Source organism: Anabrus simplex, chromosome 4, assembly GCF_040414725.1.
Source record: "Anabrus simplex isolate iqAnaSimp1 chromosome 4, ASM4041472v1, whole genome shotgun sequence".
NCBI classification, from domain to species: domain Eukaryota; kingdom Metazoa; phylum Arthropoda; class Insecta; order Orthoptera; family Tettigoniidae; genus Anabrus; species Anabrus simplex.
The window spans coordinates 300,795,376-300,939,554 of NC_090268.1; the positions used below are offsets into that span (position 1 = coordinate 300,795,376).

The window sequence follows — 144,179 nt, forward strand, 5'->3', positions numbered from 1 at the left end:
GGAACGTCTAGAGGTTCTCATCTTGGAGACTATCAGCGTAGGTCAGTTACGAAAGATAAGTAAGTAAACTCGTATTCTCACCTTCCTCGAGGTGTTGTAGCTCTTTTCTGGCACACTCCCAAGGTGGTGAGCTGAATGTATCTTAAAAAAAAAAAACACATACCAGCTCTCCTGCCTGGTTTAAACCTCTGGCAGTACCGGGAATAGAACCCGGGCCTCCGAGGTCGACAGCTGGTAATGATAACCGTAACTCTACAGGAGTTGAAGGCTAGGAAAGATGAGTGAGGAGTGTGGCTGAAGTCAATACCCCACTCAGCTAGAGACCCAGTGATCGCCAACTGATGCTTACAAGAAAGAAAGAAAGAAAGAAAGAAAGAAAGAAAGAAAGAAAGAAAGAAAGAAAGAAAAAAAGAAAGAAAGAAAGAAATAATTCATCCTATGTGATTTCGATAAAGTTGAGTTTAGCTGAGTTTGAGATGATCACAACTAGATTCGATTGCCATGTACTGTATTTCTTAAAAGTTTTCTGGAGAAGATATCACACCAGTCCCTTCCTCTAACATTCTTTATAGATTGGTTCATTCTAAGATTGGAACCCACTTGTCCCTCGAGTCTACGAATACTTGCCACGTAAAATATAACCTAGTCGTTTCGTAATCCGTAGTTCTTAAGCCGCGTTTACACTAGCGAAACTCCCTCGTGAAAGTTGCTCGAGCGAAACGTACTCGCTTCGAGTGAAATTTCGCACTTCCCAAAACAGAGCGCAATTCTGAGCGAAAAATAGCGCGAGTGGGGCGAGCCGCCTTCGACAAGCCTGAAAGCTTCAGTTCGGGTTTTGCAGCCCACATGGAAACTTGTTTTGTCCCTCCAGCCACTGCAGCCGCGTTTTCCATCATATCAATGTCATTTTTGATCAAGAAAGGGAAGAAGAAAATCAGTTTTTGTAAGAACTTGAAGTGTTGCGTTTTTCGTGCCGGTCAGTGTAATTCTTCACAATGACCCAAGAATGCTTCAAAATAGGTACCGGTTGGTTAAAAAAAAAGTAATGAAATGACACACTTTTGCATTATAATCCAATAGTAATTGCTTACCTGATCCAGTAGCGCTTTCATATTCCCTTTCAGTATAGAAATAGGAAAGTTTAGTTGAGAACTAATTTCCTTCCACGTATCTTCTCTTTTATTGCGATTGAATAGTTTTTATTTTTCGGATTCCACATACTCTATTTTTTTTAGAGCTCGATGAGCTGCAAGCACTGTTCTTGATTTATCCCTCGCGCAACTATGGGGAGCACGTTTACACTGAGCGAAATTTGATGAGCGAAACCGTTTGATGAGCAGACAGAAACCGACTGAGCTCCGGCTCGCAGCGAGGCCCCTCACTCCGAAATTACTCAGAAGTAAGGGAGCGTCTACACTAGGCTCAATTCCCTCGCGAAATTATTTCGCAAGGAAATCGCGCTTAGTGTAAACACAGCTTTAAGACCAGTGTGTTAACTATTCCGCTAGGAAGATGGACACACTCAGCTCTCCGGCGTTGAGCTGACTGTCTTTGGAGACATCTGCTGGACAGCGACTGAATTACAATGAAACTACTTAATAATAATAATAATTTCGTGTGGCTATTTCTAGCCGAGTGCAGCCCTTGTAAGGCAGACCCTCCAATGAGGGTGGGCGGCATCTGCCATTTGTAGGTAACTGCGTGTTATTGTGGTGGAGGATAGTGTTATGTGTGGTGTGTGAGTTGCAGGGATGTTGGGGACAGCACGAACACCCAGCCCCCGGGCCATTGGGATTAACCAATTAAGGTTAAAATCCCCGACCCGGCCGGGAATCGAACCCGGGACCCTCTGAACCGAAGGCCAGTACGCTGACGATTCAACCAACGAGTCGGACGACTACTTGATGAAACATAGGAATATATTTCATCCATGTTGCCTTACCTCTTATCCATGTTCCGTCAAACTGCTGTAACATTTACTTACTGGGAAATGATGGAGACTTTTAGAAGACAGCTTCTCTTGTTATCTCGCGAAGCTAGGTGAAGGCCGTTCCAGCGCTCAGTTCACAATTAAAATATCTGATTGGTTGGGAATCGAACCCGAGACCTCCGGATAAGATACACAACAGGGGAGACTAGTACAGAAAGAAAAAAGGTATTACACCTAGAATGTAGAGGCGGTCATACCGGCAACTTCTCTTCCTGGATCTGGTTAAGAGTTTTCAAATGACATCTGGTAATTAGCAGCAGCAGCAGCACATACGTTAGTATTCTAAATGGAAATTCTATAAACGCCATACTGAAGCGCGGTGAGGTTGACAGCCAGTGAACTTTTATTTCAATTACACCTTAATTACCGCTCCAGCCAATACCATGTGTGTGTGTTAGGTAGGGAGGGGCAATGAGAAGTAATGTGACAGCACAGAGATGAAAAATGTTTTGAATTAGTGTCATCAGCGCTCAGCAATTTATGAATGGTGATTTGTACATTAATCAACGACAACGGGTCAGAGAGGAGACAAGAACTAGTACAGAATGCGACATACAGGGATGATAATAATAATAATAATAATAATAATAATAATAATAATAATAATAATAATAATAATAATAATAATAATAATAATCTATGGTCTCAACTACCGTGTGCAGGTATTCTGATCTAATGCTATCTAGGCTACTTGCATATCAATTTTGACTTTTCATTTTAATCTAACAGATGCTAGAGAAACCGGAAGTCTAATGGCAACCTACTCCTGAGTTCTAACTAATTGGTTTGACGCCATCTAGGCTGCTTGCGTGCCAATTTCGAAGTTCCATTTCTCTCTACCAGACGGCAGAGAAACAGATATCTGTAGGGCGAGTTTTAATTAATTTGGTAGGGTAAAGACCAAATGTGTCACCAGAGATCTTCTACTTGCCGACATCGTACGACATGGAGTGCCGAATGAACGTTTTCTCGTCCTTCAAAAATTCGACCACCTCTGCCGGGTTTGAAACACGATCTTGGGAATCGGAGGCCAACACTCTTACCACTGATCCAGATTGAGAGTTGTTCGGGCATTATTGTTCATTTCAAAGTTGTATGTTGGTATCTTGAAGAATAGCAAATATCTTCAATAAATTCTCATGTGTAAGCAAAATCAGGGGGAATTACAAATTGCTGCTACTTTCTAAGTGTTGCAACAAACAACAGGGATTGGTGCCAACTACGATGGCGCACCAATCGCGGGATAACCGCTGGGCGCGCGCGCCCTGCCGACTAGAAACCTGGCAGCTTCGCCTGCCATCTGTTGGCCGCTAGTTCGAATACTAATGACATGAATCTCCAAGGAGAGAGGTGGGGGCTTCAGATTGGGCCGATGTACAATATCTGCACAGTACGGCAAGTGTAAATACAGTATTTGCCTTAGCTTCCTCGTGAAGGAGATTAGCTATTCGTTAAATCGAGCAGCAACACGCACGTTTGATTATAGCGACCAGTGCTGCAGCCATAATAAAGAAAAATAAAACATTGCCAAGTTTGATGTGGCTATTATTAATAGTTTATTTACAGTACAGTATTTATTTCTAGTTTCACGTTCGGTGTCCGAATATCAGTAACAGTCACAATATTTACACAAAATACACGATATCACTCGCATGCAGAAGACGTCACGTGCGCCTTCTCGAAGTCTCATATCTTGCGAGACGGGGTGGAGTGGGTCTCGGCCCTCAGGTGGCCACGACTGGACCGTGGTGAAACAGCCCTGCACTCTGACCGGTCAACCGAGCAGAGGAGGGGTAGCCGTGCATTCGGGGGACGGGACAAGGTTGGACCTCACGGCTGGCCCCAACCGTCGGCTGTCCTGAGAATGGTTTTCCATTCTCCTGCACTAAGGCGAATGCCGGGACAGTTCCTAGTATAGGCCACGGCCGCCAACCCCCTCACCTCCACCGAGCATTTCCTCCACCGTAACAAATCTCCCGGCTGAGAGACGGCGTCACCGTCTAAGAGGCCCGCCTCCCCCTTCAGGGGAGGAATGAAAACATTTTAGTAGTAGTAGCAGCTGCGAGACGTGTGTGAAAATCACATGGCCCAGCTGAGCCCGGCATTACTTTCACTTGTATCAAGCTGCTTCTGTTATTTTTTTCTGTTTGGCCTCCGTCGATAAATTCCTGTTCTCTTCCGAACGCATCAGCACTGGGTTTGCAAGGTTCACACAGTCTTCCAATCAGCCGGACTGAATGGCTCAGACGATAGAACGCTGGTCTTCTGAGCCCAAGTTGGTGGGTTCGATTCCGGCTCTGTTCGGCGGTATCTGAAGGTGCTCTCAACTACACCAGCCTCGTGTCAGTAGATTTACCAGGACGTTGCAAAGAATTCCTGCAGGATAAACTTTCACCACCTCGGCGTCTCCGAAAAACACAAGAGTAGTTAGTGATACGCCGGGCTGAGTGACTCAGACGATTGAGGCGCTGGCCTTCTGACCCCAACTTGGCAGGTTCCATCCTGGCTCAGTCCGGTCGTATTTGAAAGTGCTTAAACACATCAGCCTTGTGTCGGTAAATTTACTGGCACGTAAAAAGAACACCTGCGGGACTAAATTCGGGCACCTCGGCGTCCTCAAAAACCGTAAACGTAGTTAGTGGGACGTAAAGCCAATAACATTATTATTATTATTATTATTATTATTATTATTATTATTATTATTATTATTATTGATACGAACAACCAGTAACATTATTATTATTAGTCTTCCAGTTCCGTGCTTTTCATGACTGTTTCCTTTCTATCGCTGGCATTCAATAGGACTTATCACTGTTAACGAGGGACACTGACCTCGTTATTTTGAACCTTACGAATAACAGTCGGTATCAAGTCCAATACAGCCTCAAAACAAGTGACAGTATTAATTTGTTTTACGTACAAATATGGCTAAAAAAGCCTTCGAGAGTAAATAACAAATATCGACCAAGTGAGGCATATGAGAAGAGCTTTGGCGTGTACTTACGTTATGGATGTACAAAGTGGATGCTGGAAAAACCTGCAGGCAGTTTGGAAGCAGCAGATATATGAATGTGGAGAAGAGCGACCCGAACAAGGTGGACATGCATGAGAAGTAACGACCAGATCCTCAAGGAAGTTGATGAAGAAAAGAAATATAATCCACAATATCGACACTAGGGCTGATGGCATAGAGTATCCCGACACAGTAGTTGCCCTTACATCGGGTACGGATCCGCAAACCTGGTAGCCCGCTACACGTCGTAACAGTGCTTATATGTATTCCCAGTGATGCATTTGATTCTCCTATCCCTTTGGGATCACTTCTCTACTCCACCATCTGTCCCTCCCTCAACGTAGCTCTTTGTTTCCCAAGAACATTAATTTACGTTTTATATCGGGTCTATTATTATTATTATTATTATTATTATTATTATTATTATTATTATTATTATTATTATTATTATTTAAAATAAATGCATATTTTTGTTGTAACATTAATTTTGTTTGTTTACAGCCTGTTTAGAAATTGGGACGTGACCCATCCTATAATTTTCTGTGCCACGTCTCATGCCATTTCATTATTTTATTTCCTCTTGAACTCAGCTCTGGCCGCGCGGTTAAGGGCGCGTAGCTGAGAGCTTGCATTCGGGAGATGTTGGGTTCGAATCCCACTGTCGGCATCCCCTGAATATGGTTTTCTGTGGTGTCCCACTTTCACACCACGAAATGCTGGGGCTGTACCTTAATTAAGGACACAGACAGTACCTTCCCAATTCCACCCTTGTGTCGACGAAAAACCTTCGATGTGTTAGTGAGACGTTAAATTACTAACAATAAATAAATAAATAAATAAATAAATAAATAAATAAATAAATAAATAAATAAATAAATAAATAAATAAATAAATAAATAAATAAATAAATAAATAAATTACAACTATCCCAACTCATTTAGTAGGGAGGAGGCAAGGCACGGATAGGATTCCCCTAAAATATCCCTCTTTTCGAAATTCGTAGATGTACTGTAGACACTTGTATTTTTGATAAGTAAACTTTTTCATCAATATTCATATATAATTTATATCACGGCCATTACATAAAATGTAATTTATTTTAGAACAACAAGTGTATTGTTTTACTTTTAGTATCAGTACGAATATTTCAAAATAATTGGTCTTTATTCATCCTTCTCGTTATAAGATTATAGATTGCAAAATTGTAACGAACGATTACCCGGGTAATAAGAGAATCAGTTTTTATCCGAAGGCACCGGATAATGTTCAAATAACAGGATAGCAGTGCCCGAAGCGAAACACGGAAAATACGAAACTGTGGGACACATCTGCAGACATAGTGATTTCCTTTACAACATGTTTGAAGGAAAAGTTAGTGGATGGGATTTCTATGAGTCTTATCTACCGGGAAGACCTGCAGTTCTCATACAGAACTAAAAAGAACTGCTCGTTACAGAACTTGGAGGCTGCAGCGAAGAGGCCTAGCTCTCAGAGCATGAATTAACGCACGACTTATAGTGTAGCCAAGTGTATCTGATATCAATAGGTACGGAGAATGACGTCTCAGAAAATGCAACTGACACCTCTATGCCACAAATTACTGATGCCTCCTACTGACTGATTCAATTATGATCAGGCAGATACAGAATGAAGACCGCAGGACGCAATTAGCCGATATAATCGCTACAGCCCGCCACCTGTTGGTGCAGCACGCGATCGATAGCGTCTCGCCAGTTTCTATAGCAACCGCCGCGCCGAGGCGACCTGACCTGACCTGCCTCACTCGGCCAGTAGGTCAGACCGGGCCGTCAACCCCCGGGAGGAGTATTTAAGTAACTCACAAGCAGTGACTCTGGCTGAATGAAACTTTCATCCCGAACCTCGAGGAAAACTGACTGAATTAAGAGCTCAACTGAATAAGTAAGATACCATTTCTATGACCGAAAACTCTCGAAATATGTATGCGCTTACGCCCTTTTAAAAATATAACAAAAACCTGGAAATAAAACGCAAACGAAATTAAATATTGTCAAAAAATGGGTTAGAATAAACTATTTTTTCATAATTCTAAAAAAGGCCAATATTAACTCGTATTGACACAGCATACAAACTCACCCTATAAAAATTAGAAAATAGATTAATTTTTCCCGCGGAAACAATTAAATATATTTAAGTAAATTTACCACTGTGGAGATAACGAAGGATTCTGAGGGGACAAAAAGTCTAACGGCTGTGTTCTGCACAACTAATGCTTTCGGAGTTATGTTAACTAAGTTAACTGCTTAGAATTACTACCTCACAACAATGGGGTTAGAACCGCTTTACAAGGAATATCTGGTAGGGGTGAAAGGGGAGGTAGGCGAGACCGACCAGCATCAAACTAGCCATATTCCTAACATTCTCTTGTTTTTCCTATTTTGACAATTTACTCCTTGCGAAACCAGTTACCTTCAAGTTTCATTTAACCATAAAATATTTCCAAGGAAAGAGAATCCAAAATAAAGAAATACAAACAAAATCACTAGTCATTATCGGCACAACACATGTGAATACTACTTGATGTACGGCTAAAACAATTTAATACGACCAACAATAAGTTTGATCAACTATGACTAAATGACAAAATATAGTAAGATATTTCTAAATTACAAATAAAAACATATTATCTTCTTCACAAAATCTAGAAATGTGTTCTCGTTTATGGCTGTTCAGTATGAAAGCTGCTAATGACATTTGGAGTCCGACTAGTGCACCTGAATGCTGTGAAGGGTATTTCTCATAGAGTCAATCGGACCAAAATAGCATTTTCTAGCTCAGTGAAGCAATTGCAAACTATTGCAGTCCTAATCATGCCTAATTCGTTTCATTATGCCGCTACCATAGGTTTTTGAGGTTTCAGTACAACGGCATAGCCTTCGGTGGAGAGTGCCTTAATTAAGGCACAGATTTGCCTGGTGTGGCTGGGTACAGAGATGTGATTCTGCAGACTGCGCGCCAGCTTTTTCAAGAAAGGGATAGACAATCTCATGACCCAGTGGGATAAATGTCTTAATAATTCTGGTGATTACGTTTGAGATAAGAAATGACCCACTATACTTTTTGGCAGGTGACCTGCTTTTATTTAATTGTTCCTTGTATATTGTTTACTCAACGTAAATGCATAAAAATGAGTAAATAACGTAGAACAAAGAAAGATGTATAAAAATCAAGAAACGATTAACATGGTGAGAATGGAAAAATAATGACGCAATTTAAAAAAAAAACATGGCCTAAAAGGAAAATTAACAAAGAATGACTAAAATGACAATTTATTTCTAATATCTGGAGGCTGTGATCACATAAGTTAGCAATGTCCGTGATGCATCATTTAAAATGTGAAATGTTATCAAAATTCAGGCCCTTATAATAGCCATCAACAAGATTTGCGGCATTGCATGGATACGGAATGTCTCGCCTCTGCCTCATTTTTCAAGTTCACACCAACTCACGAGGACTAGTGAGTGGCTATGCAACATCAAATGTAGCATCGAAGTCAGAAGAGGATAAGAAGTGACTAGGAAAGAGAGAATGGACTCGCTGCGCATCAATATATGGATAGGTACAGTGTGAAAGCACAGTAGTTACTCATGTAAATTTCAGTCAAATAAAAGTAAGTCAGCCTTTCCTGCTGTCAAAACACTGGGTATATTGGTCTTGACCCGAGTTCGTTTGGTCCAGTCATCTGTCAGGTCTGTGGTAGGAAGGAAGGTCAGGTTTTTCAGGATGAATATGAGAACAGACTTCAATAGATGTGGCGAGGATTACTATTTTATGGGGCAAAACAACAAGATTATCAGCCCGAGCAGCAGCAGGACTGCGCAAGACAGACTGCTAAAGGAGATTAACAATTCATCCTCATACGTCCTCAGTTTGTGTTATGTACTCCTTTCTGTTTGCCACAGAAGAGCGATGATGCAGAGGCTGCGAAGGAAGACTCTAAAACTGCTGGAAACTTGAGATAAAGCCATCGTGACGTCCCACCGAACACAATATTGCTGGTTTTATGTGCCACTAATTACATTTACTGTTTTCAGAGACACCAAGATGCCAGAATTTTGTCCGGTAGGAGTTATTTGATATGCCGGTAAACGTACCAACAAGGGACTGCGTATTAGAGTACCTTAAAATACCACCGGACTAAACCAGGATCTAATCCCCCAACTTGGGGCCCCTTTTCCGTCTAAGCTCCTCAGCCCGGTCCGAATACAATCGTATAGAGGAGTTTGTTGACCTGCCAATATCGGATGCGAATCAATCAGTTGTCAGGAAATCTGGCATCAGGTACGCTTCTGTGCACACCAGAACAATATCACAGATACAGACAGAATACACGTCTGTATAGGATTTTTTTTTTGCTAGGGGCTTTACGTCGCACCGACACAGATAGGTCTTATGGCGACGATGGGATAGGAAAGGCCTAGGAGTTGGAAGGAAGCGGCCGTGGCCTTAATTAAGGTACAGCCCCAGCATTTGCCTGGTGTGAAAATGGGAAACCACGGAAAACCATTCTGAATAGGATTAACAGGCTGCTGAGCACGATACCTTTGGTCCATGAAATGCAACAAAAACAAAATATCTAATGTGAAGGAGAATGAGGAGGAGAGGTACAGAGAAATAGGATGAATGATACTATAAGGAGAGGAAAAGGAAAGGGGAGTAACAGAAGCACAGGAGAAGCAAAAGAGGACAAATATTATAAGAAGCAGGATAAAACAGAAGGGTAGGAGGAGAAAAGGAGAAGGAAGAGCTTAAGGTTTTTAAAAAGCTGAAGAGCAAGACGGGAAGATGAAGACGAATGGAATGGCGAGAAGGTTAAGAAAAAGTGGAAGGAAAAGAAAAAAAGGACGAGGGAAAGAAACATAAATAAAGAAAATAATAAAATGAAGGAAAGAGAGAACCAGATCGAGAAAACACGAAAGTGGAAGGCAAAAGAAGCTGAGGTCAAGGAAGTGGACAATGTGCAGGTAGGAAGAGGGCGAATAGCAGAAGGAAAGGAGCAAAATACAAGAGTAGGACGAGAAATAGTATTTTTAAAACAGATGATGGAAGCAGAAGAGCAAGACGGAAGGAATGACAAGGAGGTTAAGAAGTGGAAGGATAAGATAAAATATATGAGGGGAACAAAGAAAGAAGAAAGGGGGAAGGAAAAAAGAGAAGAAGAATCGAGAAAATGGAAGAAGAAGAAGAAGAAGAAGATAGGCCAGGGACAAGAGAGCGGGCAATGTGGAGGTTTGCTATCATTTACTAGTATTAAGAGATCGCAGTTGTACGATTTAATGACAAAGTGAATAACTGTGATTACGATTTACAATTATGAATGTACCGATCATTTCTAGCAAACTAAAGAGCGCATTTGAGCCTCGATAGCATCCGGTAAGGCATAAAGAAAGGAGGTAGAGAAGGGATAATTTACAGATGCATCTAGCCACAGAAGGACAAGAATTACGACAGGCTCGGAGATAACTTGCTATGCTTGTTACCCTCAATTTTTGAGCCATGCCTGCTGAAGTCACATTTTGCGATGACACAGAGCAGCCACGAGTTTCATTACTAATGTGCACCTCCCACAGTCTACAGTGGCAAGGGGGATTGTTGTACTGCTGCTATGTAACAACTTCGAGAGATGACGAGCTTCAAACCAGAATAAAAATGAATACTCCATCTCCCTACAAGATTCAGGCAAGCAATAAGCATACCCGAGAAAGATCGCTCCGAGAAGCCTGCTGCTGGATTACCTCAACGGTTCACTGATTTCTTACATTCCCGAGTTATTCCAAGCGGAACGAAACAGAATAATATACCGCGAATAGGGGAGAAGGAAACAGGAACTGTGTGCGCTGCTAACATAAACAGTGGGTGCCTTAGAAATGTTCGGTGAGTACTATTGCAACAGGAAGGTAACTCCAATTTTCGCAAATATCCACTTATTTCCTCTATATGTAGGCCCATTATAAATACCTTGGATGTTGCTTGAATGAAGAGCGGGAGTACAGTCAAGAGATGAAGATAAGAATCGAGCAGACACGAAGCACCTTCTATTTGTTTTACGTCGCACCGACACAGAAAGGTCTTATGGCAACAGTGGGATAGGAAAGGCCTAGGAAGTGGGAGGAAGCGGCCGTGGCCTTAATTAAGGTACAGCCCCGGCTGGTGTGAAAATGGGAAACCACGGAAAACCATCTTCAGGGCTGCCGACAGTGGGGCTCGAACCCACTATCTCCCGATTACTGGCTACTGGCCGCACTTACACACCTTCATCAAAATGAAGAAACTCCTAAGTAACCGTTTTGGATCTGAGACTTCGCATGGTAATAACCAGCGTGTTTCTCATACTGGGAAACCAGATTTGAGGAATTAACTGACCCAGACCCTGTACAAAAGACTGGAAATCTTCGAAATGCAGATCTAACTGCGAATGTTACGAATCTCGCGCAGACGGAAAGATTGAGACATTCCGAGGTGTTGATGTACCAGAAAAGAAAACTGAAGTTCTATATTCCATCATATTCCGGACACTGATCCAAAACCATAAGTACACGATCTTACAACTAGTGGTGCACGGCAAGACAAAAGGCCGAAGCAGACCTTGTCGAAAAACAACTTCCTGGATGATGAAAACTTCCACTGATCTAAAAGCAATTATAGGAGAAAGATTTTGAAGAATTCCCATCTTTAAAACCACATGACTTGTCCGACTGTAGTTCTCATAGTAACAATGAAGTCGTTAAACAATGGTTTAGAAATGCCGAAGAAATGTCGCCTGAATTACATATTTTATGTCTCCCTTTTCTGTTAATTTTGAGCAGGCTCCAGTCATATTTCCAAAACAACTGATAGGACTACAATGTAACACAATTCTGGAATGCAGATATTACAAAATACCAGGCGGCCTCCTTGCAAATTATAAAAAAAAATGGAATAAAAATCCACTCATTGATACGCAAATTAGAAACTATGTTTTCCTGTACATACCTCTGCGAACATACAAAATCATGAACCTGAATGAGAGTAAAACTAGGTCACGTTTGTCCGACGTTGCGTTTTACTTGACAACACACACTTTACGTAGTTGGTGAAATCAAAGAAATGTCTAATGTTGTCCCAGATGCAGAAAAAAGGAAAGTTTTATTTTGATGTATTACATTTTAAAGGCTGATTTTATAATTCTCGAATTCTTTCTGTGTCTCATAAAATGTGCCATCTATTCGTCTCACTCCCCTTCATCTCTTTCCCACTCTTCTTCGGGTCTCCCTCTCAACACTAAGAGCCCGGGAGAGCGCTGGGCCAAGCACGGGGGCTGCCCACTCGAAATGGCCTGTGCAAAGGGATTATCTGCACAATATACACCATCATCACCTGTACGGTTTTACTGAAAAATAAAATAAAGCACTTCCTCCGCGATGTTTCTGCCTTTACATTTCTCATAGAAAATTATCCAAAATTGTATGTACGATCTTCAAACCAATTTCCTTTGAGAATTTTTAATTTTAGTTTCTATTTCTTCTTCTTCTCCTTCTTCTTCTTCTTCTTATTATTATCCGAAGCAGGTCAGTACAAACGTTTCTTGTCGTAATATACTTGCAGACGTATTATAGACTGCATGTGGAGAGTTATACTGTGTTTGGTTTTACGTCCTACTGACAACTATTTTGTGACGCCCCAGTGCCAGAATTTTGTCCCGCAGGAGGGCTTTACTTTTTTTTTGCTAGTTGCTTTACGTCGCACCGACACAGATAGGTCTTATGGCGACGACGGGATAGGAAAGGCCTAGGAGTTGGAAGGAAAGCGGCCGTGGCCTTGATTAAGGTACAGCCCCAGCATTTGCCTGGTGTGGAAATGGGAAACCACGGAAAACTATCTTCAGGGCTGCCGACGGTGGGATTCGAACCCACTATCTCCCGGATGCAAGCTCACAGCCGCGAGCCCCTGACCGAGTGCTTTACTTGACAGTAAATCTAACGGCAAAAGGCTGGCGAATTTGAGCTCCTTGAAAACACCGGAATGAGTCGGGTTCGAACCTGTCAACTTGGGCTCAGAAAGCCAGCACTCTACTGTCAGAGCCATTCAGCCCGAATGAGTAAAAGGAGGATAATCGGAATAATTGTGAGACCAGTAGTGATATGTGTGACTGGTTATATTAAGGCTAAGGATGGGAACAAGAGCTTGACTGGTTATATTAGGGCTAAGGATGGGAACAAGAGCTTCGGGGCTTTAAATAAGGTACCAGAAATTATTGTGGAACATACCAGTCCGGTGCTATAGGGGCAGCGTCTCTACCCCTTACCCAGCAGAGGTTTTGGGTTCGAGTCTCGACTCGTCCAAGGATTTTAATCCTGGGCTGGAAGGCGGGAAAATTCAGCTTCCTGGAGGCAGACGTATATGAGCACATTCAAATAGCACTGAACTGAGTCTGTATCGAACCTGTCAACTTGAATTCAGAAAGCTAGCATTCTGATAGTCTGTCATTTAACCTGGCCTATGGGTTTAGTTATCTTTAGTTTAATGGGAAAAATACGATCACTGTTGGGATCTGAACCTTAGATCTCGAACGCTTTAGATTGGCAGTCATCGTCTTGGTTACAAAGATAGGTGATATAATATGGTAACAGCTACTAAATTACAGGTAAGAATGTGTCATTTTTATTAGACAAGACAGGAGTCCCTTCTATTGTGGGCAAGAGATTTCCTACGACGGAATGACCGCTCAAGACTTTTAAATTAGAGAGACTTCCTGGCAGGACAGGAACCTGAATCCCCAGCACATGACTCATTGATATATAGCCATTAGTCTTCCTGGCCGAGAAATGACGCACCACACCTGGACAATGTAAACATCCTGAGTCATCTCTAACTTCTCAGACGCGAGGAATGTGGTCGGACAAGCAACTCGGTACAGAAAAGAAACGTGCATTCAAGACAGCTGGCATGGCGTCTGACATTACAAGCATCAAGATTACGAGGTATCAAAGCAGAGCTATATTTACCAAATGCTATCGAACGCGCCATTTTTATGTTCTTAATATCCAGTACTAATAAATAAGGTTGTAATGTCCTAAACTTGATTTGAGACCATCTTTTGGAAGAGCGAAATATCTGCATTTATGACGGTTCTCCTCTTGCGGAGGATGACGTAAGATATTCACCATAAATATATATATTTTACAAGCTGCTTTACGTCGCACCGACACAGATGCGTCTTACGATGGAACAAGGAAAGGCTAGGAGTGGGATGGAAGCGACCATGGTCTTAAGTAAGGTACAGCCCCAGCATTTGTCTGGTGTGAAAATAGAAAACCACGAAAAACCATCTTCAGCGCTGCCGACAGTGAGATACGAACCCACTATCTCCCGAATACTGGATACTGGCCGCACTTAAGTGACTGCAGCTATCGAACTCGGTCACCATAAATAAACGCCAGATATTCACCGTGCATGAAATCTGTACAGGACACAGCGAATTCGACTTTTCAATAATGGACATTATCTATACAGTTAAAGATCATGGTAAATGCCTATCACTCGGGATTCTCTTAAAATTACAGCAATTGAAAGAAATAATGAAAATCCACAGCCTGTTTCCAGTCATTCGACCGGATTAGGAATGGGATGAATGAAGCCCTCAAGTAGAGGTGGGGATATGAATGGTGCCAGCTGCCGAAGGCTGTCGTACTCCTCTGAGGCAATGATTAATGACTGACAAATGAAATGATATTGGAGTGTGTCGCTGGAATGGAAGATGATAGCGAAAACTGCAGAACCCGAAGAAAAACCTGTGCCGCCTCCGCTTTGTCCAGCACAAATCTCACATGGAATGACAGAAATTTGAACCACGGAACCCCGCGGTGAGAGGCCGGCGCGCTGCCGCCTGAGCCACGGAGGCTTTGATGATGATGATGATAATAATAATAAATTATAATTATATTATTTATTAAATTATTATTATATTATTATATATATTATATATGCAATATATATTAATATATTATTATTATTATTATTATTATTATTATTATTATTATTATTATTATTATTATTATTATTATTATTATTATTATTATTATTATTATTATTATTATTATTATTATTTGAATTCATTCAGGAATGGAAAAATCTTCACTTATCCACTACGCAGAAATATAATAATTCCTGATTCAGAATCTTCTGAGATAACTTCGTGAGACTTAAAATAATATGCACGAAAGAAATCTGAAATTTAATTGGTAAAATAGAACAGTTCAATATAAGTGAGTATAGGAAAGTGATTGTATTGCATACACTTGTAATTACAAGTTGCAGAGGCAAACAAATCTCGAAATCTCGACCTTGGTAACGTTTACTTCATTTACTCGATGTTTTATACCTCATCATGGGACACGCTTTCTTCATTGATGATGAGAGCTTGTTAAACCGGTCTGATATGCTACATTATCATCCCAAGGACAGCCTCATTCTCCACATACCACAAAGAAAGTATCTATCTCATTCCCAGCAAAATACTACTGTACAATAAAAATGAATGAGCACTTCGAACTGGCCAAGACAAGTCCTGGGTGTGTACTGCAACCCGCCGAACATATCTATTCGAGGAGTTGCCTGTCATGTCTATGTCACGGGGCTATCTTAATCAACACAAATTAGAATAAATTGATTATTAGTAAAGCCACATTAGTTCACCATCTTCATGAAAATGATTTACCAGTGCTACAACAAGCGCTGAGCGTAGAGTTATAATTTGTAGTCAAAACAACACGCTTCCGATCTTTACTAGACATTCTCTAAAAATATTAAGATAGGTATTGAGTTCTTTTCAAAACCACGTTAGTCCTGAAATCATGTGGTACTAAAGCTCAATGTCATGGTGCGCTCATACTCAATTGTATTAGAGACATTTATTTATTATATATTCTGGAAAGGGCAGAAAAAGCATACACCTCACTGGTTCCCTTTCATGAATAAAAGATGCAGAACATAAGGAAAATCTTTCAGTATAATCCACATCAATAAGTTGATTTTAGTAACAGCTTATTGCAGAATCCGACTCACTCTTATGGTACGGAGATGGAGATTATTAAGAACAAGTACAATCTGAAAATGAAAGTAATGTGTAAATATTATTCTGTGCTTTGCAAGAGTTTCTTTCCTCATTAATAGGAAAATATGCAAATTATGACATTAACTTACGGTTAACTAAAGATATGCGTGTATTCCTACACTACCATTAAAAATGCGTCACATTCGTTTGAAAATGAATAACTTGAGGATTTTACATAGATGATATAAAATCCATTAACTATAGAGAGTTTTCTTTTTTTCTCAAAACTTATTTTCTGTAACTCAAATGGTTTTACAAATGACCAATAAATTCCGATCGCTGTTACAGTAGAAAAATTACGCCGTAATTACACAGTTATCAGTTTTAGGGAGTAATAAGAACAACCACATCTCAAAATGGAAGAGAGTCAAGGTTAATAAAATGAGGGGCAAGGAAAGAAGGCTAGAAATGAAATAAACTCGAATATTAACTCTCCTGTTTAGTTTGATAGCGTCCAGAGTTCACCATGCGACGTCAGTTTCCTTTCTGGAACCAAGTAACTGCAGCTTTAAACAATATTTGGAATGAAATCTTAGAATCATACAGTAATTCGCTCAATTACAGCTAGTCATGCTTAACGATTACGAGATCCCACCATTCGTCACACTTAATTATACTAGAATATACTCTCTTTCGTCTACAGGCTCTTTGTTCCAAGTCATTAATAATAATTAATAAGGTTGCAGGTTTTATATCCCACTAACTTCTTTTACGACTTTCGGAGACGCAGAGATGGCGGAAATTTTGTTCCGCAGGAGTGCATTCACGTGCAGGTGAATCTACTGATAAGAAGTTGGCAATGTTATTTTTAGCCTTCATTTTCCTCGTTCTTTTCCCACGTTTTTTGGACGCTTTATGTTGCTTTGGCCAAATTTTCCGGCCTGATGCCCTACCAGACGCCAAACCTAAGTGGAGAGATGGATCTGTTTTTGTGTTTTTGTGGTGGTTAATAGTGGGGTGTATTTATGTTGATGAAGAGAAGTGTATTAAGACGAACTCGGATACCAGCCCAGCCGGGAATCGAAACCAGGGCCCTCTGAATAGAAAGTCAGCACGCAGAGCAAGGTGCCCGAACTAAGAGGGGAGCATTCTTGAGGACCTTTAAATACCGCCAGAAAGAACGTGGATCTAACCGTCCATCACAGGTTCGGAAAACCAGTGATCTACCACCTAAGCCTCTCAGCCCGAATCTATATCATTAATAATAATAATAATAATAATAATAATAATAATAATAATAATAATAATAATAATAATAATAATAATAATAATAATAATAATAATAATAATAATAACCACCATCACCCAGGAATTTAGTCCGCAGGAGTTCTTTTACGTGCCAGTAAATCTACCAACACGAGGCTGACGTATTTGAGCACTTTCAAATACCAACAGACTGAGCCAGGATCGAACCTGCAAAGCTGGGGTCAGAAGGCCAGCACCTCAACCGTCTGAGCCACTCAGCCCGGCATGGAATCATATCATATCATATCATATCATATCATATCATATCATATCATATCATATCATATCATATCATATCTCATATCATATCATATCATATCATATCATATCATATCATATCATATCATATCATATCATATCATATCATATCATATCATATCATATCACATCATGTGTGATTCAGCAGCCCCTTCCAATATCGTCTGCTGTAGCCCAACTAACGTGCACATGATTATAGGGGTGTTATTCCTCTGCAGGCGAACTGTATGGTACTAATGTTCAGTAAGCACATTTTGCACACGATTCTGACCCCTAGCGAAATGTTATATAATCCGTTCAAAAACATGACGCCTTGAAATCTTGTTGCAACGTCCTTTTACCATGTAACTATGTTAATGTGTCGTGCCTCGTGACCAGGTGTAACGGAGAGGGGAATCAATGCATAAAACTAGGTAACAGTGCAGTAATTAATGTCTCAAACACCGAACCGGATGGCGTATGTACTCTGTTCTCGTCGTACTACCAGCATGTTCCCAGCAGTGTAGCGTAGCGGATGTGGTCAGGCGTTCGCCTAGCAATCGCCGGAATGTGCCAGCGGCATTTCGGTTCCTGAATCGTTCAAATATTTTTGCATCGATATTATGGTTGAATACATAAACACAGGCGCATGCTTGCCACATTCAAACAGTAGAATGACACTGTTATTCATCTTGTGCCCTGCACATACTCCGCTGGTTAGGACATTAATGTACTGTAATCTCTGCTATCATTCCGCATGTTTTCCACAGAGGAATACGATGAAATGTTCCTCATTTATAGGGAAGCAAGACAAAACGCGTACGAGGCACTACGTCTGTACCAGGACAGATATCCTGACAGGCGACACCCGGCTGCTACGACATTCTCCGCCCTGTTGAAAGACGCCTAAGGACAATAGGCGTGATTTCCAACCAACCACTAGCCCACGATAGGCCCGTTACATCGGATGAAACAGAAGTGGCCGTTCTGGATGCAGCTCGTAATAATCCATACATCAGTACAAGGGCGACTGCACAACTGGCGAATACGTCATGAACATAAATTTAACCCATACCATCTTGAGCTACACCAAGAGCTCCACGGGCGTGATTTCGAAGCTCTAATGGAGTTCTGATGATTATGATGCCTGTTGTTTAAAGGGGCCTAACATCGAAGGTCATCGGCCTCTAATGGTACGAGATGGATGACATGAGATGATAAATAAAAAATTAAAAGTTAAAAGATTAAAATGCCATCCACTGACTAGAGTTTAAAAGAAATGGTGATGAAAAAAAATGATTGTGAGATTAAAACAATCAGTGGATCTAATTCGCAATGCCTTATTTTTCATAAAAGGATAGAAAATAGAGGTGATAATGGAATAAGACATTGCCTGGTCAGTCAGATATATAATTCATGTTACGAGTTAAAATAACACATTAAAATACGCAACACGAACTAAAATAGAATCAATGGGACAAAAGCGCAGTCGACAAAAATACATTAAGACAAGAACAATATTACACACGAGAAAAAAGACCACTGTTCCTCATAAAACGGATGACTAGGTCTGCGGACTGTTCGTCATCGCGCAGGATGAGGGAAATGGAGTTCTGTCGGTGGCTATTATGCAGGCTGGACAATGATGCAAGATTCGTATCGCGTATCTTGTTCTCGGACAATCGCGCTTCCACAATAATGGGAACGTCAATCGCCACAACATGCACTATTGGAGTCCGGACAATTCTCACTGGGTGCGACAGGCGGCGCATCAAGTACGATGGGGAGTGAATGTTTGGTGTGGAAACTTGGGGGATCACCTGGTTGGACCTTATTACTTTGAGGGCCATTGGACGGGTCCACGCTACCTGCACTTTCTGCGTCAGGAACATCCACTGCTGCTGGAGGATGTGCCCTTGCACGATCGTTTGGCGATGTGGTTGCAACAGGATGGAGTTCCACCATGTTCGACTTTGCCCGTTCGTAACCATATGAACGGGAAACTGCCAGGGAAATGGATAGGACGAGGAGGCCCTGTTTCTTGGCCCACCAGATCACCGGATTTAACGCCGTTAGACTACTTCTTGCGGGAACATTTGAAGAACGTCGTTTACACTCGAGCGCCGGAAAACCCCGACCAGCTCCGGTAACTCATCACGGACGCCTGCCGAGCAATTACACCTGGAATGCTTCAGGCGCAAGACGGTCTATTGGACACAGGGCCCGAATGTGTATAAACCAAAACGGTCATGACATCGAGCATTTGCTGCGATAAAACACTTTCAGGGCAATTGTGTTCCTATTATTTCCGGTCTGTATGTTTTTTACTATTTTGCTTTACGTCGCACCGACACAGATAGGTCTTATGGCGACGATGGGATAGGAAAGACCTAGGAATGGGAAGGAAACGGCCGTGGCCTTGATTAAGGTACACACCGAGATCGATAGCTGCAGTCGCTTAAGTGCGGCCAGTATCCAGTAATCGGGAGATAGTGGGTTCGAGTCCCACTGTCGGCAGCCTTGATGATGGTTTTCCGTGGTTTCCCATTTTCACACCAGGCAAATGCCGAGGCTGTACCATAATTAAGGCCACGGCCGCTTCCTTCCAAGTCCTAGGCCTTTCCTATCCCATCGTCGCCATAAGACCTAATTGTGTCAGTGCGACGTAAAGCAAATAGCAAAAAAAAATATTAAGGTACAGCCCCAGCATTTGCCTGATGTGAAAAATGAGAAACCACAGAAAACCATTTTCAGGGCTGCTGACAGTGGGGTTCGAACCTACTATCTCCCGATTACTGGATACTGGCCGCACTAAAGCGACTGCAGCTATCGAGCTTGGTCGGTCTGTATGTGTCTGGTCTGCTATCTAATCGGCCCTTCTTAGGGCTACAAACAGATTAATTCACATACAATTTGCATGAAAGCGAGTATTGAATTTACATTGCGTGCTGTACGCATTAAACAAATATTTCAAAAATGTGTAATCTTCGCCCCGGACTCGAACCTCCCACCTGACACGCAAGCCCGATCCGCCACTACATTACGTTCCGTTCGGAACACTGGACAGCTTATAGCAAGTATTAGGTTTACTGCGGTCACAATATCAATTTAGTGTCTCGCCGGCGTGTCAGGTTCATATGATCTAGAAGGCACACGCATGTCTTCCAGTGTTTAATACGAGTTTAATATTACGGCGCCCTATCATGGTGAGGCGTAAAATACTAAGATATCCGGTTGTGTTGTCTGAGCATACCGGCAGGGCAGATTTTTTTAGGAGGGAATTAATGTTGCGGGTCGCATAAAACTACACTGGAAGGGGCGGCTAAATCACACGGTAGAACTTAGACGGGACCGCCGTTATATCCAACACGTGGTTAAAGGCGATGTCGCAATTAACGATTCCGACTGTATCTACAAATACAACAAAATACGACATCAGTTCCAAGATGCAACAGTAAATATCAAACTATATACTGTAGTGTGTGCAAAACACGACCAACGTTTCGAGCTGCATCCTACTGGCCAATGTAGAAAGATTTGTAAACTAGATTACGAAATGTTAGTTCTGTAACGCTGTACCATGGAGCTTCCAGTGTTATCACAGAGAAGTGTGGAAGGGAAATGAGACAAGTTTTCGCTTCATCTGTGGGAAGCGAGGGGACGGGAGCAAGTAGAGTAGACAGCTGTCTTGCTCCGACGCCATTGTTCACTCCCCACGGTCCCTTATCGAGAAACACGACGCCTGCCACTCACTCGCTCGCTGCACGGCGCTTTCCTATCGCCGAACAGGAGTCGTTATCTATACATTCCAAAAGCATGGCGAGCGTGCACTGCATGTTACATCAGGTAATGCACACAGAAAACTAGGTTCTAAATTCCTATGAAATCAACCCGTAACTCCCTTCAGCTCTGTTCATCCCTAATAATAATAATAATAATAATAATAATAATAATAATAATAATAATAATAATAATAATAATAATAATAATAATAATAATAATAATAATAATAATAATAATGATAATGCTTTATTACAACGAAGCCTCGGCTCAAGTTCTGATTAAGACAGATTTTCAATTTATTTACAGTTGGCCTTACGTCGCACCGACACACATAGGTCTTATGATGAAGATGGGATAGAAAAGGACTGAGTGGGAAGGAAGCGGCCGTGGCTTTAATTACGGTTCAACCCCAGCATTTGCCTGGTGTGAACTTGGGGAACCACGGAAAACCATTTTCGGGGCTGTCGACAGTGGGTTTCGAACCCACTACCTCCCGAATGCAAGCTCACAGCTACGCGCCCCTCTCACTCGGTATAGATTTTCAGAATGCAAGGTTACTCCCCAGGGACTATCAATTGGGAGCGTGAGTTAGCGACCACGGGTCTCCAAGCTGGGCCAAGCCCACTTACTTGTGCCAGACTCCTTACTTTTATCTTTCCTATATGGCTTTCTTTGGTGATCTCTTCTTGTGCTCCGACCCAGATAATAATATGTTTGTGAGGCTTATTGAGTCTTTTCCATTTCCATGTTCTTCGAGGTCCTTCTCGTTCTTTTGCCGATACCCTCATTCTTGTTAAGGTCGGAACTCTTCCATATTTCTCTCTGATTGGTGTTAAGTGGAGAGGACTGCCATCTGTACTTCCCCTTAACCACCACCACCACCACCACCACCACCACCACCACCACCACCACCACCACAATGGAAGGTCGTGTTTGTGGGTTACAGACCACATGTGAATCTGTAGGTTGTATGGGTAATGAACACAAGACTGGCCAGAGAGAAAACGTTACCTTATATGAGGCCCGCCCCTCCCCCTCAGGGAGAGAAATGAAAACTTTTAGATTATTATTATTATTATATTATCGTTACAGCCACGTAGAGTTGAAAACTTAATGTTATATGACTAGCGACATGGCCCGGTGTCGTGTGGGAGCAATTCTGAGCTTATGGTTTTAGGTCTTACACGATTTCAGTGGAGATTATATTAGTTGTTTTCCTCCTGACATGAATGCAACGTTGTACTAACGTCCTTCTCGCAGCCTGCCTATTAGCTCTGAAACATTCCTGCGTCTTCACAAAAAAGACGATAATCCCTAAATCATTTACGTAAATTATATACTTCAATGTGCATTTTTAAAGACTATTAATATAAATAAGCGATGTATTTTGACAAGGAATATGTGATTAATCATAAAATGTGATTTCTAGTTTTAAGGTAATTTTTTACTGCAAACTATATCTGGGAGGGATGATTTTTCGCAATGCTTGTAATGGCTTGTACTTCTGTGTTTTCGTTTTCACGATTTATTAACTACTTTTTAAAGAGTACTGAAAACGCGATAAAATGTGAAATTAATGCCAAAAATGCAATATATCCAAAAACCTACGATTTTTCAAATAATACTTCATTCATGTTTCTTATTCATCTTGTGGAATCTTAAACCGAAGAGTTTGTGCACCCTTTGACTGCCTGCAAATGCTGTAGGCTGTTAAGCTCAGATAACGAGAGTTTGTCCGTGCAGCTCTGTAGCTTATTTGGGGTCATATCTAGAGTCCAGACACTGATTCAAGAACATGACTTAAGTTGATTTTCTATATTTCTTTGTTATTCTGAATTCGCATGAATATTTTTTTCTGTTATGCATTTTTACTTTTTACCTTTATGTTACTACTTATCAGAACTTGTGTTATCCTTCAAACAGCTACAAACAGCTAAATTACAAATATATAGGTGTTGCAAAACGCTAAATGTATACATAAAAGCGCTAAATTGAATAATAATAATAATAATAATAATAATAATAATAATAATAATAATAATAATAACATCCGACTCCTTGGCTGAATGGTCAGCATTGAGTCCTTCAGTTTAGAGGGTCCTGGTTTCGATTCCCGGCTGGGTCGGACATTTTAATCGCGTTTGATTAATTCTTTTGACTCTGGGACTGGGTATTTGTGTTTGTCCCAACACTTTCATCTTCATATTCAGACAACACACCGCACTACCAACCACCACAGAAACACGCAAAGTGATTACATTATTCCAGATAAGGTTGGCGCCAGGAAGGGCATCCGGCCGTAAAACAGGGCTAAGTACACCCGTGCTACACAATTCGCACCCGCGACCCCACAGGTGTGGGAAAAGTGGTGGTAGAAGAAGAAGAATACTATTATTATTATTATTAATAATATTATTGAATTTACGTCATACTAACTACTTTTAAGGCTTTTTCGGAGACGCCGAGGTGCCGGAATTTAGGCCCGCAGGAGTTCTTTTAGGTGCCAGTAAATCTACCGACACGAGGCTCACGTATTTGAGCACCTTCAAATACCACCGGACTGAGCCAGAATCGAATGTGGCAAGTTGGGGTCAGAAGGCGAGCGCCTTTGCCGTCTGAGCCACTCAGCCGGCATTTGATCACTACTTTTCACAAATTCCTATATAACATCGTGGACATTTCGTAGATAATTTTATGCTCAACAATTTTTCAAACATACATAGGATAGGATCTATCGTTAACGGTTTGGGCAGCGTAATTCAAGAAAATGCTCGCGTAGTAGTTTTTCTTCGACACTCTTTACTAAAATTGCCATTTCTTGGCTCCCCTTTCTTTCTTATCTAGATTATTCATAACCTAACACGTTCCTCGGAAAACACTAACCTCTACTTAGGTCTTCATATTATAATATTGTATTAATGTATAAATGTAACATCGGCATGAGTTGCAGCTGCACGCGCCACTCGTACAATGACTCCAGCAAGTATCAGACAGGAAAACTGTGATCGATCACTTGGCCATGTTACAGCCTTGTCCTGCCCCAACACGACCCACCACGTTCAGTACAATGCTCCCGGTCGAGTTCACAGATCTGTCGTAAAACGGTTTATACCTCTTTGTGTTTATTAATAGAGCACCTTGGATATTGAGCTGTTCGTCAACAGCGACAAACTTTACAGCCTCAAAGCGAACTCTCAAGTTAAAACGAGAGAACCAATTCTGGGATGATTTTAAAATTAAAAATGTGAGGAAAATAAGCCGACATAAAATGTTTAGCAACAACGAAGAAAATGTTACAAGTTAAAGGGACAAACAAGATGTGTGGCGATTGTTCGAATAGAGAGAACTATTTGTGTTCGATGTGGTGTGAATAGCATGTAGACGAATGTTGAACGTTTTATGGCTTAAAATACTGGGTAATATAGCGCTTATAAATGTCTGCGTATAAATTTACGTTCAGGGCCATTAAACTTTTTATTATTTCCGAGACAGGAGTTCTGGTGTTATTGAAACTGCTAATGTCACAAAGTGAAATATATATTCTTACTACACACTTTACACACTCAAAAGAAGAACCGTGATATGACACACATCTAGAGCCGACGAAGAGTTTTTACTATAAAATTGTATACAGGAACCACCGAATTCTACGTCAGGCGTGTTCAATAATTGACCGTAAAAATTGTCAACATGAGTCGCTCTCCGATGAGTTCACTTTGTAGGCCAGTTATAGCGTAGCCTCCAAATCAGAAGTTCATGGGTTCAATCCCGATAGAGGTAATCCGGTTTTTTGAAAAACTGGATACATCAATGTACGGTCAGAATAGTGATCTTTGGAACAGAATGTCCCCGGTTAGATTCTTCGCCGAGCTAGAAATTTTAATCATGTTTAGCTGATTCCTCTAACTCGGAGACTAGTTGTTTGAGTATGTTTTAATACGCATCTCTCCTCTCACACACAATACACTACATAAATAGAATAGTAATGGAAATAAGAAAAGAACATCGCCGCACATCGGGTGGGCTCAGGCAGGAGAAAAAGGGGAGCCAAGTCCAAATGTCCGACATATAACGTCCTCTCGACTCTACCAAACCAAACCAAACCAAACCAAACCCAAAACCTTGGCCTACGAAGCGGATCGGTGCCGACTGCGCGCGAAAGAGTCAATTTTGCCCCATCTGTGAGTGACTGAATTGTAAATAGGTTAACTGCACGCATCGAGGGTAAATGTGTGGCTATAGGTAGGGTAACCCTGTTAACGACTGTCAAGTGTGACGAATGTATTTAATGGCTGTATGCAGCTACTTTCATAGATTATGAATCTGCGTTTCCTCCAGGAAGTCGGGCTTTTGACACTATGACATAGGAAAGAACAACCAATGCTTGTGTGGAATTCGAGAGGGGTTTCAGACTTAAATTTAACAATGCACATACCGAACTCGATGGCTACAGTCGCTTAATTGCGGTCAGTATTCAGTATTCGGGAGATGGTGGGATCGAATCCCACTGTCGGCAGCCCTGAAGATGGTTTTCCGTGGTTTCCCATTTTCACACCACGGCCTCTTCCTTCCCACTCCTAGCCCTTTCCTGTCCATCGTCGCCGTAAGACCTATCTGTGTCGGTGCGACGTAAAGCAAATTGAAAAAAAAACCAATGCACATAAAGTGCAGTCCTAGAGTCTCCAAAATTGGGAAGGAAAATGGAGGAACAATCCCCACGCACAGTTCACTATGAAGAAAACCGACCGCTGTACGCAGCCGGGTGCTTTAAAACAGGTCGTGATACTCCGTACCAAGCGACCATTGGACAGATGAAAATCCTTTGTGGGAAAATGATGAAACTGTGCGTCTAGGGGCATCTTTTCCTTTAATTTCAATTAAAATAAACGAACATGATCGAAATTTGATCAAGAATGAAGAGTGCAGAGAGACCCCTTCATTACAGGCCAGCAAAAAAACAATACCTTCGAACTAATAAACGAGTCGAGTATACTATTCAGGTATCGACTGAGGGAATGAATAATGAGGACCAAGTAATTAGACCAGAGCTCCAGTGGCAGCAGTTAATTTGGAGGTTAGCTGAACGTTTCAATTAGAAGTTTCAATATCGGTGGATATTCCTCATATAGACTATTTAAATAGTAAGTCAGGTCAATAAAGATGCCAAGAGAAATTTAATAAAGTCTGTATTGGAAATCGGTAGCCATGACTTAACGGAAAAATATGATTCGCGGCAGATTTAATCTCTCTCGATCAAATGCTCTAAAGTTATATTCTTTGAAGTTTCCTTCGCCGTGTTTACAGAGAACCACGTGAAACTTCCACAGTTTGTCGGACGATTTTCAAAGAGTTCAGTACTAAGAAGGCTTATAATATGTTATGGCCTCTGTGAGTTTCAGTTATTAGAAAGAGATCACCGAGCAAGTTAGCCATGCGGTTAGGGGCGGGCAGCTGAGAGATTGCATTTGGGAGATAGTGGGTTCGAACCCCACTGTCGGTAGCCCTAAAGATGGTTTTCCGTGGTTTCCCATTTTCACACTAGGCAAATGCTGGGGCTGTACCTTAATTAAGGCCACGGTCGCCTCCTTCCCACTCCTAGCCCTTTCCTATCCCATCGTCGCCATAAGACCTATCTGTGTCAGTGCGACGTAAAGTAAATAACCATTCAAGGCTAAAATCTCCAACCCTGACCGGAATCAAACCCAAGGCCCTCTGAACCGAAGTCAACTACGCTGAGCATTCAGCCAAGGAACCGGATTAGTGTAGTGTAGATCCGTAGCAGCAGAAAAAACAAAGCACACCTCAACTAACAAAAATAATCTGTCTGTGTAATGTTATTCAAAATCCACAGCCTGTTTCCAGTCATTTGACCGGGTCAGGAATGGAATGAATGAAGCCCCCATCTAGCGGCGAAGATAGGAAATGTGCCGGCTGCTGAAGCCTGTCGCACTCCTCTGGGGCAATGATAAATGATTGACAGATGAGATGAAATGTTAAAGGAGAGTGTTGCTGGAATGAAATATGACAGGGAAAACCGGAGAACCCGGAGAAAATCTCGCATGGAGTGACCGGGTGTGTAATGTTATTGCTGGTAAGAAAGTATTAGTGACATACGTTTTGTTTTCTTGCAGCATAGGCTTCCAACCTTTCTTTTATGATTCCTGTTTAACCTCATTCTTTGAGTGATCGTACCTTTATTTTTACTTCTCATTTCAATAGTCTTCTTCATTATCTTCCTAATCAATAAGGAAATCAATGACGTGGCTTTTCAGTTCATAATAAAAAATCCACAGTTGTAGCCTTTCAGGCAAACATCTCAATGTTGCAAACATCCTAGGGATATGAGCTACGAATGTTAGGTAACTAAAATACAATACAGTATGAGAATATATTCTTTATTTATTCCTAAAAATTACAATCCTTTCTTGATCATCGTTATCGGTCGATTAGATTAGCCGTTTGCCTTTTTTACCACTACGAGCGCTAATGTGAGTCAATGCATTGTTTCATTTAAGCACCAACACGAGCGCTAATGTGAGTCAATGCATTGTTTCATTTAAGCACCACTACGAGCGCTAATGTGAGTCAATGCATTGTTTCATTTAAGCACCACTACGAGCGCTAATGTGAGTCAATGCATTGTTTCATTTAAGCACCACTACGAGCGCTAATGTGAGTCAATGCATTGTTTCATTTAAGCACCACTACGAGCGCTAATGTGAGTCAATGCATTGTTTCATTTAAGCACCACTACGAGCGCTAATGTGAGTCAATGCATTGTTTCATTTAAGCACCACTACGAGCGCTAATGTGAGTCAATGCATTGTTTCATTTAAGCACCACTACGAGCGCTAATGTGAATCATTGCGTTTTTTCACTTAAGCACCAACACGAGCGCTAATGTGAGTCAATGCAGAGTTTCATTTAAGCACCACTACGAGCGCTAATGTGAGTCAATGCAGAGTTTCATTTAAGCCCTTATAACTACATTCGGTGTGGACATTAAATTTTTTTTAAACGCCTGAGGGTATTGAACCAAGGAACACATTACAGGAATAATTACGTAAATAAATTAATTTTGCTAGGATTTGAATAAGAAAGGAAACGAGTAAAGAGACAAGCTGCTTTTCGGAACTGCATTTAGGCCAGAAATGATTTTCGAAATATGTTTTTTTAATGTGATAGAACTATCCAAGACTCACAATTTGAAACCTTTTTGAACCCTTCAGACCTTCAACGTTCGGCACAATTGTGGAAATTGCTTAATTTTACGTTTTTCGTAGTAAGGGGACCGCTACTTTGCTAAGAAATGTTTTCAACACTGAAATAATCACAACAGCCACCACCATCGCCGGCTACTGTCTACACGTTCGCGATGCTCGCCGTTGAAAATGAAATTCGTGAAGATCTTCATTATTATGGCTCGTACGGTAAAAGCGTATGAGAATAGAAGATAGAAATATAGATGTTCTATCATTTTTGTTATGTACACTTTTCAGATTGAGCTGTTTTTTTCCGGAGATATTTTCAAGTTTGTGAAAAACGTAATAATTGCGAATAAAGATGAAAGTGCACAAAACATAAAAGACCACAATTTATAACACAATTTTCATAATGCAGAGTTATTCGATAATGCTGATATTAACGGAGATATTTGCCATTTTTTTGTCCTCTTAATACTGGAACGCCACAGTGCACTAATCGAATAACATATAGCCTAAAGGTCTTTCTGAACTTAAATTTTCAAGAAATTCGATCTATCCGTTTCCCCATGATGTTCACACCAACATTCACAGACAGACAGACAGACAGACAGACAGACAGACAGACAGACAGACAGACAGACAGACAGACAGACAGACAGACAGACAGACAGACAGACAGACAGACAGACAGACAGACAGACAGACAGACAGACAGACAGACAGACAGACAATCTATGTGGATATTAGAAGTTGTAAGTACATGATACTGACTGCGTGCCTTTCAATCTTCTCCCTCTCGAACAAGTTGTATCACTCACCCCTAAATAGCTCTACGAGATGGGAACATGTACAAGAGATTAGGAACGAACGCTCAAAGCGCTCCAATTTCCACGACTGTTCTCACAGGCAGCATTCAAAAAATTCGTGCCTATACAATTTCAACAAAGGTCTTTGTATAACGAACACAATATATATTACAATAATTACAATAACGCAAAATTTAAATTATTTTTCCTAGATGAGAAAATTCAATGCATCATTTTTCTTGCTTCTCGGCAAGGTTGATGAAAGGGAAGTATTATTCCAAGTCAGAATTAAACAATATTTTTTTAGTATGTGGCAAATAAACATGTTTTGAATCTTAGTAAGTAGCCTATGTGTCTACACAACTAGCTTAGTGTGTATGCTTTTCACCTTTAAAAAATTAGCTTACGTAATGCAAGTCCCAAACTTCGGTAAAATTTCTTTTCTCCACTCATCAACAGACGTTACAAAGTCCACAATGCAGCCAAACTACTGGACACCCAAAGATTTTCTATGAACATCTTATTGCATATGTGAAACATCCAATGGATTGTACAAATCTCTCCAAGGGCGCGTAAATCCATTATTAAGATATACTGCATATATGAGAGAAGCTGTGTGCACAATCCAATTTTATAACCTTCCATTCTTTATAAAAGCAACTGGTTTACTTCATGCAGAAAACATAATTCAGTTTCTGAGCTCCAGGAAGATAACTTACCGTTCAAATCGACGACAACAACTTCTTCAGCAGCTAACGAGCGGTTCAAGTTAGACTTGCGTTTCGAACTCTTGTCTTTCTCTCGGCGCGGGGACGTGGCGGCTGAGGCGTCCGAGGACATAGGACTCCTCTGAAACAAAAGTAACACCATGATTGTTATTGAAACTACCAACAAATAGCAACATTTAATAGTTTAACACTGGACACTTGTGCAGCAAATGGTACAAAGAGATAATGCTTCCAATGTACCTGTAAGAAACTCCAGTCGGTCTTTGCAGTGTAATTTTTTGTTGCCCCAGGAACTCTTTGGGCACTCTTTCTCTGACATAAGTCTATGCAGGATCGCTCGTGTCAAGAGGGACGCCCACTTACAGACAGCTGTAAGTTCCCAACAATGAAGTTTCAAGCCACAGCCCGTAATGACTTCACGCTACCGTCTTGACAGTACGCCAAAATGCTACCGCTTGAAACTGGCGATTCCCGCGCTATAGCACTAGTAGAGATTGATACTCGTACAAGCTGCCAAACGGTACGTAGCAGAGGGTTTTCGAACTACACTAGCGCCACACGGTACTTAGCGGCAGATTACGAGATTACTTGAAGAAAATGGAAAATTCTATAAAAACTTATTTTAACGAGGACCACCCGATTGCACGCTTTAAAATGAGAAGTCTTTCGTTGAAATCTGTTCACCCGGTCTATCACAACTGCGATCATTGGAAAATGGCTTATCAAATTATATACAATCTTTATATAATTTGCAGGTCCTTTTCGGAGGTTTAAGAGAAAAGGTGAAACATGAATGAAAATGTATGACTACATTAAGAAAGAATTTCTTGTTTTCTTCCTTATGTGATACATCCTGAAATAACATTGGTTAAGAATCTTACTAACATATCAACATTATTAACTTTAGCATATTATTTTATCGTCATCACAAATTAACTTTCATAACCGAAATAAAACTTCTGCTCGATACAAATCATTGCACCGTCCTCCTGCTCACCAACTGGTCTGCAGTGCAGCCAACCAATATCAAAGATATTTTATAATCTACTTGTATCAAATGCGAAGCACTATTCCTAGAGGCCAGCCCATCATATTTTAATGTACGCCCCTTCAATCGCTACACATCTTTAGAGGTACCGGAGTATCGCAGTTTTGTCCCACATGTATTTAACGACACGAAGCGGTCACTTTTGAATATCCTGAAATATCACCGACTTCAGTTGAGATCAAACTCGCAGTCCTGGAAACAGAAAAACAATTACTAACTAGCTACGCTACTGAGGTCCACCATGTTGCTGGTAGGTACAGTCCATTTTAAAGTTGGACACGTTCTTCAGGTTGTAAACAGGTCACACGCACATTAGATCGCGGCCTGATTGGTTAAAGCACACGAAGGAGTTGTTGGAAGTTCAAGCAACAGAGCACATACAAGGGAGGACTTCGAGATATTACACTCTGATTCCATTGAATTGTTCATACCGGTCGCTCACCTAGTGTAGATTCTCAGCGTGAAAGCCGTATGTGTTCAAATCAATATTTAACGCTGTTTATGTAACCCTTAACTAGTGAGGTGAGGTTTACTGAATCCCAACAAATATCTAAGTAGCCGCTGCTCGACGAGTAATGTGGGTGCGGTTAGGAGAGCCTAAGTAGTTTTCAAACAGTCTGTTGGTAGCCGCCTAAGTGAGTTGATCATCTTTTGTGTATCGGGGATTCACCAAACCTCAGCTCGTAAGGTATGTAGCACTTTTACGCCTCAGTAACTGTATGCAGTCCGCCTCCGTGGTGTAGTGGTTAGTGTGATTAGCTGCCACCCCCGGAGGCCCGGGTTCGATTCCCGGCTCTGCCACGAAATTTGAAAAGAGGTACGAGGGCTGGAACGGGGTCCACTCAGCCTCGGAAGGTCAACTGAGTAGAGGTGGGTTCGATTCCCACCTCAGCCATCCTGGAAGTGGTTTTCCGTGGTTTCCCACTTCTCCTCCAGGCAAATGCCGGGATGGTACCTAACTTAAGGCCACGGCCGCTTCCTTCCCTCTTCCTTGTCTATCCCTTCCAATCTTCCCATCCCCCACCAAGGCCCCTGTTGAGTCTAGCAGGTGAGGCCGCCTGGGCGAGGTACTGATCATTCTCCCCAGTTGTATCCCCCCGATCCGATGTCTGAAGCTCCAGGACACTGCCCTTGAGGCGGTAGAGGTGGGATCCCTCGCTAAGTCCGAGGGACAAGCCAACCCTGGACAATAAACAGATTAAGAAAGAAAGAACTGTATGCAATTTTTGCAAATTTCTATTGGAATGGTATTTCCGTTTGCAGGTTTTTGTTTGCATTTTAGTACTGGCGTCCTCAAAACAGCCTTGAATATGAATACTCCTGCGTTTAGTGAATTGTCTACACTGAAAAGAACGATTTATAGCACTGATGACGACAAACCACACAAGCGATCATGAAAGCGAAACAGAAGCACCTAAGCTTACCGGTCGAAAGAACTAGTCACCCTACGGCGCATGCACAGATGGAACTTAAGCTTGTACAGATGGCGCAGCGAACGAGTCCAGTGTTGAACCGCACGCGCACTGCCTCAACGTGAGCACAATCTAGTAGCGATTAGCGAGATACTGATGTTTCAAGCGGACGGTGTACATCAACATGGGTGGATGTAAGGTAAGGTAAGGGTGTATTCTGTCCGAAGGCAGGTCCGAACCTCCGCAGAGGTGTGCCTGAACCGGAGTTTACGAACGGTAGGGTGGCCAGTTCCTTTCCGCTCCTCCATTCCCTTACCATGCCCCCCCCCCCAAAAAAAACAGCGCGTGGCAACTCATCCAAATCTTGACCACGCCCAATGTTGCTTAACTTTGGAGATGCGACAGATTGGCAAAAGTGAGCAATAGTGTTTGACCGTGTCCATGGCCATACGGTGCACGAAGTTGCTGGATTTGTTGGTGTTTGACAGTGAACAGTTCAACGTGTCTACAAGCAGTGGTGTACTGCACATGGCTCCAAAACACGACGTCAGTACTGTGGTCGGAAAAAGATCCTGACTGAGGGGGATCGAATAAGTGTTTCTCGGCTTGTGAATCAAAATCGTTTCCAAGCCTGAGAGGAATTGCTGCAGTCAGTGAATGAAGGTCCATCCCAACCTGTTAGCGAGAGAACATTGCGACGGGAACCACCTGCAATGAACATTTGGAGTCGGTCAGCTCGCAAGAGGCCATTGCTCACACAGGCACATAACGCTGCGCGTATTCAATGGGCTAGAAATCATCGAATGTGGACAGTAGCTGACAATGGAACGTAATGTGGTCTGACAAGTCAGATTTTCGCCTGGATTCCAATGACGCACGTCGTCGAGTGCACCGAAGACCAAATGAAACATGTCATTCTAAATGTGCGCAAGGTCAGTTTCAAGCCGGAGGTGGGTCTATGATGTTCGGGAATGTTTTTCATATCATGGAATGGGCCCGCTCACTGAGGTGACCACTAACATGAACCAGCATGTTTATTTAAACATTCAGGATGATCAGGTGTTGCCTTCCAGTCTACATCGGCATGGTGACTATGCCACTGATACCCCGATTTTTCAAGATGACAACAACGAAGTTCATCCGGCTGGACGCATGTGTGACTGGTTTTATGAACACTGCCCCATCCTATTACATCTCGACTGACCTGAAAAATCACCTGACTTGAACCCCATTGAAAATGTGTGGGACATGTTGGAACGCCGACATCAGCATCCCCGCAAATTGGTGGATTTACGCGACCAAATCCTCAGCGAGTGGCTTAACCTGGATGCGACGTATCTGCACAACCTTGTGGATTCACTTCCTAACGGAATCCAGGCGGTTACACAGTCCAGAGGCGGAGTTACACGGTACTGGGTGATGCTTTTAATAATTTCTCTAGGAGTGACTATTTTTTTCCTTCGGTGAGTTTATCTCTGATTCAGAGGATGGAACAGGGCGCCTTGATGTAAAACAACAATGTGTGGTACATGTAAAGAACGTTTGCTCTGATTACGTCCTCTAAAATTATCTTCAGATAAAAAAAGGAGTAAAATTTCCCTCTCACTGTGATAGGTATTACCGAGCTCGATAGCTGCAGTCGCTTAAGTGCGGCCAGTATCCAGTATTCGGGAGATAGTAGGTTCGAATCCCACTGTCGGCAGCCCTGAAAATGGTTTTCCGTGGTTTCCCATTTTTACACCAGGCAAATGCTGGGGCTGTACCTTAATTAAGGCCACGGCCGCTTCCTTCCAACTCCTAGCCCTTCCCTGTCCCATCGTCGCCATAAGACCTATATGTGTCGGTGCGACGTAAAGCAACTAGCAAAAAAAAAAAAAAAAAATGTGATAGGTATTAGAGATTAATTAGTTGATATAAAGACACCATGATTGAACAACATGTGAGAAGACAGGGCTAATGAGGTTCCGCCTGTCAATACAATTGATTTACACAGTTAGCATATGGTGATTACTAATTCATTTCATCATTCGTCATCTTATATATTGCTTTTAGACAGATTTGTTGTAGATTTTAATATGTATATATATATTTTTTTTTGCTATAGGCTTTACGTCGCACCGACACAGATAGGTCTTATGGCGACGATGGGATTGGAAAGGCCTAGGAGTTGGAAGGAAGCGGCCGTGGCCTTAATTAAGGTACAGCCCCAGCATTTGCCTGGTGTGAAAATGGGAAACCACGGAAAACCATCTTCAGGGCTGCCGATAGTGGGATTCGAACCTACTATCTCCCGGATGCAAGCTCACAGCCGCATGTATTTTTATAACTTTGGATATTTCATGGTGAGGTTTTATGTATAGTAATTTTAATCATCTCCAGGAAGATTTTGACTAGATTTTGTATTATCGCTGAAGAAGAGACATCATCATTTTCTCGAAACATGTACGATGACAAATGATGAAATGAATTAAATTACTAATCACCACATACTAATTGTGTAAATCAATTGTGTTGACAAGTGGACCATTATTAGCCGTGTTTTCTCATAGGTTGTTAAATCATTAGTAGTCAATACGGATCTAACAGAAACTGAAAATATTTAAATTCATTAATAATAATGAAAACAGTTGTGAATGTATCCTAAATTATTTGAAATATATTACTTTTATGAACAGAACATGACTTTGCTCGCAGTTTTCCTATGACTACATCTATATATATAAAATAATAGTTTTGTCTGTACATTGCTCAGAATTTAAAAAGGATGGTATTTCTGTATCAGTCATGACCACAGTAACAAGGAAATGAACATTTTAATTTTCCGTAATGTCTGTCTGTCTGTCTGTCTGTCTGTCTGTCTGTCTGTCTGTCTGTTTGTTTGTACACGCATCACGAGAAAACGGCTGAAGATAATTTAATGAAAATCGGTAAAGTCGGAGAGAACTACAGTCTATGCTATAAATAATTTTATAAGGGGCCCTAATATCACAGTAGAAATAAAACTAAATGTGAAGACCTACAATATAGAAAGCTCATAAAATTTATCAACAATAACATTGCATTAAGCATTGTTTGTTGTGATGTGTTTTGTGTCTTCTGTCGCCATTCATCTGCGATAGATTACTGCTGCGTACCGGGGTATTTTCTTAAAATTTGCTTTACGTCGCAGCGACAGAGATAGGTCTTATAGCGACGATGGTATGGGGAAGGGCTAGGAGTGTGAAGAAAGCAGCCTTGGCCTTAATTAAGGTATAGCCCCAGCATTTGCCTGGTGTAAAAATGGGAAACCACGGAATACCATCTTCAGGGCTGCCGACAGTCGGGTTCGAATCCACTATCCCCCGCATGCAAGCTCACAGGTGAACACCCCTAACCACGCGGCCAACTCGCCCGGTCGTACCGATTGTAACAGCCTGCCTGAATATTGGCGGGAAGTGGCTGGGGAGTTAGATAACTTTCTTCTTTAGCATGCCATTCCTCTGGTTCATACATTTTCTGATACTGCTGGTAGGTAACACACTGGTTCATCATAGCATTCCAGCTATTCAATCCTTACTTTGAGGCACTGATTGGAATGACCAGTGTGCATATTTAAAGGAATAATGGCAGAGGAGTGTTCACGGATGTCTGCGGCCTGGTCATTCCAGCTCTGGAATGTTGGACTGTTAGATCGGCACCGTGGTAATGTTCGTTAAAAAGTGAGAAAATGTGCGGTTTTTCATTTGATCGAGTGTTTTATATGATAACATTGCTTTTAATCGCTACATTCCTACGTTAACCTATATTGACTTCAGTTAGAAAAACTACGAAGCGAGTCTTTCTGAGAATCCCGTAGCGGAGCACGGGTACATCAGGTAGTATGAAATTAAGGTTTTTTTAATGCTATTTGTTCGGGAGAGATCTTTTACCCCTACCTGCACCATGTGATATGAAACTGCATGTAATTGATATTGCGGAAGTATAGAGTGTTGAATACGAGGAAAGGAGTGTTAAGGACGACACAAACACCCAGTCCCCAGGCCAAGGACATTAAGCATTTACAATTAAAAACTCCTGACCCGGTCGGGAAACGAACCCGGGGCCGCCGGGTGACAGGCGGACGCGTTGCCCCCAACATCGCGAGGCCGGACAAGTTAAAATTACTGTAATTATTCATATGTTTCTTTTTGTGTTTGTTTTTACTATTTTACTATACATTTCTGTTTCCACCATTTTAATACTTTCCATTTTTCCATTAAGAGCAATTTCGATTTGGGTGTAAAGGAGCCTATTATTGCGCAAAATGGAGTTTGTGCAATAGAATCGTGTGGAGATAATATTGATAGTTGCGCAATATATTGTGCAAAGCGGTCATAGACGTACAATATGCGTTGCAATATACAGTCAGTCCATGCCGGTATTGTATTTGGTGATTATATTGAGTGACACTGATCTTTGCTGCGTTTTGATCGCCGTGGGCGTAAGTGCCAAAAAGAAGCAGAAACGGGAAAGAAGCACAAGGGCCAAACAGTGGTTTCTAGAGAGAAAAACGTACACTCATGAAAATTTACTCAATGAACTGAGAAAATGGGAACCAAATGATTTTCGAAACTTTCTGCGCATGAATGGTGAATTGTATGAGGAACTCCTCGCTTTGCTGTTAACGTCCCACAGAGCCGGAAGGCCATGGTACACTTCGATAAACTCCAAAATAAACTTTTTCTCCTCCTTTTTGCCTGCCATCACGATACCATCTCCAACGCTTGTTGATACCAACTGGCGGGAGGACGGGATATTGTACAATATTGCCAACACACAGCACAGTATTTTGCGGCGCAATATATTTCAAACTTTCTTGATTTCGTACAATATATTGCACAACTCTTCAATATTAAATACACACTATCAATTTTATTGCACAAACCCCGATATTGCGCAATAATATTGCACGTCTATGGGCCCCTTAAGAAACCCCACCTCACCAGATACGTCACAGACAATTCACCTCACCGTTCAAGGGTTAATGATGAAAGCTGTGCAAGCACGCGCGGAGACGCGTCGTGCAGTAGCGAGCAGTCAGGGTATCGTTCAGAGGGATGAGTCACACTCGTGTCGGCTCGAGTCGAGCGCAAGAAGAGCATTCGACGGTGAGCAACATATTATGGCAGGTAATGTTTCACGTCCAGCCTCCGTGGCTTAGACGGCAGCGCGCCGGCCTTTCACCGCTGAGTTCTGTGGTTCAAATCCCGGTCACTTCAGGTGAGATTTGTGCTGGACAAAGCGGAGGCAGGTACTCCGGTTTTCCCTGTCATCTTTCATTCCAGCAACACTCTCCACTATCATTTCATCTCATCTGTCAGTCATTAATCATTGCCCCAGAGGAGTGCGACAGGCCTCGGCAGCCGGTACAATTCCTACCCTCGCCGCAAGTTCAAGACTTCATTCATCCCATCCCTGACCCGGTCAATGACTGGAAAGCAGGTTTTAAGTTTTCATTTTCAATATTTCACGTCCATGAGTGAATACGGTATACAGTATACTGGTGTAAAACCAGAAGTTGTATATTCGCTGTGAATATAATATATTTCTACAATTACGAAAGTTCTGTTCGATAACAATCTACAAAGAAAGAAGATAGCTGGTAGAATCAGGATAGCCAAGTGACATCGCTACTGGCTTCTCATCAGGCGACCGCAGTTCGAATCCTGGCCAATTCATGTCGGATTTTTAAAATGAAAAATCATGTGTTTACGGTGTGGAGTCTATGTAAACCAGGAGATTCCCTGGGTATTGTCACGATATCAACAGTCACGTAAATTTACAAGCTTGCTTGATATTGCCTGACGCTCAACTGTTTGTACGCTACACGTCCGAGTGGAAGAACAGTCGACAACTTGGACAAACCCCACCGTACCAGTAGACGCTTTTGTTTACATTGTGACTTTCATGCAACACCTAAATTATGTGGTCTTCGAGGTCAGCCAACACTCATTATCTCCAATCTACCTCCGCCACGAGCTACTGCATAACAAGTCTCCGTGCGTATTTTCACCACTTTCAACGTTAAATAAATAGCATTAAATATTAATGTAGGCACATATGCTTTTCACTTTTGGAATACACAGTACACTAGCTCAGCTGGGAAGGTGATCGAAGCGAAATATCTCGCAGACTCCCTTCGTCAGTTAACTAAAGATCCTATTTTCTTCTTACCCACGCGGAGTTTGTTGGTACAGTAAACGAACAGCAACTGTCGGGGGAACGCTGTTCTCCCCTCACTACTTTAACATCTCAGGTGGCCACAAGACATCACACCACAACAAATACAGCACAATCGGCTTACCATATGATACCGAAATGCTAACACCGTAATCAAACTACGATGTAGTACTGAGTCATCACTACAAAGTCAATGCACGGCGCTAGTCGTGTCGTGTGGCGCACATGGCAGGCGTGCATGCGACAGCCGGCACCTCGCGTGCAGCCACCGTCTTTGTTCCTCTGTCTACTGGATATCGAAGGTCACATCGGTATGTACGCACGTCTAACCCCAGTCCATTATTATTTATCTGCGACGACGTATAAACTTCACAATGTGACGTGGTGTCTGGTCAATGATGTCCTTCACCTCTTGCAGTCATACGATTTCAAGAAACCGAATTGTCCGGTTTTTTCATGCTTCTTCAGTATTTTTATATGTAACACATATGCATCTTTTCAAATTTCTGGCCAAAATACCAGAGATGATGTTTTTTGTAAGTAAATATATTTCAGGTTTCCTTGAAGTAATAATTCCATTTCACTTTGAGCTCACTTCGTCGATTAAGGATATGCTTGACGAGTTAACTGAGAAAAAAGAGACTAACAAACCGTGGAAATATGAAACCAACATTAACCAGGTAGGTCTATTAAGCGATATCGTATCACATATTTCACACTAACTCTCTTAGTGTTTACAGTGCACTATGTCTTCTGATATGGGTATGAACAAATGATTTTGTTACTTTCATTGACCTATCTCAGTCTCACCCTTGGTATTGAAAACATGAAAGTAACCAAGGTATGAGCGATGCTAGTAATTCCATTGCTTGTGTAGCCAATCCCCGTAATGAACTGTGTAAAAAATGTCGCTCATAGAGTCAGTCGGTGCGTGCATTTCTGTGCGCTTGGCAGAATGATATGTAATAGCAACTTCTGGCTCGGTGAAGAAAGCAACGGATACTACCTCCCTCCACACTGCCCTAGTACTCCTAATCAGTGACATCTAGGCCATGTATGACAGCTCATGGCGAAGCCGTTTACGATCAAACCAGCGTCAGGATGAATACTCAACATACAGCTCACTTAGATTCATAACTTGATGTTTCAGTAAATTCCTCACTCCCACCCCAACCGTCTCCTCCTTTTCCATTCGTTCATTGGTACATACAGATTATTAAGAGCCTTTGGAACGGACAAGGCGACAGCTTCTGAGTCAGATGACCTGCAGATAGTGGAGTGTCATGTGGTTCGAGTAACGATTTCCTCAGCCGTATTGCTTGACAGGTCCTCAGCTGAACATCCCATTCCAGCAGCTTGGAAAAGCTGAGAACGAAGCCAGCTCTGCGTGCAAGAGGGCGAAACCTACTATATTACCCAAAACCTGGACGTTGGTGGCCAAGTCAGTTTCCACAGGAGACCAATGCAAACTTACTTTCTATTTTTCTTTCTTTATTTATTTCTACTCTTCCTAAAGCCCTGCGGTTTCCATAACTTTGACATCCTCGGCTCCCTTTCCTTGCGGATCATACATCGCCCTCAAGGCAGTTACGATCGTATAAGTCGGGTTTACTCGGATTCTTTAAATTCTTTTCGGGTATATAATTACTCAAATATTATGGTGCCACCCATCAGGAATGCAGACCCATGATGTTCTTCACATAGTAGTACTAATCGCAGGCAACACGGACCCATGGTGTTCCTTATACAGTGGTACTACTCATAGGTAACGCAGACCCATTCTGAACACAGTGGAACCAACACATTCGACCGCAGCACTCGGCACCTTCTCGCGCTAGACACTAGTCTGCAGCCGAGCATTCGCTCCCCCAACTCGGTGGGATGCACAGGATGGTACTAATCACAGGCAACTCTCAGACCCGTGGTGTTCCTCACATAATAGTACTGCTCCTACGTAACTTAGACCCATGGTGTTCCTCACGTAACGGTACTTATCACAAGTAGTTTCATGGTTCTAAGTCCATCATCACTTGGTCGCCGCTTTTAGTCGCCTCTTACGACCGGCAGGGGATACCGTGAGTGTACTTCGTCTGCGTCCCCCACCCACAGGGGGGATGGTCAATTAAGCATCATAAACTGATAAAGATAGCCATTCTGCCGTAAAATATTATTTGTTGATACAGTTTTAAACTTGGCAGTATAATCAATTGAAACGTCAGAACATCGTTGGACACTTGCCGCTGTTACACAGGCTGTCAACAGTATGGCAAAATAAGTGATTCTGAACAGGAATCCATAATAGTGTGCGCGTTTGGTGTTTGGGATATAAGTGCAAATGACCTTACGGAATATACGCAGTTCGTAAAGTATGATTTTTTAAGAAAAGTAGCTAATGGTTTGTCCGAGGGAGGAGCTTCTTGAAGTAGGGTGCGATGTTTGTGAGGCAGGCAGCATTTTCGTTTGCCCCTCGGTTTATACCTCCCGCCGTATCCTGTTTCAGGCAATACGCATGCGTAATGTGTAAGAAGCAATGCACTGCAGATCTACACATCACTTCTACGTACATGCGAACGTTTTCACACCGGAAAGTATGTCAGCAAAGCCTTAAGTCGTTAAGTATTTAATGATTTAAGTACTACCTGAGCTAGAAACATCAATTTTAAAATGCATATTTTAAAAATAAAGTAGGATATTTTGACGTCATATGCATTCAAGTCCCTACCAATAACCAGCAGAAAAAAATGTTTACTTATCTCCCACGATTTCATAAATCAAAATATTTTAGCTTCCATTATAAACGACACAAACCCTAATATGTTGATATATTCATATATTGTGTGTGTTAGTACAATAGGTTTGTACAGCGTGAAATTCTGTTCGTGATGACAAAATCTTATTACTGTCAACATAAAGTGTTTATGTACCTTTAAAATAGAACCACTGGTGTATTTTTTCATTGCATAAGTAAGATCGGTCTACGTCACCATCAGCTAACTTCTCCGCGCCAGCCAGCTATTCTTTAGCAAATTAACTATAATGCTACCACTGATTTTATGATAAATTGATTCTTAACATTCAATTTAGGACATACTAATTGAGCCTTCATCCAAGTTTCCTTGAAATCGATCAGGTCCAACCTAAACAGTTCTCACGCTAATGGATCCATTCACGCTCCGGAAATCCTCTGAGGAAGAACTGTGCAGGCCTGGCCTTCAGATCGGCCTATATTCGCCCTGCACTACACATTTCATAATATGGAGATGGTCATGTCCTGGGATAATATCTGCGTTTATTCGCAACAAAATGCATTAATGCGCGGGTGAACAAGCGTGTTATGAGCGGTATATGGTGTAAGGAGTGACTACAACCTTGATGCGAGTTCTCCCATATAAACGTGCTCTCAAAACCAGAGGCAGCGCTGAGGACTGGCGTAATTATTTGAGGATGGATGAAAGAACGTATTTAAATGTGTTAACATTGGTTACGCTATTAATTTAAAAAGATACTGCTACGCGAGTAGCATTTCACTTCACGAGATGCTCACAGCAACCTTAAACGTTTTTGACAACTGGGAGAAGCTACGTATCTTTAGTGGTATTTGGATCTAAAGCCTGTAATTTTTCAATGAAACCTTCATAGGCAGCTCCTCCTAAGATACTGCTATGTTAAAATGTTCTTCTGATCTGCCAATTGCACGGTTCAGATTCGTATACTTTAAGAAATTCCTCGATAATGTCACGAGCAATGTTTCTTCAAAAAGCCGCCTCGACTGAAAGAGCTGATAATGACTACACATGTTCAGGTCCTGGCAAGAGGAAAGGTATTATCTTTTAGGTTGGACTTCCTTACCCTTCCAGGGGTGCTTGCTTAGGACGGCCTGTACGTTCCAGGACTGTGGAGGATTACCAAGTAGCTCCTTATTTCTCATCCGGGGGCCTGTACAGTCTATTTAACTGAACAGTTCTCTACTACACACGCTCCGTACATCATGGACACACCTGCATAGTTTCGCCTCAGACAATTTCTAGAACGTGTTGGGGACATTTATTGTCTAATATCGTCACCGGAGGTCCATCAGGTAGGACATCCATATCTTGATGTAGTGAGATAGACACAATTACATCGAAAGTTAACAAGTCAGGCCACCGCGATGAAGCAATACATTCCTGTGTTCAGCAGAGCGTAGGCTACTAATGTGATCAGGTCTATTACGCAACTTTAAGCTTTACGTCACCGTAATTCATTTCCTGCACAAGATCTTAAAAGTTACGAGTGGTTCCCGATGTCAGGAATCTCGCTTCATTTAAAAGTCAAATGCCAGGGAAACAACAAATAGTCTGTAATCAATGGGAGCAATCTCATTTTAAAAAAAAACTCTAAAGGAAGCTACTTCTGAATGAATTTTGCCTTGCTAGGTCACGTAGTAAACAGAGTACAGCAATACATCACAGAACCCATTGACCCACCTTCGAAGGTAAACGGAACTACAGATCACAGGAACAGTAAAAACCAATGTTCCAATTCGGCGCCGACATTTTGTTTGAAAACGTGGCTTAACAGCCCATCATCATCCTGCAGATATTGGAGTTTTTACGTAGTCAATGTGACATCCTCACAAGTACTGGTGACAGCGTCCGCTATTTCTCACATCAGACAGTTCTTCAGTTGATCTCACGAGTCCATAAACATTCCTTGGACTGACTGGCTGGTCCCTGGGAACGCCACTCGTACACCAGAGGGTTTTTTGTTGTCACCAGGAATTTAACGAAGTCTGCGCTACCCATGGTAGCACGGAGAGGACAAATGTTGTACATGTTGATATGTTGTGCTAGTCCATCAGATACTTGTCAAAACTTCGTCTCTCGGGCACTGCTCACTTCCAGTTGTATTCCAGAAGACTAGTTTCATTTACTCTTGTTGCTGTTGCTGTTATTTGATTCATCTGTCCATAGGTTGGTTTATGTAGCTCTCCATGTCACTGTGTACTCCCGTACCACGTAGCCAACCCACTCGATGGAAACTAGTAGGAGGAGTTGGATATTTGATATGAAAAAGAAGCAGCTATCCAGAGAGGAGTGAAGCTGAGATGCAGCTTGTCCCCGCACAATTCAAGGAGGAGAGGTAATCAAAACATCGAGATTTTGCCGATGATATCGTTATTTTTTATCTAAGTCCGCAGAAGATCTGGAGAAATTACTGAATGGTAAGGACACAGTCTTCAGATACAAGATGCTAGTGGTTTTACGTCGCACCGACACAGATAGGTCTTATGGCGAATGGAATAGGAAAAGGCTAGGAGTGAGAAGGAAACAGTCGTGGCCTTAATTAAGGTACAGCCCCAGCATTTGCCTGATGTGAAAATGGGAAACCACGGAAAAACATTTTCAGGGCTGCCGACAGTGGGATTAGAACCCACTATCTTCCGGATGCAAGCTCACAGCCGCGCGCCCCTAAACGCACGGCCAACTTGCCCGGTGAGATACAAGATGAAGATAAATACACCCAAAACAAAAGTAACGTAATGCGATCGAATATGATACAGGAAATAACAAATTAGGAAATGAAGTCCTAAAAAATATGCCTACCGGGCGAGTTGGTCGTGCGGTCAGGGACGCGCAGCTGTGAGTTTGCATACGAGAGATAGTGGGTTCGAATCCCCCTGTCGGCAGCCCTGAACATGGTTTTACGTGGTTTCCCCATTTTCACACCAGGCGAATGCTGGGACTGTACCTTAATTTAGGCCACGGCCGCTTCCTTCCCACTCCTAGAACTTTCCTATCCCATCGTCGCCATAAGACCTGTCTGTGTCGGTACGACGTAAAGCCACTAGCAAAAAAAAATTACGCCTATAGATGAATATTTTTACTTGGGTAGAAGAGTAACCAATTATCGCACAAGTATGGAGGACACAGAATGCAGACTAGCGCAAACAAGGAAGGCCTGTCTTAAAAGTATATTTGCCTACGTCTAACATAGACTAGATATGCATATTGGAAAGAAGCTCCTGAAAACTTTTGTGTAGAGCATGGCATTGTATGGAAGCGAAATACGGACAATAACTAGCACAGGAAAGAAAAAAACTTTTGAAATGTGGTGTTACAGTTAAATGTTGATGAGATGGGTGGATCGGTTTACAAATGAAGACGTACTGATTCGAGCTAAATTTGACCGGAAGTAGAGATAGATTGACAGAACAATTTTTGAGACACGCAGGACTTTCTCAGTTTTTTAAAAAAAGTAAAGTGCAGGCGGCAAGAAAAGCAAGCGTAGACTAAGGCATGAAAATGAAAAATAGATTACAGTAAATGTAAGATGCAGCACTTACGTAGAAATTAAAAAGGCTAGCACAGTATACAGTGACATTGAGAGCTACATAAAGCAATCTATGGACTGTTGAACCAAATAGAAACAGCAGCAACAACAAAGGTAAATGAAACTAATATTCTGGAATACAACTGGAAGTGAGCAGTGCCCGAGATACGGAGTTCTGACAAGTATCTGATGGAGTAGCACAACATATCAACATGTACATTTGTCCTCTCCGTGGTACCATGGGTAACGCAAACTTCGTTAAATTCCTGGCAACAACAAAGATAGAATATGTGACGTTTTCTGCTATATATGAGTAATACGCCGCTCTCTTCTGTTGGCCGCGACAATTAATGAGAAACGTGTGATGCAGTGAATTCTGCAGCCCGAGCTGACGGTAGATACTCCCTTTAGTTGAAGGTCAACAGGCCTTATCAATATCAGCCACAGCGTCGAGCCTTTCCACCTACGTCATCGCTCAACATGGCCCGCAAGTTCAACAGGTGCAAACGGAGCAGTACAAAGCACTACTAGCGTGTGCACTTCACCTGTTCAAGATCACAGAAATGCTGCGCTGAATTAAATAATTGTATCAAGACGGTATGTAGAAGACAGTGCCTTTTAATCCAAACGAAGAAATTAAAAAAAATACACGCGAATTCATTTAAAAGCGTATTACCGCCCAAGGGCGATCAATGATATAAGAGATTTTCGTAATCCAAGAATTCAACCCCAAACAATAATGGAATGTTACCCTCAATGCTGCTCGCACGGTAGAACGCTAGCTATCTGAGCTCAAGTTGGCGGGTTCGATCCTGGCTCATACCAGAGGTATCTGAAAATGGCCTAGACTCTCTCGCCACTTTATGATGACGTCACGCGCATTTTTATGAGTCTGTGTAATGTCCTTTTTACTGTGGTTTACACTGTATATATCAGTTAATTTTATTAATCAGGATTATGATTTTTTTTTTTTTTTTTTTTACAATTTTGCTCGACGTCGCAGCGACACAGAAAGGTCTTATGGCGAATGGGATAGGAAAAGGCTAGGAGTGTGAAGGAAACGACCATGGCCTTAATTACGGTGCAGACCCAGCATCTGCCTGATGTGAAAATGGGAAACTACGGAAAACCGTCTTCATGGCTGCCGACAATGGGGTTCGAACCCACTATCACCTGAATGCAATCTCACAGCTGCGCGACCCTAACCGCACGGTCACTTGCTCGGTATGCCAATTTCAAATGCAAACACCATGGCAGACAATGCCAAGGGAGTGATAGCGTTCTTACGTTGTTGTTTTTTCATCTTATACAACAATTACCAAGCCTTTTTTTAAATTTTCTGTTTGAAGTCGACATTACACTTTGATGTATCATCTGCTGATATTGCTGAAGGTTTGACTAATCTCATTAACAAATCAACAAGCTCTCTAACAAATATATAAGGTGTCCAATACGAAAGTGATACTGATGCCTTCCTACAAGGTTGGCATCTCTGCAAATACATCAGTTTGGTGTCTAGGGATTTACTTGTACAGAAAGGAACTTATGGGGAACAACATTTTTCAACATTTTCGCATATCCGAAAAATCGTAAAAGATTGAGCGAGTTGGCCGTGCGGTTAGGGTAACGTAGCTGTGAACTCGCATTCGGGAAATGGTGGGCTATAATCCGACTGTCGACAGTCTTGAAGATTATTTTCCGTGGTTTCCCATTTTCACAGCAGCCAAATGCTGGGGCTGTTCCTTAATTAATACCACGGCCGCTACATTCCCAATCCTAGTCTTTACCCATCCTTGCGTCGCCAAAAGCCTTCGATGTGTAACTGCGATGTTAAACCACTAGGAAAAAAACCCACAACAACGTAACCGCAGTAAACATGTAAAACCAGTCATATCGCTCTTCCTCGCCATTTGTAAGTTATTTGTGTGTTACGACGAGCACCAGTCCGTGGTCTAGAGGAATTAATCACGCAGGTCTAAAATGCCCGCCTGAACTGGGAGTCGAACCTGGGGTCCCCTAAACTGAAGGTCTCTACAATGACCACTCAGATGGTATTCCAATCAAATGTTGTATATCAATTTAAATATATACTACCTTAACACCAGAGCATGCGTGACAAGGAGGTCTACCGAGCAAGATGGCCGTGCGGTTAGGGGCGCGCAGCTGTGAGCTTGAATTCGGGAGATAGTGGGTTCGAATCCCACTGTCGGCAACCCTGAAGATGGTTTTCCGTAGTTTCCCAATTTCACACCAGGCAAATGCTGGGGCTGTACCTTAATTGAGGCCACGGCCGCTTCCTTCCCAGTCAAAGTCCTTTTCTATCCCATCGTCTCCATAAGACCATCTGTGTCGGTGCGACGTAAAACAACTTGTAAACAAACAAGAAACACAAGGTTGTCTGCACGGCACTGAAGGTGTAACACATTGCAAACGGAATATCTCCAAGAGGCTCTACAGTCCGGAAGATTTTGTCTCTATCGCCAACGTGACTTTTGATACCATGATCATAGATATGGGGCCTTCAGTTAAATATGAAATCCAAACTATAAGAACGTCTGCACATGCACTGGCCAAGATTCGAACCTTGGTCGACCTTGTGAACACTCGGAAAGGTTTATACAGAATATACATAAATACCGTCTGTCGTTGTAATATCAATTAATATTACTATTTAACACTATTGATGAAAATTTGGCTCCTTGGTACTTGCGCACTGGCCTTTAGTTCCGAGGGCCCCGGATTCGATTCCCGACCAGGTTGGGGATTTTAAGTGCGCATAGCTCATTCGTCTGGCTCGCGAACTGGCTGTTTCGTCTTAATATACTCCCCTTCATTCACATACATCCAACGGCCGTAGCCGTGTTGAAACACCGGATCCCGTGAGATCTCCGAAGTTAAGCAACATTAGGCGTGGACAAGATTTGGATGGGTTGCCACGCGCTGTTGTTGGGGGTAAGGGAATGAAGGAGCGGAAAGGAACTGGCCACCCTACTGTACGTAATATCCGGTTCAGGCAAACCTCTGCGGAGGCTCGGATCTGCCTTCGGGCAGAATACACCCTTACCTTACCATTCACATACAAGCACAACCACGACAGAAACATGCAATAGTGAATATATCCCTTCATAAATGCTGGTGTCAGGAAGGGTATCCGGCCGTAAAAATGGGCCAAGTCCACTTCAAGTGTCAACCTCAATACATTGAAAAAAGACCAGGAAGAAGAAAAAGAACACTGTTGACGAAAATATGTATCTGTGGGCATAAACAGCGTCTGCGAATAGTATGCACCCTACTCCCCTCCCCTAAAAAGGAAAGTGAAGCTCCGAGTAGCAAAATAATGTCAGTAAATACGGAGAAAAGTTGGTAGAGTTTCTTACAGTGGAGATCAAGGGAACCATGACTAATGAAATAACATACATTCTAGGAATCGAAGTTCACGAATACCAACACGAAGAGGCAGAGGTATGTAATGACTAATGCCAGTACTTCAGTCTCAGTATTCCCAGCTGGAATGATGACGGGCCGTTGAAGCACCGTTGAGGTCAACAGTAGGGTTATTTCTTTTAAAAAAGGTCTTGAATAATTAGTAAGATGGTCATTGATATGTGCACCTGTGACAATTACTTTGTCTGTCCTTCATGCCATGATTTTGCTGAAGATGTTTTCAGGAAATTCTCTGAATATCGTCATCGCGCCTCGAAATAACGTTATACGACAATGTTGAGGGGCGAAATACTGACCCGTAGCACATCTATCCTTAGAACGAAAATTCGTTGATATAGTTCGTGCAATACTGAACCTTAGATGAGAGAACCTTTCTGGTCAGAGTTATGAGCTGAAATATTATCCCATAGCGGTTTTTCTAGAAGCAACGACGAAATACATTATCACTTCGCAGCAATAACTGGAATGGGTTCGCTTTTCAATCACAGGCCAGTGAAAGTGTATACTAAGACCTGGCTGTCTACTGCAGTCGGGTAGTGGTCAGGATGACTATGTTTAGAGCACATTTTCTACCCGCCTTCCTCATTGAGGGTGAACGGAGTGCATCCTAAAGAGGTATGCTCACTCAGGAGTGCGACACACGAGTCCATCTAAAAACGGTCCACGAGTAAAACTCTGATCACACATTCGCTGGTACCGAGCGAGATGGCCGTACGGTTAGGGTCGTGCAGCTGTAAGTTTGTATTCGGGAGATGGTGGGTTCGAATCCCGTCGCCGGCAACCTTGAAGATGGTTTTTCGTGGTTTCCCATTTTCACACCAAGCAGATGCTGGGGGTGTACCTCGATTAGGATCACGGCCGCATCCTTCCGAATCCTAGCCCTTTCCTATCCCTGCGGCGGCGAGAACCTTCGATGTGTTGGTGCGACGTTAAACCACTACCCTAGTCTGTAACAATCGCTGGCTACTTTTCATTTAGTCACTATGAGCTGCCCGACTATATAACCCTACTCACTTCGCAACTCTCTCCGATCGCCGTAGGACTTGCGTGTGTCAGGATTTGTAGTTAATGTCCCTTAGAGGATGAATGTGTGAGATATTTTAATGTCGATATGTTGGTGCACTACAACAATCACACGGTCTCTGACAGGTCTTGAAGCCCGATCCAGTGGCACTAAGTATATGACGACCTAAAAACGAGGTTGTTTAATGTGTAGTATATGTACTGGTAGGAATGTTCGATTGATATAGGATAACATTGGAATGTTGGTGCACTACAGAAATGTTATATCAAAATGTGCATTCTGAATTCGTAACAAACAAACAAACAAACAAACAAACAAACAAACAAACAAACAAACAAACAAACAAAGATTGAACTGTACCTACTTTCGATTTTTATATACCAAAACCGAGATACAAGCGAGTTTGAAGAGTACTGACGAAATATAGACGAACAAATATAAACAGCCAGTTCTCAAATCAAAAATATCGAACACAGGACCCTCTGAACCGATGAACTCGACGCTGACCATTCAGCCAAGGAGCCGGATATGCCTGTTGCAATTTGCTCTCTAAAAATTCTAACACCCAGTTCACAAGAGGAAGCTTCAATTTAATAATAAAGGTTACAGAATGAAGGCTCTGTAACATCGACTCGATTAATTTATTTTTAATTAATGAAATGGGCAGAGACTGATTAGGGTACGAGAAGAGGACAGGCGGCCATGGGGTATCGGAGAAGAAACACCAGTTAATTAACTCAACCCAGAAGGGCTTTTCTTAAAAACTTCATCGCTCTGTATCGACCGGTGAACATCTGTTGAGTCACTTCACTAATGAAAGTACAACCTCTTCCAGGACTCCACCAACTGCGATCCGATCAACTGATCTCACGCTGAAAGAATCCAAGAACTGCTCTTCGAACTACTGTATGATGTCACCCATAATCGCCGTTATATTTTCCGGAATAGGCAACCCACAGCACACGGCAAGGGCTGGGTAAAGCAGCACAGTTAATTTAACAACAGTCAACACCTGACCGTTGAGCACATACTACTACAGATATAAGACAATTAATTCAAATTGGTTTCTTTTTAAAGGCTGTAGTTATAACATTTAGATATCATTATTTCTCCATCGAAAGGTATTATTATTATTATTATTATTATTATTATTATTATTATTATTATTATTATTATTATTATTATTATATCAGGGGCACACCTTCCCCGGCTATTTAAACTACGCGCCTTCTCTACGGCCATCTATGCCAATGGACTTGAACTTTTAAACTCCCAAATACTTTCTTCTTCTATGGTTAGATGGCTCTACCATCCATTTGTTTTCAGCTGGTTCCTCCTCTATTGTAATCTACCTATCATATGCTTGTAAATATGTTCCCTAGTCAATCAAACCCGGAGGTGTGTATGGAAATTCAGCCTAACAGCATATTGTAGTTTAATTTAATCTGGAACTTTCCCCTGCGGAACTATATAAGGAGGGCACTTTTGGGCCGTCTTGCTCCAGTGTTGGAGGACAAGAGAGGCAGAAGCGCGGCCTGCTTGAAGAACATCCAGCGATACAAGGTAATGGCAGAATTTACGTAAACATGTGATCGTGCCTGCGGGTAGACTGAGGGGAAGGTTTCAGTTGTCTCTTAATGTAATTTTGTATTTTGGTGGTTTAAATGTAGGACCTTCTGCGAAGTCTTCGGACTCTAGTTTTATTCTTTACTGGGAAATATGTAATGTAAGGGAACGCGAGTGGTGACCCTCAGTCGTGTCCCCTTCAACTTTTGAACTGGGTTACTAACGTTGTCAACCTCTGAGTTTTGAAAATCTTGTTTCGGCTTTAAATGTTCCTCCTTCAGTCACCCTTTTAGTATGGGATTCGCCACTGTGTCATTGGGCCTTAAGCCCACATAGGTCCTTGTTCCTCCAGAAATGTCTGTAAGGAGTGCTGGTGTTTCGTCTCCTTGCATTTTCTTGATGACCTGTTAAGTGCAACTTTTTCTTTTTATTCTTAAGACCTGGTCGTATGGGTAATTATGCCCCTGTTTATTCTTTAGTGTAACTACGTTTTAATTTTGGTTCCCTTTCGGGGCAGTAATTCTGGACCATTGCAATTGATAAGCCCACCATGGGGCAACAGTGTACGCATACTATGAAGGGGGTCACCCGATTGGTTGCCTTGTGTGGCAAAAGAAACTGATTGCCTCTTCCAGGCTAGACACTTGTATTTTGGAGCCGAGACTCCTGTGAAGTATACCTGTTCGGGGCAAACCTTGCTCTTTCACAATACTGTACCTGTCAGGAGCAATTATGCTCTTTCATACGTAATTGAATGACTCTGTGTTTTTTGTGTTTTTTGTTTTGTTTTGTGTACATGATTTAGGGCTTCAAAGTCCAAAGGCATTGTTAGAGCTGACGAGATCGTTGTTAACCTTTCCAATTATTCTTTGTTATTCTATTACATTTTCTATCTCTCAATTTAAAAAAAGGAATAAATAAAATTTCAAAATCTGTTATGCTAAAAGCCGGCCCCGTGGTGTAGGGGTAGCGTGCCTGCCTCTCACCCGGAGGCCCCGGGCTCGATTCCCGGCCAGGCCAGGTATTTTTACCTGGACCTGAGGGCTAGTTCGAGGTCCACTCAGCCTACGTGATTAGAATTGAGGAGCTATCTGACGGTGAGATAGCGGCCCCGGTCTAGGAAGCCAAGAATAACGGCCGAGAGGATTCGTCGTGCCGACCACATGACATCTCGTAATCTGCAGGCCTTCGGGCTGAGCAGCGGTCGCTTGGTAGGCCAAGGCCCTTCAAGGGCTGTAGTGCCATGGGGATTGGGTTTTTTTTTTGTTATGCTAAAAGCTGCTCTAAGTAATCCCCAGTCCAGCCATTCAAGCCAGGTGCTTCCCATTCCTCTGTGAACCACGGAAACCCTGTAACAATTATCATTAATATACCTAATAATCATTCTTAACATGAAATTAAATGGCGTATGGCTTTTAGTGTCGGGAGATCCCAGGACGGGTTCGGCTCGCCAGGTGCAGGTCTTTTTATTTGACTTCCGTAGGCGACCTGCGCGTCGTGGTGAGAATGAAATGATCATTCTTATCATTAACAGTAGTGACATCGGCCATGAAGGAGAGAAGAAGAAGAAGCAAAAGATAAAAGTCGGGCGCTGGAGCACGTCGAACCCGAGACGCCTGCGTTGAAGTCAGAGACGTTGTCAACTAACCCAGGGGTGCTAAATGTTTTTACATGCAAAAGAAAAAACATGTATGTAGGCTGTTAAATATGAAGGTATATGTCTTTTTTCTTTGCTAGTGACTTAACGCCGTAGTAACACATCGAAGGTTTTCGGCGATGCAAGGACGGGAAATGGCTAGGATTCGGAAGGTAGCAGCCGTGGCCTTAATTAAGGTACAGCCGCAGCATTTTCCTGGTGTAAAAATGGGAAATCACGGAAAACCATCTTCAGGGCTACCGACGGTGGGTTTCGAACCCACCATTCCCCGAATTCAACCTCACATTAAAGGTCTATGTTTTCGTTAAATAACGTCCATTGACACAACTCTTCGCATGTATTTATTTTCGATGTAGACCAACCTCCAAAGTTAGAACAAATGGCTGGAAAACCACCAGTACTGAATAACTAACAGAATATGTAGTTACATCATAGCTGAGAAAATGCACATATAATAACTGTGTATCAGTTTAATATTCCTTTTGTAACTTACGCCTATTTTTTTTTTTTTGTGAGCAGAGAACATCGAATACTAAAAGACAGAAAGGTTCATTATAGCTAATTTTTCCACCCCTGAACGTGAACATGAGAGTGTAACTTCAGAAAATTAACGGCGATTGTAGGTCACCGGAGGTGACAATTTTTTAACATGAAACGATACATAGTAATATTATTGAATATTGTTTTTTCCATATAATAATTAATGATAATAGTAATATAATTGGTTTTACATCCCAGTAATTACTTTTAAGGTCTTCGTAGTAGCCGAAGAGCCGGGATTTTGTCGCACAGGACTTCTCTAGCTTACCGGTACGTGTACTGACACGGAACTGGCGTATCTGAGCACCATCTAATACTACCGCACTGCACCAAACCTGTCGATCCAACAGAACATGTTGGACTCAGAAAACCATAGCTCAACAACTTAGTCTGGTTTTCTGATATGAGTAAGGCACGCTTTTAGATAGCGGTGTGAACAGTTTGTTAATCTGAAATATAGCGATTTCAGTAGCAGTGAATAACGGAGAGTAGAGTAAATCCGAGCTGGGCAAGTGAAACAAGCGCTGTCAAAAATAGAGAAATGAATTGTGCCAATATAAGCTAAATAAACTAGATTTTCAGTGGCAAATATATTTGTATTGACGTATTTGTACGTAAGCAGTTCAACAATTTTGTAGCTATAAATGTAGCACCCGTTACTGAAGTACAGACACGTTCGTACATTTATCATACGCCATTTAATTATGATCTCTAAGTGAAGCAATTAAATTGAAGAGATCAACGATAGTCCGTAGCATAGGGAGCGTATCTTGACGACCAGTGCTATTTCGTTCGTCAATTGTCCTGATGATGACTGACTTAGGTCAATTGAAACGCCGACGCCTGTTTTTCATATTTTGTACAGTATATTCCAAGAAGAATATGAGTGTAATTTCATACCGTGAAAGCTTCAGTTATAGGATAAATATAAGTAGAACACATTTAGATTTTAAGAGACTACTGTATAACCGAAATTCATGTTTTCATATTGTCAAGAGTACTGACGCGTGTACAACAGTGAAATTCCCGCAACAGTGTAGCCAATCTAAAAAACTGAATTATCATGGAGAAAGAACCCTGACGCACATCTTCGTATAAGTACTGTACAGTATTTTCGGAAACGAACACGACAGCAGTAAATGAGATATAGTAACACAAAGAATAAACTAGAGCGTGGATCCAATTTCGAGATCTCCGCCTTTATTGATGCTTTTCATTACCAAGCCGGATCATCAACGCTGCCAACTCAATAGTTCATCTTGATTTTTTTTTCCTGTTTAAGCGCACGTTACTTCTCCAATACCGACATCGTTTCCGCAAAATTTTCTATAGACTGTATTTGTTCTCATAGCACAAGATATATCTGCACTGAACAATTCTCACGTGTACTGTCAACAGACGAATTAACACGCTTAGACTTTCTTACTAAAATATATAAAACATAACAGATTAGTAACAAAGTTAGGTGCATATAAATAACAAGGTGTCCAAACTTAAAATCTCGAGTACGTCGATGTCCATAGTCAAGTCATCGTAGGTCAAGATGGCGGCGAAACACTTCATGTTAACATATTGTTAAGGGATTATTTACACTTCTCTGGAATATATGATGATATGTTAAGCGTGTGTATTGGTATTGTTAAAGAAAGTTGGGAGACGAATTAGAAAAGATCATTGGAGCATAGTGTACTGAGTGTGAGGAATGTGGAGAAGTTCTCTGGTGGAACGGGAAGGAACACGCAGACAGAACAGCGAAACAAGATATTCCAAGCGGAAATAATCATTTACACTTCCGCGGAGGAAACTCAAGATCGGCTGCCTGCTGCCTAATGTGCAGCAGTAACACATTTATCGCCCTTTAATACCTAATGCGTACACTGATTTCTAAACTTGAGTTTCTGTTCCAGAAGAGCACTGTGTTCTGTCCTACTGCCAAATATAGATGCGGGAGGCTAGCAGTTGTTCACGACAGGTTAAGTAATCATGAAGAAGGAGCGAATACGTTTGGGTAGTAGTACAACTACACAAAATTGTAAAAGTGTTCAGGGTTAAAAGGAAACCGTTCACCTCGCAAATTTTCGGAGTTCTACACCGCACTGCAATTGCCGACTCAAAAACTAATATATTCAATTCTCTATTTCAACAGAATTTAGAGAAGCATGCTGTTCCAAATGAGATGAAATAAATATTTTCAGGTAAAGCTTAAAAGGCACGCGAACTACATATTTTCTTCATCTGATAATCTATTTGCAGTTGTGATCAAACAATGCTAGTAGCATTGTATATTTTGAAACACTATGTTAATTTATAACTGGTCTATTAACCTGTGCTCCACCTGTGTCGCCCACCGGCATCTCATACGACACATACGTTTCACCTTACGTCCCACGGCTGCTCTAATACCATTTCGTCCCACAAGCCTCATGGTTAACCTAGAACCATATTTAACTGATCATCATTCTGTGTTAATTAATACGTAAATACAGTAAGTTATGCTCTCACCGACAGATTTAAAAAAAAATTAAATATACGCCACTGTACAATGGATCACTAGAATGAGACCTTTCATGGCATTTACTGCGAGTGTTTTTATATATATGCGCATTTGTTTCCTTTGCTAACTGTTCAACATCGCACAACACAAGCAGGCTTTCGGCGACGCTGGTATGGGAAAGACCTAAGACTGAGAAGGTAGTGAGTGGTCCTGTCTTTTATTACGTTACAGCTCCGGTATTTGCTTGGTGTGAAAATAGAAAGACTACGAAGAATCACCATGAGGGCGGCCGACGATTCCCATCAACTGATCTCTGCCGCCTAAGTCAAATTATATGCACAGCAGCTACGTATTCGTTCATTCCCAGCTTGGGTTTGAATTCATTACATGTAGCCTCCAACCATTGTCTCCATTTGCTCGTTATCGGGGCGCAATAACTGAGTATCTTCGTCGATAGCTCCCCACCAACGTGGCCGTGGTTTAATTACCAGTAAATGAAAGAGATATTAAAAGCGGAATATCACAGTACATTGATTCGGATGCGACGTAAAACTAAAATACTGTTAATTATGACAGGAAATAAACAGTCAAGTAAAACTTCAAATTTACTTTGTTTTATTCGTAACAGGACTCATCCTCGCTATTTCCTTGGCACTTAACACCAACTTATGAACAGATATATATCGAGTGAGCTGGCTGCGCAGTTCGGATCACACACCTGTGAGCTTGAATTCAGGAGATGGTGGGTTGGAATTCCGCTGTCGACAGCCCCGAATATTATTTTCCGTGGTTTACAAATTTTCATAACAGGCAAATGTTGGGGCTACACGTAAATTAAGGCCACGGCCGCTTCCTTCCCAGTGCTAGCTCTTGCCCATTTTTACGTTGCCGAAAGATCTTCCGTGTGTTAGTGTGACGTTAAACCACTGGCAGAAAGGAAAAATAATAGAAACCTTGATTCCACTAAGCTTTCCCTTTCGTATAACCAGAACTAACTAATTTCGTACAAAATAATGTTAACTTACAACTTAAATAAATAAATAAATAAATAAATAAATAAATAAATAAATAAATAAATAAATAAATAAATAAATAAATAGTTTACATAACATTAAATCACAAATTGCGGAGTGTCACCTGGAGTTAGCCGTGCAGTTCGAGCCATGGTACTGTGGTGTATCAAAAATCACATGCTAAACGGTGATCTGAAACGTGATTATACTCCTATGAAGATGATGCCAAGACAAAAGAGCGAAGTCCACTATCATAATAATCCAAACAGAGGTAGAGAGTCAAGGGAAAACAGTCTAGCTATATCCCAACGAATAGAGAAAATGATTGCCATCTTTGGGAAATAAAATTAGCTCAAGTCGGTAATTCTGACAACTGGAGAAAAAACTAATAGTTTTTAGCATTCTATTGCTGTCTATACTTCGGAAACTTGCATTAATTCTCAAATTATAAACATTTCAGCTTGCTTGCTTCCTTCCTTCCTTCCTTCCTTCCTTCGTATCCTATCCTATCCTATCCTATCCTATCCTATCCTATCCTATCCTATCCTATCCTATCCTATCCTATCCTATCCTATCCTATCCTTTAAACTTGCAGAAAACGTACCCTTCGTAAGTTTCTACTTTCTGTACACGACTAAGTACGAGTGGTATTTAAATAATTTGCGGTGGATTTCAAAAGGATACCATCCTTGCATTAACCAAGAATAATCAAACTTATAGTGTAGTTTTACGTGACTGCTTAGGTACGGGACATCCAGTTTTAAGAGCAATCCGAACAGGGAAGTAACTTTTTTTATTTCAGAAACCCCACATGCAGGGCCTCGAACTGAGGCCACCTTGGTGAGAAACCAGTGACTATGCCGCTCAGCTATCACGCCCTACTATTAACACTCAGCGAGTTCGCTGTAGCCCAGATAAGGGCCAAGGATATGGAACACAGCTCCTTTCCCACACAAGTACGGCAATAGCGGAGCTCGAACTCAACACCCTGCACGCCTCCTTGCTACTCCCACGGCGTGACTAGTAGAGCCACCTTATAAGGAGAGGCGAGACGCCAAGACCGCGCGGCCCTGGAGCAGGTGGCCGGTTCTCATTCACTGGAACTCTTACCGGCCAGTGTTCTACACACTTACGAGGTCATCATGCACAACTATGGACACTGTTGCAAAATTATGTTTAGAATATGAATTTCATTGCTTGAGGGAGCAGCACGATTTGTTCTGGGTGATTTCTGACAGAAGAGTAGTGTTATGAAAATGTTGCGAACTTTGGGCCAGGAAGACTTGGGAGTAAGGAGACGAGCTGCTCGACTCAGTGGTATGTCTCCAGATGTCAGTGGAAAGATGGCGCGGAATGGCATTACTGATGAAGATAAACTGGAATTCAAGAGGACAAACTGAAGCGAATATTTGTCTATAGGGAGAGGAATTAGGATTAGAATAATTTACTAAGGAAGATGTTCGATAGATTTCCAGTTTCTTTGAAATCATTTAAGAAAAGAATAGGTAAAACATTCATAAGGAATCTGCCACGTGGGCTATAGCCCTAAATTCAGATCGGTGGCGATTGATTGATTGACTTATTGATTGATTGATTGATTGATTTACAAACCGAAACAGAGCAAGAGGTAAGTTCTGCACGAACCAGCATTGTTGACTGATGGATCCTTCGCCAGTTGCAGAGTCCTTCACATCTCTTTTAAACAAGCCTCCACAAGCGCTCATTAGAATTGTGGAAGATACCTTTATACAGATTTCTTAGTAATACCTATGGTTTTTTTCCAACAGCCGGTCAGTTCCTGAGCCAGTCAGGTGTTCATGGATCTGTCAAGTAAGAGCCTGGAAAGGATCAAACTGGAGGGGTAGTTCTTTCACTGGTCAATTGGGGAACGTCAGATTAATTTAACAAGTGAATTTTAAAAACCATGCCAAAAGGTCCATAGTTAGCGCCAGCGAGGACTGCATGCCAATTAATATTTAGCCATCATAATTATTATGGGGTAGACCCATCGCAAAATTTCGCACCACTCTGCACGATAGGGGGTTTAAAATTCCCTGGACTCCAGGATAACCGCACTTGGTCTAAACTTGCAGCCCAGTCTCGTGAGCATATTTTTAATTGCCTTGTCATTTTCTCATTATTACTATTATTATTATTATTATTATTATTATTATTATTATTATTATTATTATTATTATTATTATTATTTGAATTTATTCATAATTAGTCTTTGTGATTAAAATGATGTCCTCTTTCTTGTTGTGAGTTCGCTTTCTTCACATCCAAAGCAGCTTCATTGGGTACAATTTGGTGATCGGTAATTTGGATTACTTCACCTTTTCAAGCTAGTAAACCACCCTGCCAAAGCACTGGAATTTTCATCTTACACACTCACTCTCTGTCTCTCTCTCTTTATCTCTCTCTCTCTCTCTCTCTCCATCTCCTGTATTTACTCCATGTTTACGAACCTATAACCCCGAACATAAGTTACAACAGCAATTCACAGCTTCACAAAACTCCATCGCTCACCACTTGCACGAAGAAAAGCTAAAAGCTAGCTAACAAACAAGTGAACATTCTCTCTTTTCAAAAAAAAAAAAAAAAAAAAAAAAAGTAACTTTGAGAGGGGAGTTATGTGTCACGGCCAAATATATGTATAAATTTTTACCTGACGAAATCCACAAGTGAGATCAATAACCCCCTCAACGCAGGGGTTAACCGACTAATGAACTCCCAAGATTCGGCCAGCTTTTAGGAAAAATCTAACGAATGACTTTTTTTTACAAGTGGCTTTACGCCGCACCAACATAGATAGGTCTTATGGCGACGATGGGATAGGAAAGTGCTAGGAGTGGGAAGGAGGTGGCCGTCACCTTAATTAAGGTACAGCCCCAGCATTTGCCTAGTGTGAAAACGGCAAACCACGGAAAACCATCTTCAACGCTGTCGACAGTGGGATTCGAACCCACTATCTCCCGAATACTGGATACTGGCCGCACTTAAGCGACTGCAGCTATCGAACTCGGTGAATGACATTGTTGGTCGGCCAGCGCACATTTATTTTACTTTACCGTTCCACGAACGGATCAGTGAATGTGCCGCATCACAACTGCCTACCTCAGAGAGAGAAAATTAAAGGAAAAGTGACCACTTTCTGGTCAACATCTTAAAAGCAAGGAAGCTTGTAGTGTTGTCAGATTGTTCATACCGTGATCATAACGACGGGATCTCCAGTTTTATGTGGAATACGAACCACAGAGGATTGACATTTCATTGACATTTCATTTTTTTTAAATCCACATGCACTGGCCTCCTTGTTCAGAAGCCAGTGACAATGCTACTTGGCTATAACGCACCCCCTCCCCGCCCCTCCCGGTCAACAATCTTCCTCGTCCTAAGAGTTTTAAGGATATTCTTAGGAAAAATGCAAGTAAAATTAATTTTAACAATAATTTGACGTGTTATTTTTTAAATCTATATCACAATGATTAATTCATTGCGTCAAAACAGGACAGCTTTACAATCAAAACATTTAATTTCTCCCTCCTCTGTATTGCATATCAGCCTTGTGGTGGTTATTTCCATCTGACACACTAACAAACTCACCAGAAACCTAGAAGACAAAATACTGTGTAGTCGACATACTTTGTGCTTATGGCAGCCTCCTCATGGGTGAAGTTGTATTAATAAAAATAATATATATATGTATTTTTTATTTTTTACATATAAATAAAATCGGATTTCTGTCAGTACTGTTTCAATATTAACCTGGTACTTGATTTTTTATATTGGACAGAGCAAGTAACAGTCGTTGTCGCATTCAGTTTAATCCTTGTCTGTTGGTCTGCATGCTATAGCATCACTGGAAAACGGCAGGGTTTAAGTTAAGGTTAAAGACAATTAGAATCCAGGCTGTTAGTTATTCTTTTATAGTGTTAAAGAAAAGGAGGCTGATAAACAGCCTGAACACAAAGAGAAAAATACGCCAACATCTTTTCTTTTTGCTCTTCTTTACAAATTGCTTTACGTCGCATCGACACAGATATGTCTTATAGCGACGAAGGACAGGAAAAGGCTAGGAGTGGAAGGAATCAACCGTGGTCTTGATTAAGGTACAGCCCCAGCATTTGCCTGGGTGCGAAAATGGGAAACAACGGAACGCTAATATCTCCGTTAATGTTAGTGTAATCAAAATAATTCAAAGCGAAATCATCTGCGTATAGGATCTTTGAGGGCTGGAAGGTAAGGGCTTCCACTATCCGTAACCTCGGCACTTGGTGGGGGTAGAGAGGTTAGCTCTACGCCCAGCTCCCCTTTTCCCCAGCAATTAACCTGGTATGCATTTTTGATGTAGGCTGAGTGAACCTTAGGGCCGTATGCTCCTCTGGAAGTGGAAATCTCGTTTCTTAAATAACTTCCTTGTCAGGCAGCCCCTGCTATCAAAGTAATGAGTAGGGATATATATTTCCTGTAAATCTTTTCATACGATAGACAACGAAACAACGTGTCTTGCGCTGGGCGAAACTACAGTCGCCGGCACGGGATCTTGCCAGTATAGACAGTGATTGTATTACAATACCTCTGTGTTTCTTTTTCAACCAATATTCATTGTATTGTATATTCTTTGTCTTCGAGCAGCCTCCAAATAAAAGGCCTATATTATGTACTTCGTAAGTTTGTGTCTAACCTATTATTTTCTGAAGGGGTTTTAAACATTAATTTTTTTAAGAACAGTTTTTACATTTTATAATGCATTTTCTTAATTTTTAGGTCATTTCATAATGCAATTTTTAACATTTTAAGTGCATTTTTAATATTCTTTATGTCATTAACGTCCGAGCCTTAGTAATCAGTAGTCACTAATCATCAGGGCTAGGATATTTTTCTGGTAACGCAGAAACAGATGCTTTAGTATTTTATGTCTTACAAGTTTAAGTACTTGTTCTTCGTACGCATTTACGAGCAAGGATAACAGTATGTGTGTCTCTTATCACACTCCGTTGTAGACAATATTTACGACCTTCTCGACGGGTACATAAATATATAGGTTATGCCCACTCGACACTTGAGTAAGTAAATAATTACACAACTTGAAGGAGGAAGAAAGAAGGTCCGAACCTTCGACAAATGAAGATATCAGCAAAGAAAAGAGAAGAGGCGTGAAAGGCGGGAAAAACAAAGCCTCTTCAGGCCTCGAATGCTCTAATGCCGCCGAGTTCGGAAGAAAACAAGAGTTGGCGAAGTGAGGTAGCATACGAAGGAGTACAGGAGGAGCCTGGTACAAGTGAGTGGCATCAATGCCGGACTCACTTCGGAGCCCGTGGCAGTCACACTACGTCTCACAATAACAGAAAAGATTTTACTGTAAAAAACGGGAGACTGCAAAAAATATAACAAGAATTGAATAAGAGATAATCCTAAAACTACGCAAAATGAAATTTGAAATCTAAACCTACTAAATATGAATACTAAGCCCATACAATATTAAAAAGGTAGAAACATGGAATAATAATAATAATAATAATAATAATAATAATAATAATAATAATAATAATAATAATAATAATAATAATAATAATAATAATAACGGAAGAGAAAACAACAAAGTATGAAGAATTGAATTGAAATTGGCTCGTGGTCCTTAGCAGGCCTCATCGGAAATAATAATAATAATAATAATAATAATAATAATAATAATAATAATACGATGGCGGTGATACTACAATAATAATAATATTTCTAGCCGAGTGCAGCCCTTGTAAGGCAGACCCCAGATGAGGGTGGGTGGCATCTGCCATATGTGGTGTGAGAGTTGCAGGGATGTTGGGGACAGTACAAACACGCAGCCCCCGAGCCACTGAAATTAACCAATTAAGGTTAAAACCGCCGACCCGGTCGGGAATCGAACCCGGGGCCCTCTGAACAGAAGGCCAGTACGCTGACCATTCAGCCAACGAGTCGGACACGGTGATACTGAAAACGGCTCAATAAGTAAACTGATGACAGCAGTTTTATAATATGGATAAGTACGCTTAGCAATTTCAACAACACAACTGGAGCCTCCAAATGCTTTTAGCGGAATGGTGCGCTCATTTTTTAGCTGGCCGTTTAACCGACCACTTGCACGTATTATGACGAACATTACTTCACGTGACCACTATTTACACGCGAAATGAGTACCTATCCTATTCATTAGTGAAGGTGACCACAGCCAAAAACACAAGAAAGCTACATTATCTCGAAAACCGTTAGAGTTATGAAGAAAATGATTATGACATTTCTTGTAGAACATTTAATTTCAAGGCCAAATGGTGCAATAGTTTCTTTTCGACAGCGCCAACCTTTTAAGCATTGTGTAAGTTATGTTGTCGTGAACTACAGCCCAAACACAACAAAGTTGAAATTTCTCGAAAACCGTTAGAGTTACGAATACAATTCATATGACGTTTCTTGCACAACATTTAATTTCAAGGCCACACGGTGCACTTCATTTTCCGTTAGGGCCAACCGTTTACTCACCGCGAACTACGGTGTATTTCCCCCCTTGTACTCAAGGGCGCCTCAGTACCTGGATTTTGCTACGACTACGAGCTCATATCCTCACCACCCAGCACTTTGTCTATATATGATGCAGTGATTTCAGGAACGAATATGAACACTACAGTCAAGGCACTCTTACAAACAGCTTGGCCAGAGTTCACATGTATCTACACAGATGGCTCCAAAAATTCACAGAAGGAGCAGGATAGGATATTCTTACTATTGCCCATTACCAGCAGATACTGAACAACGGTCCCTACCAGAGCCAACCTCCATCTGCACAGCGGAAATGCTAGCAATTCAAGCAGCTATACTTTATGGTGCCTCACAACAATTCCAGGAAATTCTCATCCTAACAGACTGCTTCAGCGTGTTACAACGTTTAAGACAACCTGACTGGACCACAAAGACCAATAAGTACATCCTGGACAATCTGTAATTAGTGAAAAAACGCAGAACTCCGAGGAACAACAGTTCACTTTCTATGACCGAGCTCGATAGCTGCAGTCGCTTAAGTGCGGCCAGTGTCCAGTAATCGGAAGATAGTAGGTTCGAACCCCAATGTCGGCAGCCCTGAAAATGGTTTTCCGTGGTTTCCCATTTTCACACCAGGCAAATGCTGGGGCTGTACCTTAATTAAGGCCATGGCCGATTCCTTCCAACTCCTAGCCCTTTCCTGTCCCATCGTCGCCATAAGACATATCAGTGTCGGTGCGACGTAAAGCAACTAGCAAAAAAAAAAAAAAAATCTATGGATCAAGAGACATGCTGGAATCGAAAACAATGAAACAGCAGACCTCCTCGCCAAACAAAGTACAACTGCAACCAACTTACGAGCAATCCAACTCCCTTATACAGACTTTCTCCCCATTATCCGTATGAAAGGTAAAAGAAAACGGTCAACGGAATGGAATACACAGGATCTGCACGAAGGACGATATCATGCCGCACTTCAAGCTAATACTCCTAACAAACCATGGTTCAACAGCATCAAACTTGCCAGGCGTCACATCACATCCCTCATACGCATGCGACTCGGACACGGATGTTACGCCAACCATCTCTACCGTATAAAAGTGTTGGACTCTGTCACGTGTGAGTATGACTCTCCGTGTGTCGCGGATTTGAACCACGTTGTATTTGTTTGTTCAAAGTACAGTGCTGCACGAACAGTAATGTTCACAAAATTGATAACAATTGGAACTCCACTTCCAACCAGCGTGCCAGTTCTTCTTTCTCCTGCCAACCAGAGAGTACATGCGATTTTAGCCAAATTTCTCAAAAATATATAATTTATGTTTTTCTTTCTTTTTTACCTCTCTTACTTAATCAAAAATGTGTATTGATTTTCGTCACGTTAAAAAAGTGCAAATCATGAATTATTGTGAGTGTCAGAACATCCAAGGAGTGTGTGGTGTGAAAGAGATTGTCTTCAACCAGCGTGCCAGTTCTTCCTTCTACTGTCAAACAGAGAGTATAAGCAACTTTAGCTCAATTTCTCAAACATAATGTTTGAAATATATAATGTGTCTTTTTACCGCGTTTATTTTATCAGACATTTGTACTGATTTTAGCCATGTTAAAAAAGAAGATTGTGAATGTCAGAACATCAGGGAGTTTGTGGACTGAAAGAGACTGTTTCAAGTGATATTTTCTGTCTGCCATTTATGTCACGTTTTTCCTGTGTCTGTTATATATATTTGTGTGACGTGTGAATTTTTAATGGTTTGCTGGCTGTATGCTTGATGGGACCAAAAGCCAAATAATTTTTAAAAAGTTTAAATTGATGTAGTACAAATATCTCCCAAATTTGGAACCTACCCCTGTAAAATTCCCCACTAGTTCGAAACGGTGAAATATATCAAAATCAAACGTATCCCTTGAGTGACTCATGATTTCAAGCTATAGCTTTACTCAATTTCAGCTCAATCGGTGCGGTATTTTTCGAGCCTATCCGAAACAAACAAACAAACAAACAAACAAACAAACAAACAAACAAACAAACATCTCATTTTTAATAAGAGTATAGATTAAATTTATGCAAATTAGATTTTAATTTCAAATTAATAGCCTAATGTCATAACACGTTACCGGTTTGTCACAGTTAACTCGAATTCTTTGGTTTTCTTCAAACCGCCACAAAACGCTAAATTACAGATGTATAAGTTAAACGCTACAAAATACTAAATGTAGAAATGAATGAAAACGTCAGACTCATTGGCTAAATGATCAGCGTTGTGGCCTTCAGTTCAGAGGGTCCCGGGTTCTATTCCCGGCCAGGTCGGGGATTTTAATCGCCTTTGATTAATACTTCTGGCCCGGGGACTGGGTGTTTGTGCTTGTCCCAACACTTTCCTCTTCATATATATACAATACAATACACTACACTACCAACCACCACAGAAACACGCAATAGTGATTACATCCCTCCATACAGGGTTGGCGTCAGGAAGGGCATCCGGACGTAAAACAGGGCCAAATCCACATGTGCGACACATTCCGCACTCGCGACCCTACAGGTATGGGAAAAGCTGTAGAAAAGGAAGAAAAAGAAATGAATGAAAACCTACAGCCTGTTTTCCAATCATTGACCGGGTCAGGGATCTGATGAATGAAGCAGATATGGGCTATTAATACGATGGGGTCGCCACTCCCAAAGTGATACTAAATGTAGAAATAAAAATGCTGAATTTCCGATTTCAAAATGCTAAAAAATCATCACCTCTAATTATCACTAAGCCAGACTGAGTAGCTCAGATGGCAGCGGGCTCGCTTTCTGAGCTCATGTTGTTCGATCCCGCCACAGACCAGTAGTATTTAAAGGTGCTCAAATTCGTCAGCCTCCTGTCGGTAGACGTACCATCACCTAAATGTACTCCTTTGGGACAACATTTTGGGTACTTCGGCGTCTCCGAAAATCGCAAACGAAGTTAACGGGACGTAAAACCAACAACATTATCATCATTGTTAGTAACTTCTGCAAAAGTATTTATTTATTTTTTTTTTAAATTCGTTAGGGCCATCTATGGACCACGGTGCTTGTGTTTTAGCTGTTTCTTGAAGTCATCGTCGTTGTTTGCCACAATTGGTGTTCTTAGCGGCTGGTTTGGCAGCTGTTTTCTTGTTGGTACCTCGAGCTTTCCTGATGGCCCAGTAGTCCTTCATTTTCCGGCTAAATTCAATCTTACGTTCCTCAGACCATTTCCTGGTCTCGTCTTTTGGTCTGTGGGTAACTTCTGTGAGGGATGTTACAAAGGATTTAGTTTTAAGAGTTGTATGATAGTTACTCCGATCAGCTATGTCGTTTTGATTTATGTGGAGTTCCGAAAGGTCCTTCTCCACTTGCTTCATCCACACGAACCCAGTAGCTTTGCCCTTGTTAGCAGCCTTGAAGATCCTATGAGATAATCTATTTGAGTCCATTCTGGATAGGTGTCCGTAAAAAGCCAGTCGCCTTCTTCTGATGGCATCTATGAGATTTTCTTGGTGTTTATATAGCTCACGATTTGGTTGATACCATCGGCTTCCATCTGGTAAAATTCTTGGTCCCACTATCCGTCTCAGGAACTTTCTTTCTTGTACCTCGAGGGCTCTTAGTGGGGTCTTCTTAGTTAAATATAGACACTCTGCTGCATAGAGGACTGACGGTCTGATTACTGCATTGTAGTGTCTTAGTTTGACATTCATCGACAGATTTTTTGAAGCATACAGCTTTCTACAGGCATGGTAAGCCTTATCTAGTTTGAGTCTCCTGTGTTCAAGAGCCATTGTTTCGCTGAGGTCCTCTGAGAACCATTCCCCAAGGTACTTTACACTTTTGACTCTCTTGATGTAGATATTATCACTGACTCTCATCTTTCCAGGGGCATCTTTGATGTTAGTAACAAACTCGGTCTTTCCTATGTTGATCAAAAGACCCGTTTTAGCCGCTATTGAGTGCAGTGTTTGGAGCTGAGTAGTAGCCTCCTGTATGTCATTTGCCAATAAAGTCAGATCGTCTGCAAAGGCTAGGCATGGTATCCTCAGGTTGTCTGCTTTAATCCCCATCCGTAATCCAGTGTTCTCTGGAAGGAATCTCATCCACTCTCTAATTATCTTTTCCAGAACGCAGTTAAATAATATACATGAGATGCCATCTCCTTGTCTCACCCCTGTTTTAATGGCGAAACTCTCCGAGAGTTGTCCTCTAAACTTTACTCTGGCTGTGGTATTGTGCAAGGTTGCTTGCACCAGCCTGTTGATCTTGTCGTTAAGTCCTAGTTCTCTTAATGTATTGTAAAGAGTAATTCTATCTACTGAGTCGTATGCTTTCTGGAAGTCGACAAATATAGCTACCCATTGTCGAGCTCTTGATTTGCTGTATTGAAGGATGGTCTTCAGATTTTGTATCTGCTCGGTACAGGACCTCGATGCTCTGAACCCTGCTTGATATTCTCCTAACTCTTTATCCAACTGTCTTGTGACATGGCGTTCCAGAATCTTGGAAAATATCTTATAGGTAACAGCAAGGAGTGATATTCCTCTGTAGTTACTGGGATCTGTTTTGCTTCCCTTCTTGTGGATTGGATGGATAATGGCTGACGTCCAATCATCTGGGAGCCTCTCACTAGTCCATATGTCCAGAATTACTTTATGTATGCTCCTGAAGGTGTGTTCTCCGGCATGTTTTAGCATTTCTGCTACTATCCCGTCTTCTCCAGAAGCTTTATTGTTCTTGAGTAATTTAATTACATCTCTGACTTCTTCATACGTTGGAGGAGGGATAAACTCAGTATTGGGGTTAGTTAGTTCTGTAACTTGGAGACGTTCAATAGGTTCTTCTGCATTTAAGAGTCCTTTGAAGTAGTTAGCTAGGGTCTTGGTACAATCGCTGTCATTAAGACACAGCGATGCATCTGGTCTCTGGAGATGTAAAGCAGGGGAAGCGAATTGGGTTGTTTGTTGCTTGAGGCCCTTGTATAGATCTCTAGAGTTGTTCCTTACAAAATCCTCCTCTGCTTGCTTAATCAGTTCCTGGTTGTGCTTCCTCTTGGCCCCTCTTATGATGCTCGACGTAGTTTTCCTCTGTGCAATGAAGGCTTGTAAATTAGCTTCGTTCTTATGTACATTCCATTTGATCCACGCTAGCCGCCTAGCTTCTATAGCTTTATCACATTCGCTGGACCACCACGGATGCTTGTTCCCTTTAGGTCTATTGGGGATTGTTTCCTGAGCCGCTACTGTTATGGCATCCCTAAGTTGATCCCATTTTGTAGATGTGTTAATCCTGTTGGTATTATGAATCAGCCTCTCTTGGTAACTAGTGCTGTCTTCTTTGAGTTTGGTGATATCAAACCTAGGGATCTTCGTGTTTTTTGCTAACATACCCGTGGTCTTTATTAGTGGTTTCAGGTTCGTTTATTTATTTATTTATTTATTTATTTATTTATTTATCAGAGACATAATGTAGATTACGGAAGTGGTGAGAGAGTTACCGGCTGGGCGTGGGAACCCGTCCGGCACGCAGACTGCGCACGTACAAAGAATGATCACCACCCAATTCCCGCAGTTGGTCCGGTGTGCCTCAGTTGAATAATTCTAGCAATTCAATGGGCCGACACGCAACTGCTATAATTCATGGGAGATAAAGTTCGAAGAGTATGTGTGTGGATGAATTTTCTTAGGAAGGAGAGGAGAATGTACTGATATTTCAATCAAATTAAAGCTACTTAATTTTGTTTTTTAGTTTTGTTATGTTATGTTATGTTCAAATCGAGGCATAATGTGCCTTGTTTTATAAAGCTACGTTTCCTATTGTTAACCTCAGTTAATTACAGATGAACACATTAGTACAGATATCACATTAATATTTTACGTCAGAATGAGGAAGACTAATGATCACGTTATCCTTAGTCCCTAAATGAAGGAACAAAAAGTAAAGGGACATTTACGAGTATTTCTATTCCAAAAATTACATCATTATGCATCTGCCTGTTGAATATACAGCTCATTATGTATTAAGCCCATGGCGCTACAGCCCCGATGGGCCTTGGTTTACCAAGCAATTGCTGCTCAGCCCGGAGGCCTGCAGATGACGAGGTGACGTGCAGTCAGCGCAACGAATCCTCTCGATCGTTATTCTTGGCTTTCTAGACTGGGACCACTATCTACCTTCAGACAGCACCTCAATAGTTCTAACATAGGACGAGTGGACCTCGAACCAGACCTCAGATCCACGTAAAAATCCCTGAACTGGCCGACAATCGAACTCGCGTCCACTGAAAAAGAGGCAAGCTCACTTCCTCTAAACTGGGGGACCCCTTCTCATAATGCATTAAGTAAATTAATAATCACAAGAAGTTTTGCTGAGTGTTCAGCGTCGCGGCCTTCGGTTCAGAGGTTCCGCGTTCGATTCCCGGCCGAAGAGTGGGATTTAAGCCGTTTCTCATTAATTCCTTTGATTCGAAGACCGGGTGTTGATGTCTCAACACACATCTCTCAATATACACACAACAACCACACTACCAACCATCATCACAGACATACACATTACTAAATACATCCCTCAACATCGGATCGGTATCAGATAGGGCATCTGGCCGCAAAAGAGGGTCAAGTCGATGTGTGCAACATAGTTCGCACTCGCGACTCTATCAGGATTCAGGGAAAGTAGAGGAAGAAGAATGGTCACATGAACCTTGGAATATCACAATGATTTTCTGCGCCCAGAGAACATATGTCGTAAACACACATGGGACAATCACGGGGTCCCAACTGATTACAACGGATTTCAACCAGGCTTTTCTCTTATCTTTCATGTTCGACCTCCCTTCATCAACTCATGCTGAGATCTGTTGTACTCCGACTTGACAGTATTACAGTAGTTGTCCAAGTCCCGGAGACGACGATATTTCAAGACGTTTTCGTTTCTTTAGTTGATTCCAAAGAAATCGGGACCCATCTCCATTCAAGGGACTTAATTTTAGAAATTATCGAGCAGTATAGGCCGTGTGGCTGTAAGCTTGAATTGGGGAAATAATGGGCTCGAACCTCACCGCTGGCGACCCTAAGATAGTTTTCCACTCCTCCAGAAGCCTTCTCTAGTGAGATACAATGTGCAGAGTGCAGTACTTCTCCCAGTATGGGCTAGATGAAGTTGTTACTTCCATTTCACTGTCACAGTCACATCCTTGGTTTTGACAGCATGAATGAGACATATATAAGCAATGCTAGTAACACCATTCCTTATGCAGCCAATGCCTGGTGTGAAAGTGGCATGCACGAGTCAGTTGGTGTATACATTTCAGTAGGCTTGGCAGATTGATATGTAACAGCAACGCTGGATCACTGAACGGGAAAGAACCTCATTTCTGATTTCCCTAGTGCGCATCTTCAGTGACGCCTAGGCTTTCTATGGCAGCTGATGGTGGAGCTGTTTAGGAGCCAACTAGTCTTTGGTTTTCTTTCTTTTATTGCTAGTGGTATGACAACTAGAATACCTAGTGTGATCACTCCGATCTCTCAACATTGTCGTTTGTGGCCCCGCCGGAGTGTGGCGCTGCACTCGCAACGAACCAGCTAAAGCAACACGTGCGCCAAATCGTCGACGAAATCATGCGTGAAGTCATGGTAACAATTTGAACGACTATTGAGGGAATTTATTTGTTTTTATATTTTCTGAAAGTCTGTATTAATATCTGTGCAGTGATTTGTGTGTGCAATCAACTAGTTTTCTATTATTTCGAGAAAATATCGTACTGTTTCGTTCCCGGTTGTAAATCGGGTTACGGAAGGAAGCCTGATGGTAGATGATTTTTACACTGCCAAAAGACAATAATCTGCTTCCGAAGTGGACAAGAGTTATTCCGCGGAAAGATAAGCAATTGTCGGCCAAAAGCAGAATATGTGAACTGCATTTTTCGGCAGATTTAATTTTAAGGGCGGACTGTTTCGTTGTGAACGGTGAAAACCATTGAACTTCCTCGTGTGAGGTGGAAATTAAAACCCGGATCGGTGCCTCATATTTTTCCAAATTTAACGAAATGCCTATCCACTGAGGTAAAATTGCGAAAGTAGGAAAAGGAATGAGGGGAGTATCAAGAAGGTAACGAACAAGAATCACCGAAGATATTAGGAATAATGCACAACATGGATGACAAAATTCAATTTGGAATGTAAATAATGCTAAGAAAGAGTAGTTTTGAACTCTTAGTGGGAGAAAATTCGAATGAGAATACAAACTGAACTGTGTCGTTGAGATGTTTTTGAGATCGTAGTTAATGCTGAACGGTATGGTTCATGGTAAGCGGTAAAGTTGAAAGTCAGCCTAGTTGTAGTCAAATTCACGGCCAGTCTAGTTCTCTTACCGATGCCAAAAAAAGTGACTAAAGAACGCAACTCTTAATTTAATGTGAGCTAAATATGTTTCCTCAGTCAAAACTAGGATTTTACAACTTGCTTTATGTCGCACCGACGCAGATAGGTCTTATGGCTTCGATGGGATAGGCCTAGAAGTTGGAAGGAAGCGGCCCTAGTCTTAATTAAGGTAAAGCCCCAGCATTTGCCTGGTGTGAAAATGGGAAACCACGGAAAACCATCTTCACGGCTGGTGACAGTGGGGCTCGAACGCACTGTCTCCCTGATGCAAGATCACAGCAAAGCTAGGATTAATTTCCTACAGGGGCAGATTAAGAACACGGAATATTTAATGTTTTAGGTGCTCTGTTTAAAAAGTTTTTTTTTAGTATGTAAAGCACAATATTGCTTTCGCTTTTAGTAATGTTCCATTTTATCTCTGTGTTATCTTATATTTCATCGTGGGGGCTGAGAATATTATTTACTACTCTCAGACAGTATTATTCTAAAGTCTAAACAATTGGGTGTTGTATTTGGTTAGTTACGTATCAGTGCAACCTCCACTAAAACAGCTGACCGTGTAGTGTAAGTGATCGACTTCACTAGCGCCGCTCTGCGGGAGCACTCTTGAACTCGGTGAATGGTCTCACTAGGTGTTCTATTCGTCGTGCTAGTGGATTAACGGCGTAATAACGCATAGAAAGTTTTCAGCGACGCAAGGAATGGAAGGGACTAGGCCCATACTGGCCGTGGCCTTAATCAAGGTACAGTCCAGCACTTGCCTGGCGAGAAAATGGAAAACTATCTCCAGAGCTACCGACGTTGGGCTGATTACTCAGCACACATGCAATGCCCCGTAACTATTAGTCTTTAGAAAGACTCGAACGTCCGAATTTTGTCGTAGAAGAAAGAGATCCTTTAACACGTCGATAAATTTAAGTACCATGCCAGGGTCAGCACTCGCAACACTGAGTACAAGAAATTGCAGGTAACAGAATCCATTTATAGAATATCATATCGTATTTCTTTTATCTTTGTGGATCTTCTTTTTACCCTTTTGAAGCTTTAGAAGCTTTGGACTGTGATAAAACATTCATCAAAATAAAGTGAACAACAAAACGTAACAACAATCTTTGAGTTCATCACAACGCTAAGAACGGCAGTTCTGTTGCAAGATCACTATGCTTGAAGCTGTAATTTGGTTGAACCCCAAGCCTTCTTGTTAATCATACTGCTATTTGAGGGTTGCACGTGGCTACTGCCTCCAGTATTCAGCTCTACAGCCATCTCTAGTACCCCTGTACTCGAGTTTGCTCTGCCACTAACAGATAAAGTTGTGACTGCACGTTTAGGAGCAGCTCGGTAATAGTGTCAGCGACGTTCTGTGGTCCACTCTAAGGAGAGCAGGTCAGCAGACTCCCGAGGGGCATCATTAGCACATCTGCCAGGTGAAAGTATTAACTCTACTTATCAAAAATGCATTACTGTTCTGTAAAAAAATGACGTCATGACTGTGACGGGAATTAAAAGGAAAATAGTGGCAATAACATCTGGAAGTTTTCTTCTTTTTCTTATTCTCTGACATCTTTGTGGAGATGCGGGTGCGAACTATGTCGCACATGTGTATATGGCCTTGATTTAGGCCCTATTTAAAATTAAAATTAAACGTTAACATAATACTTAAATGTATGAAATCATTGGCTGAATGGTCAGCATATTCGCCTTCGGTTCAGAGGGCCCCGGGTTCGGGTCGGTGATTTAACCTTAAATGGTTATTTCTCCTTGTTGGAGGAGTGGGTGTTTGTATTGTCTCACTCACATACCCTATACAACACTATCCTCCACTACAAACACGCAGTTCCCATACACGGCAGAAATCACCCGCCCTCGTTGGAGGGTGTACCTTACAAGAGCTGCACCAGGCTAGGAAATGCCAAATGAAATTATTATTATTATTATTATTATTATTATTATTGTTGTTGTTGCTGAGATGTAGACAATGAACGATGCTAACATAAGTACAGTAGTATTATACAATGATAACAGTTAACAAGTGGTCTATGTAGCAGACATCTTATTTGAAATGGCTGCTTGTGGCCAGATAGAGAAATAGGTTTATGTGCGTATAATAACATAAACCACACTTATTTTTTACTTTCTTTCACAAAATCGCGCGAAATTGATACCCATACCGTTAGCTTTCAACACTGCATCTTTGTATGATCAGTCATGTCATCCAAGCAGGGTTGAGTCTGATAAATTCCTACCATCACTTCATCCATCGACCCGGAGATAACCGAAGATATTAGGAATAATGCACAACATGGATGACAAAATTCAATTTGGAATGTAAATAATGCTAAGAAAGAGTAGTTTTGAACTCTTAGTGGGAGAAAATTCGAATGGGAATACAAACTGAACTGTGTCGTTGAGATGTTTTTGAAATCGTAGTTAATGCTGAACGGTATGGTTCATGGTAAGATAAACTGATATTTAACGCAGCAGTAATGAAGCGTCAAAGTACCGAGTTCACAAAAGGCGCGAATTTGAGCTGAGTGTTTTAGGGGGCAAAGCTCGCAGCGACGGGCGTGGCGCAGGGAGTGAGCGAGAAAGAATATAGCAGATAAAGGATGGCGATACTCGGATGCTGTTCGGGGAACTACATCTACCACCCTGCTAAGAATTAAAGCGGCAAGAACCAGGCCTGACGCGTTTGGAAACCAGGGCCATATCTACTCTCCTGGGAGGATATCAGAGAAATTAAAACCACAGTTATATTCCTCATAATTTACTGAATGACATGATGTGTCTTCAGAAGTTAACGAGAATTGTTTTTCGTAATAAACTTACGACATTCGCGCGAATACCGTAGGAACCAAACGACTCGCTATACAGAGAACTCAAGTGTGTATCGGGGTGAAGTCCCTGGCGTGGCGTCACAGGCTGTCCTAATAAATAGAGAGAGATGTGTGGAGAGGGAGTTCATCCTTCGTCGTGCAGCCACGTTAGAGAACACATCGGAGAGACTAACCCCGACGCCTGGTACTGGATACCCAGACATCCAGCCCACCGCCCGTCAAGAAGAACTCATCGCCGCTAGCCCTCGCTAGCCCCGCACAGCCGAATAGAAGCTCGCCACGTAGACAGCCTTGCCGCTAGCACCCGCTAGCTGCACCCAGCCAAGACGACTACTGCAGTCACCGGTCACTCTAGTGACCACAGAACTTATATTGTCTGAACAGCTTGGTGTCCTGTGCTCGTGTCTTGCCTGTGGCGCAATCCACGTACAAAAAACTAGCCTGACACGACATAGGCAACAAGTTGAATTACTGCGTTTGACCGTTTCCAGTATTTCACTCCTGTCATATCCAAGTCCTGCCAAGACCATGCCCTATCACCTTAGAAATAATAATAACAAGAAGAACAAGTCCGGTGGATCGAGTAGCCGGACCCCTGTTCGTAACTCCTTCCTAGACAGCCCACCCTCCCCCTTCGATGACATAGCCAAGTCTGTTACCCAGTATTACAGCTCCCCTAGCCCGTCTCCCTCCCATTCCACCGCTCGATCGCCGTCGCCCGCACTGTCACATAAATCAACCTCCACTACGTTCTCCCACCATGATCTTGAAAGCGCAAGCTATGAAGACCCGTTCCGATACGTCAAGAATAATTCAATCTTTCCAGTTTCATCCAAGTGCAGCACAGCACTAATTCCTCTTGGTATCCAAGGACCTGTGCTCCTCAACCGGAGCACAATGATTGGTGCCATCTCAGACATCATACCAACCCACGTCGCTGTAATAGAAGAGACGCATAACAATTTACTAATGATTACCCCTGTCCGAGATTTTCTCATGCAAGACATTCTGCAAAGGCTCAATACACTCCAAGATGTCCCCCGCCCTATAGTCATTAACTCAGCGGACTCACTCCAAGATCCTGAGCCTGAAGAAATCAACCAAGAGGATGAGGACGACATTGAAGAAGCAGAAGAAGAAGAAGCCACAATTGAAGACCCTCCTCTCTGGGACTGCGGCGTTCAAACGGATTCACCTCTGTCCATTGCGGACAAATGCTCTCAAACCGACCCTAAAATCACTTACCCTTCAGCTACTACATATGTCCAGACTGATTCTGAAAGTACTCACTCTTCAGCTACCACATATGTCCAGACTGATTCTGAAATTACTCCAATCACACCTCCAACAGAACCGGAGGCACCCCCTCCCGCAACCGCAAATTCTACCACCCCACTCGGAAGAGGACCTCACCCCGCCCTAAGCCTTCTATTATAGTCATGTGCTACAACTGTCTCCAACTCCACCACACTGCTGCCACCTGTACTAACGAGGTCCGCTGTAATAGGTGCGGCGATCACCATCATCACTCCACCTGCCCAGTCCCTCGAAAAGAGGCTATATGCGCCAATTGCAAGGGTAACCACGCCGCATATATCCTGGATGTCCTTTTCCGAAGAAAGCACTCAAGACCCAGTATATTGCTTTTGCCAAGGGCTTTACGTCGCACCGACACAGATAGGTCTTATGGCGACGATGGGATAGGAAAGGCCGAGGAGTTGGAAGGAAGCGGCCGTGGCCTTAATTAAGGTACAGCCCCAGCATTTGCCTGGTGTGAAAATGGGAAACCACGGAAAACCATTTTCAGGGCTGCCGATAGTGGGATTCGAACCTACTATCTCCCGGATGCAAGCTCACTGCCGCGCGCCTCTACACGCACGGCCAACTCGCCCGGTCAGTATATTGCTAATAAGCACCTTCGCCACCCACAACCTACTAACCAACATCAACAACCGTCCTTACTCAGCTTACAGATTGCCCCTCCTCCCGCCCACAACCAACCATCACAATCTAACCTACCAGCAACTGAACTTCTTAAATGTCTTCTCACCATCCTCACAACCACGCCATAATCCACCATCTTCCAAGTCCAAACCCACTCCCCCCTAAATACTGTATGCTCCTTATGAACAAACCCGTCGCACGCCACTAACTCCTCGGCACCTCAACGTCTCCAATGCCATCAGCCTCACCCCCTCGTCTGATCACATTAATTCGCCACAATCATATATTAACTTTCCATTCGCACCTATTCCTACCTTCTGAAATACTGGAAGCTAGAGCATGAAAAAAGCTCAGTCGCTTGAAGCAAAACGTCGTCAGACTTCTTATGAAGAAAGAAGACCGTCGTTCTGAAAGAAAGTTGAATCAGGCAAGACATCCATTCGTCGTTTTGGGACAAAGGACCTAAACATAGGTCGGCGGTCCCTGCAACCCTACTGTAACCTCGCGACCCCCTCTGGGGGTCGCTCGGTGTCATTACCTACGAGAAAAGGGGGTTCATTCCATTCTAACATTTTCTTCAAAGCGGTCGCGTGTGTGTCAGTTCGGCAGGTGACTGCACCATGAACTCACCAATAGAACATAGACTTCGTCGTAGAAGATGAATTGGCGAACAGTGTGCAATTCGAGATATGGTTGTAGCTAGAGCAAGGACTAGAAAGGGAAGCATTACAGATTTCTAACATAAGTTCGTGTACGGTTAAGCACTAGGCATTTACTATGTACATTTCGGCTAGCTAGGCCGCAATCTTTGCCTTGATGTAAAAGGCAGACTTCTAACATGAGTTCGTGTGCGGTTGAGCATTAGACATTTCACTAAGTCCATTTTACCTAGATACACGCCAATTTCTGCCTTAACGTAAATAAGGAGTAGGAGAGTCCGGAGTGCGTTGTAGACGATTGACTGGGTGTCTAATAGCAGTTAAGGACGGTGGAAACTACGACAAGAGATGCCCATAGCACTAGACCTTCCAACACTCATATTCAGGAAGACGGCACCGCGATGGGGCCATTTCAGGAGCTGAGACCAGGACTGTCAACCCAGTATGACGACTGCATGATCATGCAGATATTTCTCTTTCAATTTAATTAAGTGTTGAGTGGGAACTCATTATGATGCACTGGGCCACTTAAAGTCAGTGTTTGCATGTTTATCTGTGTACATGAATTTCAAAAGAGGTGACGAAGCAGAGGAGCATGTGTCCTCAACGTCGAAACAGTGAGGGTTGTCAAAAAAATTTGCCGGCGGGGTTTTCCCCACAACTGACCACTCGATTCGAACCGGGGACACAGAGATAAAGAAATGTAATGTACGTATGATACTCCCTGGATTTTGAAAGAGATATGATATACGGAAGAGTTTCCGTTGGATGAAATTTACCTGATATGACACCCGGCACGTATGCCTTGATGTGAACTAGAAGAAAATGATCCCCGTGTGTATTATAAAGAGGTCCAGAGAGCCGAAAGAATACCCGCTTTGAGGGAAACAGAATGTTTAAAGGTCCCGTTATCCCAAAACAGTTGCCAGTTGTGTGGGTAAATCAGGCCAAGCAGAGAATAGGTGTCAGCTGACGTTTGTTTCGAATGGCTGGAAATATAGACGACCTTGTCCCAAACCCTCGTCACGAGCGGTCATTGCCGCAGCCCAGCGTGTAGCTCAGAGGGAGAGATCCAGGACTGCAAGATGTGTGAAGTGTTTTGTTTCCTTTGGCTTGTAATTATTTTCAGGTGCTGCAATGTTTGTTGTTTTATTATGTGCTATTTATGTGCTGTTCTTACCAGTTATACGCGTCATGTGCTTGTCTTAGAAAGTGCAGTAGCACGTACGCTACCTAGGGGTCGTAGGTTCAAATCCCATCTTTGGCAATGAGTACGGGCTCACTATTAACTTCAGTGTTATTTTGGGGGGAAACGAATTGTCCTGCATTTATGTTTATGTGTAGTTACATCCCGTATGCGAAGGAATAGATGTTAGGTTTAGTTTATGAGATCTGCGAAGAATTTCTGTTCCTAACATCATAAGATTTAAACGTTGTTGCCAAGGTGTTTCTCGTGAAAAACCTGTTCAAACTTATCGCCAATTTAATTAAAGTACTAAAGCAACTGTCACACGGACTTCATAAGGAGTGTTTTGTTGCCACCTCATGGCCAATTACTTGACTTTGTGTTTATGTAGCCTACTGTACGCATTTGTGTTATATGTGTTTCTTTTCATTTTTCGTTCATGCTTTCGTTTATTAAAATCAACCTCATTTAATCTCGTTCCTCATTTACTAACACAACATTGTTTTCTATCCTGTTAGATCTCTTTAGTTCTATTCGATCTAGACACCGAACCGTCCATACGCTCGCCGATGACCTAGCCAGGTGAGGAAGAGATAGGAACGACAGGTAAGTTTGCCACTCTCTGTAGCCCACCCATCTTGATTTTATTTTCCCACGTGTATTTAGGGTACAATGCATAACATACGTGATATGTTTTATTATAGATGCTATTTTTTTAATGTGCATTTAGGAGATGGCATGGTTAAGTCCAACCGACGGCAGCCCTGAAGATATTTTTGCGAAAATTTCCCATCTTCATACCAGGCAAATTCTTGAATTAAGGACACCACTGCTACCTTATTAGTTTTAGTCTTCGTAATTAGTGCGTCATTTTATAGACAAAGACAGCGCTGCTAAAACTTCTGGACGAAGTGTAACAAGTTATTAGACGAAAACAAATTAGATTTTTCTGGCCCAGTGGCTAGCAGAGTGATCAGATGTCACTTTCTACTGACATCCAGTGCAGGAAATTTTGATTATAGTTATAAGGAATCAAATATTGCTCTTTACGGCCAGGATATTCATCCATCACGGTTCATTACGTTTTCAAGTCTATGTGAAACAAGCGTGAATTACTCCTAACATCTTGGGTTATCTTTAGTTTCTATTCTCATTTTGTCTCCATTCACTGGTGAGAGAGGCTGAGAAAGTGCTTAGATTCAAGTTCAGCAAATCGTTCAGTCGGTCATTCCCAGTATCTGGATTTTGAATTTCCTCCCACTAAGAGTCCAGAACTACAGGAGTACGACAGGCTTCGGCAGCCGGCACAATTCCTATCCTCGCCGCAAGTTGGGGGCTTAATTCTTTCCATCCCTGACCCGGTCACTGATTGGAAAACAGGTTGCAGGTTTTCATAAGAGTCCAGAACTACTCTTCCTTAGCTTTATTTACATTCAGAATTGAATTTTGTCAACATCATATTGTATTACTTGATAACACTGAAGATTATGTGTTAAATTTTCTCTTTCCTGACCATACCTCCTCCGCCTCCATCATCATCATCATCATCGTATATTTTAAAAATCTTCTCCTAACATTTGCTTAATAGTAATCGTATGATCCAACTACCGTGTGCAGGTGTCAATTTCAACGCTCCGTACTACTCTACCAGATGGACGAGAAACCGGAAATCTATTGGGCGATCTATAGCAGAGATTTAATTAATTTTCTCGAGTAAATGTCAGATATGTCTCCAGAGATCTTTAAAATATCGACATCGTACGACAGAGCGTCGAATGCACCTTTTCCCGCCCTTCAAAAATCCGACCTTCTGCCAGGTTTTAACCCATGATCTTGGGATCCGGAGTCTGACACTACAAAGGGATTTTACTTAATAATAATAATAATAATAATAATAATAATAATAATAATAGACTAATAATAATCATAATATAATAATAGCATAATGGCCACCGACTCTAGTGGCGCAGTCGGGTAGTGATTGTCCTTCTGTTTTCAACATGTTGGGTGCGAACCCCGGCTAAAATATAGTGTATTTAAGGGCTTGTAACTTAAATGCATTAACTTCGGGCCGTTGGCTGGTATTAAATTTCTGTGGTCAAAATTTCGACAATCAGACATCTCTTAAAATGTGCAGTAATTGAAGGGACGTTCTTCTGCTTATTCTTCAGCGTTTGCCCCTCCTGCTGGCGGGGTCCGCTACATGGATTCGTTGTCTCCACTTAATTCTGTCCTGGACCATGTCAGGGTGGAGACTGACACTCTTCAGATCTTTGTGAAGGTTATCGGCTCATCGCTGTTTTGGTCGTCATTTTGGTCTCCTACCGGCCACTTCTAACATGTAACCCGTCTTCGTGATAGTGTCGGCGTCTGCCCTTAGTACATGGCCAAACCATCGTAGACGATTCTCGCGCATTCTTGCATCGATGCAAGCCAAATCTCTTCTTGATGGATTAATTGGAAATGCGACCCAGTTTAGTGAAACTGAAGGGACGTTTAATACTAATAGTATATCAAAGACTTGGTGTGGTAACGGGATATAACTTCGAAGATATTGGGTTTGAGACCAATATTTATAGGACCTTTTTTCCTTCGTTTGTTGCGTACTGCCTACTGTGCAGTAGCAGCGCTAAGAAGCTCGCATCCCCAGAGCCAGATCCATGTTAAAATTACTTCTAAATTATTTAAACGAATAATAATAATAATAATAATAATAATAATAATAATAATAATGAGATAGCATCAAAGACAGGCCTCCAAATATCGTATGAGAAGACTCCTACAGTATCATGGCTAATGGACACCAGAATATCCAAAGATCCCCACTACAGACAAATTGTGGAATAATCACACAGGTCCCTTCCTTCAAATATCTAGGAGAAATCATTGTACCATCCGGATTGGACAGGAAAATTAATTTATAAACAGCCACCAAGCTCCTGAAAGCATACCGAATAACATGGAACCACTACAATAAAAGAGTGATGTCACGAAATGCAAAACTTCGGCATTACAAGACTGTTGTTCTTCCGGAAGCCTTGTAACTTATGCCTCAGAAACCACATCTCTAGGAGGCCACTCTAAAATTGATGAAATTGAAAAACAAGAACGAAAAAGTGTGAGGAAAATATATGGCCCCGTTCATGTAAATGGTATATGGATCAAAAGGAAAACTGTAGAGTTGTACAAAGCAATCGACAAGTTCACCAATACCGTACGCAGGAGACGATTGAAATTCTATGGCCACATCTGTAGAATGGACGACACTAGATATGCAAAAAGACTGCTTGGTATGATTAATTCAAAGAAGGTCAAAATAAGCTGGTTTGAGGAAATAAAGCAGGACTTAAAAGAAATGAACACCACAGAATATATCATCAGGGATCGCAAGGCTTTTGGGAATCTGGTTGCAAAGCACACGTTCACAGAAAAGGCTAAAAGAACCACAGGGGGAAACAATGGACGGAAGAACGCAAGAAACAGCATAGCGAGTTCATGAAGAGATTTTGGGGGGAGAAGAAGATAGGAAAACCTTCATCAAGCTAACAAGTTCCAACGCGCTCTGTAAACGGGCATAACGATGAAAGAGAAGAATAATAATATGGTGATGATCATATTGTTTAAGGGGATTGACGTCTAGATTATTGGCCCTATATTTACATTATTTATTTGCCAGTGGGTTTTTTAACGTCACATTCACACACACAGGTTATTTGGTGACGATGTTATAGGAAAGGGCTAGAATTCGGAAGGAAGACTTATTGCCGGCTGGCTCGTAGGATTTTAATCGTAAAACACTTTCCTTCACTCGGGGACCGGGTGTTTACACACCACACAATCCTCTACAGCACACAATTTCCCATGCGCAGCACACGCCGATCTCCTTTACTGGACGCTCTGCTCAGCACTTACGAATCCCAAGCACTGTACACAGCGCTAATGGCCAAAGAAGTCTGTTGTTCCTAAAACGATTGAAAGGATTTGTATACGCCCTCTGTTCGAGGAATAATACTGTTACTCTGTTCGTGGTATATAGAGGTCTGCAGCTTACCATTGTGTACTGCCGTATTGAGCGAACAGACTGCCTGCCATTGTCTTCACTTCCGACAGCCAGTGCACCTCACTAATGGAATATGTGACGCCACCGGAATGGCGCTGATACTGTCCCGTCCTTTGTCCCTATAACAATCGCAAATATCACATTTCCGCATATTGAACTTACTAGCTTTGCTATTCAACAACCTGCAGTTCATTCTCCTCTGCTTCAGGTGGGATAGTTGTCGATTATATTTGGTTAATTCGGCGCAAAGCCATGCAGGAGAGAGAAGGGGCTAACGTTTATAAACCTTAGGACCATCTGGTTGATTTATAAGATGAATTGATAACATTCCTTTAAAAAAGTTGAGCAGCTTTCGTGAAAATATCATGTTTAGAATTCATTCTTTATTACAATGTAATACACATATGTAAATGAAAAATGTTATTTGTAATATTTTACTATCCAACTTATTCCTCTCCGTTTAGGCCTATAGAAAGTTTTATTTAACTCAAACATCATCTACAGAGGGATTAAAATCGGACGTTATTGTTTTAATTATATTAAATAACTATTTACAATGTGTAATTGCTACTACCATTATTATGTTATTATAATAATCATTTATTTTTGCCCTAACGATGTTTAAAGTGCATAAATAGATAAAATGAACATGCAGTAGGCTTATTTTTCTCAGTATGGAAGTTATACTTACTATAACCACGCCAGAGTACACGCATAAGCTATACCGCTTTAATAATGCTGTCACGCGTCGCTTTTGACCAATTAGCTGCTCCGAAAGAGCGTGTTCTCCGTTAAAACTGAACATACTGTATCAGCTCATTATTTTTAGAATTCAACACTGACAACTTCTACTCTTGGCCTGGTGCAATCCTCGGGCGGAAAGTGGTGTCAAATTTTCCGTTGGCCACAAGCTGGCGGAAAAAAATTTCAAACACCAAGAAGGGGTTTGCCAGATTAACGAACGTTGGCAGGTGTGTTTATACATCTGAAAGGTGACGTTGATTCAAATTCTCCGCAAATCGCATTAGCGTGGCGCTAGTAGCGGCCCCATGACGTTGTACATCAGGTTTGCTTTAAATACAGGCTGTACTGTGCGAGATCCTTAGTTACCCGTGAGATTGGACGGAGTTACTGTGAGTGGGTCAAGAATGCCTTTAAGACGACGAAGAGGTCAGTGTCAACATCTCAATGCAGTTGAACGAGGCCGTATAATAGGGCTACGTGGAGGCGGATATTCCTTCCGCGCTATTGCAGAACGACTTGGAAGTAATATCTCCACTGCGCATGCGTGCTGGCAGCAGTGGTCATGAGAAGGTACGCTCGCAAGAAGACCGGGCTCCGGACGTCCCCGTGGCACTACCGAGAGGGAGGACCGCCGTATTCGGCGCATAGCTGTGGAGCAGCGAACTGCGTCTGCAGCAGCAGTTCGAGCGGCAGTTAGCACCACAGTGACACAACAAACAGTTCAAAATTGGTTATTTGAAGGACAGCTCGGAGCCAGACGCCCTGCGGTGTGTATTGAACCAGCTCCGACTGCGACTTCAGTGGTGTCAAGCGAAAACTCATTGGAGGATGGAATGTAAGTCCGTTGTGTTTTCCGATGAAAGCCTGTTCTACTAGTGATGACCGTGTGTTGGTTAGGAGGAGGCCAGGTGAGCGCCTGCATTCGACCTTCTGCGGCGTCAATACACTGGACCTACACCGCGAGTTCTGGTCTGGGGAGCAATTTCCTGTGACAGCAGGAGCACTCTCGTGGTTATCCCCCGCACCCTGACAGCAGATGTGTACGTCCGTCTGGTGATTCGACCTGTTGTACTGCCATTCATGAACAACATTCCCAGGGGTGTTTTCCAACAGGATAATGCACGCCCTCATGCCGCTGTTGTAACCAACGTGCTCTAGAGAGTGTCGACATGTTGCCTTGGTCTGCTCGATTCCCCGATCTGTCCCCAACCGAGCACGTATGGGACATCATTGGATGACAACTCCAGCGTCATCCACAACCGGCATTAACCGTCCCTGTATTGACCGACCAATTGCAACAGGCATGGAACTCCATCCCACAAGCTTACATCCGGCACCTGTACGACACAATGCATGCACGTTTGCATGCCTGCATTCAACAGTCAGGCGGTTATTAATGGACCAGCATAGCACATTTCCTAAGGCTTTTCTGGTGCGGATATTAACCTATAGTCTTGTACCTTTAATCAATTAAATATGTTACAACGACAAATATATTGTCAACATTTCCGTATTCAACATATGTTATTTCATGGTGTTTGGATTTTTCCGCCAGTGTATATAAGATTCCTATTCCGTCTGCTATTCACAGCGATTATGAGACAACGAAACGGTTTCAACATCTAAAATTCACACTAGATATATGTTTTTGCGTCTCCTTTTCAAGAAAAGTACGATACAACTCCCACAACCAGGTATTTAGTACTTTTTAAAGAAAAGTACATGTCTGAAGCTTCGCTGAAGATGATTGCCAACGAGCACAGAATAACATAGAGATAGCGACTCGTACCACAATGTATTCGCTCGCTGAGATCAAGATTTGTTCCCGCCGCCATATTAGCAACATTGTCTGTGTCAGCCAACGAGCATAGAGTAAAGCACCTCCCCAATGTGTAGCCAGAGCTGAAGCCAACGGACACGCGTGAGCGCCATATTGTTTGGGCTATAATATTACAGACCGGTTGCTGTCTGTAACTGATCAAGTTACTATACTTAAAGTAAATAGAAGGATTAAGTATTATATTTGAGTTTACTGGAGCCTCCGTGGCTCAGACGGCAGCGCGTCGGCCTCTCACCGCTGGATACCGTGGTTCAAATCCCGGTCACTCCATGTGAGATTTGTGCTGAACAAAGCGGAGGCGGGACAGGATTTTCTCCGGGTACTCCGGTTTTCCCTGTCATCTTTCATTCCAGCAACACTCTCCATTCTCATATCATAGCATCTATCAGTCATTAACAAATCACTTTGGGAGTGGCGACCCCATTGTACTAATAGCCTATATCTGCTTCATTGATCACATCCCTGACCCGGTCAATGACTAGAAAACAGGTTGTAGGTTTTCATTTTCATTTGAGTTTACTGAAATGTTGAAAAAGTTGGGAAAAAACGTAGGTTTCCGGACTTACGAAAGAAATAAGAAATCTACATATAAATGGAAGGACGAGTTTGACTCTGGTAAAGCTACACAAAAATACTGTTCATGCAGAAATTCGGATGGGCTCAGCTTCAGGAAGAACGTGTTTTATGCCAAGAATAAATTTGGAAATTTTAACATACCACTGATTCTTAAGCGGAGGCAATTTGCACTAAATTTAGCATTCTCTGTTACAGGCAACAAACTTGACAAAACTTTAAATAGGTTTGGGATGAATCTTTTCACTCCAATGTTTACCTATGGATAACTATAGGCCTATGGAGTAATAATTCAAGAGTTCGCAGATCCGTAAACGTTAAAGTACAACTCCTATCTACGTACAACTACACTCAATATGGTTGACATGTACGTAAAATGGGAAGTGTAACTTTTGTTCCTATTTCTAATTAAATTTTACATACTAATCTTTACCGTCCAAAACAGGCTTACATACTAGTAAGATCATAAATATGCCTCCTTGAACGGTTGCTAGGTAACATCGCGTTACTCATTTTGTATCGATAATATTCCAGATGACCGTCTGCCATAACCCGCATTTATGTTAATACAGTATTGTGTGGCAGTGTCGATTAACACCACTCTCACCAGGCTCTTTAACAAACAGACCGTGCGCATTATCACAGAAACGGTTGGAAGTACCTTTCTGGCTGACCATCCTTAGCCATATAGAAACCCATCCCTTTGACGTGATGTGCCCTCATCAGGAAGTTTACGAAAATAACTACTGACCTTGACCTTCCTGTTCTTGAAGACATCTGTACCATCAGCAAGAACAGGCTCTCTGCTACAAACTGCACAGACTATGAGTAACAACGGAGTCAGTTTTTCTTCTTTTTCTTCTTTCCAGGCCTTTTCCCAGTTATCTGAGGCCTGTACTAATTTGGATGGAGCCCAGTTTTGCGGCCGAACTCACTTATTCCAACTCCGCATGGAATTGGCTATTAGCTACTGCGTGTTTCTATGGTGCTTGGAAGTGTAAGGCCCCATTCCCAATGAAAATTAAACGTGTGTAATACAATGGAACCGTTCACAATGGACAACATAAAATAAAAGTAAACATTAGATAAAAGGTTAACATAGAAGCTTGCAGAGTCCAAGTTTCTACGCTTAAGTTTACGAGGAACATAGGAAATCAGCCAGTCAGAACGTGCGCCTGTTCAGATGTTCATAACACAGCGAGTGGCTGCATGGTTTGAACCACGCAGCTGTCAGTTTGCATTTGAGAGGTAATGGGTTTGAACTCCACTGTCGGCAACCTTGAAGGGTTTTCCGTGGCATCCCATTTTCATACCAGACAAATGCTGGGACTGTATCCAAGGCCACAGTCGTTTCCTTCCAGATTCTAGCCCTTTTCTACCCCATCGTCGCCGTAATACCCATCTGTGCGATGTAAACCAAATTGGAAAAATAATGTTCGTAGTTGCACGATTGCGGAAGACAACGTAGATACTTAAGAAACCTACCAGCAAGCTCTGGTGTTTGTCACGCCTACTAAACAAGCATAATCAAATGGTTAGTGGTTGATTCATCAAGCCTATCAGGATGAGAGGGTTTGGTCCAATTACTATTGTTGTAGGGATGACTAAAAACCTTTGTTCGAACTCTTCACTTACCGTAGTTACTCAAGCCAAGAGGAACTATTCCGAAATATTTCCAAGCATCTGTGAGTTGCAGTTGAAGGCGGGCTGAATCTTCGTCTACACGATCAGCATTTAAAGATATGCAAAGCTTCTTTCAGGGAAAATTTCCAGCGCTCGGGCGTCTATTATTATTATTATTATTATTATTATTATTATTATTATTATTATTATTATTATTATTATTATTATTATTATTATTATGGTTTAACGTCATGCACTGACTCAGATAGGTTTTCAGCGGCGATGGGGTAGGAAAGGGCTAGAACCGGGAAGGAAGCGACTGTGGTCTTAACTAAGGTACCGGTACAGCATATGCTTGGTGCGAAAATGGGGAACCAAGGAAAACCATCTTCAAGTAGGGTTCGAAACCACCATCTCGAGAACACAAATTGTCAGCAACACAGCCACATCTTTCCTTATTTTTCCTTAGTGAACACCGTTACCAAATCAGTGAATGTTAGTTTGTTAGAAAAGTAATTAACTGAGTCACAACTAGTTGAATTACTATAATTTCATCACATAGCAGATTGAAACATTTGATATGGAATTATTGTACCTGTAGCAAGGAAGCGGTCTATTTCTGGGCATGGGCTCCTACTGACTATTTAACTCATGGCTCCGATGACCAATCTGGTATAATTTTACGTTTTTTGTTATCACTTTCTTTTTACCGCGCCCTCGTGCACATGATTGTATATTAACTAATCAGAATAGCGCACTGAAACAGCTTCAGTAATGGGTACATTTGACCACAGACCGCACATCCGTAGGGAACATTTATTCTGATGAGGCAGACAACCGACATATTGTGAAACTACAGCCCAAAAGAGTTTAAATGCAAAAACAAAACATTACATTTCCGTGCTGGAAGTTTTGTTCTCTGTATTTAAGCTATGAACACCTAGGTATTTAATTTGCTTTTATCTATGCATTTTTATCATCATTATTTATTGAATTTTGAATTTATTCACTAAATAGTCAAAATGAATACAACTCGAGTTCCAGATTCCCTCTATATAAATTCTGCAGCTCTCGTTAAATTATACAGAAAACGTTACCCACTCGGTTCCCTCTACAAAGATTTAGTAATGGTAATTTCCGAACTGGAAAGGAAGACCCAGGAAAAGATGGCTGGATGAGGTGGAGGAGGATTTAAGAAAGATGGGAATAAGAAGATGGAGGAGGCGTGCAGAAGATCGTGAAGATTGGGCTACAATCGTCAGAGAAGTCAAGGCCCTACAAGGGCTGTAGCGCCGAGGAGTAAGTAAGTAAGTAAGTAAGTAAGTAAGTAAGTAAGTAAGTAAGTAAGTAAGTAAGTAAGTAAGTAAGTTCCGAACACTCTATATAAGCTAATGCTTGCCTTATATGAAGGAAAAGCTTTCACGCCCTCTCTACGAGGAACCTCATTCCTGTTCAGAAAGGCTGAGCCTGACGTCTTCAGAAGCATTTAGTTATATAGCCCACACCAGAAGAGAAGACTTACCTCCTTATCGGACGATCCAGTGGCAGTGGTGCCGGTGCTGGGCGTGGTGAGGCGACGTCCCATGACCTCGGACGACGGTGGCGCACGTCTGGGTCGCGCGAAGATGGGCGCTCCTTCCTTGGTCGTGCTGGCAGGGACGGCATCTGGAACAAGAAACGAGAGAGAACTGGAGGTTTACTTCCGAGTACAGCACCTGGGGCTAGACAAGTCAGCATTCAGCACACAACAGTCCAGTACAATCAAGTATAATTTTGTTTTGGTTGTTGTTCTGGACATCATCATCATCATCATCATCATCATCATCATCATCATCATCGTCTCCATACAGCTAATGGGTGTGAAGTTCTCAGATGATGACCTGCATCCATATATATCTCCTGCACTTGTGTGTATATTTATAATAGATTACGATTACTCACTCTGGCATTCGCCTGGGGTTGAAGTGGGAAACCACTTCCAGGATGGCCGAGCGTGTGATTTTATCACTTCTCTACTCAGCTGTGTATCTTGGGGCTCCGTGTATCCTATTCCAGTCCGCCACACAACTGACAGAGCTGGGAATAGATTCCGAACCAGCCAGGCAAGAAGATCATGCGACTGACATTAGAACATGACGAAATGTATTTCTGCTACCACTCTCTTTAAGAAACACAGGTATCGGGAGTTATAATTTCTGTGTACGATGCTATTCAACGACAAAAATGCACACCAGGCTTGCAAATGTGATTAATGATTATTAAATGATTTGAGATTAAGATGTAACATGCGCAACGGACCTAAAATACGGTATTGAACTTGATGAAAATGATGAAAATGAAATGAAATGTCGTATGGCTTTTGGTGCCGGGATATCCCAGGACGGGTTGGGCTCGCCAGGTGCAGGTCTTTCTATTTGACTCCCGTAGGCGACCTGCGCGTCATGATGAGGATGAAATTATGATGAAGACAACACATACACCCAGCCCCCGTGCCGCTGGAATTAACCAATTGAGGTTAAAATCCCCGACCCGGCCGGGAATCGAACTCGGGACCCTCTGAACCGAAGGCCAGTACGCTGACCGTTCAGCCAACGAGTCGAACCGCTCATGATAGCACACATTAGTGACATAGCTTAGAAAATCAGATGTTGCATGCCGTATTGTTACTTGCTATTCGAAATCTGAACAGGTCACATACTTCACGAAGATCAGTACAAATTTCATTGACATTTTATTCTGGGAAACATTTAATTTCGCCAGTAATGCAGGGGAATATTTTAATTAGAAGTTCAGAGGTCAACTAAAATATTTCGAATGAACCATTATAATGGGTATTTATCCATGCTATACACGGTAAATCAATCTCAGTCTACATTTCTGAACAGTATGTACTGAATTACTAGATTTCATAGCTGCCATTTAAAGGGGCTAAAATATATCAGCTTCGCGTCGGTAGATATACCAGCACATTAAAGAACTCCTGCTGAAGAAAATTCCGGCACCTCGGCGTCTCCAAAACCCATAGAAGTAGTTAATAGGATATAGAGTTATTATTATTATTATTATTATTATTATTATTATTATTATTATTTACTATTTGTTAACGGCACAGTAACATGTCGAAGGTTTTCGGCGACGGAAGGGTGGGAAAGGGCTAGGACTAGGAAGGTAGCGGCCGTGGCAAAAGACCCACCATTTTCCTGGTGTGAACGTGGGAAACCACGGAAGATGATCTTGCAGACTGCCGAATGTGGGATTCGAAGCTACTATCTCCGGAATGCAAGCTCACAGCTATACGACCCGAACTACGTGCCAACTGTCTCGGTATTATTATTATTTTACAGTTTTAACGTCCCACTAGCTACGGTCTTAGGAGACGCCGAGGTGCCGGAATTTTGTCCCCGAGGAGTTCTTTTACGTGCCGGTAAATCTACCGACACGTGGCTGATATATCTGAGCACCTTCAAATACCATCGGGCGGAGCCAGAATCGAACCTGTCAACTTGGGCTCAGAAAGCCAACGCCTTAACTACCTGAGCCACTCAGCCCGGCTATTATTATTACTATTATTATTATTATTATTATTATTATTATTATTATTATTATTATTATTATTATTATTATTGAAATAGAAGCAGCAAAACGCAAGATAGTAATGTTACGCAACAGTAATATCGTGATGATAGCCATAGGACCTCCAGTATTACGTGGAATCTGAACTAGAGGATTTGATTTCATTTCACTAATCCAACATGCATTGGCCGGGATTCGAACCGCGGCCACCTTGTTGAGAAGTATGTGACCATGCTACACGGTTTTCACGCACCAATAGAAGAGGGGAAGATCATCTGAGAATCTTTAGGTCGGATTCTAGAGACAGCAGACTTACATTTTCAACCCGTCTTCAACTTGATCGCATTCGCCTCTTGAGTTTCACGCCATACACTTCTACCGTACTGTGCAGAAGGGGTTAAAGAACTTAAGTTGGCTTAAATAGGTTGCACTGTACAGTATGGAGGTGTAAAACGCATGACTGCTTAGTAAATCCCAAGTAGCAACAGACGGCACGATCTTATCATTCCACACAATAGGAGGAAACAAAGAAGCAGAACTTGAAATACTGTATGAATCTGAAGGACTGTAACTGAACATCTGCAGTTCTTGAAAACACAATGAGCCAATTGAATGGTGCTTTGTGGAAGGCATACAACGTACACAAGCTGGAGAAAAAGATCTTTTCGGAGAGATTCAGCCTGAAAGATATTCAACAATAGGTCTGGTGAGTTGTTGCAAACAAAAAGTAACTCCATACCTTGTGAATATTCTATGAATCTCTAGGCATATTTTAACCTTTATCTTTAAAAGAAGAGTGGTTTTGTCTCTATGTGTAACAATTATTTGCGTTATAAGGGCCGGAAATAAGATTTTCCGCACGAGTTGAGCACAGCTCGAAGGGAATTTCGAAACTACTAGCAAGGAAATCCTTCTAACTGTAAGTCTCCGATCTGATTGAAATGAAATAACGTATGGCTTTTAGCGTCGGGAATGTGCGAAGACAAATTCGGCTCGTCTTTCGATTTGACGCTCGTAGGCGACCTGTGCGTCGTGATGAGGATGAAATGATGATGAAAACGACACATACACTCAGCCCCCGTGCCAGAGAAATTAACCAAAGATGGTTAAAATTCCCGACCCGGGTCCCCTGTGACCAAAGGCCACCACGCTAACCATTTAGCTACGGAACCGGACGATCTGATTGAGATTTGGTACAACGACTTCAGTGGGAATGTTTTATTCAGCCATATCAAAATTAGATGCCCAGTCGTACATTTAGCACCTGTTTTGGGGTGTCAAAGTTTGTTCTTTTAAACACCGCACAGACAGGAATTAAGGGTACGTTTAAGCTGCAGCTTCGCTGCTGGCACATCGCCAAGCCTCGCTGCTCGACGTTAGGCGATGATGAAACAAACCAATGGATCTCAATCATTGCTTTTAACCTGGAACCCGGCTCATAGCGCGCTGCTGGCTGCTATCCTCGCCACATCCATGGTCTCAAACACGGTAGCTAGAAGAGAGACGGTAGGCACGGTTACTAGACTAGACGGTAGGGGTCACCCGCAGGCTCGCTTTGGCTGGTGACGTCATCTGATCCCCACTGCCGGGCTTGCAATGAAAACGACCCATTGTAATTGTGCGTTTCTATTAATGATTTGCTTGTTTTTATTTAACCACTTGCTAAATATTTTTCAGTTTTGTCAAATATAATTGCCAGTTGTTATGTGTAGGTAATTATGTTGTAATTTCAGTATTTTTCAGATCATTACAAGTAACACTGTGCTTAACACGAACTATTCCAGTAGCTTTCTCACTAATAAATTATCTTTCGTCTCGCTAATATTTATGGTTCGGTTTTCGTATTTTCTATCCATCCAGTGATTTTAGAACGATTTTATACGTAGTTTTATTTCTAAAATTAGTTACAAAAATTAAAGAAACATGACCATTAGCGCGGGATGCTTTTTACCGTTGTTTTGGTGGATTGTTAGTGTTAAGTAGTATTAAAAACATCTAATATTATATTTATGTATAAGTTATTATTTATAAATGTGTATTGGCCGGTGGAATGTTGGTAAAAATCCCCTGAAGAAACGTCAACCTCTTCCACCATATTAGGGGTCACAATTTTTTGGTGGGGAAAGAAATTTCCACAGGCTTACGCCATATAGAAATGTGGTGCGGAGTAAACCCTCAGTCAGAAAAAGCGATCAAATGTTCAATATTTAAAAACACCTAATGAATACTCCTAATTATTATTATGGTAGTAAAACTGTATACAAATTTACATTATATAGGCTCCACACAAAATATTTACACCAGATTTTTACTTGGTTGTTTTACATTACTTCAAAATCAGTCTATCAAACAACTCTTAATTTTTTTTCACACTTCTTTTTTCATTAGGAGTTCGTTTACACCTCTTGCAAGAATTCATGTGCCTATGTTTGTTTATGTTTTTCATCCTTATGGACGTTCTGGTTCTAACGAAACTTAAAACAACGATATATTCAAGATCAGGTTGTTTTTCTTTTATTTTTTCCTTTAAAAACCTAAAATCTCCTGGACATTTCTTAATGTAGTTTCCATGGAAGGCACTAAATTCATTTTCCATTTTCTTCTTCTTAATCTGTTTACCCTCCAGGGTTGGTTTTTCCCTCGGACTCAGCGGGGGATCCCACTTTTACCATCTAAAGGGCAGTGTCCTGGAACGTGAGATATTGGGTCGTGGGATACAACTGGGGAGAATGACCAGTACCTCGCCCAGGCGGCCTCACCTGTTATGCTGAACAGGGGCCTTGTGGTGGGGATGGGAAGATTGGAAGGGATGGATAAGGAAGAGGGAAGGAATTGGCCGTGGCCTTAAGTTAGGTACCATCCCGGCATTTGCCTGGAGAAGAAGCGGTAAACCACGGAAAACCACTTCCAGGATGACTCGGGTGGGAATAGAGCACACCTCTACTCATTTGACGTACGGAGACTGAGTGGACCCCGTTCCATCCCTCATACCACTATTCAAATTTCGTGGCAGAGCCGGGAATCAAACCCGGGCCTCCGGGGGTGGCAGCTAATAACACTAACAACTACACCACCGAGGCGGACTAATGTTTACTTTTGTTATCTAATTCCTTCCTCAAGATTGCATTATTAACATTTTCTGCTTCAATTGGCGCCTGCGATTGTAAAATTTACCATGTCTCCTTATGATGATTTCGCTTTTGTGCCCTTATTTCACGATCTTTACAGAATTGACTCGCTAAATCATTACTACTCAGTGGCAAATTTAAATGTCAGGCCGTAAATCACGTCAAATTTAAAAGTTTCACTGTTCTTTGCAATTTAATGTTTAAGTCCTTCTGATGTCTATCGTGGTTAGAGCAACCAGCGGCAGCACAACACACCATGGCACAGCACAGCACAGCACAGAAAAATTAAACTCTTACACTGTTGAGAAGGTAAACACCATCACTAGACTAATGGTGTTCTGCTTCGTTTAGCGAATATGGGGAACGCGTGACGTCAGGAGGCGTGGCTTGCTACTGCGCACCCAACTGATGACCCCTACCGTCTAGTCTAGTAACCGTGACGGTAGGTGGCACGCGCAGCCGGCCAGGAGCGTGTGACGTGAGCGGACCGTGGACCGTCTGCTGTGCGCTGTAACTTACTACAAATCAGTGTGCGGAGCGCCCGGCTTATCTTCCTTATCACAAATACTTTTACGTTGTAATATAATCTTTTCACACGAAAACCACTAAGATATTGCCTAAAAATATTATTTTAATATTTTGTTTGCGTGCTTTCGTAAATATTGCAGACCTACTTTAATACCTAGAACAGTTTAAAAATCATTTTTAAATGCTTCAATAGTATTTACAGTTCCCAATAGCTGCCTCTGTGAATCCGTGGTAGAGTGTCGGCCTCCGAATCCCAAGATAGCGGGTTCAAATCCGGCAGAGGTAGTCGGATTTTTGAAGGGCGGAAAAAAGTCCATTCGACACTTCATGTCGTACGATGTCGGCATGTAAAAGATCTCTGGTGATACATTTGGTATTTACCCGACAAAATTAATTAAATCTCAGCCATAGACGCCCAAGAGAGATCCGGTTTACTCTGTCTGCCATCTAGCGAACCTAGAGTAAAACGGAACGTCGAAATTGACGAGCAGACAGCCAGATGGCGTCAAATCGAAATGTCTCCACACGGTAGCTGAGGCCATACGGTTATTATTATTATTATTATTATTATTATTACAGTTCCCAATTACTTGAAAGAATTTAACGTAAGTACCCTATACACGTACAGATTAAACAAACCAAAACTTAACAACCAAGAAATGATATTAACCGAAAAAGTCTAAATAAAATACACAAGATTAGATACTACATGTTGTTACTTTTCCTGAAAACAGTAAGTACTGTACTAACATTATTGCTTTTTTAATCACTAACAAAAATCAATAATAATAATAATAATAATAATAATAATAATAATAATAATAATAATAATAATAATAATGATTCCTATTGAATATCCACTAAAATATGGATCCCTATTTCACAAAAGTATATTAAGGCTTTATTTTATAATCAAAAAATATTTCAAAACAAGTGATTAAGAGTTCAGTTTCTTTTTTGCTAGTTGCTTTACGTCGCACCGACACAGATAGATCTTATGGCGACGATAGGACAAGGAAGGGCTAGGAGTGGGAAGGAAGCGGCCGTGGCCTTAATTAAGGTACAGCCCCAGCATTTGCCTGGTGTGAAAATGGGAAACCACGGAAAACCATTTTCAGGGCTGCCGATAGTGGGGTTCGAACCTACTATCTCCCGAATACTGGATACTGGCCGCACTTAAGCGACTGCAGCTATCGAGCTCGGTAGTTCAGTTTCTTAAAGATAATAATAATAATAATAATAATAATAATAATAATAATAATAATAATAATAATAAATCTACATAACAAAAATAACATTACTACTAATTTAGGCTTACCTTTCAGGACTTTTCAGTTTCCCTGACATATGACAAAGCATTTTTTGGAGATACACCGAATTGTAACTGCTTTAGATACATCTTCGGGTGACCAGTTTGTTCACTTCCCCTTTATTAAACATTGTTTTTGACATTTAAAAATTCTTCATTTTCGACCATCACACAAGCTAGTTCACACTTCAAGGGCAAGTTGTCTTTCTTTTGGCGTAACTGTTCGTTAATTTGTTCTTCCTGAGAAAGGTCATCCAGCTCACTTGATTTCTCTACAGTTTTGCTTATTAGCGATTCTAGAACTTTTTTACAATCCCGCCATTCGGCGCGTGTATTTCTCTCTGAAATGTCTATTGATGCAGAAAACGTGGGGATGTTTTGAGAAGGAACTGTTCCTTTTTCAACAAGCGCTTAGGGAGAAGCCCTAACAGTTCAGATTGTAAATCTCTCTCAAAATCAGAGGACAGAAAATGTTCGGAGCATATACGTGCGATTTTAGAGTTAAAAGCAGCCTTTCTTTTACAAAAATGTACCCATTGTTTGTGTAGAGTTGGGTCTTTTGGGAATCTATAAAAGGAAAACTTACGATTCGTTGGGTTGTTGGGATGTTTTGTACAGCCTGCAGCCGCACAGCCCGGCATTTTAACAGCACAAATACGACATATACACTGGAATTCACTTCACTCACGAACGATAAGCACAAGTTCACGACTTTTAAAACATTCGCAAGCCTCGAAAGTAATTAGGTAATTAATAATAATTAAAGAAACCATATGCAGACCACAGACGAACAACAGTGCACCGAACTTCACTGCTTGAGCGATATCAGAGACACCAAAGATATTATAGACTGATATTAGCGCGCCAAACAATGCGTAGTGTAATGGGAGGGACGGGCCAGTGACGTCATGACCACGGCAGTCCACTGCGCATCCGTCTCGTGACACCTACCGTCTCTCCTCTAGCTACCGTGGTCTCAAACACGTTTGATTTTCGAGCCTGGCACATCGCCGGCTGTCTTGTAACTTGGACTGTGACTGGTTCTTTCGAGGTCACCCGCGGTCCCACTCTTCCTCCTTTCGCATTCTATACACATCACAGTACTGTATACATGTTCACTTGCTATCTGAACCCGTCTTCCAAGGCAATGCGATTTGGAACCAGCGGCATGCGGATCGTCATGAGGGGTTCATGTGGGATAAAAGGAGTGACGAGATGACCAGCAGCCAGTAGAACTCGTTCTCCGTTTTATGAAGGATAGTGGCCTGTTTTATCGTGTTTAAAAGTGAAGTTTCCATTGTTTTTAATTTTTCTTTAATTCTGTTGCCTATTTATTTACCTTTATGTACTTTTAATTTGAATTAAATATATTATTTTACTTCTATCTCAGTGCCTTATTCAATTTTATTATATTCCACTCTTTTTTAATTTTAGAGGAAAATAAGGCATAGCGAATTAGATCCACTGCTTATTTTAAATTCATAATGATTTTCCTCATCATTATCATTTTTCTATTCCTAGTCAGTGGGTTAATTATAACTTTTAATTAATTTCGTCTCATCTCGTACCATCATAGGCAGATGACCTAGATGTTAGCCCACTTTAAACAACAAGCATCAACATCAAACTATGGAATGAAGTGGCAAAAGAATGCGGAACCATTACGTCAACTTTGTTCATTTATTTTTGCTATTTAGGGGACCTCTATCATTACAAGCAGGTGATTTATATGAAGTACCCCGTTTTTCATGGAAAGTTCGACAGTTATTTTTTTCAAACTGTAAATTTATTTACCGGGCGAGCTGGCCGTGCGGTTAGGGCCACGCAGCTGTGAGCTTGCATCCGGGAGATAATGGGTTCGTACCCCAATTATCGGCAGCCCTGAAGATGGTTTTCCATTGTTTCCCATTTTCACACCGAACAAATGCTGGGTCTGTACCTTAATTAAGGCCACGGCCGATTCCTTCCGACTCCTAGCCTTTTCCTGTCCCATCGTCGAAATAAGACCTATCTGTGTCGGTGCGACGTAAAAGAAGTTTAAAAGAATATGTAAATGTATTTTGTTTAGGAGACCTAACTAAAGTCAAAACGAGATATTCCATAACCCCTTATTTTACACTATTCAAAAATACACTATTAAATTACGAAATGAAGCATTTGTAACTTCATTCTTCAATCAACTCCCGAAGTAGAAATGCACTGAAAAATCCAGGCGAGGCATTTTACACTTTTTATTACACATTCAGTACACCAAATTACGCCAACAGAACTGCGACTCACTCGTTAAAAATATCTTTGAATAGATTCCGCACATCAAAAGCTTCAGCTGGAGCTGTGTTGTTTCTCCTCTATGGGGTAGCTCTTGGAAGTACGTCTTCGTAGTATAAGTGTTCATCCCCTCTATATCTATAATCAAATTATGCAAAATACAAACAGCCTTAACTATCAGTTCCGCTGTTTTGAATTTTCGACTACACCTGAGAGCTGCCAGCAGCGTGTGCGCGGGACTGCTGCAGGGTAAAATCTCCACGGCGGGCAGCCTGGCTACAGTCAGCAGCAAGGTGCTAGGGCGAGCATCCTCGTGCCAGCAGCGAAGCTGCATCATAAACGTATCCTAAGACAGCCGAGGGTAACTTCTCCACCGCTGCCCACCGCTCACTCCGGTCTATCTGGTATTTAAACGAGCAATTTGACACCCCAAAACAGGTGCTAAATATACGACTGGACATCTGATTTCCGATTTGGCTGGATAAAGCATTTTTACTGAAATGAAATGGCATATGGCTTCCGGACAGGGTTAGCACTATTAGCTGCCGTCATAACAGGCCCGGGTTCGATTCCCGGTACTGCCAGAAATTTATGAATGGCAGGAGGGCTGGTATGTGGTTGATATGGTACATGCAGCTCACCTCCATTGGGGGTGTGACTGAAAAGAGCTGCACCACCTCGGGATGAGGACTGTCCAGCCCCATGGCTAAATGGTTAGCGTGCTGGCCTTTGGTCACAGGGGCCCCGGGTTCGATTCCCGGCAGGGTCGGGAATTTTAACCATTCCCCTGGAACGAGGAATCCTCATCACGACGTGCAGGTCGCATACGGGAGTCAAATCAAAAGACCTGCACCAGGCCTCTCCGGAGGCCACACGCCATTTCATTCTTCCACGTTCTCCCGTCCTAAACTGAGAGATATGTTGACAGTGCGCACCTAGCGGGCCGACATTAAACATCAGGCAGAAGCAGATTGAAACTATAAAAGTCGCATGTTAAAATTGATAGAAATAATGATTTTTGGTTTAATGTGGTTAAAATGGTACATCCAGCTCACCTCTGATAGATATAATGAAACTCAACAATTATTTCGATTTCGATTTGTCCGAATCCTTGTCTGTATGATCAGCGTTGAGGCCTTCGATTCAGAAGGTCACGGATTCAATTTCCGGCTGGATCGAGGATTTTAATCGCGTCTAATTGTTTCTTCGGTTCGGAGACTGAGTGTTCGTGTTCGTTCTAACACGTTTCTATTCATATTCAGACAATACACTACACGTCCAAACACCACAGAAACACGCAATAGTGATTACCAGACCTCGGATATTTAGGTGCCTAAAATAGACTCTCACATAGGTTCTAAAATATTTACAGGAAGCTTCAATTTTACGTATTTCAATAGGCATAATTAAAAACATGTTTATTTTGCTAAATTGATAATAACTCGTAGAGGGAGAAATTTAAAACTAATTTCACTCACCTCTTTGCTGTAAACGTCACACAATATAATTTTACCATCCGATGTGAAATGGGGAAACTCCTGTAACCACGACTTGGAACCTGACACTTTCGGCATAATTCATTGTGTATAGTGCACTACTACACTCAGTTTCAAGGCTGCCCCGCTGGGTGCGCTGGCAATCAATGTCTTGCGATATCTCGCAAAGTGGCACGTATTCTCTATAGTGTATTTAATTAAGGTTCGAATCCACCATCTCTCGATAGCAAGCTTAGAGGTATACAAACCGTACAGCGTGGCGAACTCACCTATTAATTATGGGGGCCAGGGATCGCAAATGATATCAGACTCGTATGCTTATGTCTATTAAAAATCATCAGTGGCTCGCCAGGTCATGTGCCATTTATTTACCGCGAATGATCAAAGTCCGGTAGCTCATGAGAAATAGCAGATGGTGAAACTTAATGCAGTGTACCTACTTTTTGTTACGTGACAGTGCAAAATGCTGTGCGAGTTATTTGCTTTAAATAATGTATTGAATGACAGTTGGGAAGTAATTATATTTTCTAGGTCAGCGAAGAATTTCACTCGCTCTGATAATCCAGTGAACTTAGTAGTTCAACCTAGAAAATTAATGTCAGAATAATACGGGGTGGCGCACGAAAATTCATTCCGCCATGAGTAGATACGAACAATAAATAAATAAATAAATAAATAAATAAATAAATAAATAAATAAATAAATAAATAAATAAATAAATAAATAAATAAATAAATAAATAAATAAATAAATAAATAAATAAATAAATAATCGCATGGGTCTTTCCTTACAGAAATGATCTTGTCTTTTACAATATGTGCTGAAAATGACCAACTTGTGTTTCAATACATTGTTGTGCGCGCTGTAACTCATCATACACATTGCGTAACTCTGCGACATCACTTCTCAATATATCATTACGTATATTGTCCTTCAAGTCTTGTAATGTCCTTTGATTATTTGCGTACACTTTTCCCTTCAGACTGCCCCACAGATAAATGTCACAAGCGGATAGGTCCGGCGATCGCGGCATCCACAATCCTTTTATCTGTGAATGTTTCATGAATTCATAAGACTGGCTCTCGTGAAGTGTGGACAGGTCACCGCTTCCGGTTGAATGACAGTGTACGAGCGTTCATGGGGAGTCAACTGTGCGTTAAAATTCCTCGAAGATTCCCGTGTACACATCAGTGTTTACTGTTGTTTCCAAAAATATGGGATCCACAATTCGACATAGACAAAGCACACCATACCCCGATTGTTTTAAACTCGTAAATAGGCTCCTTATGAATCAAAGGGATCGTTTGCCAACCAGTATCTCGTGTTCTGGGAGTTTGCATGTCCTGTCAAACGGAACCAGGCTTCATCGCTCATGAAGAACAGCAGAGGATCAAACAGTCCACTCAAAATTTATTTGAAGTAGCCATGTGCAGTAATTCACAGATTTTGCCTTGCCAGTTCATGGACAGGCGTCATTTTGTACGGCTTCAACTCTATATCGTGTAAAACACGCTGACGAGAATTACGCGAACGTTCACCTGTTGGGACAATTTACGTGTCGACATCTTAGGACTTTGGATCATTCATGCTCGAATATCCGCGATCACAGCAGGTGTGCGAACGGACGGGGCTTTATTCTTTTTTGAGTTTGCAATTGACCATGTAATACGCCACTTTTTCTCCAAAGCATGTATACCACTCTTTGATGGTATGGAAACGCCAGAAAATTTGTTTGAAAAAAAAAAGTCGCGCGTTTCCTTAAATGAACCGGCAGATTTGTACGCCTCCACTATCGCGATTCTTTGTTGAAGAGAATACGTCTAGCTGATCACTTCACACGTCTGATACAAGTCTTTGCGGATTTCGGACTAACTATAGGTCGGCGGACAGAGTAGGTTTCGGCCAACAAGTGGTCACGGCTGGTCCGTGGTTCGACAACTCTGCATTCCGACCGACCAACCGAGCAGACGGTAACGCTGTCTCTCAGACCAGGGAGATTTGATACTGTGAAGGGGATGTTCGGAGAAAGTGAGGGGGTTGGTGTCCGTGGCCTATACTAGGAACTGTCTCGGCATTTGCCTTAGTGCAGGGGAATGGAAAACCACGGAAAACCATTCTCAGGACAGCCGACGCTGCGGACCAGCCCTCTCAATCTCCAGAATACAGAGGCGTAGAGCCACGGTAGAACTGTTACATTTGCCTAGAGTGAAAGTGGGGAAACCACGGAAAACCATCTTCAGGGCTGCCGACGGTGGAATTCGAACCCACTATCTCCCGAATGTAAGCTCACACTTCTTTTTTTCTTCTTCTAACATTCTCCTTCCTGTCACAGCTAAGACTTCACGTACGGCTCTGGATTAAAAGCTCCCAATTTAACTTAACTTGGATACATAATTTTTAAATTTACAACTAATAATTTATAATAATCGCAATATCTTGGGGGACAGCTCCCTGCCATGTTCTCATTCTCCCCCAAATAAAAAACTGGGCCTCTCACCGGATCAGCAGAATCCGATCACGCAACCTTCAGCACAGAAGGCGAGCGGGAAACCAATCACTTTACTCAGCCAGTATGCGGTATTTATAGCCTACTAAATGTACTTTAGCTAAATAATACGTAGAAATCTCACCAGTCGACACAGAATGCCCTGTGCTCACAATATTCAATCAAGCAACACTTAAACATTTTCTCAGGGTCTATTGAAGTTTGTCATTTAATAGTATAATGCATATTTTGATTTGAAACTGAAATGGTTTATTTAAAGAAAGGGATGATTTTATTTTATTCGTGATTTTTGTGATCATCTGTTTTCACAGCTTCCTGTCTGATAAAATCTCTAATAGCTGACTTACCACCAAAATGTCATTTCAGCACACGCATGACCACAATATAAAGCACGGGTTCTTAACCTACGGTCCATGGCCGGGCTTCAGGTGGTCCATGAAAGTCAAATAGAATTTCAATATTTATATCTACTATAATTTAAATGTGAACAGTTGATGGTTAGCAAGAAATGTTATTTTTAGCAAAACATAGAAATGTAAAGCGCCCCGGTTAAACGGCTATGGGTGTTCTGATTCCGTTTGCCACTTAATACGGTATCTTCGTGAGGTGGAGTTTCAAGTACTTTTTAAAATACCAAATAAAAAGTAGAAACTGATTGGCTGACAATGACTATTCCACAGTTTCAATTTCCTATTGATGCCAAACAACAACGTTTTTATTGAAATGAACTTTAAAACTGAATTAAGCACTTTTGCTTTTGTTTTGTTCAATCTGCGCTAAATTATTGTAACTCATTTCACTTTTGTATGGACTGGCCGCTAATTTTTCATTATGAAGAGTGAAAAACTTAAATGTTGATTAAGAATGTTCCCTTTATTCAGACTTCGTGTTTTTCATACAATGGATAAGGTAATCTGGCTGCCAAGATGTGTTTATGTCCTTATCTTGTTTTTTGTAGGCAGGAGGTGCATTGGTGTCACTAGATTTTCAAAGAGGTCTGTGCCATAAGTACTGTTATTTAAACAAATAACTTAAGGGAAATGGCAGTTAAAGTCCCACCTTTAGTATAGTTTTAGAAACAATGATTATAATACTGCCAGTTGAGATATGAGCATAATGTATATGCCATTTAAAATGTAGGTTATAATTCTAATCAAAATTTGATGTTCCGCGACCCCTTAGGAAAAAATAACCAAATGACGTTATTATTAATAATTACATAGTACTCATCAACAAGGTATCTTTCACAACGACGCTGTACGAAATAACGAACCGAGTAGCTGAATAAGACTCGTCGTCATCACACCTGATGGGAGGATGTAAAATGATGCCTATATGCAATATGGTGGCTCCTGAGGATAAGGCGATGGTAGCGATTGTTATTTTAACGGAAAGTACAACGAGATAATCATCCCCTCCTATCTCTAATCAGAAGAGAAAAGCGGAGGGTTCCGACCCTTCCTGGAACGAAGGTTATCGGCAAAATAAAGGGAAAGGCCACGAAGGGCGAGAAAATGAAACACGCTGCTGGAGCGCTACGAGAAGCAACAGCAATGAGAAATCGCAGAACCGTGAAACACTGCAAAAATAAAAAAATAAAAAATGAAATGTCGTATGGCTTTTAGTGCCGGGAGATCCCAGGACGGGTTCGGCTCGCCAGGTGCAGGTCTTTTGATTTGACTCCAATAGGCGACCTGCGCTTCATGATGAGGATGAAATGATGATGAAGACAACACATATACCCAGCCCCCGTGCCAGGGAAATTAACCAATGATGGTTAAAATTCCCGACCCTGCCGGGAATCGAACCCGGGACCCCTGTGACCAAAGGCCAGCACACTAACCATTTAGCCATGAAGCCGGACAAACACTGCACAAATTTAGCCAATGAAGGACGAGTATTTAAGTGTAAATATTATATTTCCAATTAAATTAAGTCACATTCAACAGCAAATTACAAAATATAATTTTAAAACGGGGGCAGGAGTAGTGATAGTCGAGTGGTATTCTTAGTTTAACGACATAAGGACCCTGCATTTACACTGCCGCCACCACCACCACCATCACTACCACCAGAGTGACAGGTATTGTTGGAGCAAAAGTCTTTAACTGTTAACTACGTTTACCGTTTCTCTCTGTCTAGTTTCGTGTCTTTCCAGTGGTTCCTTACGCACATTCTCGGACACTATTATTATATTAGTAACTGAAGACCTTTGTAGCAGGACCGATGTCACCAGAGGCAGAAAGCAGAGAAGAGAATAGACAACGTTAATTTTGGGAGGTCGGTTTGAGCTTTCTTTGTCGACCCCATCGCTAATTGGTGCCACACGCCCATCAGATTTGTGGCTTCTTGTGAGGCAGGGTTCAGGTCTCGTGAAATGAAGACTATATTGTAACTGCCTTCCAACCACGGCCGTCGTGGTTCGAATCCCGGCCAAAAAAATGAAAATGTCACATTTATGTGATTCGGCTTCGCGTAAAACTGGAGGTCCCGTGGCTATCACAATATTAACCGCCACGTAGAACTGTAAGCTTACTTCTTACTTTCTTGCCTGTCTAAGCAACATATGTAGGTCCTACTATGCCCTTTCCGGAATTCCTAAAGTACTGACTAGCATTGCTCTTACTAGCAGACAAAGGCTAGGATGATATTCTGAAAGAACTCAGAACAATTACTATCCCAATAAAATTCAGGAAACTCAGTCGTCAAAAATTACCAGTGTTTCGCCCCAGTACGCCATGGGCTCATCCAGACGTCATCACGTACTTGCTCTAGGGAGCCGGTGTTACTTGCTCCGCTCGGGACGGCTGTCAGTCACGTGACAAGGGAGCAGCGGACGGGCGGGTTGCATACCGTGGCGGTACTGTACTTGCCGCTCGGAAATGTTACCATATGAACAACAGCAATGAAATACAGACCGGTACATAAATAAATAATCTCCGAGGAATTATAAAACATTATGATATAAATAGAGTTGAATAGGGTAATATGAAAGGTACGTACATCCTCAAATGTGTTATTTTTAAGTTTTTCTAGTAACGCTATGCTTTCCCGGCCTTCACATTTATCATACTTGTTGGAATGACATAAGGAACAACGGCGCTGCAGATTAAATTTTTTAATGTGATTCAATATTTTATTGCATATTAAATATTTTGTGTGTTATTTTCGTGAAGTATCAAATACTCTACATCCCAAGAAGGTTTAAAATTTGTTGGCGTCCGATGGCCTACGCTTTACTGAACTCTCTTCCATAGTAAATGCAACATTTACCGACTAGGCTTGAACGTCGTGTGGTGTGAGGATAAAGGCAGGAACATAATGGTCACCTCACGTGAGTTCACGCGAATCGTGTCCCAATCTAACCTGTCCAGAAAGATGTGCTATACCTTTGAGCCACTGACCTTCAGTGCGTACTACGCAATGTACTTCCCCTACTTCTTCCCCTACTTGCTCGCTAAGCTGATCTCGTTCCACAAGAGCGGGAAGCAAACTGGCTCCGAAGGCATTTCGCTCTCGATTGACGATACGTGGCTGTTTACCGCACCTTCCCAACACACTGGCTGACTAGCACGCTGGTAGCAACACCACTGCAAGCAATACATGTGATAAGCACAATGCAGTGCCGACGTACTAGGGGAGAATTACATCTCCACTTAGTATACATGTGCCCTCCCGGGCTAGCATGACCGGAAGCCATATTTATGGTAATTACTATCCTAATGTTCTAGTCAAATAATAATGCCACACACACTGAGAAACCCACATCAGTTTGCCCTTAAAGCAATAATCACTACTGCTACTAGATACCCGCATTCACACGCGGCCAAGACATCACTACGTGTGCAGCAGCTAATTTGAGCTTTTCACAAAACTTTCGGGCTACAAATCGATGAACTTATATAATTTGAACGTGCAACACAATATTACGAGAAAACTGCAGTAATAACGTCTGTGTGTCATACATCAAAAGAAAGGTCTCCATCTCAGAATTACTATACAAATATTATTAGTTTAATTAAGTCCTTCATTTGCGTAAAATAGTAATGTATTCGAATAATACGATGTTTAGATCAACTTAGATCGTTGCAATTAACAGTGTTCGCCGGTAGATGGATCTCTGAAAGTTGTCTCCGCTGATCTTTCTATGGCAGCCTGAGAGAGGGCTCTGTGAAGGTTGTATATGTTAGTCCAGTAGATGGTTATGTGAAATCAAATTATCACCAGAATGTTAGTTTTTGCTCCATGTTGACTCTCATAAGCGAGAAACAAAGACATCCATCTCAGGATATTCTATATTTTAAAAAGTCCTTTATTATGAAACTCACATTAAATCATTCAGTACAGGGCTATTAATGAAATGTGTATGCACTGCCAAGCAAGACTTTCGCTGCGGAAATGATAAATGGACATTTTTAATTCGTGTTGCCACAATGGTTTGGTTTATTCCCACAACCTGAAGTAAACAACGTACTTAAACGTATGATGCTACCATGCTAATGATTTCATGAACGATATAAGGCATATAATAGTAAAATGTCCTTTGAATCCTTCTCTGCTAACTAGCCACATTCCATGATTAGGTCCTTACTGTTTTAAGATTCAGGGCATGATTCAGATTTACTGCCTAATGCTAACTGCCGCGAATTATACGGCCAGCTTTTGCGAACAGAATTCGTTGTGAAAATTTAAAAATTCCATGCGTATAGCTACAACGAAAGTGTAAGTATAAAGGCAAATAAATAATGGCTTCCGGAGTTGAGTTAGTTTTCTCGCACCTCCTTTATCATCAGTTTCGTTTTTGGTCTTTGTTCGCAGCTATTGCTGAGACGGCAGTAGCGGCAATGATGGGGGGGGGGGGGGAGGGAGAGAGGGAGAGAGCCTCCCCCACTTTGTCGAGAAAACATTATGTTTTTATTCCATATTACCGGCTGAAACTAGGAATTAATAAAAAATGTAATTTGTATAAGCCCTATTGTCTTATCAGCTAATTATTTTCTTTATTTTCTTTAATTGTTAACAAAATTATTTGCGGAAATACGCACAAAATATCGTTCGTCCCGGCTAACCGATTTGTATAACGCCACAGCAAGTAGTGGAGACTTTGCATATGCTGTGAGGAAGGGAGCCTGTGAGTGAGGGTGGTAGAATAACACCCACGGTATCCTCTGCCTGTCGTAAGAGGCGACTAAAAGGGGCCGCAGGGGCTCTGAACTTTGGGTGCGTGGGTTGGCGACCACGGGGCCCTTAGCTGAGTCCTGGCATTGCTCCCACTTACTTGTGCCAGGCTCCTCACTTTCATCTATCCTATCCGACCTGTCTTGGTCAACTCTTGTTCTTTTCCGACACCGACGGTATTAGGTTCCCGAGGCCTAGGGAGTCTCATTTTCACGACCTTCGTGGCCCTTGTCTTCCTTTGGCCGATATCTTCATTTTTTGGAAGTGTCGGATCCCTTCAGTTTTCTCCCTCAGATTAGTGTTATATACTGGATGGTTGCCTAGTTGTACTTCCTCTTAAAACAATAATCACCACCACCACCACCTGAGGAAGGTAGACAGAGGTGCATTTTTTTGCTATGCTCATGGTTCACCCGCTTGCCGCGTGCAGTCTCTTTAGTATCTGATAGTTTCTTAGAGCGTAGTCAAATACTAAATGATTTTGAATTATATAATCCCGCCGTACTTCTATTCAATTGTGATAAATGTGTAATATTGTTCCTTTGGTTAACGTTTTAATAATGTCATTGACTTTATATACCACTACATACTTTTATGGTTTTCGGAGACGCCGAGGTGCCCGAATTTAGTCGCGCAGGAGTTCTTTAACGTGCCAGCAAATCTACCGACATGAGGCTGACGTATTTGAGCACTTTCAAATACCATCGTACTGAGTCAGGATCGAACTTGCCAAGTTGGGGCCAGAAGGCTAGAGCCTCAACCGTCTGAGCCACTCAGAGCTGCGGGGAATGTTTTATTGTATAAAATCTCAAAAACTATTATTACCGCACTTAAGTTGGTGAAGTGTCAACCTTTACCTCTGTGTCGTAATTAGCTCGGACAGCATTAAAAAGTACCATTTTGTAGCTTTCTTTTTCAGTTCTGATGTATATACCTCCCACCCCCACCGTCCGCTATATCCCACAAACAAGGTTACTATTTGTTGTATGTACATTTTTTTGATCCCGCACTTTTAATTCCGAATCGCCGCTATTGGTGACAGGCCACTAGTTTCATTATAATTTCCAGACGAATGTGGAGGTTTTGAAGTCCCTCTTAAAGCAGAACACAAAGCACTGAACATATCAATCAATCACAATGTATCGATCATCATTCACTCTGGGATAATGCTCCCACTCTGCCTGCCTGATGCAAGGCCCATGAATCACTTCCGAGGCGGAACCTACAGTACAGTGTCGGCAGGCTGCATAGTGCTGGGAGTCAGCCAAGCTTGAAGTGTGGGCGATAGTATCTGCAGCATCCCTCAACAGCTGTTTGCACCTGCAGCTGCGGCTATCCTCTTCGACTGTAACACGCTCTACAATTCGAGCTTCTACTGTAGTCTTGTCCAGTGGTACGGTACGCCAGAGGGACCGCAGACCTAACGGCAGCGCTTGTTATTTAGAGGCACGAAACAATGTGGTTAAGAATCACTTGCTATAATAATTATATAAGAGTTCTGACTCCTTGAAGTTCATGAGTATAAGTTAAAAAAATTGGCCTATGGCTTGTACTGCCGGGAGTGTCCGACAAGTCCGGCTTGCTAGGTGCAGGTCTTTTGAATTGACGTCCGTAGGCGACCTTCTCTGCCGAGAATCGAAACCGGGACCCCTATGACAGAAGATCAACACGCTAACCATTTAGCCACGGAACCGGTCAGTATAGGTAAAATAAGAGGAAGGACATTGTAAGGCTGTGAAGTACGGGAATAGAAAAAAAAAGGAAGAAGGACAAACAAGAATGATGAGATAAAAGATCTTGTAATCGATGCTTCATTCAGCTATACAGAGTGATTCAAACGAAAATGGACAGCGCTTAGTATGTTGTGTTGGGATAATGTTCATTTTTCAAGAGGAAAACCATGTGCGAAAATGCATGGTTTGCACACTGTGGAGTGTCGAAGTTCAGTAACAAATGGGATATGGGAAAGGCACCCTCCACTTTTTTTTTTTTTTTTTGGCAAGAAACTGCCACCAAACTAAGACCAGCATTATATCGTGCATTAACTTACAATAATAATAATAATAATAATAATAATAATAATAATAATAATAATAATAATGTTATTAGCCTTACGTCCCACTGACTACTTCTACGGTTTTCGGAGACATCGGTGTTCTGGAATTTAGTCGCGCAGGAGTTCTTTTACGTGCCAGTAAATCTACCGAGACGAGGCTGACATATTTGAGCATCTTCAAATACCACCAGACTGAGCCAGGATCGAATCTGCCAGGGTGGGGTCAGAAGGCCAGCCCCTCAACCGTCTAAGCCACTCAGCCCGGCATTAAATTACAAAAGGGGTTCAAATTGTCGACATTCTACTTGATTACAGAGCCTACACGAACTGTACAGTATGTGATAATGTGCGCCAATCACTGCACCGTCAATGTATTGTCTGTAATCAAGTAGGAGTTCGATAATTCGAACCTATTTTGTAATTTAATGCGCGATATTATGTTCTTGTTGGGTTGGTTAGGTTTCGTGATAAAACGTAGAGCGCACACCCTTCCTCACATGCGAGGCGCTGCCAAGCTCTGGAGCTCTACTACGCCCAACCCATGCATTTCCGGACATGGATTCCCACTTGAAAAATGATCAGTTTGCCTGCACAAACTAAGAGTTACTGGTGTCGTTTTCAGTCACCCTGTATATGTCTCACAAAGGAAAAAGGGAATCCCCCTCTTCACCATCAATGGCTCAACAGACCCGAAGGGCTACCAAGCGACCGCTGCCCAGCCCCAAGGCCTATAGATTACGAGGTGTCATGTGGTCAGCACGAATAATTCTCTCAGCCATTATTCTCGGCTATCTAGACCGGAGCCACTATCTCACCGTCAGATAGCTTCTCCTGTAATCACGTAGGGTGAGTAGACCACGAACCAACCCTCAAATCGAGGTAAAACTCCCCGACCTAGTAGGGAATCGAATCCGGGGCCTCGGCGTAAAAGGCAGGCACACTACCCGTATACCGTGGAGTCGGCTCAAGCAAGAAGGAAACATGTTGAGAGTTAATGTGATTTGTACGGTGAAGCTTGACTTCAGAGAGGAGGTGTAGCACTCAAGTCCAGCAGAGTCGTATAGATAGGGAATCCTTAATATGACAATTACAACTGCTTACTGGTATCTGCTATAGGCTTTACGTCGCATCGACACAGGTCTTATGGCGACGATGCGATAGGAAAGACCTAGGAGTTGGAAGGAAGCGGCCGTGGCCTTAATTAAGGTACAGCCCCAGCATTTGCCTGGTGTGAAAATGGGAAACCACGGAAAACCATCTTCAGGGCTGTCGATAGTGGGACTCGAACCTACTATCTCCCGGATGCAAGCTCACAGCCACACGCCTCTACCCGAACGGCCAACTCGCCCGGTTTACTGGTATCTACTGTACTTGACAGACATTACTGTATTCAGCCCTGCGCATGTGACAACCCGAGTCTCAGCGGTGTCTCCTACGGCGACTACAATGGATTGAGAAATATGCCGGGAACTAGAGTAAGGAACCGAGAGCAGTGGCCGCGGTACGGCTATGGAGCCAAGCTCTGTATTCAGGAGACAAAATGGGTGCGAACCCCACTGTCCGCTCACCCGAGAATCATTTTCTGTGGTTTCCCATTTTCACTTTCCGGCAAATGCCGGGGTAGTTCCTATTCATAGGCCGATCCCTCCCACCTCCTTACCCAATTTCATCTTCACTACCTCCTCAATTAACGCTGGCGCCAGAAAGGGCATCCGGTCGTAAAACATGCCAAATAATTTAATCTTTCCTCAACCCCGACCCCATATCAGGAAACGGTACTAGAGGGTAGAACATACATGGAACTGCTATAGAATAAAGGAGTGCACCTCATCTGAAGGAGCTGCTTAGCCGAAGCGGAGAAAGAGTGCTCGGTTAAACCGGAATGACGCAGCTTCTATTCCCCTTCAGGAAATCGAAAAACTTAAGAACGAGGCATCCACTTGCGCTTCTAGAGACTTGCCTAATATGGTCTAAGTTATACTCTCTTATCACCAGAAGTGAGTACTAGGTCAATTACTGAGGTCGCAGAGATAACCATTGTATACTACTTAACGTTAGCGTCCAGGTTATTCCTCCAAGGGGGGTTTATGGCCAGTACGGGAGTGGTTGGCTTTGCTTTGCTTTGCTTTGCTTTGCCTGGAACAGTCGTAAGAGGCACGACGCTGAACATGACCGGAGCTGTAGAATCCTGAATTGGACTCTCGGAACTCCAAATAACGGAGACGCTCCTCCAGAGAGGATGCATGGGAGTGTATGGTCCTAATAGCACAGTTGGTTCAAGAGATGAGAGAGGATGTTCCACAGATCCCCCTGTGGGTGGGGGCGGTAGAATAACACCCATGGTATCCCCTGCCTGTCGTAAGAGGCGACTAAAATCGGCCCCAGGGGCTCTGAACTTTGGAGCGTGGGTTGGCGACCACGGGGCCTTTAGCCGAGTCCCGCCATTGCTTCCATTTACTTGTGCCAGGCTCCTCGCTTTCATCTATCCTTATCGACCTCCCTTGGTCAATTCTTGTTCTTTTCCGACCCCGGCGGTATTACGTATGAAGGCCTTTCATTTTCACGCCCTTCGTGACCCTTGTCTTGCCTTGGCCGATACCTTCATTTTTCAAAGTGTCGGACCTCTTCCATTTTTTCTCTTTGATTAGTGTTATGTAGAGGCTAGTTGTCCAGTTGTACTTCCTATTAAAACAATAATCACCACTACCACCACCACCACAATGTTCCACATCAGTGCAAGTATCAAATGCTATTTTCATTCAGAGAATGTGTACACAGGGCATCAACCTATTTTATTATTTTTCTGATCCACCCCATTGTGTAAGAACTGGTGCATGAATGTATAATTACGTATAGGGTAGAGCAGGGCCTCTCAAACGCCCAAAATCTCACGCGTGCAGATAGAGGCGCAAGAGCTCCGTGCACTGTGCATCGCTGCCGCTCGGCATGGCTCGGATCAACGCTTCGTCTCTGGGCTACTCGGCTAAGCTCGGCTCAACTCGCCTCTGTTCGGCTCAAGTCAGCCTGGATTTGGAGCGCTACGGCGCAAGTGGGGCAGAGGGAGACAGGCGGAGCGAGCGAGACAGGCGTGAGTAAAGAGAGAGTAAGCGCTATTGCTCCAAATCGAGGAATGGGGGGTCTGCACTCTGTTCGACCAAGCCAAGTCGTCTCTTGCACCGTGCACAGTGCATGCACCACGCGCATGCACCCTGAGAGGCCCTGGGGTAGAGGTACAACACCAGCATTTTACTGAGGGTGAAAGGAGGAACGATGGAACATCGCCAGACCATGCGCTCTCTCTCTCTCTTTACAACTGTTGAAAGGTAGTGGGGATAGCACAGTATATTATCTTCCGAAATGACAAGTGCAGCCTGATACAACAGATCACAAAAGGCAAGATAGAAGGAAACACAAAACAGAAAAAAAAAAAGTTTACTCCATGACTGTCCTCAACCTTGAAGAAGTAGTAGAAGAAGAAGAAACATATTTAACGAATGTGCAATAGTGAGTGATGGTATGGAAAAGTGAAGTGTTCCGTACCTGTCGAGGCAGCGGCAGCTCGGAGGCGGGACGCTCTGGTGGTACGGACGCGCATGACGCCGCCCCCAGGTGATTGCTCCGTGTTGCTACTACTACCGCCACCTCCATCAGGACTGCGCAGCGACGACGAAGACGTAACGTTAGCTCCACTTGTGCTACGTGTTATGTAGCGTTTCTGTGGGGCCGGCTCCACTTCACGAGCACCGAACTGGGACGCCAACTGCCGCCGTCGCTCCTCCTTGTACCGCGCCATCCGAGACTCGGCGCTACCTCCTTCCGAGGAGCCAGACGTCGAGTCACCAGCGGCGGTACGCGACGACAGCGCTAACCGACGGTCACTGCAAAAAAACAAGAAGAAAAATTTGGATCACATATTAATATGACAATGAAGACCCACAAAACAGGTCACTGACAAAGAAAACCATACTATATATTTTTCAGACCACATTGGTAGAAATTTAACATCTGAGTGTAAGATTAAGATCAAAGAAACCTTATTAGCACATTTTATAAACTCACGGAACACTGCTTGCGAAGTATTTGCAACCATTTTGCAAGTAACATTTTTCACTTGTCTACACCGGAGGTACATTTTAAGCTAATTTAATAATTAATAATATTCATAGATCAGGGTCAGCCAACCGCGTTTACGTGTGATGTCAGGTAACACGTCACACACTCTGCTCGGGCAGCGATACGAGGTACTTAGTACTGTAACTGAGAAGTGAAGGCTAGAGGGGCGAGGGGAATCACAACGTCATTCCTAGGGGGAGGCCCAAGGGCTGCAAGTAGTACAATGCGGTTATGTGTAGTACATATTTCTCTCCACATAATTTATTGTAACGTAACTTTGTTATGAATTAACATAAAATTTATAAAGCTACTTTATTTCTACATATACAAACTAAACTAGCTTTTTCCGGTGAATCTTCGGAATTGATATTGAATACAAGATTGCTGTGTTTTACAATATCACCCACTGTAAAAAAATAGTGCTAATAGTGACAAACAGCACAGTTTTACAACAAAAATAGTACAGAGAGTAATCTGTAAACTCAAAACATACGTTTTATCTCATGATATCGATACTCAGTTGCCACTCGTGGGTTTCCTTGATTTTTGTAGTCTTGTTTCGTTTACTAGTTTTGCAATATTTGGAGTTAATGTTTGAGGAAACACTATGTTTAAGAGCACACTTCAAATCGTGATCTGATAACTGGCTTCAATGTTTTGGTTTTGTTGATTTAAAATAGAAAAGTTTCGTTCACAGGCATATGTGGAACCGAAAATACTCAACATTCTCGCTGCAAACCTATGCAATCGGGGAAACGTTCTTTTAAATATTATGAGCCCAACTGCTCCAGAATTGCGCCCGAACATAGAAGATGCACCATCTGTTGCTATCGAAATTAGTTTGTTCCATGGCAAAGAAGCATTTTCAACAACACTTACAATGCACTTGAAAATGTCGATGCCTTTCGTGGTATTCTTCATAGGCACTAAATCCAGCATTTCCTCCCAAATTGTAAAGTTTTTGTCAACCCCTCGTATGAAAACGGCTAGCTGGGCCATGTCAGAAATATCTGTGCCCTCGTCAATTGCTAAGGAGTATGCCCGGAAGCTTTTTGTCAGTTCTAATAATTGTAGGTGGACATCATCAGACAGGTCTTGAATTTTTGTCGACACTGTGTGCGCGGACAAGCTGGTAGCTTCGAACTCTTGAATGATATTTAGACAAAACTCCTCACCTGCCAGAATTAAACATTCCTTTACGAACTCACCACCACTGAACGGTTTTTAAGTTTCTTTGCAATTAAATATGAAATTTTATAACTCAGTCGAACTGCTGACTCAGACTCACTGATCGAATGCTCGACATGGTTATTTAATTTACCTTTTAGTTCTGTAATTAAACGTACCCTTTCCTCGCCTTGATACTGATCATAATCTGCAGCGTGATACAAACTGTAGTGGCGTTGTAAATTATATATTTTTTACATACTGTAGCTCTTTTCTACAAACTAAACATTTAGCTGTAGCAATCCTATCATTTTCAACAAATAAATATAGATTTTCCCATAAAGATAAAAAGATCGGAGGCGTAGATAGCTTCTCGCACCGTGATGTGCCCGGTTCGTCCATACGATGTACTGTACCACTAACACTATACGGCTGAGGATACTGATAGGTATGTCAAAATCATAAAAAAACTTTTTTTTCGGAATTTGATCCTAGATTTAACAATTTGGAGTGACTGGAAACTTATATTCAACTTTTAACCACACCATTTTCAGGTGTTGTAGATAACGTTTATCTGGACCTACAGTTAGAGTTATTAGATTTACAGTGTAATAGAGAACTAAGAGATAAATTTTTAAATAAGAAGGATTTGTGTGGCTTGTTGTGAAAAGTGTCTATAAAAGCCGTAGCCATCAGCATGTATGGCACTTCACGCGTGTTTACTACAAAGCGAGGCTGTCTCTTCGTCTCCAGTCTACGACAGCGGCTCCCACCTTCTGCGCTCTTACGTCACATGGTCTCTCCGACGTCACACGGTCTCTCTTACATCACACGCCAGCCGGTTGGCCGACCCTGTCATAGATGTTCACATATCTGAATATTGTCCAGCAGATCAAGTGACAAGGCTCTCTCAAGTTTAAGTTCTGTATCATCTTCTTCTTTATAAATAAAGTTGTTCGTGTCTGTTTGTCTGTTCCACCATCACATCGAAACGGCTGGATAGATCTCAACCAAACTTCATATTTAGAGTATACTGACCCCGGGGAAGGTTTCGATATGCATATCATTTTAAAATCTTTGAAAAGACGGGGGTTTTATAGGAAAAACGGTTTTCCTCCATTTTCTCTTATACTATTATAGGCAAAATATCGAATTTGTCGTACAAGGACGAGACAAAGCTCAATTTAATCCTCTTGACGCAAAGAACAAAACTCGGTAAGCCCTACGGGCCCGAAAACCATGTTTTAAGGTCCTTTTTTTGCTAGGGGCTTTACGTCGCGCCGACACAGATAGGTCTTATGGCGACGATGGGATAGGAAAGGCCTAGGAGTTGGAAGGAAGCGGCCGTGGCCTTAATTAAGGTACAGCCCCAGCATTTGCCTGGTGTGAAAATGGGAAACCACGGAAAACCATTTTCAGGGCTGCCGATAGTGGGATTCGAACCTACTATCTCCCGGATGCAAGCTCACAGCCGCGCGCCTCTACGCGCACGGCCAACTCGCCCGGTGTTTTAAGGTCCTAAAACCAACCGTTACGGAGATATTGGCACCACACTACCCCTGCTCTAGGAATCTGATAAAGAAATGAACTGCCGTAACCATGGCAACGTCAGCTCCAGGATGCTAGAGCAGTGAGATTATGTATGTACGTTTGGGCATAGCTGCCAACCAAAATTGGTACAAATAAGACTTAATATCTGGAAAAAAATATACTGTTGTGTAAGGCATTCATAGGACTCCTTTGGGCGGGAATGGAAAGGGGGTGAAATACGAGTGTAAAAATCTTACTATATATAGAAATGGAAGTGTGTGTGTAAATGACACATCTCCAACTAAACCACTGGAGCAATTTCACCAAACGTGGTACACTTATCAATTAGTATCAGGAGACAAACCGCGTGAGGGTAAGACACCCCTAGCACCCTTATAGGCAGGGGGCGAGGGGTTGGTATAAAAATAATCTTATAAATAAAGTTGTTCGTGCCTGTTTGTTTGTTTGTTTGTTTGTTTGTTTGTTTGTTTGTTTGTTTGTTTGTTTGTTTGTTTGGCTTAAGTGCGGCCAGTATCCAGTATTTGGGAGATAGTAGGTTCGAACCCCACTGTCGGCAGCCCTGAAAATGGTTTTCCGTGGTTTCCCATTTTCACACCAGGCAAACGCTGGGGCTGTACCTTAATTAAGGCCACGGCCGATTCCTTCCAACTCCTATCCCTTCCCTGTCCCATCGTCGCCATAAGATCTATCAGTGTCGGTGCGACGTAAAGCAACTAGCAAAATTTAAAAAAATGTTTGTTTGTTCCACCATCACGTCGAAAGGGCTGGATAGATCTCAACCAAACTTCATATTTAGAGTATACTCACCCCGGGGAAGGTTTCGATATGCATATCATTTTAAAATCTTTGAAAATACGTGGGTTTTATAGGAAAACCACAACGGTTTTCCTCCATTTTCTCTTACACTATTAATTTTCTGCAAACTCTGTGGACCGTATGTGAAAGGTCTCTTCATCATAAACAACTTTCGTTATGTTCATAATTTACCTTACTCTTCAAATGACGGAGAAATTTACTATTTTCTGCCGATACCATGCTCGGCATTGAGTGACCGACAGAGCGATAACGAATATATGGGTTACCATGGCAACGTCTCTGACTGCTTGCCAGCAGGGAAGTAACGTATTGCCATTTTCCTCATCATTCCTTTAAATTCGTGGTTGTTCTTTGGGTAGAAAGCAAGAGAGTCGTCAATCGACCATTCTGCGGGATATTGGCGGAATATCATTGGAGGTTATAACCGTCCTCGAATAGCTTAAGTAATAACACAAATATTCATCTTCTTATCTGATTACCTAAGGATCCCTGCGCCTAAATTTCTCTCCGATTACCGCTTTCTTATATCCATAACTCACACCGGCATAATTTATTGAGGAGCATTTGATTTTCCAATACATCCACTTGGTATTTATATATTTGTCGTCATCCGGATGTCCTCAGTTATAATCCATTTTCTATTAATTTCAACTTACTAAACTGTATTATTTTCTTCCTTAATTACCACGTATGTATGCGAGTGCTAATCCCGAATGATGTACACTCTTTCCTTTGAGGAAATATTCTAAGCTATGCAAATGTATAACTTTTGGCCCAGGAAAATTTCGAAATATGGATGCAATTTTAACGGCGGTGCAGACCTTCGTTTCGGGGTAATTGGTGGCTAATCAGTAAGTCGTATCACAAGTCACAAAGCAAATGGCGTTTCAGTTTGGAGAGATCTACAACTTTTGTCCTATGACTTTTCGTCGTATTTCTATCCCTAATACATTAAATACAAGTTGATTTTGTACTTTTACACGTATATGTTATCATTTGGCACACTTATAGGAAAGGTAGAATCATGACATTCGGCACGCACATTGACATGACCATTGGCAATGTTATAGCCAAATTTTATGATTCTAGCTGTCACATGAGAATCAAAAATATAAACTAGCATCCAAAAACTGTACAAGATTTCACCCCATTCAATGACTAACTCAATCTAACCCATGAATATAAGAGATACGAGAAGATGTCATAGGACCAACCATGTAGAGCACTGAAAGGGGCGTCTGATGGTGAAGTCCGTTTGTAGATACGTCGTACAGTTACAAAGCAGTAACTATCGAAATCAAGGTCTGCACTTCTAGAGTGTGTCTGTACATTGACAATTTTGGCGAAATTTCCGTACAGTTATCCGTTTCAGGTGTAATAATGACCATCTGCATATATTCAGTTTTGGTGTCTGTCTGTTTGTTTGTTTGTTTGTTTGTCTGTTTGTCTATAACTTGGAAACTAATGGATATATTTCCACCAAACTTGATATTTAGAATACACCTGTCCTTTGGTAAGTTTTAGGGCAAACATTGTTTCTAAATCCCTGAACTGACTGGGGGATTATACGAAACCGAAACCGTCATTTTGCATTCTCACAAAATATAGACAACCAAACTTAATGTAAATTTACCTGCCTTAATGGAAATTCATTTCTAAGCCTTTTTCCTCATGTGCATCATTTCAATACGAGGATTAATAAGGGAGATATCATTAACGGCCCGTTTTCCGGTACAAGTCCCACCGGACTTAACTCAAGAGCGGGTGCGTGTAAAGCGTATGTTTTACAACTTGAAAACTACTGAAGATATTTGAGTCAAACTTTACATTAATATCCACCTGTCAAACGCTACGTGTTAATCGTCAATAACATTTCATGTTCCCGGAATGGACTGGCGGTTTATAGGGAACCGAAATGGTGATTTTACTCTTACACAATATATACAGTACAAGACCAACCTGACTGGAAATCGACCAAACGTGATGGAATTCCATCTCTAAAACTTTTTTTCACGTGCATTTTTTCGACAGGAGGATTAATAAGGGAGATATCATTAACGGTCCGTTTTTCCGGTTAAGTCCAGCGGATATAGCCCACAAGGTGTTGTACGTGGAGCAGGTTCCTTATTTATCTATGTAAATAAAATCGTAACTACTGTGTGCCTGTACATTGACTATTTTGTCGAAATTTTCGTACAGCTACACGCTTAAGGGGTAATAATGATCATCTGCATATTTTTTGGTTTAGTTTCTTGAAATTCCTACTTTTTACACTTCTCACCGAAAACCCAGGTTGCGGCATAATCTGCCAGTCGAGAAAGAAAACTGAAATTAGGCAAAATTTTACGTTTTAGCCTGTAACGGGCGGAAAACTTCCAAGAGCTTTAAATTTTTCCCTTTCTATCCCGAAGAATATCGAAATATGGAGGCAATTTTAATGATGGTGCAGACCTTCGGGAAGTATTATCACATAACGGATGGCACAATCCCCGTTCAATTTGGAGTGATCTACAACCTTGGTCTTACGACTTTTTGTCGTATTTATATCCATTTTACGTTTGATTTTTCTCTATTTCTCGATGTTAAGTAAAGTTGTACTTTTCACATACATAATTCACACCTTCCATCTCTTAGAGGAAAGATAGAATCATCATACTCTACACTAAAATTGGTCCACCCAGTAGCCATATGTGAGCCAAATGCTATGTATGAAGCTGTCACTTAATTATCCGAAAAGCAATGCAATGTGAGATAATCTTACACACATTTTACCCTATTCCAAGTTTCTAACTCAATCTGACCCATGGATAGATGAGATATCATAAGACCAGCAATTTAGGCCGCTAAATCCGGCGTCTTATGGTACAATCCTTTCTCGATATGATGTACCGTTTAGAAGCAGTTAATCTGTAAATGAAGGTCTGCAATATTGTAAACAAGCACATACTTTCGTATGTCGAACTATATATATTCACTGATGTCGATTTTGTAGCGATCGAGGAAGGGTGTGTCTGCTATTGTAATCAGTACTCCGCACACCGACTATGACTGGCAGTAGGAATGGAGTCCTTCTCCAATTCCTGTGTAACTGGCATTAATGACGCAGGCCTACCATTGTAATGAATAATTCACTTCTCGATTTGACTTTCAGAAGGCAAGGGAGCATGCAGCATACAGTGTTTGGCTGTAGGCAAGCGTTCCCGCAGTTATAAACAGATGTACCCATTAGGCATACTGGCCTGCTATTTTGATGGAAACTCATCAACTTTGTGTGACTGGCAGGAAGCTGGCTGGCAGTTGGAAAAGGGGCCTATCATTATAATGATAACTGCACAACTCAATTTTGACTGGTTGTAGGGAAGTTTCCTGCCATTATAATAAAAACTCCTCAATTTGTAATATGTCTGGAAGTAGGAAAGGGGGCTGCCATTGTAACGGAAACTCCCCAAATCGATTGTGACCGCGCAGTAGGCAATGGGGCCTGCAATTATAATGTAAACTTCCCAACTCGATTGTGAATGGCAGTAGGCAAGTGAGCCTGTCGTTATCATCACAAATCCGTAACAAGCACTTTACACTGGAAACAACGTATTGTTTCTCGGATAACGCTAAGAGACATGCTATTTTAAAACAATCTTATTTACTGCATGTACAGTATTTACTTCAATATTCGTATACAATGCAGAATACCGTAGTGAAGCACGGGTACATTTGCTAGTCATTAAATAAATGTGTAGGAATTAGAGCCTGTAACTGTGTGCATACGAGCTGAAATCCTAACCCACTTCATAACAAACCAGGACTGCAAGTTTGCTATTCCTAACAGAACTGGGGCGAAGGATACATTTCACAAATCTTCGTGTAATTATATTTCTGTCGCACCTCCCAGCTGTTAAACCAAAACTGGGGAGGTTACGGTTGCGGATTTGATTGAGAGTTTAAGAAGAAGAAGAAGAAGAAGAAGAAGAAGAAGAAGAAGAAGAAGAAGAAGAAGAAGAAGAAGAAGAAGCGAAAATAAAAGACTTGCAACGAAAGGAGAATAAATATTATCAAGGGTAGAAGAGAAATTTGAATGGAAAGGGTAACAAAGAGAAGTCCGGGATGTAATTTAAGACTTGTCTCGCGAAACTACAATCAACAAGACTGACTGACAGGTAGCAAACACTAGAGAGGATCCTAGAAATGGGAAGGAAGCAATCGTAGCCTTAGTTAAGGTATAGCCCCAGCATTTGCCTGGTGTGAAAATGGGAAACCACAGAAAACCATCTTCAGGATTGCCGACAATCGGGCTCGAACCCCTATCTCCCGAATGCAAGCTAATAGCTACGTGACCCAAACCTCGTGGCCACTTGCTCGGTAGCAACAACAATAAATGAAGATATTAGAGAAATACAGGAAAGTGCCTTTTCGTAGCACATATAGAGAATATAATGTTGGTGGTGATTATAGTTTTAATGGGAAGTAGGTCTACAACGTGATAATCATCCTCTCTTGATGATGATGATGATGATGATGATTGTTGTTGTTTAAAGTGACCTAACATCTAGGTCATCGGTCCCTAATGGTAAGAAATGTATGCCAATTTAAAAATCCATAATCCTTCACTGACCAGAATTCGAAAACGTGAGGACGAAGAATGATTGGATGAATATGAAGTTAAAACAATCAGTGGATCCTACCCGCAATGCCCCACATTCCCAGGAACTAGCGTTAAAGAATAGTATTACTGACCAAGGGACTGCTTCTAAAGCACAATACTGAATCGATGATAGCTGTAGTCGAAACGGGTCCAAATCCAGGTCATCGGCCCCTTATAGTGGTACATATCGCTAAGGAAAATAGAACCATGCTATTTGTTATGTTGCGGTACTAATCCAAAGTAGCGTAGACTCGCGGTATTCCACACATTATGGTACTACTCACAGGTAATGAAATTCGCGAGTGTAACACAGACCTACGGTGTTTCGCACACTGAGGCGCTATTTACAAGCAACGCAAACCTATGGCGTTCCTCACGTAAGTGGACTAACCAGAGGGACCCGCACTATCCCGCGGTGTTCCTCACAGAGTGGGTACTAAGCATGGGCAGAACCATGGTGTCGCTCATCCCATGGTGTTGCTCATATAGGGGCACGAATCGCAGGTACTGTAAAATGCATCCTGAGCCACGCACTGTCGCTACTAATCACAAACCTATTTTGTACCTAACATAGTGGTACTACGCACAAGTAAGAGCGACCAATGGTGTTCCCTGAAGGATGGTACTAATTACAAGTAGTCTCATGTTCTAATTTGATCATCCCTTGGTCGTCTCTTTTAGTCACCTCTTACGACAGGCAGGTGATACCGTGGGGGTGTATCCTTCGTCTGCGTCCCCCACCCACAGGGGGTAATCATCCTCTCTTAACTCTAAATAAGGAGAAAGAAAGGTGCGACCCTTTCAAGAATGAAGATATTGGCAAAAGAATCAGAATCATCATGAAGGGTTTGAAAATGACAGACTCCCCAGGCTTCGCAAACCTAATGTCACAAAGGGCGGAAGAGAATAAGAACTACCCCGGGAGTACAACTAAGAGGAGCAATACCAATACTAGCCAAAAAAGCGGGGCGACGACGACGTCCCTTTTAGTCACCTCTCACGACAAGCAAGGGTATTCGCCATCTAACGAGGGAAGATTTTCGGTTAAGGAAACGATATGGTACAGAGAATAGTAATGAGATAATAACATTACTCAAGGAGTGTGCGAACAAGAGATCTTAGTGGCTATTTCTTGAGCACGGTTTTGAGGTTGAAGTCTTTCTATTTTTCAATTAATTACTGTGAATTAATGAATCTTGTCTGATATGGACCGGTTTCAGTGCAAGAAAATACCAATTTTGTTTCAGTGCTCAGTTACAATGTCCCGAGTTAAGGCTCAAGATAATGTATGAGTGCGGATATTCTTTTCTTTGCGAGTATTTTTAGGGGAAAGATAAATGCATTTTCGAAATACAGTTTTGTACACATCTTCATTATAACTGAGCTGTCTTTTAATTTATCCCAGTTCTGACTCATTATAAGATTTGGCCGGACATTTAACGCCGGATGACCTACATGAAGCCACGCCGGGAAACACTGGGATTCAAACGCCAGTTGTTCGGATAGAAAGCCAACAGCTAAACCACTTCAACCATCACATCATAATTTCACTAAATTATTCTTTAGAAAAGTTATACAACAAAGTCTACAGTACTTCAATCTCAAGGTCACGTCCCACACGTGGCGTTTATTACGTGCACACAGGCCACACAATGCCATGGAAATAACTCAATTACCTCTACAATCTGCCAGTTAAATAATTGAGCCATTGAACAGGCCTCTGTATCCTACTTGCCTGCGGGCTGTCATTATGCTCCATGCACAGCTTTATCCTGATAGAGCTTTCGTTATTGGTGCTTGTTACGGGAAAATTAACGCAATATTTGTAGCTGCATGTTTTAAAGCCAAGTTTTTGGGCTCATATCCAAGACACTATTTGTTCCAAATCTTCAAAACTTTACTCAACTTGCAACATCAACTGGGAAAAATTACATGCATATCAACTTTTTCCTTTAGTTTATAAACAAGCATGTAAACAGCAACGAATCACACTTAATTCACATTTGTGCCATAATTCTAGGTATAATTTTTCAATTTTATATGCAAGTTAATAGCACTAATAAAAAAACAAGTCATCTCCGTACAGGCCATGATGACTCTGGAAGGTATGGAAGGTAAAGGCTTCTGCTATCCGCGACCTCGGCACTTGGTGGGGTAACACCCGACAATATTTGTCCCCAGTAATTAACCTGTTACTCATTTTTGGTGTAGGCTGAGTGAACCTCAGGGCCATGTGCACCTCCGCAAGTGGAAATCTCGTTCCTTAAATATTTCGAATTCTTGACGGGGATTCGAACCCACGTCCTTCCGGGTGAACCGAGTATGCCTTTACCACCTCGGCGAGTCAACCTATAACACTAATATCTGCAATACAGATTAATTAGTGCACACAAATAGTTATTCACGGAACAGCCACGGGAATTGATCTTTCATTTTGAAACAAGTAAACTTATCTCCTTAGTGGCTGTTGCGTACAATATTTTATTTCATACTACGGTGAATATATTTATTTTAAATTAAATACATTTAATTATAAGTACTCTTGATTCGTCACGATGCAAATTGTCCATGTTTCATTACGTGCCCTGCTATGAAAGATATAAGGTGTATGTACATGGGATTATGTTGCAATGCAAAAAATGTTATTTGAGTCAGCGAACAATCCACTAAGCTACCAGTGTCGTAAACATGGTCTTCTAGTCCTGGATTGATGAAGATAATACGAACGTTATGATATACTGTAATATAGGTGATAATTATCTGTTGGAAATAACTAGAATTTATTGAACCTTTCAGGCCTTCGCCCAATAGATACAGTGTTCAAATCCATAACAGCCTAAGCAAGTACAAAATCTATAAACTCTCCTGATTAAGCACAATGACAAAAAATAATTCGATTAGTAATTGGAAACAAATGGCTCACGGTCAACTCACTTCCGAAGAGCCGCTAGCCGTGTGAATAAATCTAAACTACAGTTATTAGTAATGAACAAATATGTTGGAAATACATTAGTCAGTGTTGTGATTGTGGCAGATCACTTGAGCTAGGAATACAGTTTTTTTTTTTAATTTCGTATGGCTATTTCTAGCCGAGTGCAGGCCTTCTAAGGCAGACCCTCCGTTGAGGGTGGGCGGCATCTGCCATGTGTAGGTAACTGCATGTTATTGTGGTGGAGGATAGTGTTATGTGTGGTGTGTGAGTTGCAGGGATGTTGGGGATCGCACACACACACCCAGCCCCCGGGCCAATGGAATTAACCAATGACGGTTTAAATCCCCGACCCGGCCGGGAATCGAACCCGGGACCCTCTGAACCGAAGGCCAGTACGCTGACCATTCAGCCAACGAGTCGGATAGGAATACAGTATAATAATAATAATAATAATAATAATAATAATAATAATAATAATAATAATAATAATAATAATAATAATAATAATAATAATAATATGTTACTGGCTTTACGTTCCACTAACTACTTTTACGATTTTAGAAGCCGCCGAGGTGCCGGAATTTAGTCTCGCAGGAGTTATTTTAAGTGTCAGTAAAGCTACCGACACGAAGCTGACTTATTTGTTCACCTTCAAATACCATCGGACTGACCCAGATTCGAACTTCCCAAGTTGGCGTCAGCGCTCTACCCACTGAGCTACTCAGCTCGGCTGGGAATACAGAGACGCCATTCTTTTTTTAATTTTTGGATGACTACGGAACCACGTTACTTGATTATCGTTACTGGCGGAGTTTGGGGGTTGCGTAGAATTGTCTGCGCTAACAGAGCAGAAACACCTGCCCAAACCAACTCCACATTAAATGCAGGAGACGTCAGACGTGTGTCTAGCAGATCAGTGCAACGTTCTTTAGCTTTCATGGGATATGGAAGCAGGAGATCCACCACGGTGCCCTTGTTAACGACACGACAGCGGGCACAACACCTCACTTAGGTTGCTAATTCTATGAGTCGCGATTCAGGTTGTTTCGGGCTAATGGCAGAGTTTGGATCCCAGTTGTCAACAAGGCACCGTGCATGTTGGTGCTGATGCTGGTTCCGTAATGGTGTGAAGTGTGTTCACATGACATGGATTGTATCCATTTGTCCATGTACCCACTAAACTGAACGTTCCTTGATGACCATTTACAGCGTTCATGGAGTTCATGTTTCCTGAAAAAGATGAGATGTTCCAACAGGATGACGCACGTCTTGTAGGACTGGACTGGTTCGACGAGCACCCTGGAGAGACTGAGCGAATAGAATGGCCAGCACGGTCCCCCGACATGAACTCACATCAAGCATTTATGGAACGTGACAGAGAGAGCCATTCACACCCAAGATCCAGCACCCAGAATTACCAGCAAAATTTTGGAAGCTATTCAGATAGCATGGCTTAACATCTCTCCATATATCTTCCGTACACTTGTGGAGTCAATGACACGTCGAATTAGTGTACTCCTCTGGGCTAGTGAGGGCCCTACACCGTTATTAGACGTGATCCCATGACTTTTGGCATACATTTCTAGATTCAGGAAAGTTCATTCTATTTAAAGAAACGAACAACCCAAGATGCGAATTTTTGATGATTCACGCCAGGTGCAATTAGAGCTCCCTTACAATCAATATTTCTCCACTCAGACAGAAGTGTAAGACGAAAAAATTGAAAACTGGGTTCAGAGTGTCATTATGCTCGTTTCATCTCAGGACTTGGAACTCATTACATGACCCATGTACAGGTGTATGTCAAATCTGTCTGACAAACTGCGTACCGATCATCAGCATCATCTCTTTCTTCTTAGTCTTCTTCTTATTATTATCCTGCAATGCTTCCTTGATTCAATATTAAATACACACTATCAATTATATTGCACAAACCCCAATATTGCGCAATAATATTGCACGTCTATGGGCCCCTTTAGGGGCGTGCGGGAGATAGTGGGCTCGAACCCCACTGTCGGCAGACCTGATGGTTTTTCGTGGTTTCTCATTTTCGCACCGAGCAAATGCTGGGGCTGTACCTTAATTAAATCCACGACCGCTTCATTCCCACTCCAAGACCTTTCCTATCACATCGTCGCCATAATACCTATCTGTGTAGGTGCGACGTAAAGCAAATTACTGCAAATTAGTACAGTACCGAAAGTGTTGAGAACAGCACAGACCGCCTGAGGCAGAATAACAGACTTGTTACACACCCTTTCAGTCTGCCTGCGGTTGTGATCGATCGTGTTTGAAGGGATGATAGCTACGGGCGAATTACAGAGAACAAACAGAACATGAAGCACCCGAGGAGGATTATGACGAGAAAAAATGAAACGTGAGAGAGACATGAAACAAACCCTCCAAAAGAAATAACACACAACGTGAAACGGGAAGCCTTGTCGGTATAACCAGAGATTACTGGCGTTACGGAACAATATTTTTGTAGTAGGCCTTACTACGTTGTTCAAGTGGAAGAGCGAATGTGTGTTTTTCACTCTGTGTAAGTGGCATCCTTTTATACTAGTTGCTAAGAGGACAATATTTTTACCCCCTCACTGTTCCACTGAACATAACAGCATAATTGTGGAAAACGAAGTATCAACATTAGGCTATACTAAATTTTTCTTTTCTTTCTGGACTTTCCCTTGGGGTCGGCTAGCCATGTGAATTTGGCTCCATTTACGGCCGGATGCCAACCCTATGTGGAGGGGATTATTCACTGTGTTTCTATGCTGGTTGGTACTACGGTGTGTTGTATGTACATGAAGAAAGGAGTATTAAAACGAACATAAATACCCAGTCCAAAAAATAGAGGAATTGAGTATACGTAGTTAAAATCCACGGCCCGGCCGGAAATCGAACTGAATGGCAGTATGTTGACCATCCGGACAAGGAGCCAGACTATCATAACAAACTGAAAAAATGGTTTATTTCATATTCTAGCTCCTTCTGTCGACCAAAAACGTACAACCTGTTTTCCAGTCATTGGCCGGGTCAGGGATGTAATGAATGAAGTAGATATAGGCTATTAGTACGATGGGGTCGCCACTCCCAAAGTGATTTTTATTAATGATTGATAGATGCTATGAAATGAGAATGGAGAGTGTTGCTGGAATGAAAGATGACAGGGAAAACCGGAGTACCCGGAGAAAAACCTGTCCCGCCTCCGCTTTGTCCAGCATAAATCTCACATGGAGTGACCGGGATTTGAACCACGGTATCCAGCGTCGAGAGGTCGACGCGCTGCCGTCTGAGCCACGGAGGCTCTCTCCATGATTATTTCAGCATTTTATTTATTTATTTATTTATTTATTTATTTATTTATTTATTTATTTATTTATTTATTTATTTATGCTTTCTGTTTTACGTCCCACCAACACATGTCTTATGGAGACGATGGAATAGTACAGAGATAGGAATGGGAAGGAAGCCACCGTACCCTTAACTAAGCATTTGCCTGCTGTGAAAATGGGAAGTCAGGGATACGGCACAGCAAACTCCTTCGGCATTGTATAATATCATTTATACCGACACGAATGTTTTTATACAACCTAGACGGTACCACTTGAGAAGGCCGAGGCTGTAAGATGTGATTGTTATTATTATTATTATTATTATTATTATTATTATTATTATTGTCACAACATTGCGGTTACTCCACCTCCTAGTTATGTATAGTTATTAAACATTCCACTTCGCATAATTCTGAAATATGTGCGCACATAGGCTGGAATATGAGAGGAATGTTGAGTTGCGTCCGTCCAGGAAGTAGGAAAAATTATCGCTGTTGTCATCAACACTGAAGGGGGAAGAAACACAACTCAGATCTCTCGAATGAGGGTGGTATACGGAAAAAGTAAAAGAAAATAACAGTTCCAATCTCTCGAATTGCGAGAATATGAGTGAAAATGCAAAAAATACAATTCTGATCTGTAGAGTTAAGCGAGTATGGGGGAAGAAAAGTGAAAATTACAGCTCCGATCTCTCAGATTAGGAGAGTAAAAAGCAAAGTCACTTCCGTACAGGCCATGAAGGCCCTTGGAAGAGTGGAAGGTAAAGGCTTCCACCACTGTTAACCTCGGCACGTGATGGGGTAGAGTGGTTAGCTCTACCCCCAGCCGCCTTTGCTCCCAGGAATTAACCTGGTACTCATTTTTGGTCTAGGCTGAGTGAACCTCAGGGCCATATGCCCCTCCGGAACTGGAAATTTCGTTTCTTAAATTTTACAACTTCCTGACGGGGATTCAAACCCACGTCCTTCCGGGCAAACCGAGCACGCCTTTACCGCCTAGGCCAGGCAGCCGATTAGGAGAGTAAGAAGGGAAAAATAAATCTTGCAGTTCCGATCTCTCGAATTACGAGAAAAGTAAAACTTACAGCTCCGATCTCCCGAATTAGAGTATGGAAAAAATATTCAACCTCCGATCTTTCGAATTACAAGGTTCCCAAAATGAACTACAGTTGACCAAGTGAGTTTGGAGATAAACGGTAAAATGAAGGAGCCTATTACAGGTTGTGGAAGCAATGCCACACAAAGATAGACGTCTGTAACGTCCAGTGAGTGGGCAAGGCAATAACATGAGCTAACAATTGGATGGTTCTTTCTGTAGATCAAACGAATACTGTACAATTCTGGAAGTTGGCAAATACGCCTCACACACACGCGCACACACTCTCTCTCTCTCTCTCTCTCTCTCTCTCTCTCTCTCTATCTATCTCTCTATCTCTCTCTGTCGCAGCAAGAACCAATTATTTAGTTCCACAAATGAGGAAGCGAACAGCCACTTGCACCTCACGACGCGGAAACAAGGCGAAGAGCAATTTACTCAAAGATTGGTGACCGATAACCTCACTTGGGTAAATCGTGAATTATTACGGGAGCCTCGGAGTACCAACTGCAGTTACATCATTCTCACAGATGAAGTATAATTATAGTATTTATATTAACTATTACTTGTGTATGTATAAGGACTCCGTATTTGTTAAATGCAGGATGAAACGAAAATTAAGAACCAGTATTTTAATAATAGATATCTTACATGCTGAGAAAAAGAATAGGCCCGAAAATATTTAGTTTCAGAGTTATTTCGCTTTCAAGTATGGCCTTAGGGCATTTCTGTAAAGTCATTTGCTGCATTTATGCCAGCCTCGAGGTGTACGGTTAGCGTATCTGCCTCTTACTCGGAGGCCTTGGGGAACATTCCCAATCAGTCTAAGGCTTTTGATTCCTTCAGCCTCGAGAGGACTGCCCAAATTACACTGAGACTTTTGTTCCTGTAATGGTTTATTGTTTGGAATGTGTGAACATACAGAATGTAAAGAGTGATGTATAGGTGACATATCGCCTAGTTGGTTCAAGTAGTGATCCAGTGGTTCATTTGATGAAAGGCACCTTGAGCGAACAACGTCCGTGGATGGCGGTGGAACCATTCTTCAACGGCGTCTCGGACTCACCACTGCTTGCAAACCGGCATCTTCTTCTTTTCGGACTGCCGTGGACCACGTTATTTCAACATTTTGCCTCCTTGATATTCAATTCTTCCCCAGTATTCCCGCATTCGTTGATTGTTTCTTCTTGTTTAATCAGGCTGTCCACTGTGCTGATTTGGTTTTGGCACACCCTTACTCGTCCTTAATGAAATTCCCAACACCATCTGAACACCGCACAGCGTGATACACACTCATTCCCACATAAATCTTTCATATGACGGTAAATGTCGGATCCACTAGCAACTCATAAATTGGACGAATTATTGGCAAAACCGTATCTAGACACTTTGCTTCCGCACGTACAAACAGTACACTAACACTTTTACGACGATACCAGATTTCTTCCCGACATTCATAGACATTCACCGACGCTTGCGCAATGTCACCTTCCTTTGTATAACGACGCTCGTACTAAAGTCAACGGCGCACTAGCCACCAGCGTCTTGGAAAGGCGCGGCAATCCAACTCACGAGCCCACTGCCAAACTGCGACGAAACACTGGTAATTTAAGGATCAGAAAGGAGTAAAGAGATTGAATACTTTAAGAGTGTTCCGGATGTCTACCTTCTTGTATGGTCCAGTTTGTGACCCCGTGAGACCATCGTAGCATCCTCATTTCCATTGTATGGAGCACCTACTCATGCATTTTTACACGGAATTTCAACAACCTTGCGACAAACACATTAGCCATATACAGAAGAACGAACATACATAAGAGTAGCCCAAACGAAGTTATGATTTATTTATTTATTTATTTATTTATTTATTTATTTATTTATTTATTTGCTAGTGGTTTAACGCCCGGTCTAGATAGCCAAGAATAACGCCCGAGAGGATTCGTCGTGCTGACCACACGACACCTCGTAATCTGCAGGCCTGCGGGCTAAGCAGCGGTCGCTTGGTAGACCAAGGCCCTTCAAGGGCTGTAGTGCCATGGGGTTTGGTTTTGGTTTAACGTCGCACCGACAGGTCTTATAGGTACGACAAGAAAAATAAGAGCAAGGACTGGGAAGAAAGCAACCATGGCCGTAAATAGGGCACAGCCGCAGCCTTTGCCTTGTATGAAAATGGAAAACCACGGTAAACCATCTTCAGGGCTGCCGACAGTGGGGTTCGAACACCCCCCCCCCCAACTTCCGAATGCAAGATCAGAGTTACGTGACGCGAATCGCGCAGTCAACTCGCTCGATAGGGAGGGAAGCGACTGTGACCTTAATTAAGACCCACCCCAGCATTTTCCTAGTATGAAAATGGCAAACTATAGTAAACCATCTTCAGGGTTGTAGATATTGGAATTGGAACTCACTATCTCCCACATACTGTACATACTAAGAGATATGTGGCCAGAACCGTCCACCCAACCACTCGATAGCTGTCAATGGAATTATGAATATTCTTTCATTTACTGTTAGTTATAAGATATGCACTCTTACCATTTACAACAATGGAAATAAATCAGACGCATTCCACATGAGAGTGATTCATGTAATCGTAAGTTCTTGACACAATCGGAAACCTAACCTGGACCAACCGCAAACAGATGCGTATTCATGTAACGAACCTGGACACTTCATCTCACTGACCGACCAATGCTTGTCCTACAGCTAAATAACAGGATCTGCACAATCTAGATGCTTCAGAAGTCTTCTGAGAAGTTTTCATATATTGTACCCTTTAAACAACTGAAATTCTGTTCTTTTAAGTCAACTAATGCAACGGTGATTTTTTAAAAAAAGCTCTAGACAACGGAATTAAGATGTACATTATTAGACAGGAATTTTCCTGCTAATAGCTGCAAAAATATGTCAAATTTCTACTTGGCAGGAACAATTCTCAGCAACAGCCTTTATGATGAGTGAATAACTAGAAGTCCGCTTCTGTGGTGTAGTGGTTAGTATGATTAGCTGCCAACCCCGGAGGCCCGGGTTCGATTCCCGGCTCTGCCACGAAATTCGAAAAGTGGTTCGAGGGCTCGAACGGAGTCCACTCAACCTCGGGAGGTCCACCGAGTAGAGGTGGGTTCGATTCCCATCTCACCCATCTTGGAAGTGGTTTTCCGTGGTTTCCCACTTCTCCTCCAGGCAAATGCCGGGATGGTACCTTACTTCAGGCCTCGGCAGCTTCCTTCCCTCTTCCTTGCCTATCCAAGGCATAGCAGGTGAGACCGCCAGGGCGAGGTCCTGGTCATTCTACCCAGTTGTATCCCCGACCCATTGTCTCACGCTCCAGGACACTGCCCTTGAGGCGGTAGAGGTGGAATCCCTCGCCAAGTCCAAGGGAAAAACCAACCCTGGAGGGTAAGCAGATTAAGAAGAATAACTAGGAACACAAAGTGGAATGTTCATCATGTAACCTTGCTCTGTACTTACTTTTAATAAGCTGATGGTTGGAAATAAGGATTCACAAAGATACAATGAAGCAAACTAGGCCTTCAGTCAGTACAAGACACTTTTCTTGCGGAATCACAGACCGACTTTTCACACGCAGAATGGATAAATATGTCAACTGGAATGCAGTATAACCTCAACGCATGTGAGGAAAATAATAATTACTGTACATATGCGAACAAGTGAATTCGAAATGCAAAACGAACTTCACCTGGCGCTTGCGTAGGAATTTAGTGCGAGGGATTTGAATCCTTCTTAAAGACCTTTTGACGCAGAATCCTGATTTCATTTCGTTCGTGTACTATATCTCGCGTACAATTTCGAGCACCATATGGGAATATATAGTAAATTAGGCTTCATACCCTTGTAAATAGAATATAATGGTTAGGATGCGGTTAAAAAGGTAAAAACCCCAAATCCCATGGCACCACAACTATTGAAGGGCCTTGGCCTACCAAGCGACCGCTGCCCAGCCCGAAGGCCTGCAGATTACGAGGTGTCGTGTGGTCAGCACGACGAATCCTCTCAGCAGTTATTCTTGGCTTTCTAGACCGGGGCCGCTATCTCACCGTCAGATAGCTCCTCAATTCTAATCACGTAGGCTGAGTGGACCTCGAACCAGCCCTCAGGTTCAGGTAAAAATCCCTGGCCTGGCCGGGAATCGAACCCGGGGCCTCCGGGTAAGAGGCAGGCACGCTACCCGTACTAAAAAGGTAAAAGTTATTTGAAATTAGTTGCAATAATCGGTGATATCATGGCGAGTAGCTCGCGAATCAGTGCTTATAAATAGTGTTACAAGCGGTTTCGCTACATTTGCCTCGTAGAACTCTATCACGTTAGTTTCTTTGGTGACCGTAGTTGAAAATTAAGAATTATGTTAAATTTGCAAAATGATTAAATATCTTCAGTCGAAATGGATCAAAAACTACCGTAAAACCAGCACAACGTACCAACGCAAGAAAGTGAAGGCGTCCGCGCAGTGGGGCGTACAACCCAGCTCTTGGAGCTCGTGGACTGGGAGTCGGCTGTAGATGACGAACCAGGCGCTGGGGACCTCCTGAAGACCATGTCTGACCACCAGCAGCTCGTGGAGGATGATCAGGCCTGAGTGGGTTGGCAAGCTGCGATTAAACACTATAGTGCTGTGTCTGTAGACAATGAGTTTGGTTTACATTAGTGATGTCTGCGAGAGGCTGTGGTACAAGAAGGACCCGAGACACCCAATAGCCTGGCGATAGAGGTGCTGCAGGCCGAAATTGTCTTTGAAGATGTAAATAGGTTCGTCATATGAAGCTCTTGCTTCACTCCTTGCGCGGAAAGGAAGGTGTTTCCACTTTCTAAATCGAATGCGTTTCGGTACTTAGACGAGTCTCACCAATTTTTCAAGGTAAGGTAAGGGTTATTCTGCCCGAAGGCAGGTCCGAACCTCCGCAAAGGCGTTCCTGAGCCGGAGTTTACGTGCGGTAGGGTGGCCAGATCCTTTCCGCCCCTCCATTCCCTTACCCCCCACCAACAGCGCGTGGCAACCCATCCAAATCCTGACCACGCCCAATGATGCTTAACTTCGGAGATCTCACGGGATCCGGTGTTTCAACATGGCTACGGCCGTTGGCAATTGTAGGGTTATTCTGCTCGAAGGCAGGTCCGAACCTCCGCAGAGGTGTTCCTGAGCCGGAGTTTACGTGCGGTAGGGTGGTCAGTTCCTTTCCGCTCCTCCATTCCCTTACCCCCACCAACAGCGCGTGGCAACCCATCCAACTCCTGATCACGCCCAATGTTGCTTAACTTCGGAGATCTCACGGGATCCGGTGTTTCAACACGGCTACGGCCGTTGGCAATTTTTCAAGAATGGACTCAATAACGCAGAGATTGGTGGCGCTTCGACTACCGTATAAGCAGATGTATGGGAGCAGATAGCATAATGAGCCAAGTGATGAACGTGCTAATAGATATAATCATGATAGTTATGAGTTCACCGCGGCAGTTGGATGATCACAAACTATTTAATCTTACGAAGAAACAATTCAATTTATATCTCATTTCCTGAAGCCTCTGTGGCTCAGGCGGCAGCGCGCCGGCCTCTCACCGCTGGGTTCCGTGGTTCAAATCCCGGTCACACCCTGTGAGATTTGTGCTGGACAAACCGGAGGCGACACAGGTTTTTCTCCGGGTACTCCGGTTTTCCCTGTCATCTTTCATTCCAGCAACACATTCCACTATGATTTCATTTCGTCTGTCAGTCATTAATCATTGCCCCAGAGGAATGCGACAGGCTTCGGCAGCCGGCACAACTCCTATCCTCGCCGCTAGATGGGGGTTTCATTCATTCCATTCCTGACCCGGTAGAATGACTAGAAACAGGCTGTGGATTTTCATTCTCATCTCGTCTCCTCTCGGACAAAAACTACGCTACGCCCATCCAACCCACCTTTCATTGCATGTCGGCTGAACTAATGGCTTACAAGCATCAATTCTCGTATCATTGGCCTGCCGTCTGCAAGGTCATTCTCTAACATTTCGCTTGATCGTTTGCTGCATTACCCCACATAGTTGATTATCTTAGCAAATAATTCCGCATCCCTGTTTTCTCACACATAGAATTTCATATTTCTCATCCTCAACTTTTTCATAACTTAAAGTCTTCTTTCTCCAGTACGGTAACATGTTATATCAATTCATCTCGTCTCATCCCCGACGCCGTATCAAGAAACGGGATTGAGGTTAGAGACACAAACATATAATTACATATATTTCATTTCTGACAGGAAGACGTATTCTACGCCTTAAACATTGCGGTCGTACAACTGACACAACCTGTCCGTAGTTTTTATCCCCTTAAAACGCGCGATCCAATAAATCTATTCTGAAAACCTACCAATAGATAAGATTAACGTGTTGCTGGCTCCTGATATAGCACTGACATCGTAGGACATCAATCAGCTGACCAGGAATATCGAACTGTACGGCTAGACGTATAGCAACTGATGGAACGTGATTAAAAGAACATTATCTTGTTATGTAACAAAAGATATACCACATTACTTCAATAGACTTTGGTAATTAATTACACAAAAGAGGAACCTTGGTTCTCATTTATTATATTTTCACCCATATATATGAATTAAATTAAAACAGACCAGTCATAAAAGTGCAGCATTCTATGAAGTTTTCCACGTCATTAACGAGTGTATTATTACGTCGAAAACTTTGACAGTCTAATTAAAAATTCTAGGAGCGCTTGCTGCATTTGTGGCCGCAAAATAAATTTTAGCTCCATTCTCTTCACGAATACACTCGAGTATTTACATCACGTACAACTTCTGCTGATGTAATTTTCCTTGTGGGCTAAGATCACTAATTTACAAGGCAGAGAATGTCAGAGAATACTACACGGAGACAAGAAAACCATGAGTTTAAAGTAAATTAATTTCGCTGCATTGTTTATATTAGTGGTTTCCAATGTTTTTGTTTCTCTTTTGAGATTTGATCGCACAAATTCTAGTCTTTTGGCCCTGCTGCACTCGCTAATGAATGGCTTCTTTCTCGACGCTCAGCCTTTGTAGCCAATTTTATGAATGTCTGTCTGCCGTATCTCTTCCTTGTCCGTTGATGTCACGATGTCTTCATCCAGTGCTCGCGCACTCACTTGCGAGTTTTGGGCACTTGTTTCACTATACACCGTGATTACCTCTCTGTTAGAGTTCAGATCTCAGCTAATTGGCAACAGATCCTGTCTTTTTGAACTTAATGATAATTACATAGTAGACAGTCGCATGAGATAGCTTGACGGCAATTTTCTGATTACTGGCCCCTTCCTGCCACAAGAAACAATTCTGTCTTTAGCACCGGTGGTTTGCTCACCCTACCACCTGAACTCCACCGTTGCTTTTAAACAATGGCGTACTCTGTACACGTTTGCTGGACTAGCAGAAAAGTGTTAGTAGGGACTAATTATGTATTATGTGTTCATGCAACTGGAAGCCCCATCGGTATTTCCTGGAGGGATGAGTGAGTCAGGCCGGAGACCCCCAAGCCGGACTGAGGGCATACTACGGCCTCTTCTGCTATGGTGGCTTTCGTGTGGTGTCTCCGTGGACTTCCTGAAAGGCGAAACTCGAACGTTCTCATTCTGTTTTTTCTTTTCTTTCGCAAGTTGCTTCACGTCGCACCGACACAGACAGGTCTTATGGCGACGATGGAACAGGAAGGAGCTAGGAGTGGGAAGGAAGCGGCCGTGGCCTTAATTAGGTACAGCCCCAGCATTTGCCTGGTGTGAAAATGGGAAACCACGGAAAACCATCTTCAGGACTGCCGACAGTGGGGTTCGAACCCACCATCTCCCGAATACTGGATACTGACCGCAATTAAGCGACTGCAGCTATCGAGCTCGGTGTTCTCATTCTTTCCGCTCCCCGAAGATATCAGAACTTCATCACCAGGCATATATAGGGGAGGCTTGTAGCGAAAGTGTGAGTGAGGTTATGAGTGTTTCAACAGAGTGAGTGTCGTCGTGGTAGACTGTCGCTGATTAGAACTGTGTTTTTTTTTCTTCTAGTGGCTTTTCGTCGCATCAACACAGATAGGTATTATGGCAACGATGGGATAGGAAAGGGTTAGGAGTGGGAAGGAAGCATCCGTGTCCTTAATTAGGTACAGCCTGGTGTGAAAATGCGAAACCACGGAAAACCATCTTCAGTGCTGCTGACAGTGGGATTCGAACCCAATATCTCCCGGATGGAAGCTCACAGCTGCGCGTCCCTAACCGCACGGCCAACTCGCCCGGTGGTTAGACCTGTTGTCGGTGTTTAGCGGAGAGAGTAGTCGACATTGGGTGTACTGGAGTAGTGTGTCGGAGAGTAATATTAGTGTTGCTAGTGTTCGTCGTGCTGCGTTTTACTGTCAAGTTATTAGTGTTGAGCAGTAGGCAAGTTGATTGTGTTGAGTGGCCTGGAGTCGACGCAAAGGTAGAGACATTGTGTGCGGTGATAACCCAAGTTCATGTGTTCGAATAATAAATACTAATTTTATTAGCTTTGCGTCCCACTAACTACTTTGACGGCTTCTGGAGACGCCGAGATGCCGGATATTTTCCCGCAGCTCTTTTTCGTGCCGATAAATCTACCGACACTGGGCTGATATATTTGAGCACCTTCAAATACCACCGGATTGAGTCAGGATCGAACCTGCCAATTTGGGCTCAGAAAGTCAGCGCCTTAACTGCCTGAGCCACTCAATTCGGCTCGTGTGTTTGAACCTTGTCTGCGAGGAGCTGCTGTGTGAAGAGAATGGTACCCATCTAGCGAAATGAAGGAGAGCTGTCACTCAAAATTACGGAAGGAGTGCCCATTCCAGGTAAAGACTGCCCGAATGGAGAATTATATCTTAATTTATTACGCCGAACACTGGCGTACACATAACGAGAAAAAAGTTTACAACGCTACTGTAAAATAATTATACTTTGAAAACCTGTGTATGTAGGAGGTAGGCAGGGTTGCATCAAACCAGTCAATCTGCTGATGACGCAGCCAACAGATCCTTATAAAGTTTAGCATCTTAATCTGAGGACGGCCTATATCGCCTGAAATAAGTATACAATTTCACAAGCTGTTTATATTGTTGCGGGTTTCCAGGATCCGTAAAACTAAAATGACTACTTAAAGAGGCAGTTATTCTGTTTTACTATCGACTATATTAAGCTAATACGCTGAACTGAACGATGATTCTTAAGAGCACCTGAGACGTGAGAGTTCATAACGCGATACCACTTGGTGACACATTCTCGAGCGGCTCACATATACCGTGCCGACTTCTCTGCACGTAAGACGATAACGGATAAATGCGGCGACTTAGGCGACTTTCACCAAGAGCAGATAACTGGGGTCTGGAGGTGTGTTGCCAGTATATCAACAGTACTCGCTCTTCTTGGCTGTTCTGGTACGACGGTATCGAGGGTCTAGCACGAGTAGAGGAATCGTGGATAGATATCTAACAGAAGATCAAACTGCGGCATGAATGATTTATCGACAAGGCGAGCGTCAGGTATTAGGAGTGATATCACAGCAAAGACGTTCCACAGTGGAGGATTTGACCCACCGGTACAACAGTGGGCAGGTAGTCCGATTTTCTCAATGACCATGAGACGTACCTTGTGTCGATTCGGGTTCCGGAGTCGTAAACGAACAAGGGTTCTTCGGTTGACCCCATTTCATTGCAAACAACGATTCACGTGGGCCTCAGTAGACCTTGGACGCAAAGAAGAGGGTTGTCTGGAGCGACGAGGCCCGTTTCCTGTTGCATCGTGCTGACGGCCGAGTCCACGTCTGGCGTAAACAGCACGAGGCAGCCTCTCTCGCCTGTATCGTGGGCGTTCGACAGGCGGTGGCGGTATCATGGTCTGGGGAGCATTCTCCTGGCATGCCATAAGGCCATTGGAGACCGTACCACACAACTTGAGTGGTGAAGACTAAAGTAACATGTTAGCCAACAATCTGCACCAGGCAGTCTTTACCGATAGCAATGCCACATTCCAACAGGACAATGCACCCTGTCACTGGACTCAATCACCATTGATCTACATTTAGTGTTGTCGCGTAGCTGGTAGATTCCCTATCAATTGTTTACCTAGAAACTAAAGTAACTACTGACTGGTTGGCGGAACATGACAATGAATTATCCACTCTCACGTGGCCCCCAATTTTCCTGGATTATAACCTCATCGATGCGTCTGGAATACGCAGGATCGTGTTGTGAGGGCTGCTCCTACGCCTCCCTAAGATGTGCGTCAACTATACGAGATGCTGTAGCAGGCATGGCTTGGATTATAACGACATGGACGATGTGCGTCACCTTGTGAAAACCGTCCCGCCGACGTCTGCAAGGCGTGATCATCAGCAAAGCCAATCCGTTATTAGGTTATGCGCTCAGTACATTTACAATTATTTACAGATGTACTCAAGTTCAGGTGTTCCACTTCCACTTGGTCGAACACACAGCCCACTGGAGCGCCCAACCTGTTCTCCAACAAGGCCTTTCACAGTGCAGTCTCGTTTCCCGAGCAGCTCGCTCCACAACACAACATAACACAACACAACACACCGCACTGAACCCCACGTAGCCGTCTGAATGAACCACTCCAAGTTGATACACTCCCGTATGACTCGCTAACTGCCGAGTGGACTGCCAGCTTCGGTCTTTACACAGGCCAGCGGAAAGTGCTCTCAGTTCCCACTTCCAGATCACTTCGAGCGCTTTCTCCATTATTGATCATTTCCAGTATCTTCGAAAGGAGCTTGGCCAATTCCCTTAACGCGTACTTCAGCAATTCGCCGGGGCTATTCCTTTGCTCGCGGCTAACCCGCCCACATTGTCATCGCTGCCCCAAACCCCAATCCGCCATCCTCTGACCTCATTCTCACAATATGATTGTATTTGTAGTAATTTAGAAATGTTTTCAACAAATTCTAAGCACATGAAATTGGGTTGAAGGGTTTTGCGTAAATTTCCCTCTCTCTCTCTCTCTCTCTCTCACACATACATAGAGCCGCCAAGAATTCTGTACACTACGCAGAGCTCCTGTCACTCATCTCGAGTTTTCGACTGCCTCCTCGTCCCTACGATTTCGGAGTGGCAAGTGTCTTCTCCTGACCTCTCACCGATCCCACCTGTTGCGTTGTGCTTGAATACAGACATAGCCGTTCCACAAATCAGGACTATTTAGTTCTGTGTGGTTTAACTTCGGAAATCATCGCTGTTATTGAGGCCGTCATGTATTTCAAATATATTGAGTTAATACTCGAGAATTTAGCAACTTGAGATCAATGTTCTTTCTTGTTAAGCATGGAGAAGTCAGAAACAAATCAAAATTCATCTGGATGTAGATCCTAAGGTCCGAAACTACCATTTGGATCGGTAAAAACCGTAACTTTCTAAACATCAAACAGGAGAATTAGTCGTTTTCAATGGACTGTGTAGAACAGAATATTTCCTCAACAAAAACATGCAGATTTAAAAACATGCAACATGAAAAGAAATAAAGTTTATTCCGAAAGAGCTTTTTTTTTTTTTGCTAGTGGCTTTACGTCGCACCGACACAGATAAATCTTATGGCGATGATAGGTTAGGAAAGGCCTAGGAGTTGGAAGGAAGCGGAACCACGGAAAATCATCTTCAGGGCTGCCGACAGTGGGATCCGAAAGAGCTTAGCACAAATAATAATCGTGCCACAAATAAACGCAAGTTTCAGAAATTCTTTTCCATACCCTTCGTTCACAATTGAACTGTAAAAAATCGTTCGTATGTGTATGTAACAACATCCCGAACGAATTTTATATGTGTCTGTATAACATCTCTCCATATTTCGTATCACCTCATTCAAGAAGCCAGCAGACATTCTACCTGCATTACGATAGGTGTTCAGCTGAATGGGCTTTGCACATATGATTGGTCTTGCACTAGCATATACATTTCATGTTAAGGGGAATTATTTCCTCTGTCAAAAAATCCAACGATATATTACAGTAATAATTCAGTATCCATACATTTACTGAAAATCAATCTCTTTCTAACCATACAAGTATTGTTTAACTGTACAAAACCATTTGCTGTATTGGAAATTATGGTCAAATGATTGTATTATAATACAATAGGAAACGCTCGAAAACGAGTAGGTTGGTCTCCCTCATCTGTGAGTCGGAAGGTGACTGTATAGCCCAATGCGGGAAGCACACAATTTGCCGTAGACATGGCAGACAGTCCCGCGTGGAGCTGTCACTGTTCTCCTATTTTGCTCTTTTTCTTTTTCTATGTCACCTCTTATCGTTCGCTATTCGCCTGCGGTTTTCTTCAGAGTAATGTGCCACGGTGAACTAATGATCTCCAGGATGAACGGTTGAGGGCTAAGGTCTCCCAGTTGTTAACATCAATGTGGCTCATCTTCATGTCAGCCTTAATTGCATCCTTAAATCGCTTCCTCTGACCTCCCAAATAACGTTTATCCACTGTTAACTCAGAGTAAAACACTTGCTTGGGAATGCGATTATCGGGCGCGTACTGCACAACCTTGCTTAAATCATATTTCCGAATGTTGCCGTTGAAGTCCTTTGGAGGAAAAATATCACCTTGTTACCAAAATGCTTCTATTGTGATTTTCAAAATTATGTCGTGATATCGAAAGAGCAACTTTACTACTGTTCGTGAATTAAATCTGAAGAGACTTTTTAAACTATAAAAGCTAATCATTCAACAACAGTTGCCTTCAGAACTTTGGTCAATGGGATGAATCTCATCGCCGTCAGATTTTACGTATCAAAACAGCTCCTCGATTGTTCGTAAGGAGCTGTGTGCATCCTCGTTCAGACCCAGTCTTTAAACCGAGACCCACAAGTTAACTGCTTATTCCAAGAATATTTAGAAGTCCTACTAAGTGTTGTTTCTTTTACTACTTGTTCAACGTCACACTTATACATCGAAGTTTTTCGGCGACAGAGGGACGGGAAAGGTAGCGGCCATGGCCTTAATTAAGGAACAGCTCCAGCATTTGCCTGGTGTGAAATGGGAAACCACGGAAATACATCTTCAGGGCTGTCGACGGTGGGATTCGAACCCATTATCTCCCGAATGCAAGCTCATAGCTACGCGACCTTAACCGCATGAACAACTCGTTCGGTGATGAGGATTTTTACGTCACGCCGACACAGATAAGTCTTATAGCGACGACGGGATAGGAAAGGCCTAGGAGTGGAAAGGAAGCAGGCCTGGTCTGAAAATGGGAAATCACGGAAAACCATCTTCAGGGCTGCCGACAGTGGGGTTCGAACCCACTACCTTCTGGATGCAAGTTCACAGCTGCGCGATGATAAGTTTATTATATAATTAAAATGTTGCTTCTTACCTCATAGCGATGTCCGGAGGCTGTGATGGGGACACCGCAAGGGGTACGGGAATGAGCTGAGTGTTGGAGGGTGATGTACCGCATGGCCTCGGGACAACCACAGAGTTTTGTTGCTTGCTGTCGTCTTCTGAAACAAAAATATCACGCTTAGCGAACCTGAAATACAACAAATGTCTTCATAGATTACCGAACATATTGTATAAACAATAGTATATAATAAGAGGTATCCGAAGTTCAGCATGATATTAAACACCACCAAACTGTAATTTATGAGATCTCCGAGTATGTGAATTCAAATCCCATCATTTTGTCTAGCATCTACAACTTGTTTTATTTTGCAAGTAGTTCTGTTGCCCGGCTCCTCTAAAGAAAGCACCTAGAAGTGTTCGCGGGAATAACGATACAAGTTCCTTTTTAAATGTTTTGAGCAAAATTAATTTTAGATTTTATGGACTATTATTAGCTTTTAATTTAGTTATTTCTCAGGTTTTTCCTTCCTTAAATTGTTAACTAAAACATTGTTATATAGGCTATTCCATATAATCACCACTTGTAGTAAGGATGTAAAGGAGAGGGCATATAAGTCTCTGGTAAGACCCCAACTAGAGTATGGTTCCAGCGTAATGGGACCCTCGCCAGGATTACTTGAGGCAAGAACTGGAAAAAATCCTAAGAAAAGCAGCTCGATTTGTTCTGTGTGATTTCCGACAAAAGAGTAGCGTTATAAAAATGTTGCAAAGTTTCAGCTGGGAAGACTTGGGGGAAAGGAGACGAGCTGCTCGACTAAGTGGTATGTTCCAAGCTGTCAGTGGAGAGATGACGTGGAATGACATCAGTAGACGAATAAGTTTGAGTGGTGTCTTTAAAAGTAGGAAAGATCACAATATGAAGATAAATTTGGAATTCAAGAGGACAAATTGGGGCAAATATTCGTTTATAGGAAGGGGAGTTAGTGATTGGAATAACTTACCAAGGGAGATATTCAATACATTTCCAATTTCTTTGCTAGGAAAACGACAGTTAGGGTATCTGCCACCTGGGCGACTGCCCTAATTGCAGATCAGTAGTGATTTGATATGATTTGCTTCATACAATAATGCAACAAAACAATGGAAAATATATTAATTCACAAGTTTAAAAAAATTCCCAGGTAAAAATGATCGAGTTTCATAAATACAGTATTGCAATGGGCTTATAATATGACATAGTAACTACTTTAAATAAGACAGAACATGAATGACAAAATGTATCAATACAAGAAAACAGAATCTCGAAAGAATCAATGTCCGATACAATCTCTTTACAGTAAGCCGTATCTTGGGTAATATCACTCCCCCACTAGTTTTCTTCATGGCTGATAATCAGTTACGCAGCGCCCGGCTCCATGGCTAAATGGTTAGCGTGCTGGCCTTTGGTCACAGGGGTCCCGAGTTCGATTCCCGGCAGGGTGGGGAATTTTAACCATCATTGGTTAATTTCTCTGGCACGGGGGCTGGGTGTATGTGTCGTCTTCATCATCATTATTTCATCCTCATCATGACGGGCAGGTCGCCTAAGGGAGTCAAATCGAAAGACCTGATCCTGGCGAGCCGAACATGTCCTCGGACACTCCCGGCACTAAAAGCCATACGCCATTTCATTTCAGTCACGCAGCATGAAGTGGAGTGAACTGGGCTACAAAACACCTCCAAATCTTGACGTTTTATTTTAGGGGTGCCAGTAGGAAAGGCTTCTCCTTCACTTCTCGAAGCTGATGAACGGCGATGAACTTGTGTGCTTTGTATGAACCAAAGGAGGATTGCTGCAGGTGGAGCAGTTTATTGCTCTGGGTGAATGAATACTGTTCTTTCTGGTCAGAAATTCTCCCCAACGAACAACAACAACAAGGGGTTCTGGATCTGTTT

At 42.2% G+C, this 144,179-nt stretch overlaps 1 protein-coding gene across 1 annotated transcript; it reads right to left on the minus strand.

Annotated features, from left to right (window-relative positions):
• Positions 1-22,122: 22,122 nt before the first annotated feature.
• Positions 22,123-112,904, minus strand: LOC136872262 (uncharacterized). Its single transcript, XM_068227398.1, has 4 exons — positions 112,790-112,904; positions 88,730-88,872; positions 30,130-30,259; positions 22,123-22,358 (listed from the first exon to the last, which is right to left on the minus strand). The coding sequence occupies exons 1-4, from the start codon at positions 112,842-112,844 to the stop codon at positions 22,123-22,125; spliced, it is 564 nt and encodes a 187-aa protein (XP_068083499.1). The 5' UTR covers positions 112,845-112,904.
• Positions 112,905-144,179: the final 31,275 nt, after the last annotated feature.

Coding starts and splice junctions, on each gene's coding strand:
- LOC136872262 (XM_068227398.1), bottom strand. CDS start 112,844: ATGCGCGTCCGTACCACCAGAGCGTCCCGCCTCCGAGCTGCCGCTGCC. Junction 30,260..88,729: donor CTGGATCGTCCGATAAGGAG/GTAAGTCTTCTC, acceptor CTTTTGTTTCAG/AGGAGTCCTATGTCCTCGGA. Junction 22,359..30,129: donor TGTTGTCGTCGATTTGAACG/GTAAGTTATCTT, acceptor TACAACCTACAG/ATTCACATGTGGTCTGTAAC.